Source organism: Cibotium barometz, chromosome 3 (assembly GCF_041138505.1).
Source record: "Cibotium barometz isolate CiBa-2024 chromosome 3, ASM4113850v1, whole genome shotgun sequence".
Taxonomy (NCBI): domain Eukaryota; kingdom Viridiplantae; phylum Streptophyta; class Polypodiopsida; order Cyatheales; family Cibotiaceae; genus Cibotium; species Cibotium barometz.
The window spans coordinates 23,956,996-24,094,626 of NC_141048.1; the positions used below are offsets into that span (position 1 = coordinate 23,956,996).

Here is a 137,631-nt window from a genome sequence, read left to right on the forward strand (position 1 = left end):
GTCCTTGTACTTGATAAGGACTTGCCAAGTGTGGAAGCCCTCTCCCGAGAACTTCTTAATTTGGGTGTTTTCCTTTGACATTGGATATTGAAGGAAGATTACAAGAGAATAATTGGCTGACTTATGAAGAAGAAAACAGAAAATTTGTGATGTTTTGGCTTAAGTAGAAAGAGAAAGGCTTATGAGAGTGCAACAACCCTTAATCAAGCCAAGGATGTTGCATAAAAAAGGAGATTAAAATGGTGCAGCTTATGGTTTAGCACTTAGGGTTTGTGCCCAACCACAAATACTAATGGAGAGAGCTTCATTAGTGTCAAGGAACACTTTCTTTGGTGATAAAGATCACCATTAGTGTTTAGCAACACTATTAGTGCTTAAGAGCACATTTTTAGCATCTAATGATACTTATGTTGGTGATTAGATTCACCATTAGTGTTCAAGAAGAACACACTTAGTGTTTAGAAACACTCTTAAGTAGCTCCCCTTTGCTAGATTAGTAGCATTATTAGTGTTAATCAATACTATTAGTGTTTATGAACACTATTATCACAAGCTTGAGCAAGCTTCCATGGAGAAAAAAAATGCAACCCTGGTCTTTTGCCTCCCACAGGCGTTTTACACGTCTAGTGTAGCTAAGATTCTGGCTGTAAAGTTGTGAAGGTTAGGGCTTCAAAATCCCTAAGCTAATGTAGCTTACACTATAGCACAGATGGCGTATGTGTGTACGACATCCAGACTTGATGAAAAATGCACCTGCCTGCTAATAGCGTAATGTCGGGCTGTACAGTGCGAATGTCACGGCTGTGAGTAGCTGGGCTGATGCGCCTTGGGCTAAGGGCTGATATCTCCAGAAGAAATTAGAGGCTGAAACACCTTCTACAGTCCTCTCCACGTCCTCCACTGACGGCGGCGGCGGCTGGTGCAAAATAGCTATGGAGGTTGAGAAGATAAAGCTTCAAAATGGAGAACCTCCACCACACAACCAAGCTCAAGATACCATGTTGAGAAAAACGAACAAGATATGTGGAGGAGATAAACTCACAAAATACAAGAAAATATCTTGTTTATTAAGTTGTTTATGGGTACAACTTGGCCTTGCTCAATACAATGCCTTCTAGCTCCACCTTTAAAGAGGTGAGCTAGTGGACATAAGTCCATTCACACACACACCCTTCTCCTCCCCTTTTACATAACCTTGGTCTCTTAATATGAGCCCCATACGTGTTGTTAACGGCCATAGGTACTGGAGGGGCTGCTGTATAGACCACTGGAGGTGGGCTTTGATAGACTTGAGGTGTTTGTGGGACAGGCACTGGTGGGAGGTACTGTTGTGCAGGTTGAGAGAGTGCTTGCTTGATATGGAATTTGCATAGGCAAGGGGTTGTATGTTAGGGTTGCTCCGAGATGATGGGTATTGGTGTATGCTACCGTGGCTACTTGAGCTCCCTATTGAGATAAAGTGGTCTGGGGCAGTGGAGGGGTTTGTACAAAAGTAGCCATGGGGGGGGAAAGGGTATGTGGGGTAGCTAAGTAGGAGGGACTAGCGAGGGCAGGGTTAATATAAGCTTGGGATTGGGGGGCTGATTGAGGGTTCAAGAAGGGTGTTGGGTTTGGTTGGTGGTTAGGAGCCTGGGAAGAAGTTGAAGCACTACTGGTGGGGGTCACCATGTAGTCTTCAGCAAAGGGATTAAGCAGGAAGGCACCTTGCTTAAGTTGTTGTTGCATAAGGTGAAGTCCCTTGAGGTAGTAACACTCCTTGTCCTCATGGAGCAAAATGAGCAATATTTCTTGGAGGGACAATCATTTGGAAGATGGCCTTGCGAGCTACATGTTGAAATTTGTTGAAATATACAAGGGAATAGGGTGTGTGCGGGAACAAGCCCTTGGTTAGAGGCTGTAAAAGAGAAGATATAATTGTGAAAGAACCTGTGAAAAGGTGAGAAGAATCTACTGGGAGAGAATAAAGGGTAGCATGAGAGAATTTAGGAGTGTGGAGTTATTCTGGGAGATATTCAGGGAAAAGAGAAGAGGTGGAGAGAATCAGGCAAGAGGTGGAGATATTCTGGGAGTGAATCATGGAGAAATTAATGGGATTTGATGCTTGATGTAAACTCTATAAATTGAGGCATAGCCCTAATGAGAATTTGCTGGTTTTTGAGTATCCATGCCTACATTAATCTATTTGCTAATTATTCACTAATTACGTCTTAATCATTTGCTAATCACTTTGTTAATGATGTTGATTCTAGTGTATGATCCACCATAGCTCATCATTATGCTCAAATTTCAACATGGTATCAGAGCCATGCCTAGAATCAATTAGGTTTATGAGCCCATTAGTTAATTAATTAAGATTAGTAGATAATTAGCAAATAATCAAATTTTTAGTTAGTTTTTCACTTCCCCCTTCACCCCTAGCCAGTGGAGGACTCCATTCTCCTTGCACACATAACATTAGGCTAAGCCCTTTTAGGTGTTCATAGTAGACTCATAGGGCTACACACACCTCAAAGCTTGTGGGCTAATTCAGTGCAGAACGCCGGTGGGAGCTCGATTAACTGGGCGCCATTTTTCTGAGGAATTTTTGCCATTGCTGCTTCATCAAGTCAAATCTTTCTAATTCCTCTTAGCCCAAGGTGTAATCAAGCATGCTCTACAAGTTGGTGAAGACAGAATTCAATTTCATCAAGTCTACAGTGAGATCCAAGCTCTTCATCAAATCTGCAGGTGACTTTGGTAAAACAGAGATTAAGCTTTCAATATTTGGTCAAATCTTGTGTTTCTTGGCTTAATCCTTTACTAGACTCATTGTTATTGATGCCTTTGAAAGCATTTGAGCTCATTTGAAGTGGAAGGCACCAGATCTGGACTCCCCGCATACTCTTTTTTTGCACACAAAAAAGAGCATTAATTTGCTAATCAATGATTAATCAGTGCTAATCACTATATTTTGGTGCAATTGAGGGTTTAAATTAACGATTAGGTATATGATATAGATCCCTATAGCTTCAGATTGCAAATCGGATTTGGTTTGATACTCCAACCATCCCATACAAATTGGTTACCCTTAATTTAATGTAATTTGGTTTGATACTCCAACCATCCCATACAAATTGGTTACCCTTAATTTAATGTAATTTCTGGGAAAATTGTGCTGATAAAATTGTGATAATCATCATTTTGCATTTAACCCTTGGTTAATGCCTATAAATCTCACTCAAATTCAAGATTATTCATAGCCAAAGTTGCATTTGGGAATGTGCATAAGAATGGATGCTACACGCATTATGTATTGGGCACATTGCATCAGTGTAAATAGGGGATCAGACACTGCCCTTGTCCAAAATAAGGCAAGAGGTAAGACCTCCCGCATAAATTTGGGTTTGCATTGCATAATGATACAAGATAGACATAAAAAGCCCAAAGGAACTGTCAGCAAAACATTGAAACATGTTGCTCACACATGGAGCAAAATGACCTGACGGACAAGCTCATGGCCCCAACCATGGAAGAAGAAGAATATCTCTTCCCAAGAAGAGGATCTACACCAAGAAGATTTTAAGGAAGACATGGACACGAGAAGAGAAGCTGCCACAAGAAGAGAAGCTGCCCCAAGAAGACTGAAAGAAGAGACGGACGCGTGGAGAGAAGCTGCCACGACAAGAAGACTGAAGAAAAGAGAAGATGTGAGGCTCCAAAGAGTCAGGAGCCATGTGAAAATCTCTGAGAGAGAGAGAGAGAGAGAGAGAGACCGCACAACCCAATGTAACTTACCCCAATAAAGTAAAACCACCTCTGAGCCACTGATGATGTAGGCCACGTGGTAGATGTATGTGTGAGCACTTTAGTCAAGGTCGCGGGCACTTATAGTAGCCTTGGACACATAGAGAGAGAGTGTCAAGGACTATGGAGTTTAGGGACTTGAGGCACTGGTCGCTGTCAGGCGTTTTTTTGAGAGGTCTTTTTGGCTCGTGTACATATAAATGCATGGCATGTGTGAAGGTTTTGCCTGTGAATGCATTGGCAGAGTGATTTTGTGGATGCTTTTGTTTTGAAGCCTGTCTGGAACGAGGTCTTCTGGAGGTAATATCAGTCGTCTGGCCGCTTGAAGGGGTAGCGCGTCCAAAAAAAAGAATGGGCATCGAAGGGCTGTATTTGGAATCTGTACGGAAAGCATGGGCATTTAGAGGTAATGGGGCCAATGTAGCCATGGGCATTTGGTGTGAATGGGAGTGAGGGTGGCCATCTTAGGCAAAATATATATATATATATATATAATATTATATGGCCAAAAAAGTAGAGTTGGCGTGGAGCGTTGAAGGGCTGCCAGCGGGTATATTCCAGAAGCTGCAGAGGATCGTGGTGTCGAGCTGGCGGAGTCTGCAGATAAAAAGCGAAGGTCGCCTTGTTATGAAGTGGGGGCTCTCTAGCGCAACTGAGGAGCGCAGTGTGGCAGCTCTGCAGGTACGTAGTGAGGAGGCGCCGTTGTGGCGAAGGCTGACGGGCTAAAGAAGCCGGTGGGCTTTGGAACGCAGCTGATCAGCGCAGAGGTAGTATGGGAGTCTCCCTGTGTGAAGAGCAGTGAGGTTGAGGAAGCTGCTGGCGAGCAGAGGGCGTGTGTGACTAGCCTTGGTGACTGGGTGGCGGCTGCTGGAGCGCACGCGTGTGTGAAGAGGTGAACGAGGCGTGAAGGCTCTCAGGCGCAACCCAGACTGAAGGTGCAGAGGACGTGTGCATGGACGGGCTGGTGAGCCTATGGACAGTTGGCGCAGCTGCAAGACAAACGCAGTAGGGCTGTCGTCTGGTGGCCATCGTGTAGCAGCTGGAGACCCTCCCGTGGGAAAAGGTGAGCAAGGCGTGTGAAGGCGAGTGGGCAGCCGACGGGCTGGTGTAAAGAGGAGCCGCCTAGCAGATAGGGGAGCACAGTTGTATGAAGGAGAGCTAGCTAAGTCAGGCCGTCGTGGGAAGAGCTGTAGCTGAGGCAGTCGGGCTGACAGAGATGGGTCAAGTGGAAGCCGCCTATGGGCAAGGTAGGTGCTGAAGGCAAGCATGGAGGACATGCGTGTTGGAGAAGGCAGAGGCTAGTGGGGCGCTGCCTGTGGGAAAGAGACGGGTGCTGGCATCAAAGGGAGCTGCTAGCGAGGACAGAAGGGCAGCAGATAAGCTGCTAGTGAAAGGGTGGCTGGTGTGGGCCGCCTAGGAGACAGGACAGTGGACAGAGTGGGTGCCGAGTGAGGCAGAGAAAAAAACAGGGTTGCTGCTTGGTGGTGGGCCGGTAGCAGGGCAGATAAGCTGCCTGGGTTTGTTGCGAGCTGACAGAGGATCAGCACAGAGAGAGTGAGAGAGATGATGGTGTAGCTGCTGCTGCTGGTGACGACACATGCAGAAGTGATGGGTCGCAGAGGACTCGAGGGTTAGCTGGTGTGGGCGCCTTCTGGAGTGAGAGTGGCCGGGTTCATTCTGGTGTGGTTGGTACAGCAGGCAGGCGAGAGGTTCGTGGTGATTGGGGATGTGGTGTATCCTCGGCTGACAGGCCTGAGTGTTTTGTTTATGGTTGTGTGAGTAAGGCTTCTGTGTCGGGAGAAGCTTGTATACAGTGTTGTGAACTGGAATATATTGCTGGGTGTTTAGTTCTGTCTATGGTACCCCTGTTTTATGCTGTTTGTCTGGCATGGGTTGGGTGGTGAGTGCGAGAATTATTCCAGCCGGTGGCTGGTGGTGCCCCGTTCGTGGTAGTTTTTCCAAGTTTGGGAGGTGGAAGAGCTATAGAGGCAGGTTCTTTCTTCTTTTTTTCACCTCACAGTCGCGGACTGTCAAGTAAGAAAGAAACTTGATACAGGGTCCAGGTGTGCTGAGATAACTTGAGGGGAGGAGTAGACACTGGTCGCGGACTATCAAGTAAGGGGAGGCAAACTTGGTATAGGGTCTAGGTGTTCTAGGAGTATTCACTTGAGGGGAGGTGTTTAAATATACAAGTGAATAGGGTGTGTGCGGGAACAAGCCCTTGGTTAGAGGCTGTAAAAGAGAAGATGTAATTGTGAGTATTCACTTGAGGGGAGGTGTTGAAATATACAAGTGAATAGGGTGTATGCGGGAACAAGCCCTTGGTTAGAGGCTGTAAAAGAGAAGATGTAATTGTGAAAGAACCTGTGAAAAGGTGAGAAGAATCTACTGGGAGAGAATAAAGGGTAGCATGAGAGAATTTAGGAGTGTGGAGTTATTCTGGGAGATATTCAGGGAAAAGAGAAGAGGTGGAGAGAATCAGGCAAGAGGTGGAGATATTCTGGGAGGGAATCATGGAGAAATCAATGGGATTTGATGCTTGATGTAAACTCTATAAATTGAGGCATAGCCCTAATGAGAATTTGTTGGTTTTTGAGTATCCATGCCTACATTAATCTATTTGCTAATTATTCACTAATTACGTCTTAATCATTTGCTAATCACTTTGTTAATGATGTTGATTCTAGTGTATGATCCACCATAGCTCATCATTATGCTCAAATTTCAACACTACATACTGGGCACCATGGACTCGTCTCCTTCCAGAGCGCTGCCATGACCGCGTCCTCTTGTTGTGACCTTTTGAAATCTTCAAGCGAGTCCTTCTTGAGCTTGGCTAGCTCATCCATGGAAGCGGATTTAGAAGCTACCGTTGAGGCTAGATGAACGATTGGAGGAGCCAAAGACATGCTGCGGATAATTGGGGGCCAAGAGGTACTACGCTCTGCCATGAGGCGAGCATTCTCTAGTTGTGCAGCTCTGTCTTGGAAGTCTTGCAGGGTGCTTTGGGGTGGAAACGTCTCTCTCATCTTCATGACCGTTTGAGTAGGGCGGCATGCTCGAAGCACCCACTGTTGTAGCATGTAGTTTCCAGGATCTTGGGGTAGCCGAGCGACCAAAACTTTAGCTCTTGTGACAAGTTGGGCCACTGACTCCCCTGCCTTCATGGGGAGTTGGTTGAGCTCTTAAGTGATGAGGTCAAAGTAGTTCCTTGGCCAAAAGGTAGCCAAGAACTGTAGCCTGAGGGTGACCCAATCTGGGAAGTGATTGATGGGAAATTGATTGTACCACCAGTCGGTACTTTCTTCTAGCATGGTTGAGAACAAGTTCAAGCGTGAATCATCTCGGTTGTTGAGACCTCTTGAGTCACACAAAGTGAGGAATCGCCGCACATGGTCTTTCGCATCTTCAGTGATGGTACCTTTGAAGGTTGGTAGCTTAACTTGCACGCGGTTAAGGACAGTAGCCAATGGCTCTGGCCCTAGAGCTACCATAGGGTTAAAGGGAACGAGGAAGAACCCTATGACTAGTTCGAAGAGGAGAATGAAGGGGTGAATCAACTCTAGAAGCTCTAGTCTTAGGGGGCATGCACAACACTCCTCTCACCCCCACAATTAAAAATCACCAAAAATAAAAAAAACTTTTTTTTTAAGACTATCCTTGACCTCTAGGAGAGTCCCATCGTGATCGCCAAATTTTGTCTAAACTGTGGAGGATGACTTCGCCGGTTCTTGCTAGGGAACTCAAAGACAACCGCCACAAACACTATGGTTGGTGGAGAAGGGAGTGTGGATCCTCTCAGGGAAGTATACCCACCAAGGATGAGTCGACCTCACTGGCTAGACATGCAAGACCTAGGCTCTACACTGTCTATCGTGCTCTCTGACCACCACCTAGCACCGCAGTACCCCTACAGGCCTCTCACTCACACCACACACACCACTCACACCTCACTCACCTTGCTCACACAAAGAGATAGACAAAACACCACACATAGCACAACATTACAATCACAATACCAAAAAGGAGTGATACAAGGGAGACTCCACTCCAATACAAGGACTGTGCTAGAACTCCAGGTGATACACAGGAGAGTGTCCTCCTTTGTGAGAGTATGTCCCCGACTATTTGTATGCTGTCGAGAGAGTTCTCCCCTTAACTCCTCCTTGGGTGTCCTCCTCCTTGGGTGGTGCTCCTCCTTGGGTGTCCTCCTCCTTGGGTGGTGCTCAAGAGGATCTCTCCCTGCCGCCTTGGGAAAGGGAGAGGGGAAAGGAAGATGGTGCTCAGGATTTCGAAGAGGATCTCTCCCTGCCTTGGGAAAGGGAGAGGGGTGTTGCCTCCATGAGTGCCATATCGGAGTTGGCCATGCACATATGAGATGTCGAAGGGGACCAGCGGTGATGGCGGTTGGAATCATCGGAGGGCACCGGCGGTGATGGCGATTGGAGTCGGAGGGCACCGGCGGTCGGAGCCATCGGGGGTTGGAGTGGTCGGAGCACACTGGTGGTGATGGCGGTTGGAGCAGTTGGATTATTCGAAGGGCACCGGCCAGTCGGAGTGGTCAGAGCACACTGGCAGTGAGTGATGGCGATCAGAGTCATCTGGTGGTGACAGCAGTCGGTGGAGTGTGGAGGAACTGGCTTCCCATCCACAATGGCTGCACAGCAAAGGGTTGGTCTTTACATCAAATGGATGTAAAGAATACTTTCTTGCATGGTGATTTGCAAGAAGAAGTGTACATGATGCAGTCACCAGGTTATGAGAGTGATACACATCCAAATTTTATGTGCAGGTTACGCAAAGCCTTGAATGGCTTGAAGCAGGCACCCAGAGCATGATCAAACAAGATCGGGGAGTATCTTGTTACCATTGGATTTCAGATATCCAATACAAATTTTTCACTATATGTGAAAAAGACAGATAGAGGGATCATGCTATTAGTCATCTTAGATCTATGTGGATGACTTGATTATCACTGGTGATAGTGATGCAGACATACATGATGTCAGAATGTTTTTGAATCAGAAGTTTGAGATGAAGGATTTGGGTGAGCTGCGGTATTTTTTGGGCATAGAGGTGGTGAGATCACCTCATGGCATTTTGCTATTGTGCAAAAGCAGTATGGCTTTGGACATGTTGTCCAAGTATGGTATGACACGCTATAAGCCTATTTCAGTGCCATTGGAGTAGAACACAAAGTTTTCAGATACAGGGGAGCTTTTGGAGGACCCCACTACATACAGGCGCATAGTGGGTAGTTTGATCTACATGACCATTATTACAAGGCCAGACTTGAGCTATGTTGTTGTTGGACTTGTGAGTCAGTTTATGTAGGGCCCTAGGAAGCCACACTTGGATGCGGCTAGACGGATTCTCAGGTACATAAAGTCCACACTTGGATGCGGCTAGACGGATCCTCAGGTACATAAAGTCCATAGTTGATTATGGACTTTTCTATGAGGCTGGTATAGAGATACAGTTGCATGGGTACACAGATGCTAATTGGGCTGGTAGTATTGCAAACAGAAGATCTACCAGTGGTTTTATGTTCTCATTTGGGAGTGTTGCTATGAGTTGGAGCAGTAAGAAGCAGCCAACGGTTGCCTTGTTGAGTACAAAGACAGAGTACAGGGTGCTGCTATGGCAGCTTGTGAAGTAGCTTGGTTTCAGAAGCTACTTGGTGACATGGGAGAGCTCATGGGATAGGGGAGTTGTCATATATTGTGACAACATGAGCAGCATACATTTGGCCAAAAACCCAATATATCATGCTAGAACAAAGCACATTGAGGTGCATTATCACTTTTTGAGGGAGAAGGTTCTAGCAGGAGATGTAGATCTGGTATATGTTAGCACAGAGGATCAGGTGGCTGACATCTTCACAAAGGCATTGGGCATAGAGAAGCTCCACAGGTTTAGGAGCTTACTTGGAGTGCAGTGAGTGGAGTTGAGCTCGAGGGGGAGTGTTGAGGGATCGAGCTCAACTAGTGCTACAAACGGACATTGATGACCTACCTAGGTGATAGCTTCCACATCTACACCATTGGCATGATCAAGACCTTCCATGGTTTCTTCGAGAAAGGTATCTGCATCCTTTGGTATATGTAAACGATCGATGAAGGAGCCTATGCCTGGAGTGCCTTCGAAGTCCAATCTCCTTTGCTTGCTTGGGTTGGGGCTTTCTTGGTCCTCTTGCATTTGTCTGCTTCTTGTTCTTCTTGAGTAGCCTCTCAGGATGTGCAGATGTGGTCTCTTCATTCTTGTTACCGTCATCTGTTTATGGTAATGGTTGTCCCCCCTGAGCTTGTGTGGCACCTATCTCATTGAAAGTGGGAAATCATGTAGTGGTGAGAGGTTTTTGAACAAAAGGGTGGCAGGGCTAGTAGGTGGCAGGGCTAGTAGGTGGTGTTTGTATTATTGACTCAGGAATTGACTCAGGAACTGTGGTTTCAGAGGGTAACTTTCCTGTTAGGCTCATGCTCTCCACTCTCAATTTTGTGGTTTTAACCTCTGATGTTTCTTTTTGTTCCTCAAGAGGCTACCCCTCATCTTTTTAGGTTTCCTTGTCTTCTTGCCTTCTTTGACCCCCTTGGCAATGCCTTGTATAAGCTCCTTTGTTTCTTTAAGGATAGCTTGTCCTTGTTGCAGCTCTTCTGGTATGTTTGCAACTCCAGTTCTCCTTTGGCTTGTGATATTTTGGCTTCCTAAGTGACTTCGGGTATGGGATGTCCCTCATCTTTTTAGGTTTCCTTGTTTATCTTGCCTCCTTTGACCCCCTTGGCAATGCCTTGTATAAGCTCCTTTGTTTCTTTAAGGATAGCTTGTCCTTGTTACAACTCTTGTGGTATGTTTGCAACTCCTGTTCTCCTTTGGCTTGTGATATTTCGGCTTCCTAAGTGACTTCGGGTACGGGATGTTACCTACATGGACTAAAATTTTCGTGAGGAGGTAAGGGTTGCATACTTTAGACTGGTGATACCGGAGATAGTTCTCCGTTTCCTTGTAGATGTACCATGCCCAATCGTCAGATTTCTCCTCATGTACTTTGGCAATTCTATGGAGAGGAATCCTATTGTACCTGTCCACTAGTTTCACTTGCATGAGCATTGACATCACTCGAAAGGCTCTTTCATCTCTGCTTCCTCTCGTATGTTCTCGTAGTCAGCCCCATTGGAATTAAAGGCGACCCTCTTAAGCATGTCCTCCATGGGCATTTGATCTAGTGAGTGCACATGTGACTGACTCTAGAGGGGGCAACTCTAGTGCATCTCTGATTAGGGCTTCAGTGATGAGAACCTACTCTTGAGATCCATCTGGCTTTGTGATGGTCCCCCTCTTTGTATTCTTGTCATAGGTCTTGATGTATTATACACATAATGATGGGTTGATTGTTCGGGGGAGTACCTCTGCCATCTTTCCTAGCCCCACCTTCTCTAGTAGCTTATAGTGCACATCAGTGTCTTCGAGAATCCTTAGGCACTCCGGGCTGTGGTATACTGGAAGAGGATTGTATCTTGTCTCGATATCTATCTGGAGCATTATCCCTTGTAAATCCTGTGCATATGGCCTAAGATAACTCAAATTTGTGTCCCTTTATGCCTACTTTCTTTTGTGTCCCTTTATGCCTACTTTCTTTTGACGGCCCGTGATCCTATTGCACTGGCTTGGGTGATGGCCAGGTTCCTTCACACTTCAGGTTGAAGACCCCGGAGGATGCCATCTGTAACATTTTGAAAATAGCAGCAGTCTGTTGACTGGTAGGAGCTCGCGACACATGTGGTGACCACACTTTTTCTTTTTTTTTTCGGTGTGTGTGTGTGTGTGTGTGTGTGTGTGTGTGTGTGTGTGTGTGTGTGTGTGTGTGTGTGTGTGTGTGTGTGTGTGTGTGTGTGTGATTGTCTAAGTGATGGAGGATGATGGAAAGTGTGTTAGTGTGGCGAGAAATCAACAAGGGATGGATGGATGTTACTGTGTTTTCCGTGAAATAGAAGGGGAATTCCATGAACCAACAGTTCATGAAGTGTTAGTTCGTGAAGTGTTAATGCGTGAAGTTTGTTCACAGCAGTTTTCTTCTTCAAGACCAATTTTGGTGCTGCCTTGATAACTGATTTACCTGGGACTTGAGTTTGCCTCTGTTCATGGCTCTCTTCTGTTTTGTTGGAGGTACATGACACATTGGATCTTGGGCTGGTTTTTGGTACCCATACCTTTGCATGTCCTTGATAGTAGCCCTATGCTACTAGTAAGTCTTTTCTGACCCACCACTTTTGAATGTCGAGTGGTGTTCGGGCATACTTGGATTGCTCCTTCCTCTCCTTGGATTGTTTCCCTTGTTTCTTGTTTGTAGCTTTGCTTTCCTACTGCTTTGACACCCACGGGGTTTTATCCTTCTTATAGTATCCTTATGCTTGAAGCTAGGACTTGGGAGCCCATTGTTGTCTGACCGGATACGTTTGCTGCCTTTGTTGTGGTTCTCTCGACTGGGGATGATGTTTTGATGTGGATGTCTATTCTATTGATTCATCCACTTTGCTTGGCATTGGCGGCTCCATGTCACATGTAACATCCTATTTTCCCTTATTCAATGGACTCCTTAATGGAAGGGTGATGGTTTCTTTGCCATCATTAAGTTATACTTCCCATTTTGCCCATTGGATGTGACAGTCATTGGTGCAAATCCAGGATCATCCAAGAATCATCTCCTCTTCCATGGTTTTTGCAGGCATAACAAATACCTTCTTGACCAAGGGATTATTTCTAATTGAGATGTTTATATTCAAAATCCCATTGTTTGCATAGTAACAAATAGATGCACACTGCAAACCTGTGCATTGGTTGCCTTGAGGGGGGGGTTTGTTTAGGATTGCCCATGTCTCATAGGAAATCAAGTTATGACTTGACCCAATATCAATCAATGCGATGCTTGTCGTGTGACTACCCTTTGTAGAGACAATTACACTGAGTAGTGCAGGTTCAATATCTAGATCATCCTTTTTAAGCAAGGTGAGTGAAGCCATGTTCACGTGTAGCATTCTCCCTTGGAGTCTCCTTTTTGTTTGGCTTCCCTTGCCTTGGCTTCCTCTTGAGCTTGTCTAATTTTTCCCTTAACTAGATCTTTCTTTTGTTCAGAAGATCCTCTTGTGTTTCCTGGATTAGGGGTCCATAATATTTTTTGAGTTTACTTTCATTGATATATCCCTCCATTTATACCCCATCAATGGTTTCAATTTGTGCTGACCCTTGAGGGGTGATTTCAGACACTCTAAAAGGCCCTAACCCTCTATATTTTAGTTTCTTTTTCTTGGTTCTTCCAACACCATACATTAGGATAAGGTCCCCCATTTCTGGTTCTTTGTATTTTAGGTTATGGTCAAACTAGTGTTTTCTTTGTAGTTTTTCAACCATAAGCCCATGCGATGCAATTAGCTAGGTTTCATCGAGTTTCTCTAAGTTAACCAACCTCTCGGGCTAATGCATTCTCCATGATACTTTCCTCTACTACAATATGCAGGCTTGGAACTAAAAGATCCATAGGCATTACCAAATCAATGCCATAAGCTAGACGAAAGGGAATGTATCCCGACGCTACCTTATACGATGTACAATAGGCCCATAGCGTTGCAGTCAACTTGTGTTCCCAATCCGTGCAACTTGCTTCTAAAGTCTTAGTCAAGATAGCACACAAAATCTTGTTTGTGCTCTCTGCTTGGCCATTTGCCTGTGGGTAATAAGGTGATGATTTTCGATGGATTGTGAGTAACTATTTAATCACCTCATTGATGAAATGTGAACCCCGATCACTGACTAATTTCAGTGGGCAGGCAAATTTGGAAATGATCTGTTCATATAAGAACTTGGCCATCCAATCATATCATCCACACATCAATCCACATCATCCATACATCCATCCACACCAATCCACATCATCCATACATCCATCCACATCATCCACACCAATCCACATCATCCATACATCCATCCACATCATCATCCATCCATATCTTCCATACATCCATCCACATCAATCCACATCATCCATACATCCATCCACATCAATCCACATTATCCACACATCAATCCACATCATCCATACATCTATCCACATCATCCACATCAATCCACATTATCCACTCATCTATCCACATTACCCACACATCTATCCACATCATCCATACATCCATCCACATCAATCCACATTACCCACACATCCATCCACATCAATCTACATTCATTTTATAAGTATTCCCATTCTCATCTAATCACATCAATCCACATTACCCACACATCCATCCACATCAATCTACATTCATTTTATAAGTATTCCCATTCTCATCTAATCACATCTTTTTCTATCTCATCACTTATTTCCTCATTTATCCTCATTAGATCACATCTACTTGCATCTACCCATATATCTCATCACTTCACATACATTAACATCTATCTAGTTTACATCGCATCTTATCATATCCATTTCACATCACATCTCATTCATTCACATCCCGATTCACATGCTAACACATTCATTCACGTTCCTTATCGTTCATTCACATCCCGATTCACATGTTATCACATTCATTCACATCCTATATCATTCATTTACATCCTGATTCACATGACATCACATCTCATCTATTCATTCACATGTATCAGATTCACATCACATATCATCACATCTATTTACCTTTCATTCTCATCACTTCTATTCTCATCCCAACCATCCATCACATCCATCCATCCATTATTTCCCATCTATCTGATTCCCACTACATCTCATCACATCTATTCACCTCACATTCTCGTCACTCCTATTCTCATCGCATCCATCCATCCATTCATTCCCATCTATATGATTCGCATTACATCTCATCACATCTATTCACCTCACATTCTCATCACTCCTATTCTCATCGCATCCATCCATCCATTCATTCCCATCTATCTGATTCGCATCACATATCATCACATCTATTTACCTCTCATTCTCATCACTTCTATTCTCATCACATCCATCCATCCATTCTTTCCCATCTATCTGATTCGCATCCCATCTCATCACATCTATTTACCTCTCATTCTCATCACTTCTATTCTCATCACATCCATCCATCCATTCATTCTCATCTATCTAATTCACATCACATATCATCACATCTATTTACCTTTCATTCTTATTACTTCTATTATCATCACATTCATTCATCCATTCATTCCCATCTATCTGATTCGCATCACATATCATCACATCTATTTATCTTTCATTCTCATCACTTCTATTCCCATCACATCCATCCTCTATTCATTCTCATCTATCTAATTCATATCACATCTATTTATAGAATGTAAGAGAATTCTTATTTTTGATATAAAGATTCTTTACGCATCTATTTATGCATAAGAACAACTTCAGTGGAAAATAACACTTTTATAAAAATCCGTTTATGCATCTATTTATGCATAAATTCAATTTTAAGGAGAATAACACTTTCAAAATAAAATTAAATCTTAATTCAATTTTAATGAGAATAACTCTTTTGAAATAAAAATAAATTTCTTTATGCATCTTTCTATGCATAAAATCAAAATTGATGAGAATAACTCTTTTATAATAAAAATAAATTTCTTTATGCATCTTTCTATGCATAAAATCAAAATTGATGAGAATAACTCTTTTGAATTAAAAATAAATTTCTTGATGCATCTTTCTATGCATAAAATCAAAATTGATGAGAATAACTCTTTTGAAATAAAAATAAATTTCTTCATGCATCTTTCTATGCATAAAATCAAAATTAATGAGAATAACTCTTTTGAAATAAAAATAAATTTCTTTATGCATCTTTCTATGCATAAAATCAAAATTTGATGAAAGTAACGCTTTTATTAAAAAAAACTTTTATGCATAAATTCAATTTTAATGAAAGTAACACTTTTATAATAAAAAAAAAATTTTATGCATAACAATCAATTTTGATGAAAGTAACACTTTTATAATCAAAATATTCCCAATATGCATCCTTCTATGCATAGAAATTAATTCTAATGAAAATAACACTTTTATTATAAAAATATTTCTAATATGCATTTTTCTATGCATAGAATAAAAATAACACTTTTAGAATACACAAGCGGTGGGGATTACTCTTTTTGAATAATAAAAGATAAAACTTATTTCACAAAACTTAAGAAAATTTTACCATAACCTCCTTTGTATGGCTGACCATTTTTCAATTTTTTTCATTCTCAAGTTACTTAGAAATTATCCCAAATGGTTTAAAGCATTCTAAACTAATCAAATTTCACTTTTTAAGTGAAACAATATGAAAAGTTTAATTCTAACAATTTGATTACATATCTAGGATAAAGAAAGGCTGAATTCAAGAATGAAGAGAGGGGGAAAGCCTTTCCAACAAGGCATAGCACAATTTTTTATTTTAAAGAAAATAAAAATTAGAAAACCATTAAATGGGATAAAGAAAAAGTATGATTTCTAGCTTACATGAATTTTTGTGAGCTTTCCTTTGGCTTGATGGTTTGAGGGATCTACTCTTGTTTTTGCAACAAGAGTGGCCACCAATTCTTTTGAAGAGAAAATGGTCAAAAACTAATGAATTATCAATAAATTCATTGTTTTTGGCTCTGGGGAGGAGTAGAGTAACAGTGCATAAAACACTATTAACCATTTACAAAGGGGGAGGCTTCATTTATAGGAAAAAGTGAGCCTCTAACCAAGCAAACTGATTCTAGAATTTTCCAGATCAGTTTGATCGATTTTTGACTATTTTTAGGTGAGTTTAGCTTACTTTTTGGATCTGCTTGAAGCAAGAGAGAGGAGAGATAAAAATATTTCATTATTTGTGAGTTTAAAACTCAACCACACATGTGAAATAGGCACCTCCTTCATGAGGGGAATTCCAAGTGTCAAATATGCATCATTTTTTCTAAATATCTCTTTTTTTTAACTAATAACCTTGTCCTTAGTCAACTCTTCATCTTATGTGAGTATTTACTCATTTTTGGGGGGGATTTCCTTTTATTCTTAAATTTATCTCCTACATTTGGATTAATCTAATTGGTCCATAAGAACCGTAATTCAAAAATTTTAGAAAATCTGAACCCTTAGGCTAAGGTTCTTTACCTGATTTCAATTTATTCCAATTGCACATTGGAAATTTCTTTTTGAATATCTGTTTCAGGGAAAACCATTTTAGACACTAGGAAGATTTTTATATCCAAAAATATCTCAATTTTGAATTACCTCTCTCTAGATATTTTCTCTCTCTAGGCCAAAATAGGGTAAAACAAGATCTTTCTTTTATTTCAGAGAGGGGAATAATTATAAGATCAGAATGGGAGGTTTTTACACCTGCACACCTCAAAAGCCGGAGGGAGGAATCTTACACAAAGCATCTGATTCTACCACACTGACATGCATACATCATGAACAGAAGGGTCATAACTGTAATGTACTGTCCATGCCCAATCATCTTGAGCAAAACTTGCAAATTCTTTTTTCTCTGCACTTGGTGCAAATGCATCAGCCACCACAACCATGCCCGATTCTTTCTTTTTCTCCTTCTCTAGCCTTTTCTTGCACTCATTTATGTAGGGCCTTGGTTTATTGCAATAGTGACACTTGCCCTTCTTTTTAGTCTTATCACCTTCTTTCTCTACATCCTTACATGAGGATTCTGATTTTGGCTTATAGCCACCATGCGAAGAAGCTTTACCTTTACCTTTCTGATTGGCAACAAAAGCATGCTCACCAACTTGCATAACAGATCTGTTTTGCCTAGACTGCTCTTCTTGCAAGAATATTGAAACCAACTCATCAAATGTAAGGGCATTTGGATTTCCCTTTATCATGAGTCTAAGGGTAGAGACAAAACTCTGATAAGAATCTGACAATGCATTGAGAACTGTGGGCACCAATGTACTATCAGGATATATCTCATCCATACTAGCAAGTTGCTCCTTAAAATCTTTGATCTTGGTCAAGAAGCTATCCATTGAGTCTCCCTCATTCATGTTCTCAGACTCCAACTGTTTGTGCAGATATGCAATATGTGCTTCATTGCACACCTGGTATAATGCAACAAGTGCATCCCATGCCTGTTTTGAAGTCTTACATGATCGAATATGAGGAATAATGCCTGTTTTGAAGTCTTACATGACCGAATATGAGGAATAATGCTTTGCTTCATAGAAAGCGCAAGCAATGCATGTGCCTATGCATCTCTTCCATCCCATCTCGTTTGAGTAGGAGTGGGAGGTACTGGTGGTGCATGTGGAGGAGCCACATTTGTATCAGATTCTACTTCAGATGTACCTGCAACACCTGGATGCACTGGTAGTTATGAAACAGGACGAGTTTCACTACCACTAAATAACCACATTCCAAAGACCTTTCGCAACCAGTACATACCTCATCATATAGGACCACAATGGGTAGTTAGTCCCATCAAATTTGTCCTCACTAGACAACATCTTGAATACATCACTACTGCCAGCCATGACTTTCTACCAAATGCAAAATCTTTCAACACATTGCACATACACAGTATTCACTGAATGCAACCTTGGATGGCTTCCAACTGACTGAATCACTACAAAGTGTATGAAAAATAACACAGAGTAGAGAATAGAGTGTTACTGGCAAAAGTATGATGGTCGATGTTGTTGAAGACACTATAGATACTGTTGCACACCAAATCTTTTCCGCTACACAACCCAATCACCCAAAATCGAGCAGAACCAATCCAAAATGATGCCTCTCTAGAACGCTTGCAGAAACCTTGCGGTGCCCAAAACGTACCCGAATCGCACTACTACGGACCTCGAAAATGAAGTATACTTTGTATACAGCACACTATAGTATATACCTTCTTCTCCTAATAAGAGGATATCTCAATCGGAGACAAAAAAAAATAAGGTCATGTGAGGAGGGATGTAGACTACTAGATCAAGTGTCAAGAAAGCTAGCCCTGATACCAATTATTGGAATTAGGATTAGGGTTACAACAATGCACACACACACAAGATAAAGAAGCTTGAGAGCACACAAACTCACTATATTAGAATAAACAAATGTGTGCCAGATACAAAAGATACGCACGGGGGAAAAAACCTCCTAGTGAGGAAAAAGTACCCCGATGGTCCTAAGTGTGTTCACACACATCACTATCATATAATGCTACATAAACGACAAACTGAAAACCATAAACCACGAAAGTGAAAAGTAAAAAGTAAATAAAAAAGTTAAAAAATGAGTATAGATTTTTTTTGAAAAGTGTAGCAAAAGTGTGCCTATTATACATTTTAGGCCATTGTTGCGATCATCTTAGCGTACTTCATACAAAACAAAAAAATTACAATTTCCTATAAGGGACCGATGAGGAAACCATCTTGGGTAGACCCAAAAAGTGCATGCACAACCCTTCCCAAAGTGTTTAGAACTGTCTAAAACCTACTTTGGACAAGCTTCTCTAACACCCAAAAAAAGTGAAAATCATTTAAAAAATAAAAAATAAAAAATAAAAAATAAAAATTTACCATTCGATTTCTTTTCCCCTAACCATCCTGAAGTCACATGCACTTATGGTCTAGACGTGTATTAGAGGCCTATTTAGATGATAGTACGTCTATCGAGCTAGGTGCATACCAACCGACACTAGGCTCGGGGACTTCGGGTTAGAACCCATTTTAGCATTGTACAAGGACTTGCACAATAGTGACCATTGATACTTTGTCTGACTTTGAGTCAATGGAAGGATCCGTAGTGTTAAGAAGTGAGAACCTTAACGATGCCTCACTAGTCCAGCTAGCTACCAGTCTTTTTGACCGTGTAGCTAGCTACCTCAAAGGTTCAGCCTCAACTACTACCTCTGAACCAAATCCTACGACATACAGACCATATGATGAAGGAGTGGAGGTTAACTCTAGAGAGAAACATGGTGTAATCTCATTATTACAAGCAAGGAGCGTTCATGTTGATACACCTATCCATACGGCTCCTATTACACATGCTGCAACTATGACCATATCGAACCACTCCTTGCACAAGTTCTTATGCCTGATGGTAGAACATTAGAAGAAGTGCATGTAGTAGAGGCACTAATCTAGGTTGCTAGAGAAAAGGAAGAAGATACTTTGTAATTAGCACAACAATGATTAGCCGCCCAAGTACCTTCGTATGCCCAAAATGAGTCCCAAGCTAGGACTGCATAAGTAGTGCCCGATAGTCTCAACCTAGGCAATAACATTGTGTCTACCTTGGAGAAAGAGCTAGGCTTGCAAATCTTGGATCAATGTCTTCTCACAAATGATTGGGAGTATGATGCATCAATAGAGACTTTTGTGGATTTCGCCACAACCCAAGATTATAGTGTTATTTGGGAAGGGATTATCTAGTTAATATTTGGGGCCACAATAGGGGAAGAACGATTGTAGGGCATCTGCAATCGCATACATAGGATCATTGAACTTGAAAGAACCCAAAGACCTATGGCACAAGTCAGGACATCCAATTCAAGAATGCCCACAATGAGCAAAATGGTAACACCTCCTACTAGTGGATCCTACTTTTGTAGTACCGATGGACCAAGCCGCCCCAACTGCTGCTATGTTCCTCTAGGTTACACAGGACTCTAGGTTACATAGGACTCCAAGAATATACAAGCACATACTTCACATGCCGAGGCCATAGTGGAGAGGTATCAACCCAAGATGTTGTTAGCACAATTCTAGACTTTGTGGTAATGGGTACTACATCACTCATGATAGCACCATCTGTGGCCAACCACGCAGCATTGCCCATCAGTTTCATGCCCTAGGTCACAGCTATGGTAACCACGGTTGCAACCATCCCCCCAACAATGACTCTAGGCCTAGGTAACACATCCATCTCATCTGCTAGGGCCATAGAAGGAGGAACCTTCACCCAAGATCCTCGATTCCTTGCATCTTCCTGTACTTTGCGACTAATGCAACCTAGAGCAAGGGGGATATCCTTACAAATGACTAGACCAGTGTTTCCCTTGGCTCGTATGTCATTGGTACCTATGGGAATTCTTGTACAACCCCCCACCTATTGGACTCATGTCACTCCTCTAGGATTTATGCCATTATGCTCGTAGGCAGCATGTTGCCCCTGATGTACCAATACCTGTAGCAGCAGTAGTAGCCCTCCTAACCAATCTAGTAGCCTTTGCACAAGCATTGGGGAGAGATGTGGTTGAAAGTATAGGACTAGTCATGAGATATAACGGACGGAGTAGAAAAGGCTGAAAAAATCGAGAAGCTCATGCACAAGTTTAATGGAGAGAGCAATCCTAGAAGACATCTTGAGGTCTTCAATCAAGTTTGTGCCTTAGGTGAGAGGAATGAGTTTGTAAAGGCCAATGCCTTTGTTAAAAGATGCAAGTTCACACCATCTCTAAGGTATGAAAAGCCTTGGAAAATGCACTACCTATTTGGTGGAAAGTGATTCCTACATCAAAGGAGGAATCTTAGGTCATTGTCTTCCTCTGGAAGCAGTTCTGTAGAGCTGACCTAACCGATGCAATTTAGCCGACTGGAAACTCCATAGTTCTCATTGTACCTACTTGATTACATCAGCAGAGATAAAGCCTCGATCATGACTCATTTACCATTGGTGATTATCTATTCACCTATTGGGATCGTTATAAAGCCCGTCTTGTATGTAGCTGATGGTGAACAGAAGCCACTTGCTGAGTGTGTAGCCTAAGCCTAACACTCATCACTGCACTATATGAATTGTGAGATCTGAGCTGCTTGAGCTTCTTAGTAGTATTAGGACATGGTTTTGGGATTAGCCCATCCACAATAGAGTCATAATTTATCATTTCTTATACTTCATCTAATCTAATATAAATAGTGTCGATTTGGTTTTAAACTTGTTCATTCTATTTAATTATTAGTCGTTGTGTCGCATTTCCTCTTCCCCCCACCATTTTAACTCGTATCAGAGCCTCATTTACTACCATTGTGTAGAGTCTTGAGAGAGTCTTCCTAGGTGCAACCTAGCCTCTAAGATCAAGCACACCAACATATACATCAGCTTCAGTCCACAAGCTACCTCAGATCTACGTCGCCTTAGATCTACAGAGCCGTACTGCTCTACATTGGCACTGCACAACTACTTAGTGGAAATCTTCATCATTCTAGCATTCAACATTATGTACTTGGGTTACAGATTTAGCATGATGCAAAGCAGTCGTATTGCTCTGCATCGGCACTGCACAACTACTAAGTCAGTCTTCCGCATCCTAGCATTCAACATTATGTACTTGGGTTATGGATTTAGCATCAGCCACTTTCACCTGTATACTCAAATCTGTAGAATTTGCATCAACTCTCCATCAACTTTGGACGTGTTATGATGCCACATCATCTTTCTATCTATTGAAGCCATGTCATCTTTTAATCTACTAATGCCACATCATCTTTTAGTCGTCAGAGTTAGTTATCTGAAACAACTGACTAAATCTGCTGTCTGAAATAACTATTGGAGCCAGCTGTTATGAAACAACTATTGGAATCAACTTCTTGAATCAGTTAATGGAATCAGCCATCTAAATTAGCCTCCATCAGAGTCAACCATCTAAGTTGACCTACTATTGATAAGCTGTTGACCTGCTATACTGACAAGCCATCGACCTGCTGACCTACTATTGATAAGCTATTAACCTGCTATATTGACAAGCCATCAACTTGCTATTACTAATAGTCACCGACAACTGTCGACTTGCTGCTCTACTGACAAACCAGACAGTCACCACCTGTTTGTCGCACAACTTTTCACATTCCAATATCGGCATTCAACATTTGGCTGGGTTTATTCGCTTGGCCGGGTTCACTCGTTTGGTCGGGTTTACTTTCTTGGCCAGGTTTACTACAGTCAGAATCAACTTTCAAAGTCAACTGGCAGAGTCAGATCTAGCTCTCAAAGCGTCACAAATGCTAACACTTTTCTCTCTATTGAAGAGATCAAAGAGGCCAACCATGTAGACCATGGTAGCAAGTAGGAACCATGGTGGATTGATAGTTGGGCAAGCTCCCACATGACTTCGCATGCTGAATATTTTCTAAATTGGATTCTAATCATGATGGTTTGATTTACAATGTAGACAACACTCCCATCACAGAGGTAAAGGAGAAGTTTCCCTTGAGCTAAACACAGGGGAAAGGAAGCATCTTGGATATGTCCTCTTGGTGCCTTCACTCACCAAGAACTTACTCTCAGGTGGAGCCATGGTGGTGGATAAAGGCTTCAAAAAAGTGAAATTCAAAGGTCAGCAATGCCTGATCAGAGATCTTCAACACAGCTCTACAAGGTCATTAGAAGAGGTCAAATCAGTCTGTTGAAATCAAAAGTCATGGTTTTGGGCATAGCATCTCTACAAAAAGTTGATAAATTCTAGAGCACCATTTTCTAGAAGCACAAGTAGAGCAAGAGGATTCCTTGACCTCATTCACACAGATGTCTATGAATCAGCCCACACTCCTTCACTTGGTGGCAATACATACTATGTTTCCTTAATAGATGATTACTCCAGATACACTTGGGTTTTCTTCATGAAATCTAAAGCTGAAGTATTTGGAATTTTCAAAGAGTTTTATGGTATGGTTCTCAAAACATGACAGGTAGAAGAATCAAGGTCCTCAGGTTAGACAATGGAGCAGAATACCTTTCAAAAGACTTCAACAAATACCTTCTTGATCATGGTATAAGAAGGCAACTGACCTGCAGAGTTATACACCTTAGCAAAATGGAGTTGCTAAGAGGAAGAATAAAGTCCTATTTGAGTAAAATAGGTGTATGCTAAAGGAGAAGAACCTCTCCAACACCTACTGGGCTAAAACTATAAGCACAACATGCTACCTCATGAAACAGATCCCTAACTGAAGCACTCAAGGGCATCACCCCATATGATGCTTTTTCATGAACTTAAGCCTCACATACATCATCTCAAAATATTTAACTGTTTAGCTTTTTCTCATATTCCAAATGCAAATATGAAAAATCTTGATAACGAGTCAAGGAAGAGTGTGTTTGTTGGATATAGTAGTGAGCATAAGGCTTACAAACTCTATGATCCAATAAAATGGAAACATTTATGTCAAGGGATGTGATCTTTGATGATATTGCCAACCGAAAATAAGCTCATCCAGCAGATGCAAACACCCCTTCTTCATTAACTACTCTCAAAGGAGAGATAACACCTTTGGAAGTCTCCATTGAAAAATTGGAGGAAGAAGATGATGCCCACCAAGCCGCCCTCAAGAGGCCTACTAGAGATAGAAGGTAGCCCCAAAGGTTAACATATCACATAGGTAACAATTTAGACTTTGAATGAATAAATTATGATCTCTTCATATCACTGATGCACTATGATGAACCCCTCTTCTATGAGGATGGCTGTGATAAGAAAGAATGGACAGATGCAATGGACAAAAGAGAGGATTGTATCGCACAACAAGAATCACACTTGGGATCTGTGTGAGCTTCCACCCAACAAGAAAGCAATAGTCTACAAATGGATCTATAAATCGAAGTACAACAAGGAAGGAAAAATAGTTAGGTACAAAGAAAGACTTGTGGCTAAAGGTTTTGCTCAAAAACACGGGGTTGATTATATGAAGAGACCTTTACACCAATAGTCAAGATGAATTCTATCAGGTTACTCTTTCTCTAGCCTCTCTTCATAAGTGGAAATTGTGCCAAATGGATGTCAACAATGCCTTTCTCAATGGACAGCTTAAGGAAAATGTCTACATAGCAAGAACATAACATCTTGTTTGCAAGCTGAAGAAGAGCTTGTATGGTTTGAAACAAGCTCCAAGAGCTTGGTATGGCAGAATTGATGAGCATCTTAAAACTCAAGGTTTCTAGAAGAGTAATGTAGATTATACTCTCTACTACATCGTGAAAGGGAAGGATATTGTTCTTGTTCTTCTATATGTTAATGATCTGATTTTGATAGGAAGAAATGAAGCCATGGTTGTAGCTATCAAATCCAAAATCTTAATTGAGTTTGATATGAAAGACCTTGGATACCTCGCAGAAGATGTTACACCAAGAAAAATACTCCAATCGGGGTATTGGTGGCCCATGCTCTTCAAGGATTGTGCACTATTTTTCAAAGGATGTGAGGAGTACCAACAATGTGCTAAACCACAAAATAAGGATATGATGCCCTTGCACCCTATTAAAGTTCAAGAACCCTTTATGAAATGGGGCATTGATTTTGTGGAACCCATAAGTCCGGCAGCATGTAGAAAGGTACATTTTAACAGCTATGGACTATGTCATGAAATGGAATGAAGCAAAAAGCTTCAAGAAAAGTGGACACTATGGCTATAGCTAAATTTCTTTATGAGAATATCATTATCCGCTTTGGTTGTCCTTTTGAGTTGGTGAGTGACCAAGGAAAACACTTTATAAATAATGTAATCCAATAGCTCACTGAAATGTTCATGCTCTATTCATGATCTCACACTGCAAGTCCACACCTTACTACCCACAAGAAAATGGTCAAGCTGAGAGCACCAAAAAGTCCTCATTTCCATATTACCAAAAAATGTTGAATCTCCATGTAATCATTGGGAATTCAAGCTTACAACAGTTTTATGGGCTTATCGAACCTCTTATAAAGCTACAATTGGTTGCACATCATTTAAGATGGTATAAGGGCTTGAGGCGGTAATGCCCTAGGAATTCATGATACATAACTTAAGGGTAGCAGTGTGAGTGAGAGACTTGAGGGTAACATGTTGGCTGACCGGCTGATCATTCTTGAACAACTAGAGAAAGAAAGAAAAATTGTTGTGCAGAATGTGTTAACAAAAAAGAATTGACAAAAAAATGGTTTGATAATAATCTCAAGGATAAGGAAATCAATGAAGGAAACCTTGTACTTATGTACGGAATCCATAAACAAAAAAAAAATCTAAAGTATACCAGTAAAGGACCATTTCGAGTCTGTGAAATAACACCTCAAGGTACCATGCATGTTGAAACCCTTGACAGGGTCAAAACCGTTGGCTTCCTTAATGATAGTAGATTTAAAAAGTATTATGGCACTCTTACCGAGGAAGCCTTGCAAGTTGTACATGATAAGAAGGTAGCCAAGGAGAAAGCGGAACTAAAGAAAGCTCAAGCTCAATAAGAGGTTAAAGAAAGGAAAATCAGACAATAACAACGATGAGAAGCTATCCTTAATTCCACACAAGCCTTTATGGGAGCAATTGAAGGAGACATGGAGGAGCACATAGCACCTCTACGAACATCCATTCAATTCCCTAGCCCTTATGGTAAAGTGCTTTACAATGCATTGCTTGATATGGGGACTAGCCACAATCTAATTTCCTTCAATGCATGGAACCATATGGGAAAACCTCAACTTGTAGACATGTCTTTAAAGGTGAAAGGTATCCATGGTAGAAATACCAAGGTTCTTGGGCTACTACAAATAGAGACATACTGTGATGGCAACAAGCACCTGGTGGGAGACTTCCTAGTCATGCCTACTAGAACATTACCTAAAATGGTAATACTTGGTCACACATGGATGAAGGCTCCTGGATGTATGATGGACTGGCCGACAAGGTGTGTCTCTATGGGTGAAGCCACGAATGAACATTCTACTCATAAACCCCTTCCACCTCTCACTCTTATCGAGAGTCACAACAACGAAGAGGAAGCTTCAACATCCACAAAATTTAAGGAAACCCCCTCCACTTCAGCGTCCATTGTTCAAGGATCTCTCGATTATTTTACCTTCACACGCCAAACACCTACATGTCAAAAGGACGAGCAGATACAACGAGCTAAAAATTGACAACCCAAATCTAGCTTGAAATGGGTTCCCAAAATTTCTCCATCTGTACCACCTCAACCAACGAAGCAAAGAAGGCCTCAACATAATAATCGGTGTAGGAAGTCCAAATTACAAGTTACCCCAAAATGGATACCTGAATGCTTATTGAAATCTCAAGGCTACTATGAGGGTATTGTATTTGGATGCCAAAACATAAATGTATACCACTAGCCTCACTGCCATCGCTTACAACTGCCTAGGTCTTCTCAATGTGATGGATAAAAGCTTCAGTAGCTCAAATTCCAACAAAGGGAAGACTATTGTAAGGGAACCCTCACCACCAATACCGAAACAAGTCTGGATCCCAAAGAGAAACCCTACCACACGAGACATGGTGATTGATGGTGAAGCTTCTATATCATAAAATGTTGATGGTGAAGCTTCTACATGGTGATTGATGGTGAAGCTTCTACATCATAAAATGTTACCAAACCATTGTTGTCTATCCAAGTACCAACCCCATTGGTTTCCCTAGAGCGACCCACTATGCAAGTATAGATTGCCTTGCTGCAAGTGTCAACTCCATCACTCACCTATAAGAAAGAACCCATAAGCTCCATCCGGTCTTATGAGAGTCCCTCAGTGCCCTTAAAGCTAGAAATTGATATGTTGCAACAAACAACAACAAGTAACAAAGGGCGCTCCTAGATAATAAGCAATGATGAAAGGGATGGTAACAAAAAACCTACAATACCTGTGAGGTCAAGGTATGATAGGAAGTAGGAAGGGGGGGACTCATGTTAGCATCATTAGTTTTACCCCCCACATTTCGCTCCCTGATAAACCTCATGTCTATATCAATAGAGAGCCTACAGGAAAAAGCGAACACATGAAAATATAGCTTGCACTAACATGCATATAAATATTGTTAGTATACACTCAAAGCCCACCTCTCAGCATGTATCTCACTTTGATGTATAATGCACATTTGAGAAGTAGCCATGGTGCATGTCTTTAGTGGGAACCCCGGCTTAGACACCGATGGGGTCATTATTGTGACCATTGATAATGGTTAGGGATATGAGCGTTAGCTGGGGTAGTAGCCCCCTTGTTGGGGGTTCGGGGGCTCTTTCCCCCGAGGCGAAGGTATGAGGAATATTCCCTTGGATACTAGGTCCATCATTAGTGGGCCGTGTTCTTGATATGTGGGTGGTGGCCGTGTCTATGCAGTGTAACCGCCCTCATTGTATCCACATTTACCACACCGCTTACAATACTATATATGGACATGGTTGCCATGAGCTAAGATATCCAATGCTTGTGAGTATCCACCTTCTACACCTCGTACATACTCCATCCAGAGTATGTCTAGATCGCCATCTAAGCTCTACTTGAGAGCGCACAAGTGGACAGCACCATCACTTGTACCTCTTTGGTATAATCAAAATTTTAAATTCTCTCCGTTCTGTATCTATTGCATTGTCTATTGTGCTTTGTCTTGCTATCTCTTTCTGCTGTGCCATATTCTTATAAATATAGCACCTATACACATACTAAAAATCTGACTAACCATAAAAATAAAAAATAAAAAAATGATGACAAAGAGCACATAAAAATAAGAGAATGAAGTATGATTATGTTGTTTACTACAGGCCATGATGGACTTTCGTGGATTGATATGAGTGACCCTATCCTAGACGACCCAGATTGTCTAGAACTATACTATCAAGGGCAGCTAAGTATTCATGTTTTCCAAACCCACTCGTGCTATTTTTATGCATCACTAGGGGAGCGATGTTGTGGAGCCACCTTTCTGGACATGTTCTACCTAAAGTTTCATCCCCTGGCACCATGTCTTAGTCATGAGCGTCGCATGTTATCCACAACACCCTACTTATGCTGGCATTGTAGAACTTATTTTAGGCACTATGGGATAGGATTCTTGTAGCCCATGGTAGGAGAGAAACCACAATGACATGATGATGTGAGTGTACTTTACCCCGTGGTAAGAAATGCACAAGAAGAGCTTGTAGAGTAAGGAAGAAGGGCAAGAGCTTATGCATTTACACCATCATTTTAAGAAATAATGTTGCCGACTCCTTGTCCCTTCTGGAGCATGGTGGGTCATTTCCTAGACAATTTACATAGCGGTAGATCTACTTAGCTCACTTGCCTATAGTACCCATGCCATATCACAGTGAGGATGCACTCAGTTTGTTGCCTCTTACACCAGAGGAGGCAAATATATTAGAAGCAAATGGAAAGGATGATAAGCTTAGTGACACTGAGTCTAACCTAGCTTATGAGTTATGGCTATCTGATGATGACATGTTGCACTAATTTTTAAAGATTTTTTAAGGTTCACAGGAAGCACAAGGAAAGTTCTCAACATTACAAGTACAATTCACTAGACCGACTTTCTAACCATACAACAAACCAAGTATATTCTAAACACATCCTTAACTAATGCTATTGTTTTTCAATTTCAATCCTTTTTATAATTCTCCATCGGATGTTTGTGATTGGTCTATCACTTTTCTAGTCAGTACATGGATAACCATTCAAGATTTGGTCCTAGTTCAATCCTTTCTGAGATCAACTTTAAAGTATGCCAAGTACTCCACCTTCCTTAGTATGCCCTCTTTAGTTAAATAGAGCCTTCTACATGAATTGTGAAAGTGGAAGTAGTTTAAACAAAAAACCAAAAAATAAAAAAAAATCCCAAGAAGATAACCATTGCCATCATGTGCGATCTAGGTACGATCTAGGTAGGACTTTTGGCTCTTAGTGATGGAGCCTTGGGACCATATCCTTGACCTCCATGGGATGGGACCATATCCTTGACCTCGATGGGATGGGACCTTTCTAGATAAAGACCTACCAATGAAGGCCTTTAAAATTTAAAAAAAACCATCTTTGTAGAGGTACTTAGCTGTTCTTAGATACTCTTATATGAGGTCTCTAAGCCATTGCTTGTGATGAAAAATAGGTAGAGGGAGAGGGAACACGCACACAGGAGCAAACCCTAATGTATTAGTCGAACCCTAATGTATTAGTCAAACCCTAGCCATAGAGGGAAGCCATGTTCCTTCTCACACAATGCATAAAGCCATAATCCCAAAAGCTACAACACACTACTTGTGTGTTGTGTCCACACTCTACTAACCCTAGCCACTGTCTACACAACTATGACCAACTGGACGCGGTCATTTATGTCTCACACATGCCACTACCTAACACGCCAGCACATAGTGCAACTGGCACAAGCTGTCATCCATCAAGCTTGAATCTCAACAGCCCCTCTCAAGCTCATGATGTACTGCCATAGATGAAGATGTAGATGAGCTTGGGCTATCAAAGCTCTCAACACTCCCCCTCAAGCTCATCCTAGTACTCCCAACATAGTACGAAAGTACTCAAACTTCTCCCTGGTGCTAAAGTGGCTTTGTAAAGATGTCGGCCACCTGCACTTCAGTCTTCACATACTGCAAATCCACTTTACCATCCAACACTTTCTCTCTAACAAAATGATAGTGAACCTCTATATGTTTGGTCTGCGCATGAAAGACCGGATTCCTGGCCAACTGTATGCTGTTCATGTTGTCACAATGAATGACAACCTTGCCATCACAATAGGCTCACCCAAATTAGCCAAGAGACTCTTTAACCATACTCCTTTACATGCAGCTATGGCTGCATCCCTGTATTCATCCTCTGTACTAGATAAAGCAATAGTAGGTTGCTTCTTACTGCTTCAACTCACCACTGCACTTCCAAATGTAAAGGCATAACCACTAGTGGACCTCCTATCATACGAGCTACCTGCCCAATCTGCGTCTGTGTAGCCATGTACATCCAAGCCTTTACCATGCTCATAAAGAAGACCATAATGTGCAGTGGTCTTTACATAGCGCATAATGCATCTCACTGCATCCAAATGAGGTTTTTTAGGGCTTTGCATAAATTGGCTTACTAGCCCCATAGCATAACTGAGATCCAATCGTGTGATAGTCATGTAAATAAGAATGCCAACCATATTTCTATACATAGATGGATCATCCAACTCTTCACCAAAAACCTGCATACATGAGTGGGGTATCTTGGGTGTACATATCCTTCTGGATGTGCCATATAAACTTCCTCTTGTAAATCACCATTTAGAAATACATTTTTCACATCCATTTGATGCATTTTCCAACCATTTGCTGCAGCCATAGCAATGACTGCTCTCACTGTTCCCATCTTTGCAACTGGAATAAATGTTTCATCATAGTCCAAGCCTTGGGTTTGTGCATAACCCTTAGCTACCATCCGTGCTTTATGGCACTCAATGGAACCATCTAATTTGCATTTCACCTTATAAACCCATTTACAACCAATGACATTCTTGCCTTGTGGTAAGGCAACCAAATCCCAAGTTTCAACCAATGCATCCATCTCAACATCCATTGCCTTCTCCCATACATGCTTCCCAATAGCTTCTACATAGCATGTAGGTTCCACATGCTTCACCAAAGAGGTCATATATGTGTAATGCATATCAAAGTCATGATATGTCAACCTGTCAACTGGATACCTAACCCTTTGGGATCTCCACAATGCATGCGGATCACTCTGAACACCTGTCACTCTAGCATGTGGAAGCACATATCTATCCTGCTGCCTTACACCTCGTCATATAACTAGTATGCCAAGTTCCTCATCCAAACTTTCTGAACTTGACGACTCATAAGCTGTAATGCCTATTCGTTCAACCTTCTTTTTTCCTTTATCCACAGCACTACTCCCAGTGCTCCCACTATCATGTCTCAAGCATCCTGACTATGGACGTATAGTGCTACTCTCAGACTCTGCTGGCCCAGACATAGAAATAGAACTTGTTTGTGGCAAGTTCACATGCACATCAACATCAATGGAATCAATGATACCTTCATTATTTGCCTTGTATCTAAGCGTTGGAGGATTGCCCAAAATTCTGAATCGCGTTGTTTTGCACTTTCTCAGGAAAAAAACCAAACAATGCGATAGAGGAGCTTGAGGAAGTCTCATGGCCTTAAATCACTTTCTTTGGCTTCTTATTCATGTAATACTTCAGCAAATGCTAACCCTTCTAGTTTCATATACAACAAGGCAACTGGCACACAATAGTCATGAGAAAGGCTGAGGTTTCATACCTTGTTGATTTTCCATTTCTGTTAGTGATGTCTGGCCGGCTTAGAAAGTGCTCCTCAAAATGCAGGCTGCTGGATGCTAAGCTAGAACTGTGATAGGGTGCCAGCTTGTTGCATGTGCTCCTAGAACTAGTGACAGGGTTCTTGCTTGATGGTAGCCAATAGGAAGTGAGGGGGGAACTAGCCACATGTAAAAAAAGGCACATTTCTCGAGATCAACGGTAAAAAGTGCATTTAATGCTCGCACGTATCAACCGTTTTTTTGCCTCCGTTTACGCTTACCTTGTCATGATTTCCATTTAGATGGATTCCATTATTCTAGCATGCAAGTCACTCTTTCTCACACCTCTTGCAACTCTTCCACCAATCCTGCTCACCATCTCATAGCATCAGCACGACTGGACAACTAGCTCACCACTGAGAATCCTGCCTGGGCAGACTCTAGCTTACCACTGGACATCCACCTCCCAATGCCTGGACTGTGACTCTAGCGTGACTTCCACTTCAAGCTATTTATGAAGGGATATCCTTCCAATTAAACAAATGAAAGGTTTGCTATCGAGCAACATTGCACAAAACATGATTGAAGAAAAGAAGTACAAGATAGTCAAACAGAATGTTGTGCAACAATTTGTGGACACCAACAAAATTGATGTAAATGCTATTCAAGAGACACTAGATGAAAGTGGAGCTAGCAGAAAAAGCTACACCTCTATCTTCAAGGCTGTGTCATCGACTTTGAAAGATCAAAGAATCAAACGTGTGTTTTGCCTACACTTGCAGAAGTATGGAAACTAAGAGGCCTACTAAATCAACAAACAATGAATGACTACATTGACCAATGCTTCCATATTGAAGGACTGTTTGAGGGTGAGAAGGGGAGTACTATGTATAATCCTTGGAATAACAATTTTGTTGATCTCCAACAAATGCAAAGAAGAATGATTGAGTACTATGATATCACTTTTGAAGAGTGCCAAGGACGTCTGAAGTTTGTTATAAAACCGAATGAATGTGAAATTGTTAAAGAGAAAAAGATTGAGCATGTGACAATCACACTTATGAATAGAGCACTGGACCCATCAATTTACAGAAGTTAACCCAAAATATTTCAGTGTGCAATCAAAAAATCACATTTGATGGTTAGAGGCATTTGAGATAAGTAAGCACTTATAATTGGCACACTATTTTGTTGTGATGTCTATGTTTGTTACTAACACAAGCTTATAATTGTCAATGATAGGTTAAGACAAAGGACCATGAGACACTTGAATGGGTATTCGACAAAATAGAAATACCAACTACAATTAAAAATCAGGTACAAGGAGAGCATCTTCATGTGGAAGGCAAAGGTGATTTTCAAGTCGAGTGGCATATGACAGGTGGACCTTAAAACCCTTAAACACATATACAACATAAGCAAAGGTCTTGCAAGAAATGTGAAGTCATAAGTGTGGGAGGCTATCGACAAACTTTTCATACTTTGCAACAAGCACACCTGGAGCAAGGATGACCATCGGGTATTTGAAGAAGAGCTTAAGAGACTTTTGAAAAATCCATGAAACAAGCTTGGATAGACCTTAATATTACACATTACATGGTAATAAATTTTAGATACTTTTCTCAGCCCCACAGTGTGTAAACAATTCACACTACAAACAAGTAACACGTTTTGTATTATTTGTGCGACATATAATCTACAACCACTTGCCGTTTTCTACCAAAAACATATGGATGCTCTGTAATTTGATCTACACAAGGGATGGAAAAGTCTCATTCAGACATACACAGCATTTTGGGGGAGCTCTATAAGAAAATAGTATGAAGTAAGTTTTCCAATGGTTCTATTGAGGAATTCTACGAGGATTGCACATCAAGAGGACACTTAAAAGCTCACGATTAAAATTGGCATACAAAATTGTCCAAAAGCAAAGAAAAAATTTCTTGACAACTCAAAAGCTGCACACAAGTATACAGAGTGGAGACAAACAAAAATGTCAACCATCACTGGGTTGATAGTAGATAGGGAGCTGAACATTCAACTATATATTAAAATGCAATGTACAAGCATATTCAATCTAGTTCCTATTTGTCTCTAAATACAAACTTTTTTTATCGTTGTCTACCAAATAATTACATGTGCAATTTTACTACATTTATTCCCACAGCCTACGAGTGGGTGCTTTTCTTGATATTTTGATTAGTGACCTCTTTTTTTTCAAAAGGCCTTTCTCTTCTGGTTCTTCAACAATAGGATCATCTAGCTTTTTATATGATTGATCTCCTTCACTTTGCAAAATCTCCAACTTTGGAGCATTGCTTGCCTAGATAATAGCCAAAAATATTGAGAGCGTAGAGCTTCTCAATCAATATAATCTTCCTCATTTGACTATGAAAAGATGCAGGGGGAAGAGAGCTTGAGCTCTTGCAAGCACACACACACACTCACAAAACCCTAATAGAGAACACACAAGGTGAGAGGCTGAAAATCTTCTTCTTCTTCACTCAACACTCAACACACCATATACAAGAATAAGAGTACACACAATATAAAAGGTACTCAACCAAATACATACACGGGTTCTCTATAATGTAAACCTGACTAAATGAGCTGGCGCTATAACTCTGCCAGTCTCTAGAATGGCTGTCACACAGCCTGTCATCCCACTGGCCGCATATCACCCAAGATCTCACCAACCATGCCAGTGGTGTAAGTGTGGGGCCTATCCCCCAGGCGGGTCATCAGTGGCCACCGCCTCACTAGACGAGCTCGATATCTCAACACTCTCCCTCGAGCTCAACTCCATCTCATGTACACCAAGTGAAGCCCTGAATCTGCGGAGCTTCTCTGTACCTAATGCTTTGGTGAAGATGTCAGCTACCTAATCCTCTATGCTGACATAAACAAGGTCAAGGTCTCTTGCCAAGACCTTCTCTCTGACGAAGTGGTAATGGACCTCTATGTGCTTCATACGAGCATGAAAGACTGGGTTCCTGGCCAACTGTATACTGCTAATATTGTCACAGAAAATGACAACTTGTCTATCCACTCATAGACCCAAATCTGCAAGTAGCTTTCTCAACCAAGCTACCTCACATGCTACCATAGCAGCTCCTCTGTACTCGGCCTCTGTACTCGATAGAGCAACCGTAGGCTGCTTCTTGCTGCTCCAAGTCACAGCAGCACTCCCCAAAGAAAACATGAATCCACTGGTAGATCTTCTATCTGAGATACTACCAGCCCAATCAGCATCTGTGTACCCATGTACACATATCTCTGTCCCAGTTTCATAGAATAGTCCACAATGCAAAGTAGACCTCACATACCTCAGTATGCGTCTCACTGCATCCAAATGCGGTTTCCGTGGAACCTGCATAAACTGACTCACCAACCCAACAGCATAGCTCAAATCTGGTGCCTGGTGATCGTCGTGTAGATCAAACTTCCTACTATGCGCCTATACATAGTAGGATCCTCCAAGATCTCTCCTAAATCTGCACTCAACTTGCCATTCTGATCCAATGGCACAGAAATAGGCTTACAGCCTGTCATACCATACTTGGACAACATGTCCAAGCTATACTGTCTCTGTAGTAATCCAATACCATGTGGTGATCTAATCACCTCAATGCCCAAGAAATATCTGAGCTCCCCCAGATCCTTCATCTCGAACTTCTGTCTAAGCAAGATCTTTACATCAAAGATCTCTGCATCATGGTCCCCCGTAATGATCAAGTCATCTACATAGATGACAACAAGCACAATCCCTCTATCACCATGTCTCACATACAGCGAGAAATCTGCATTGGCTACATGAAAGCTAATAGTGACAAGATATTCAGAAATCTTGTCAGACCATGCTCTTGGTGCTTGCTTTAAGCCATACAAGGCTTTCTTCAACCTACAAACATGCTCGGGGTGACCCACATCCTCATAACCAGGTGGCTGCAACATATACACCTCTTCTTGCAAATCCCCATGCAAGAATGCATTCTTTACATCCATCTGGTGTAAAGACCATTGCTTTGACGCAGCCACAGCTATCACAACTCTCACCGTTGCCATCTTGGCAACTGGGCTGAAAGTTTCCTCATAATCAATCCCATATGTCTGCGCATATCCTTTGGCTACCAATCTAGCCTTGTACCTGTTTATGCTTCCATCACTGTTATGTTTAACTTTGTACACCCACTTGCATCCAATGGCTTTCTTGCCTTCAAGCAATTGCACTAAATCCCAAGTTTCATTTCCATATAGTGCATCCATCTCCTCATCCATAGCTTTCTCCCAACACACATTTCCAATAGCCTCATCAATGCATGTGGGCTCAACAACCTGCACAACCTTTGCCATATATGCATAGTGATGTGCCACATAACCATCATATGTAAATCTCTGCACAGGGTTCTTCACTCTCCCTGATCTTCTCAGCTTTTCATTCATGGCTTCCATAGCCTTCTTTACACCAGGTGTTCTCATAGCTGGGATCCCAAGCTCCTCATCAAGGCTCATATCTGAGCCACTAGACTCTCCATCACATGAGAATGCCCTGCAGAAATGTCAGGCATACCAAGGGGCTCAACCACTTTCTCTTTTCCTTTACGTGATGTACTAATCACATTTGCAGGGCTGGTATTATGACGCAGCCTGCCACTCCATGGTCTATCAACAGACCCACTAGATGAGGACTCTCCTGGTCCACTCAAAGACTGTGATTGCTGACCTGCATTCTGTGCAACCACACTTCCACTCACATCAGTCCCGACAGCTTCTTTTTCAGCAGCATACCAGCTGCTCATCTCATCAAAGACAACATCCCTGCTTACCCTCAACTCACGTGTAGCAGGGTTATAACACCTGTATCCCTTTTGCTCAAGGGAATATCCAATAAACACACATTTTTCAGCTTTTGGATCCAGCTTAGTTCTTAGCTCATCTGGCACATGCACATATGCAATGCATCCAAAGACTTTCAGATGAGACAAATCTGGTTTTCTGTTAGTAAACCTCTCCTCTGGAGTTACATCATGTATGGTTGCAGTTGGAGTCCTGTTCATGATGTATACTGCTGTAGAAACAACCTCAGCCCAATAGCAATGCGGCATATTCTTCTGTTCCATCAATGCTCGCGCAATCTCAGCAATGTGCCTGTTTTTCTGCTCAGCAACTCCATTTTGCTGCGGAGTGTATCTGCATGTATACTGTCTCCGAATACCATTCTTCTTCAAATATTCAGAGAACTCATTGGAGAAGTACTCTCCCCCTCCATCTGACCTTAGGCACTTTACATATTTCCCTGTTTGCTTTTCAATCAAAACTCTGAAATTCTGAAAGTGAGTGAACACCTCACTCTTCTCCTTCATGAAATATACCCACACTTTCCTTGTGTGGTCATCAATGAAAGTCACATAATACCTGCAGCCTCCCATAGATATGGTCTTCGTAGGACCCCATACATCTGAATGCACAACATCTAGTGCATTTCTGCTCACATATCTGTTACGTGGAAACACATGCTTTGTTTGCTTCCCAAATTGGCATGCTTCACAGATTTTATGCATACCTTCCACTTTAAATTTTGGCAGCCCTGTCACAATTCCTTTTGTCTGCATGGACTTCAATCTCTGCACATTCACATGTCCAATTCTTTTATGCCATATGTCTATGTCTGCAACAATTCCTAAACCATTTGCAAACATCGCAGCACTCATCTCAGGCATGTCTACATCCAACGTAAACATTCTGCCCACTCTGTTGCCTTTTGCAACCAACCTGCACTTGTCTTTAAAATCTTCAACATAACATCCATCAGGGTTAAACCGAACCTGCAAACCTTGCTCAATCATCTGGTCAACTGAAACCAGATTCTTTGTTATGTTCGGTACATGAAGTACATCTGCAAGGTACTTCACTTTGCCATCCTGCATAGACAATGGCACATCTCCAATGTGGGCAATTGGATGAGCAGTGTCATCCCCTGTTTTCACAAAACCTGGTCTTTCCGGGTTTTTCATCTCCTTGAATCACTCCCCATGACTCGTCATGTGGTTCGAAGCGCCTGAATCCACATACCATACATTATCTTTTTGTGCTGCATCAACATTTTCAGACATGGCATTCACAACATGCTGCATAACAAACAACCTTTCATTATCCTCATTATTTCTGCTTGAGGATGCATAGTTGTTTTGCTGTACTTTCCCATTTTGCATGTCAGCCTGCCTCTTATAACATTCTGCCTGCACATGTCCAGTCTTACCACAATAATAGCATTCACGTGCATCATTGTACTGCCTTTGCCAATTTCCACGTCCTCTTTGACTCCCCCTGCCTCTAAATTTGCCTCTTCCACCTGCGTGTTGTTGTTGTTGTTGTTGATTCTGGGACTGTCGTTGTTGCTGCTGCTGCTGACCATAATTCTGATTACTTGTTCGGCCACCTCCTTGACCGCGTCCACGGCCTCCTCTACCTCATCCTCTTCCTGAACTCGTGTAGAAGGCCTGTTGCTCTGAACTGTTTTTGCTTTTTGTGAAGACTGTTAATCTTCATCCAAACTCTTCTCTTCGATAATCAGCATAGACACCAAATCTGTAAAGTTGAAAATGTTTTCCCGAGTCTGAATAGACGTCTTAAACGCCTTGTATTGTGGCTCGAGACTACGTAGACAGACTTCCACCTTGTCATCATCTTCTACTGACACACCAATAGATGCAAGGGATTCCACAATACCCTTTATCTTCAACGCATAGTCATTCACAGACATGCTCTTTTTCTCCACAATATGAAGTTCATTCTTCAACTGTATCTTACGTGCCTTGGTATTTGTTTCATAAAGCTTTACCAAGATGTCCCACGCCTCCTTGGGAGACTTGGCATCCTGAATGTGCCCAATCATGGTGTCCTGTATACTAATGGATAGCCAATACATAACCTTCCTGGCTCCTTGGTTCCAGTCTTTAAACTCTTTCACATCTGCAGCAGTAGGATTTATGTCCGGTATCTCCGGTGCCTCTTCATGTTCACCTTATATGTAGTCCCAATAGCCTTTTCCTATCAGGAAATTAGTTAACCTGGACCTCCAAGCATGGAAGTTATTCTTATCTAGCTTCTCAGCCACAATCTGTGTTATGCCATCATTAGACATCTTGCCAAACACACAATTTTACCAGAAACTGCACTTTGGTTTTTCCTGCACAAATGCTGTATTTTCTGCACAGCGGTACTGTAGTCCACTCAAATGTCACAACCAGTGACCTCAATGTGCATACATACACCCAATGGCAACTGTAGACCTCTTTGCAGCACCCACAGTGTCTGCACAGCCAATCTGTCTTCCTGCAGTTCTTAAAACAGAGTTCTGCAGAGAATCGATGACTTACCCGCAGTGCTCGAAATCGCCTGCTTTCTGAAAAACGGAGGTCCAGACGCGTCCCAAACGCATTTTCGGCCCTATAGCTTTACTCCCGTGAAGAAAGCTCCTCAATCAGAGACCGTTTGCCGGTGCCTCCCGTAGAGCTCCCGATAAGGGTGTAGTCACCAACACAATAGGGAAGAGTAGTTGAAGCTCTTACCCTCGTACCGCTTCCTGTGTTTCTCTTGCTTGCAGCTCAGCCCTTAGCACGAACCAGGCTCAGATACCATGAAAAGATGCAGGGGGGAAGAGAGCTTGAGCTCTTGCAAGCACACACACACTCACAAAACCCTAATAGAGAACACACAAGGTGAGAGGCTGAAAATCTTCTTCTTCTTCACTCAACACTCAACACACCATATACAAGAATAAGAGTACACACAATATAAAAGGTACTCAACCAAATACATACACGGGTTCTCTATAATGTGAACCCGACTAAATGAGCTGGCACTATAACTATGCCAGTCTCTAGAATGGCTGTCACACAGCCTGTCATCCCACTGGCCGCATATCACCCAAGATCTCACCAACCATGCCAGTGGTGTAAGTGTGGGACCTATCCCCCAGGCGGGTCATCAATGGCCACCGCCTCACTAGACGAGCTCGATATCTCAACAGACTATTGATTGGATGTCCTCCAAGAAATTTAGATAAACTTTTCAAGAAGAAAATAGTAACTTCCCCATCATTGTTGAAATGCCGGTAATAAATCAGCATCTTTACATATGATAGCTTGCTGATGTAGTGTGACAAACTAGATGATTGACAAAGGCCTCTCTCTGCTCCCAGATGATCTCAAAAGGAAGCTTTCATCTTCAATTCGCAACTAAAATGAAAAAAACAAAGCTTTAATGAACAAATATTGTAGCATGACAACCTGAAACTTCAAATATAAAAAGAAAAACCTTCATATTCTCATCTACTTCCAATTGCTTATCTAACCAAAGAAAAATACTTCTTTCAATAGAGTCCTCTGTTGGTTCTTCAGTCTTTATGTCCTTGCCAAGCATGTCATATCTGAGATCCTTTTGCACTTGCTTAAATGTTACATCATCCATCTCTTCACTCTTCTCAAACTTGGTGGCATCCTCAAAACAAAAAGCCAATGACTCTTGTGAGTTAAAGTTGTCATCTAGAGAGATGTAAGGATCATCCTCATCAATGAACCCAGAATCCAGAAAAAAAAAAAGACTAGGCAATCATTGCAAGTGCATAGTCCTTCCTCAAATTCAGTATACATTGTATATCATATAACAAAACATACTCCACATCTTCAATCCTAAAAGTTGGGAGCAAAGGAACATCATGATTAGAGTTCTCAATGTCCAGAGCTTGATCATGAACTGTTGTCTTCAATGACTCTGACCTTAAACTAATAAGGTCCATATAGCAACAACTTCTTCCCTCTCCTTCTCAATGTTGATGTCTTGCTCTACATCTTTCCTCAACCTCTTTATCTTGATTTTTAACATCATCTGACTCCCTGCTTCACTCAGATCCTCAAGATACTCCTCCTCTCCTCCTGCCTGCTTTGAGAGCTCTTCTGGTACTCCATGCACCACATACCAAAGGTAGATTGTAAAAGCCACACTTTCATCAAGGAGCTTGCACTTTCTGGGGTGTATGGAACACTTTGCCTTGGTAGTCCACCCTATCATATGTGTTAAGTCCACAACAGCAAGAGGATGGCAAGAGGTTGCTAGCTAGATTTAACCCACTCCATAGCTTCCCAAATGAGAAGATGTATCAAATATACTCCTTCCTTGGAGAAACCCATTTCGTGTATCATAACCCTTAAGAACTAGCGATAACCTCATATTAAATGCTTTAGCTAAGATTTATATGCAGATCCAAGTAAATTGATGGGCCTCGACTACTTGTTGATGTTGGTCTTATTCCACCTTTTGGGATAAGGTGGATAAGACCATCCATAAGAAAGGGGGACATCATACATGTACGCCACATCACCTATAAAAAGCACCAGTGATATCATCCCCAATATGGTCCTAAAACTGTATAAAAGGGATAGGGGGGAGAGACCATCATCCCTTGGGCATTTTCCTTTTGAAAGAGCTTGCAATGCATGTCTTAGCCCATCTTTCAAGAAAGGGGCATCCAATGAGAAACACATCATCCATGATATGTGTTTCTCATCTATGATGATAAGTCTAGGCATGCACTCCCAATTTTCTTGCTGTGCAACTTCTCTCTGTGGAGAGGAGGCCTCTACAAAAAGCAAAACTCGATAAAACTTTGATACAATACTTTTGGACTTATTTGGCTCAATATGAATCTCTCCATGTGATTCATGCATCTATCTCACATTCCCTACTATGGGTAGACCCATGTGCGGAGAAGAAGTTTTTGTTACATCTGCCACACCCATCTAAAGGCCTCATTACCATGAGATGAAAACTCAACCCCCCTATCCATGGCCATTTGCAACTCTCCCTAACTATAGACAATAGGTCTGGGATCCAAGGATACTATGGATGATTCTCATGTTCCCTCTAGAGTGCAACAATCATGTGCCTAATAGCTCTCTTGTTGTCCAGGGCTTCATGTTTCTTCACCAAAGTAACATTATGATAATACTATGGCTGGTCCTCTCCAAGACCAAAGCAACTCTCTGTGGAGGGTCAGGACCATCAGCAGATGACCTCCAAATCTCTCAGACCTCATGTGAAATCTCTGCATCATCTAAATAGAGAGAATCAAGGACACAAACACACGGGGTCCCAATTGAGTCCCCAACTCCCTAAGGTACAAAACAACCGGGCAATGATATGACTTGGTGGTGCCAAGCATGATAGCAATTGAATGGTGCCTCCCCTATCTAGCCCCCAATCATCCACATAAAACCTATCCAATCGTGTGCCAAGATACATCCATCCCCACTTGCGGTTATGCTAAGAGTAAGATAAAGCATAAGATACATCCATCCCTAAGGCACAAAAAAATCAGGCAATTATCTAACTCGGTGGTGCCAACAGGCATGATAGCAATGGTGCCTCCCCTATCCAGGGCCCAATTATCCACATAAAACCTATCCCATTATGCCAAGAGTAAGATACATCCATCCCTCCTTCTATCGTTATGCCAAAAGTAAGATAAATAGCTAGGCCTCCTCCCAAAGTTATCCTCTATCCAATGGTCCTTGTCATAGAAGGAAAGCATATTTCCCCATGAAGCTCTCCAAGGGGTGCGTTATACCCTCCCGGCCACCATTTTTGTCAAAGGGCTGCTTAACCATGTTAAAATCCTCTCTTTTGGAAGTTCTCCTCTACTTAAGAGTCCCTGTCATAGAAGGAGTGTGAATCTTTCCCATGAGGCTCTCTCCAAGGGGTGTGTTATATCCTCACCACCACCCTTTTTGTCAGAGGGCTACGCAACCATGTTGAAATCCCCTTCAACTATCCAATTATCTATTTGGTGTCCCAAAAGGCCACCCTCACCTCTCACACGTGCATGAATATTCAAGATGCCCAATTTCTGACCCTCATGCATGACCATAATCCACTACACTCTAGCAGGTGTGAAAACACCATATCCAATAACATGAGGTATAAGGGACGCTGCAACAAAAATGCAAACACCCCCTTTGGTCCCGTCTACCTAGGACTAATATGTGTAGCCAGAAAGGATCTTACTAGTTTTACCACATTAGTGTCTATCCAATTTGTGCTCCTACAAGCAAGAGCACATCCATAGTTCCACATGTGAGAGTAGGATGGAGCTAGTCCTTGATGAGGCGCTTCCTACTACGATGGATAGGAAGCCCTCTGAGGCCGTGCCCGTTCCATGAGACAATCTTCATGGAATGTGGTAAAGATGTGGTTTTGACCTCGAACTAAGCAAACACTTAGCTAGTGTCTATAGTTCCAAATGTAATAACACGATGGAGCTGGTTCTTGACAAGGTGCTTCCTACTCCAACTAGGAAGTCCTCCAAGGCCTTGCACATTCCATGACACAATCCTCATGGTAAATATGTGGTTTTGACCCTGCACTTAAGCAAACATTTAGCCGGTGTTTGTGCTCGCCTCTCATAATGCTGAAGGAGGGGAAAGTTGCTCTGCACAGTCACTACATATGCGTACAATACATGAGCGCCTTGCAAGGCATCATGATCAGATACATCATGTTGTACACCCCACAAAACCTCTTAAGAGGGTGACATGTCCTTGTGTGCACCTTCATGATCCCCCATGCTATGTACATCATGTTGTACATCTTGCAAAGCCTCTTAAGAGGGTAACATGTCCTTGTGTGCACCTTCGTGATCCCCCATGCCATGTACATACTGCAAAGCCTCTTAGAGGGCGACATGTCTTGGTGTGCATCTGCATGATCCCCCATGCCATGTACATTCTTCATAGCCCAACCCCAACAAGGAGGACTCAACAGTCATTCTTGCCTAATGCATCAATCTTCTCCAAACATGAGACTCAGTAGCTTCATCACTCTAACCTAATACATTATCATTCTACAATACATGAGCATGTGACCTAGCATTCTCACCACCACGACAGTGGCCATGACAAACAATTCACCACCCCTTGCGGTACGCTAAAAACACTAGACTAGATATAGCCTTAGGATGTGTGGCCTAAGAGACACATTTGTGCCATCTCTTATGATCCCTAGCCCTAGGGTAATACCTAGCAAAGTGCCCCTATCGATGACAAACCTGGCTTTGGTCAGGCCTTCATGCATGACAATGGAACGAAGGGTGAAGATACCATAAAAGGAAGAGTAGCTCCTCCAAAAGCCCCCCTATCTAAAGGCTCTACATCCTTGCCTCTCTACGAAGAATGAACTATGCTTCACCTGTAGCACCGATCCATAGAGTTTGGCCACTAATGTGTGGCCAATCATGATTGTCATGTAATTATTAGGATCAAGTGGATGTCTAGGTTTGAGGATGGAGGTGACGTTGAATAGGGGACCAGGTGGGTGGAAATCCTTTACAAAGGGCTCTATTGAACATGTAAGCTAGTAGGGGCACCAAGGTAATCGACATGTGAGATGTACTCGCCAATTGAGTCCCTCATGATCCTAAGCTCACCCAAGCAATATATGCATATGTGTGTAGAAAGTCAACTTTGATTTTAAAGAGAATTCTCGGATTTTGTTGGTTAGAGAGAGACAAAGGGAGGGAGAGGGAGAAGAAAGAGAGATACATTTAAGCATCAATGGGCCTATGAGACCAAAGTCGAATATCTCATCATAGAAGAGAAAGAAAATAGAACAAATCACATTGGCCTGCCTGCTACCGCTTTGCCAGTTGCCTGCAAACCCTGTGCTGCCCGCCTTTCCCCCTTATTGCCCACCTTACTTGTTGCAACCCTTCTGTTGTCTGCCTCACCCTTCTCTGTTGCCCGCCTACATCCCCCTTCTGCTCCTTTGCTGCTTGCCATTCCTCCCTATGCTGCGCCCTCTTCCCCCTGCCTGCCTTTTCTTTTTGCTACCCTACCTTCGCATGCTGCCCGGCCTTGGTATTGGGCCTTTCCCCTTCTTTTCGGGTTTAGCGTGAACGTGGAAAAGTTATTTCTTCTGTTCAATTATGTGGCTCTTGTACGAGTGCCAGAGTCTCTAATGTCATAGGCCTCCCAGTGAGGCCTGAGAGTGGGAGCTCTCTGGGTCTATCCAGAACATGAGGAACCTGGCATTGCACACAATGTACCTGAAGAAAGACATGCTCCTCATGGGTTAGTAGACCTATTTTTTTGGATAGTGTTCGTTGCATTCATAAACTAGTCCGCATAAGGTAGCATACAACAGACATTTAAATAAAATCAGGTTTAATTATGATTCAATTAAACATATTGATTAAGTGGATGTGAAGATTCTCATCATCATCTTAGCAGGCAAAATTAGGTGAATACATCCTTAGGCCCCTGCTACTTAGGCCCTGTGTGTAAGTTGATGTATCATCATAGCGTAGCTTGTACCCACACAGGTCACTAACTTCATAATAACACCAACTTAAAAATGAAGATGGTGCACCTATTTCGCTGCTTGTGCTTCAGTCTCGCTATCATCATAAGCACAAAAATGAGGGCACTTGCATTGTTGAGTGATAGATCTTACTATGGGGTTGATGTACCCAATCAAGTTCTGAAATCCTATACAAAAAGATCCACGCATCAAGATTGAATATAATGCCTGAGCACGTTCAGAAGTGGAGGATGTTTCTCTCCCTATCCTACCCAAGTCAAAAGATGGTGACAAATAGGGTATACGGATATCCATGGGGAGCTTGCCATCTTTTTTTTAAATAAATCAACAGTCCTATTTTATATCAAAACATTACAAAAAGAAGGCAAAGTCCAGGAATGCAGATTACTAGTGGACATAAGGTGTAATTTCAACCTGAGTACTCTTCTGGGATAGTAGCATGATTGGCTACACTGCATATAGTGCTGTGTCACTGCCTGAAGCCTATTCCAAGGCATAAGGATTTCTCAATTGTAACACAAGGTCTTATGTATCAGCATGGCATTGAATGTACACATCAGAATATATTGCAGTTTTTCACCCATCTCTTTCCATCTTCTGAGACGGGGGCGGGCTCAAGCTTATGCCTGCACAATGGAAGCAAACAAAATATTGCTGCTATTAAACACACTAGAAAGCACGCATATCGGACACTCATTATAATGTTCGATGGTGTTTGGTAGACTAATTCCTACTGCATCAAAAAGAATGCACTGGATGGATGCCTTGGCATATTGAAGCGCTTTGTAATGCAACTCTAGCGAACTCACAAGATCTCGATGGGACCTGGGTGCCTGCAAAAAAAAAAGTGATTGCATGGCATACCTTCTCCATCCCGATCTAGAATCTCATGCCATTCTTGAACAAGAGCACAATAGAAGCACAGAACATGTGTGCAGAGATCTTCACAGCATCCACCCTGCAAGATAAGTACAGTTCTCAACGAGTTTTTGAAGAACTAAATACCTGAAATATGTGGTCACAATGAAAGATGAACCTGAAGAAGGTTTAAATCTTTGGGCTACAAGAAAAGGCCATACAAATATACATTTGATGTGGTTGCACCCCAAATTTGGAATGAAAAAATCTAGATGACAATGACCTCAATGTTAAACCGCTTGCGTAGCTTTCTCCTGTAGCAGCAAGTATAGCAGAAACAGCTCAATACCAGTGAGTAGGTCATGAAATCGTTGCATGCATCCTCGGGAGCTGTTGGCAGGAGAGAGTTCTGTTAGAGAAACAACCACCACGGCTCACTTTCACATAGAAAAATACAGCTTTCTATGTTCCAACCACCTTTGTATCCCTCATCTATGCTTTTTTTTTTCCCATTGAGTAGATTCTTATGTCACAATTAGGTACCCGCACAGAGGAAGCTTGGTCTTCCCACCCGAAGGCGTTACAACTCATGGTCAACAGGCTCACAAATACCAATGCAGTCTACAGGGATTTGGACTCTGAAACCTGCCCTCCCCAAGTTACAAGACCACTGTTGGGCTACGTGTACGTTGCAGGGTTTGTGACACTAGTCTATGTCACAGGTTCACTCTATAGCAGTATGCCCTGCAGGGGTTGCTACTTGACTAGGAAGACGTGCACCCTACAGTTCCCCGCTCCACTACGCACTAACACAACTTTGACAAGACACTATGCTTATCGTGTGTGCACCCAAGACTAGACAGTGACATAAGAGATAGACAATCAACAAGACGACTCAAGATACAACACAAAACCTGAGAGCGAAACACTAACACTTTTATTCATTCCAAAAGCCTCTCTGGCAATCCCAGAGTTACATGTTTATACAAGTGGTCATCCCACAGTAGGTGCACCGTTTGGCACCGATTAAGGCGTAATTGCGCAGTAGCCGCTAATTTCCGATTTGGTGGCGCCATCTACGCAAGTTCTGGAATGCACCGCTGATCCAGTAAAAGTGTGTAGGGGATAGTCAATGCAAATGGCAAGTAGACGTCACTTTGTCAGCTGGACCCCTGTTAGCCGAACACTTGTTAGATGAACTCTTGTCAGCTGAACACTTGTCATCTCGACACTTGTCAAGGCAGTCTGGCATTGCTACTACAAGTCGCACACCACTAAACAATTCACCATCCTGGTGAATGCAACTGAGAAGTTATCGGAGGAGAAAGGAGAGGCCAACACAGGCCAAGCTGTTGGAGAGGTAGGAAGAGGGCAACACCACAGGCCCGAGCATGGAAAATAAAGGGTGTACTTACAAGAATGTAAAAAACTGAACATAAAATAAGGAGAAATTTTGCATATTATAATGGTATTTACAAGGATGACGGATATTGTCCCCCCACCCCCCCCCACACACACACACCAAAAAAAAAAAAACACAAAAAACAAAAAACAAAAAAACAAACTAAATATATGAAATGCAACGGACTACACTAGTGCTACAGAAGTAGTGGTCTCACCGGGATGTTCAGTAGAGGAGAATCCCTGGGAAGCGATGTTGCGGATCAGAGTGGCACCTAGCAAGGGAGATGGAGGGGTGAAGAGGCCACTCAGGGACTAGAGAGTAAGACGGACAGCATTGAACTGGGTCACTTGGTTACGGAAAGTAGGAAGATCCGCGATGTCGGCCTCCTGGGAGGAAAGGTGGTTACAGGACGCCGTGAGCGCAGTCTGCAGCTCAGTAATCTTTTGGCAAAGTTCGAGTGTGCCTGGGAGAGTTGTTATTGGTAGTGGTGTGACCTCCTGTTGCAGGTGAGTCATGGAGGACCTGGCCTGGGTGATTTCTATTTGAAAAGCAGTAAGGAGGTGGCATGGTGCTACTGGGCAGTGGAGAAGTGGCCTGAGCATGAGCTTGCTGCAGGCGTCACCGTTCCTGCAAATGGAGCAAAAAGTAGTTCATCAGGTATTTAGAGTGCGTCGGCATATCCAGGGATCTCTTCAAATGCCAGAACCAAGCATCGAGCAAGAGCCGGCCGAGAAAAGATATAGGGTATCGGAAAGCCGAGTGAAGGGAAGAATGTCCCATAGCAGGTCGGTGAATGGGAGAGATTTAGGGTTAGAGTTATTCATGTGGGAGACATACACAGAGAGACAAGGGGGAGAGAGAGAGAGAGAATAGTTGTGGGGATAAGTCAACTCAAGCATTGAGTGTGTGACTCCCCTATCACACATGTATATTGCACTAGTACACATAGTGCACTTAGTACATTTAAAGTACTAAGTGTACTATGTACTATAACTTATGGGCTTGTACACACTATAAGGGTGGGCATAATGCCTTTACCCCAACAACCTCCCACTTAAAGGTAAAGTGCCCTTAAATGAAGGAAAAGAAAAATCAGCATGTACATGATAATATACAAGGCCATATCAAGGCTGAAACTGGCCTCATCCAATGCCCATCAAGTGTCTGCAATGAGCAAACCGCTCCGGAGGCAAACTCTTTGTCAACAGATCAGCCGGGTTGTCATCCGTATGAATCTTAACAAGCTGAATTTGCTTGTTCTCTATCACCTCTCTGATGAAGTGATACTTCACATCCACATGCTTCGTCTTTGCATGAAAGACAGGGTTCTTTGCCAGCTGGATGGCACTCTGACTGTCACAATGCAACAATGGAATATCCCCTGTATAGCCCAAATCAACCACTATCCGAGATAGCCATAATGCCTCCTTGCAAGCCTCTGTGGCTGCAATATACTCGGCCTCTGTAGTAGATAAGGCAGTGCACTTCTTCATCCTGGATATCCATGACACAGCACCTCCTGTGAATGTAAACACATAACCGGTAGTAGACTTCCGGTTATCTGGATGACCGGCATAATCCGAATCCGTGTAACCATGCACTAATGCATCCTGTTTGCCAAAACAAATGCACATATCCTGTGTGCCCTTCAGGTATCTCATGACACCTTTCACTGCTTCCCAATGCTTCTTGCCAGGGTTGGCCATGTATCTAGAAACCACTCCCACTGCAAATGCAATGTCCGGCCTAGTAGCAACCATGGCATACATGAGACTGCCACAAGCTGAAGCATACGGAATCTTGGCCATATCAGCCCTGGCACTATCTGACTGTGGGCCGTCCATAGCACTGAGTTTCACATATGGAGGCAAAGGAGTACTAGTCTTCTTCCCCCCGTCCATATTGAACCTCTGCAAAACTTTGCCAATGTATTCCTTCTGAGACAAATACAACACATGCTGATTTCTGTCCCGAAGTATCCGCATACCCAAAATGTGATTTGCATCACCCAAATCCTTCATATCAAAGGTTTGATGCAGCCTCTTCTTCAAGGCATCCATCTCTTTACGAGATTTTCCAGCAATCAACATATCATCAACATACAAGATGAGGATCAATAGACTGCCATCCAAAGCTTTCTTGGTATACAAGCAGTGATCTATGTCACTTCTCCTAAAATTTTGGAATTTCATGAATGTATCAAATTTATGATACCATTCTCTTGGTGCATGCATAAAGACTCTTTTTCAGCTTGCATACAAGCTTCTCCTTTCCACTTACTGCATAACCCTCTGGCTATTGCATATATATCTCCTCATGGAGATCACCGTGAAGAAAAGCAGTCTTCACATCCATCTGAATCAAATCCAGATCATCATGAGCAACCAAAGCTAATACAGCTCTAAGTGTGGTCATTTTGACCACTGGAGAGAAGATCTCATCAAAGTCCACACCATATTCCTGCTTGAAGCCCTTAGCCACTAACCTGGCTTTGTATCTTGGCTTTGCATGAGGTGCAACTTTGAGCCTGTAAACCCACTTGCAAGGCAAAACCTTCTTGCCTCTAGGCAAATGCACCAACTTCCATGTTCCATTTTTGTGCAGAGAATCCATCTCTGACTTCATGGAACGCTCCCATAGAGCCTTATCTGATGTCTCTGCCAGGCTCTTGTTGCCTTGCAAGCTCCTTATACATGCATGTTTCATCAAAAATGACATCATTGCTACGTATAATCTTTCTATTCACGGGATCCCAAAGTCTATACCCCATTTCACCTCTGTCACCATATCCTAGGAATATGCATTTGTGAGACTTAGGATCAAGTTTGGTGCGCATTTCCCTGCGTATGTGCATGTACGCAACGCAACCAAACACTCTCAAGTGCTTGTATGACAGAGGCTTCCCTGTCCATACTTCTTCTGGCACTTTCCCACCAAGCCTCGTGTTAGGTGACCTGTTTATAAGGTGAACGGCTGTCATAACAGCTTCAGCCCAAAAACCATGAGGTAATGCAGCATGTGACAACATAGAACGGACCTTCTCCTGAATGGTCCTGTTCATCCTCTCTGCTGTCCCGTTTTGTGGAGGATCATAAGGAGTAGAGAGCTCCCTCTTGATGCCTTTAGCATCACAAAAGTCCTGAAACTGTTTGGACATATACTCTCAACCATTGTCGGAACGCAAAGCCTTCAATGTTTTGCCAGTTTGATTCTCAACATGAGCAACAAACTTCTGAAACACTGAGAATGTATCACTCTTCAAACGAAGAGGATAAACCCACACCTTGCGTGTGGCGTCATCAATAAATGACACAAAATATTTTGCCCCTCCCAAAGAAAGCTGAGGCATCTCACATACATCTGTATGCACAAGCTCTAACTGAGCATCTTTCTGTCCAAGAGCTTTCTTGTGGGGGCACTGGAGTTGCCTGCCATATATACAATGCTCACAAAACTGAAAACTTGAAAACTTTAGAGAAGGCAAGTAACCCAAACGAGACAATTGCTCCATTCCTTTGACACTCATGTGTCCCAACCGGCTATGCCACATAGAGATTTCCGGCAGCTCGGTTGCATTTACATTAGCATGGTGACAAACACCTGCATGCATGAAGTAAAGAGTGTCCACCTTAGAGCCTCTGGCAACAACCAGTGAGCCCTTACTAATCTTCCACTTTCCACGACCAAATGTGGTAACATAATCAGCATCATCAAGCTGTCCAGTAGAAAGCAGGTTCTTCTTGATCTCAGGCACATGCCTGACATCATGGAGCATAAGCTGTGAGCCATCTGAAAACACAAGCCTCACATCACCTCTGCCAAGAATCTTGCATGCATGGTTGTCACCCAAATAAACCACTCCTTCGTTGCCAGCAGTATACCTGACAAACAAGTCTCTGCAACCTGTGACATGAAAGGAGGCACCTGAATCAATGATCCATGAGTGCATACCATGACCACCTGTAAGAAGTGAATGGGCATCAAGTGAAGACGTAAATAGGACCTCATCCTCACTGTCACCTGCATGTGACACATTGATTTCTTCAATCTTGACTCCACTTTTGCCCTTTGGCTTTACATCTTTGGCTTCATCATTGTCTTTGTCTTTGCCTTTTCCCTTTTCTTTTTGATCATTTTTCCATTTGTAGCATTGCTTTTTAATGTGTCCCTTCTTGCCACAATAATGGCATTCCAAGTCCTTTTTGGAGCGAGACTTGCTCCTTCCCCGTTCTTGGCTTTTACCCCTTTGCTGGGATCTCCCACGTGCATTCATTGCATTTGACTTTCCAACAGAGTTGTTTTTCCTGTTCATCTCTTCTTGAAGAAGAGCACCCTCAACATCTGCATATGACAGCATAGCATTCGAATTGCTAGTGGCTGTCCTGAATGTGTCCCAACTCTCTGGCAAAGTGCATAAGAGAAAAGTGGCTTTGAACTCATCGTCCATTGCCAACTTTTGATTAATGACTTGGCTGACAATACCATTAAACTCATTTAGATGGGCTGCCATAGACGCCCCTTCCTTCATCTGAAGACCTATGAGTTTCTTCAACCAATACACTTTGCTTGAGGCACTTTGCTGGGCATACAAGTCCTGCAATCTCTGCCACATTCCCCAAGCTGTCTTCTCTTCACGAATGCTAAAAAGTAAAGAGTCTGACACAGACAACATGATAGTAGATCTTGCCAGCTCATCCATATCTTCCCACTCTTCAGCAGTAAGAGAAGCGGGCATTACACTCCTTTCTTTGATAGGCTTGTGCTGCTTTTTCTGGAGCAACACATTATAGCACTGGGTTTGCCAAATATCATAGTTATGTGAGCCTTCAAGCTTCTTGATGTGAAGCAATGAAGAGCTCTCACCTGTGGTTGCCATAGCAATATGCAACCTGTCAATGCCTGACTCCTTGCAAAATGTGCAAACACTGCACCAAAAGCACACAAAGTGCTCACAGTTGTTCTCCCAAAGTATATCTCCCACTGCGGAAGCACAAATGCAACTCTACTCCCACTTTATGTGATGAAATCACCAAAATCTGGTTGCTGCAGATTTAGGACAACACCAATGATGTACCAAATCTGTACTGGAAAGTACAGCAGCTGAAATTGAGCCTTTTGTTCACTCAAATCAATGTGCAACCATGCCAAAACTTGTACAAAGCTGTACCAAATCTGTACCAACAGGTACAGTAGCAATAAATGCTCTCCTGGCTATCCAAATGAGTGAAAATCAGACTTTTACAGTCCCGAACACTGCATACAACAGTCCCGAACAGAAATTGGACAAAAGCCCCTTGACTACAAGCTGATTTCTGAGGATTCAAAGCATAAAAGTCTTGCCTGCTGCTTTGCCAAGCTTAACAAGCATAAAATCTTGAAAAGCCCCTTGATTTAAGATCAATTGCCGATCACACATGGTACATTGACGCACATGAAGGCATCCAGAGTCTTCACAATGCTTCCCCCTGGCCACATATACATCCAATACATGAAAGCCCCTTGATTTACAGGCACATTGAGTGCTTGTCAGGCATCAACACATTGCCCAAAGCATCAACTGCGAGTGCCTGCAAATCAACTGCGAGTGCATGCAAATCAACTTAATCCGCACAAAAGCCCCTTGATTTGCACTGCAATTTGCTGCAATTTTGCCCGAATGTGCGATTTCTCACATCATACAGCATGTATGAATGCTTAATTGCACAATTACATCAAAAGCCCCAAATTTCGACATCCAATTTCCTGCAAATTGATCCTGATTGTGACCAATGTCACCCAATTTTGCCAATTTCGCTCAAAATTTGAGCAATTTGGCACCTGTACCTGCTCAATTGATAATTGTACCTGCTCAATTGCAAATTGGACATGCAAATTCCAAAAATTGATGCAAATACCTCAAGTAATTTTTTGATTTTTTTCTCTGACTTACAGGCTGAATTTTAGTTGTGTTGATGCTGTTGCAGAAAAGGGGGGGGCTTCTTGCTGATGTTGCTGAATCGGGAGTTGCTTGTGTTGATGCTTATGTGCCTGCAGCTGTACGGATGGCTGGGCTGCGTAGCTCTCCTCAGCAGGCAGCGTGTGGGCTGCGTAGCTCTCCTCGTGGGCAACACAGTAGACGGCGCCTTGGAGAAGGTGACGTGGAGCTGAGCACCGTCCGCCTGTTGACGCCTTGTGGCTGCGCCTAGGTTCCCCTCGTAGCCAGCCGTCGACCAAAGCCTTGTGTGTTCGCTACGGGCTCGCCTTCATGGGGACACGTGTTCGTTCGTTGACGCCGCCTCCGACCGGTAGCTCTACGCCGTCTAACGCCCAATGCTGACACGCTTCCCCACGGAGTCCACTTGCCGTGCGCCTTGTGGACCAACGGCTGCTGCTGTAGGTGCCTGGCTGCGCAGCGCTGACACGCCTGTGGACAGGCGTCTAACGCCTTGCTTATTCACGCGGACCACCACCACGCCTACGAGCAAGCCTGCCTGCACTTCGCAGCCTTGTGGTTTGCTACGCGTAGCTCTAATCGTCAACCCCTAGTCGACCTGCTGTGCAGCACTTTGCTGCGCTGCCTGTCAGCTGACACCTGCAACACCCAAAGTTAGCCAACAGCAGGTTTCACCTCTGTAGCCTTCGCTTCACACACCTCCAATGCAGGGCAGCAAAAATTGACGGCTCTAGGGAGAAGGAAGAGGATCAAGACAACAACCTAAGCTCTGATACCAGTTGAATGTGAGAGATTTAGGCTTAGAGTTATTCATGTGGGAGACATACACAGAGAGACAAGGGAGAGAGAGAGAGAGAGAGAGAATAGTTGTGGGGATAAGTCAACTCAAGCATTGAGTGTGTGACTCCCCTATCACACATGTATATTGCACTAGTACACATAGTGCACTTAGTACATTAAAAGTACTAAGTGTACTATGTACTATAACTTATGGGCTTGTACACACTATAAGGGTGGGCATAATGCCTTTACCCCAACAGTCGGGACTGGCATACGATAGCACTTCGTACCGATGGTGTGTGGTGCAAAGACAGAAAAAAAGCTTTGTGGCTAAGGCAGATTGGAGAGAGCGCGGTGGTTGAGGCGGCTCGCGGAAGAGGAAGTAATATTGGAAGAGGGCATAAAGGTGGTGAATGCGAGAGGTTTAGGTTTAGGGGGGGGGTTACCCGTGAGGAGGTTAGTGATATCGATGCTTAACTGGGTAAGAGGCAGTCCGGTGTGGAGAGTTCCATGGAGGTGAAGAGGGTGTAGAGGGAGGGCCATGACGGAGGATGGCTCTTGGAGATAGATAAGAAGCTATAATGATTGGTGCTTGGAGAGGGAGCAATCTGACAAGGGGTGGACAACTGGGAGGAAGACAATGAACAGTTGGTCCGGAAAGTGGGGCCGGTGCATAAGGTATCTTTAGCGGAACCCGAGGAAGATGCAGAAGGGGAGGGGAACATAGGGGAGCCAGGCTCAGAGGAAACTGTAGCGGCAGGAAGGAGTGTCCTACGAGTGGCTACCAAAGGCGGTGCATCCATGGCAGTGGCACCACGGAGGCAGGCAGGGGAAGGGAAGCCGAAGAAGAAGAAGGGGCAAGGGAGGGAGCTATAACAGCGGGGAAGGTGGGTGTAGTAGCCATGTTGGTGTTGTAGGATAGGTGGCGTGGGGAGCCAAAGCTGTCGGGAAAAATTGGTTGATCGAGAGGGAGTGTTGATGCAATGGATGAGGACGGCATTAGTGGTGCTGGCAGTGAGTAGAGACAGGGCTCCTAGCGATGGACGAGGGAGAGCTGATGGCAGGTATGGGACGGGGATGCAACCGGGCAGTGCCATGGAGGGGTGGCTGGTGATAGGCATTGATGGCAACGAGATCCACCCGATGGAGTGTTGATTGGCAAGCTATGCGATGGTGTAAGGCGAGAGTTGTTAAAACCTCTGCCATACCTTATTCATGTAAAATCACCTTATTGGCATGTGGCTAGGAGAGAAGAGTCATGATGTGGTTGAGAAGGGTACACCTCATCCTTATTGAGGAATATGAGAACCTTGCATTTCTATAAAATGCCAAGGTAGGTGCTATGTACGCATTCAAAAAGCTAAAGGCTAATGTGACCAAGATCCTTTAGTCAAGTGCTTGTCTTGTGCCTCTTGTGATTAGCTACTGTGTGGTGTACACGGGTCTTTATCTTGGACGTCCCCCTTTGGGGGGAATGGCCCAGCTTGCGTCTATCGATTGTAAAGTCGATGATGATGACACAATAGCCGTCCTCAGAAGTACGCTGGCCGAGTATGACTCTCTAGTCACCACCTTGAAGAACTTGCCGTCACCAACACTTGAAGGGTGTATTTCAGCCCTCTTGGAAGAAGAAAACAAAGTGCGGGATCGTGCATCAGCATCTACCTCTACCTCCACCTCTCAGACCTTAGCTATGATGACCAAGAATCAAGTTCTTTGCACCTTCTGCAAGAAGAAGGGCCATACCGAGTCGAAGTGCTTTAAAAAGGACCCTCAGAAGCAAAAGTGTGGCAAGTGTGGGGAGATGGGTCATCTTACTCGTGAGTGCACGAGCGGTAATAAGGAGGCAAGTAACTTTGTAAATGCCTCTTCTCCAAAATTACCGGATGGAATTCTTTAGTCCAACTTTTCAGTTAAAACATCATTTTGTAACTCTCTTTGTAAAATGCCTACCATTATAAAGGCATGTCTATAAAATGTAGGGTGGTGTAGAATGGTCCAATGCATGGTAGCATTGAGGGGGGGTGTTAAAACCTCTACCATACCTTATTCATGTAAACACACCTGATTGGCATGTGGCTAGGAGACAAGAGTCATGATGTGGTTGAGAAGGGTACACCTCATCCTTATTAAGGGATATGAGAACCATATAGGTGCATTAAATTGCATTGACAACATTGTCTATCTCTTAAGTGTATTTAAGTGCAATTTCGTTAAGCCTAAGGTTGTTTTACTACGGTCAATCACTCGCATGTCACATTGGTATCAGAGCTTTACAGGGTAAGCAGCCTTAGTTCACGTTCATTCCATGAGTCATTTAGTAAGTCAGCATGTTAGTCACTTCCGCTCAATTAATTCCAGTTCTCAAGATCTTGCACGCCATCCTTACGATTTTCACCTTTTAGGCATGCATCAGTAACCCATCCATCTGCATTCTTGCATAGCATATAGGGTTACACATGGCTTGCATCAGCATAGTAGTCATCCTAGCAGTCAGTCTAGCATCTCGCATATGCAAGGCATACAGGTTTTACCCATGAGTTTTTCTGGGGAAGAATGACATCCATCATCAAAGGAGTAAATGGAGTTTTGGACTTCAACTCGCAGCAAGGGGTTCTCTTCCACATAAGAAGAAGGAAGTTGGCTCCAACATCACCTCAGGAGGTTAAGAAGTTCAAGAACGACGGAGATGGTGTGTGGAAGGATTCCACAGACAGGTTAGTGGTGACTCAAGTATTTCCAAGCAGATTTATCAGCGTTTGCCATGTAGTTCCCACAGTGGAGAAGTCTTTGGCTCAAAGGATTCAACTCCTACAGTCAACCTCGGTTCCGACAAAAGAAGACAAAGTGGGGCAGTGGTTTTAGTGGAGGAGCATCAGCAGAGGAGTCGAAAGGTTGCCAGGTGTACCACCCAACAAAGGTTTAGCAGAGGGAAATGTCACGTGCACACCCAGTAGGTGTGCAAGTGACATGGCATTCTTAGCACTCATAAGCATTAAGCAGATCATTAAGTAAAGGCATTCAAGTATTATCCAAGGCATTTACAGCATGTGCAGCATGTGTATGGGACTGTTACAGCCCCAACAGCAGCACACAAGGTATCATGAGCATTTAGGGCATGTAAACATTAAGTCGTGGACTGTGGAACCAACCGACGGGGCCTGGGCAGCAGCCGACAGCAGCACTTAAAGCATTTCATGAAGTCGTGAAGATCCTGATGACTGGCTGACAGCAGTAGGTACAACCAACTAGGAGCAGCAAAACATATATAAGCAAAGTCGCATCATTCAGTTCATTCACATCATCAGCTAGGGAACATTCAGTCAGCATCAGCATTCAGCATCTCTCTCTCTTCCCGAGATAGATATTCATCTAGGACAAGCATAGATCTATTCATAGATCTTCATTGTAACCATTGCATTTAATATAGCTGCATTGCATTGCATTGACACCATTGTCTATCTCTTAAGTATATTTAAGTGCAGTTTGGTTAAGCCTAAGGTTGTTTTACTACAGTCAATCACTCGCATGTCACAATTGGTCCACACATCATGCATGCTGACAGCTCTTACTGCTCAAACCAGATGTTTTATCTACTACAAATTAGGGATTAGCCATGCCCATGTGCATGCACATGACATCTCCTCCTGCTAAACTTGATGACGGGATTCCAACCTTGACCTTGGATAATTCTGTCATCATCCTCTATCTCCACATACCGTCTCCCATACTTGTCATCCTTCCCTTCCTAGCAACCTTTTCATTGAAAACCTTGCCTTATGTCTCTAAATCCACTCCAAATCTGATGTAGAGATCTGTGCATCCGTTCCACTTTGTCCCCTTGCTTTCTTGCCGTGTCCCTAAACACAAACATGAATCCTTCTTCTTGAAAACTAATCATGGTACCTATGGCTCGACCCCTTGGATGAACTTCATCCCTTGGAGTACTCCATGAAAGCTTCTTGGACAGCCCCAACTGGTTACAAACTCTCATGAAATCCTCCCCTTGGTTTTGCTTGACACCAACCAGCTTTTGGGGGTCTTGATACATGCTGAGTTTCTCTCGTTGGACCTGTGCACTTCTTCTTGGACACTAACAGCACTTAGCATAGCTCAGCCTAATGCTCGAATACCACTATGACATGCGGAAGCTCTGATCGTTTTCTTCAGCTCTAAGCACTACATAGGAACTCTTGATATAAGAACAATCAGCATAGACACAGAATAGAGAGAGAAAGATGGCTGCATTTTCAGTATATTCATATAGTGCAAAAAGGTACATAATTATGTGGCCTTTGGCCTTCCCAAAAAGGAAACATAATATCTAATCCTATGACCCAACTCCTTGAGGAGAGAGAGATCCAACAATGAGCAATGTGATGCCTTTTATAGGCCTTTGGAGGAATAATCAACTGGCCAACTTGTCGGCCAGTTTCAGGGACATGAATAAATCCTTATGCTGCCGACCACCTGACATCAATGCTAAACTGTTGGGGCCGATAGGTTCCTAGAACCTGGTCCCCTCCTCATGCCTCTGATAGCAGCTGTTACTGCTCAAACCTGATGTTTCATGGATTAGCCTGGGATTAGCCATGCACATGATAGCAAAGTTTGATCCATAACTTTCTTTGGTCTGGAGGAGATGGTCGCCCAACTCAGGCGAAGATGGCTTGGCACATACTCATTCAGCCTCAGGCTTAGGGAAGCTTGGACTTCATAGATGCCACGAACCAAGGCAGGGCCCTTTTGGGAAAGCCGATTGTGCAAGGACTGCTACCCCGGGAGGAGCCCTGGAAGGATTTCTTCATAAACCGCATTTGCTCGCGCCTTCCTACTTAGGGAGGCCCTTGGACACCAGGGATTCAATGGATCTTCTCGGAGGCCCCCCTCTGCAATTTCTATTAAAATGCACAGCGGAAACGAAGCCAACTGCTGTAGAGAGCAATACACAGATGAAAGAGAGAGAGAAGCTAGTGTAACTCTGCTATATACCCAATAAAATCCCGAAATACAGAATACAAAAGTGTGAGGGCAAGGGGGCATTTTATATGGCCCCTAGCTGCTGGTCAGCCAACTCAAAACAGGCCGACAACAACCTGACTGCTCACGACTAGCACAATGGTCAGTCGGCCAAATCAAGATCAGTCGGCCAACACTGAGGGGGTGGTCGGGCATCAGCAGAGCAGTCGGGCAGCCAGCAGACAAAGTCGGCCAGCACCTGGGGGCAGCCGACAGCCCACACACAGCTCCAAATAAATGGGAAAAAAATACGGTGAGAGAGGAAAAATGGGAAGACACCAAATACGGGCAGGCACACCCACAACAAAGGCCTTGACATAGTGTACAGACAGGAGATGACTGCTAACACCCCCTCTCAGCTCCTGGACGTGGAAACAACCCCAGTGAGCTGGAGTACCGTCGGAGCATAGCCTGAGGTAGAGACTTCGTAAAGAGATCCGCTGCTTGCATTGTCCTCCGTCGAACAATAAAGAAGCAAGATGTCACCAGCCAAGATCTTCTCACGAACAAAGTGATATTGTCTCTCTACGTGCTTGGTCCGGGCATGGAAGATCGAGTTCCGAGCAATAGCGATACAGCTCTGGTTATCGCACTAGATGACTATGGGCTCCTTCTGTGGAAACCCAATCTCGCCAAGCAACCTCCGCAGTCACACAACCTCGCAAGCAGCACCACAAGCAGCCCGGTACTCTGCCTCTGTAGACGACAAGGCAATAGTTGGCTGCCACTAGCTGCTCCATGAAACTGCTCCTCAGCCGAGGGTAAAACTGTAGCCTAATGTAGATCTCCTCATGTCTGGATCTCCTCCCCAATCTCAGTCACTCCAACCTTGGAGTCAAACTCGTTCCTTCGTTTCACCTCCAATGGTGTAGAAGAGTCCAAGATCCTTCCTACCCTGCAGATACCACAAGATCCGCAATCCTGCGTCCCAATGAGACTTCAACGGCGTTTGCATAAATGAGCTCAACAGCCCCACAGGAAAGCTCAAGTCCAATCTGGTGTTCAGCAACCAGATCAATGAGCCAACCAGCTTCCAGTGCAGAGAGGCATCAACTGGCTCACAAGGATCACTCACTGTAAGTTTTGTGTTCGAGTCCATCCGTGACATGATAGGCTTGCAGTTCTCCATCCCAAAGGCCTCAAGCAACTCATGAACATATCGCTGCTGAGAGACAAAGAACCCCCTCTGGATCTACCAGATCTCCAATCCCAAGAAGAAGTGGAGTAAGCCTAAATCGGTCATCTCAAACTCCTTTGACAAGGCAACCTTCGTCACTGCAATGTGCTCCATATGACCGCCGGTGAGAATGAGGTCATCCACATAAAGGATGATCAATGTGACCATACCGTGTTCCCAAAAGAGATATAGGTTGGGATCTGCAATCGATCTCTGAAATTCAATCCGTAGAAAGAATCAATCTTCTAATTCCAAGCCCTAGGAGCCTGCTTAAGACCATACAAGGCCTTCCGCAACTTGTAAACCATCCCCTTTGATCTTGAAACCTCAAAGCCTGGAGGTTGCTCGACATACACCTCCTCCTGCAGGTCACCATTAAGGAACGCAGATTTAACATCCATCTGAAATACGGGCCATCGTTGAGAAGAAGCAAGGGCAAGAATGGTCCGAATCGTGGTCATCCTCGCTGTCGATACAAAGGTATTCTCATAGTCGATGCCAGGCCGCTGACATAACCATTAGCCACAAGTCTGGCTTTGTGTTTGTCCACCGACCCATTTGACGTATACTTGGTCTTAAAGACCCACTTGACACCAATGACAGACCGTTTCGACGACCTCGGAACCAACTCCCAAGTGTTATTCTTCTCAATGGCATCCAGTTCCACCTGCATGGCTTTCCCCCAAGTATCATGTGCAAGGGCTTCCTTGACGGAAGTGCACTCTTTGTCCCGCATGATACGAGACATCAAAGCATAGTTTACTGTAAAAGCTCCGCTGTATGATCACGAACTCTATGCGATCTTTGAGGTCCGTCCTCTGTGGTCCATTCGGATGGAAGCTCCCTAACACCCAACTCCCGAAGGGTGTCTACCAACCACCTGGGTACTCGAACAGAACACGGAGCCTCCTGCTCTGCTGCGGGGGCTCATCTCCACTTGCGGGGGCTCATCTCCAACTGCGGGCTCAACCTCATCAACTGACTAAGGTTGTCCAACTGCAACAATCACCTGGGAATCATCATCAGAATCATCTGGGTCTCCAAGAAGTGGCAGCTCATCAACAGTGGAAACCGGAACATGTTCAGCAAAAACCACATCCCTGCTAACGACGACCTCGTTCCTCTCTGGATCATACCACGTGTATCCTTGGGAAAAAGAGTTATATCCCACACAGACAAACTTTTGGGGCTTTGAGTCGAGCTTCCCCCTCTTCTTATTTGGAATGTGAGCATATGCATCACTCCCAAACACACGGAAATTGGAGACATCAAGTTTCATGCCAAAATACGTCTCAAAGGGAGTCATGTTTGGTACTGAAGTCGTCGGAGACTGGTTGAGGATATGGACAGCCGTAGCCACAGCCTCTCCCCAAAGTGGACGACGAAGATCACGATGCTCTAGCATCGTCCTCGCCATCTCCACCACATTCCTATTCTTACGCTCAACTACTCCATTCTCTAAAGGCGAACCTGTATTGCCCAGCTCCCACTTGATGCCATGTTCCGCACAAAACTGCACGAACGCATTGGAAGAAAATTATCCTCCTTTGTCAGCCCTAAGAGTCTTTATCTGCAAGCCAGACTCTTTCTCCACCATCACATGCCACTCCTTGAACCGAGCAAAAGCTTGGTCCTTCTGTGAAAGAAAATAAACCCATGTGAATCTACTACAATCATCAACAAGCAGCATAAAGTACAAAGAACCTCCCAAGGATGCTGTCTACATAGGCCCACACAAGTCAATGTGTACCAACTCCAGAGGTTTCGAAGCCCACCTAGAAGCCTGCTTTGGAAAAGATTCCTTGTGCTGCTTACCACGAATGCAAGAACTACAATGTCCTTGCCTACTGCCAACATCTAGCAAGCCCACCACCATCTGGTCCCGGAAAGCTCACCGCAGCGCATCCACATTCAAGTGGCCAAATCGAAAGTGCCACAAATCACCAATCTGAGAACCTATCAAAGAGGAGAGTGCGGACAATTTGTATATACCATTCTCCACGCCGCCTTCCCAAACAACCTGGCCAATCTCGCGGTCACGTAGAGCAACAGAATGCTCCTCAAACTCCACCCGGAAGCCAGTCTTGCACACCTCATGCACTGACAACAGATGAAAACCAAGTGCGGGGACGTAAAGAACACGAGAGGAATGCTTCCCCCCTGCCATCAGGAATGCTCTCCATCCGGCCCTCACTGTGAATCAGTATGGTGGAATTGTCGCTAATGAAAATGCGACCTGACTGTCGTTTTAAATCCTGAAAGAAATCCACGGGAAGGAGTCATGAGCCTGGAAGCACCACTATCAAGAATCCATTCCCGAGTATCTTTGGTGGTGAAGCCAACTGCCTCCTCGCTCGAAGAAGATGAAGCATCGGTGTCCAACATCTCCACGTACGCAAAGGCTAGAGTTTTTGCAGCTGCAGCTGAAGAATCAGCACTCTTCCCAGTCTACTTGGGACACTTCCTCCAGTAGTGGCCTTTCTCGCCACAATCATTATAGGTCCTCTCGGCCTTCAGTTTCTCTCGGTCAAAATCAGGCTTCTTATCAGAAGATTCTCTGATGAAGACTTCCCTTTGCCCTTGTTGTAGTTGTTACGGCCTTTCAACTGTTGGCAAGTCAAGGCCTCAGAATCTCCGCCTTGTGGAGGGTTCGTGAATCGCTCTTCCTGGTCCAAGACCATGGGCACAAGCTTCTCCCATGTGATGGTGCTGAGCTTGCCACTGGTGATCAAGAGGAGTAAAAGACTGAGTACTGAGAGGACAAATGAGACAACAACGTTATGGCCATATCCACTGTCGATATCTCTTTCCCTACCTGGAGAACTTCCTGTTGAAGAGCCTGCAGCTTGTTGATGTGCTCCTGCATCGTCAACGACTTTGCAGGATTCATCACCCGCATCTGAACTTCCAAGGAGATCATATGCTTTATGTGATATATCACTTGTGGTGTGCAATTGATGAAGATGAAAGAACGGACTCAAGCATTAACACGATCCCATAACTGTGTTTGTGCCTCCCGTTCCTTCCGAATAGAGGGTAAGTCCCCTTCTTCCAAGTCCCGCCATGGAACCCCAACAACAATGAAATCAACCAAGTCATAGGACTCCAAAACAGATTCCATTATTACCTTCCATATGACGTAGTTGTTCCCGTCCAAGTGTCGCTCCACCGGGAACGTGGGGTGCTTCTCAGCCATCTCAAGCAAATATGCCATCTCAAGGGTTCACAAGGTCTTGTGAAGGGAGGGTGGGTGGGAAAAAAGAAGAAGAAGAGGCTGCAAATAGAATGCAGGGAGGGTGTCCAACGGTGATGGTCGCCTTCTACCCGATCTCCAAGTCACGTACAACCCAAACAATGTCCAATCCGCACCTCAATCAGAAAACCCTCGACGTCCCACTGTCTCCAAGATTCAAGCCACCTAGGACTCTAATACCATGTTAGAATGCAAAGCAAAAATAAAGACAACTGTTGTAGAGATCAATACATATATGAAAGAGAGAGAGAGAAGCTAGTGTAACTCTGCTATATACACCAATAAAATCCCGGAATACAGAATACAGAAGTGTGAGGACAAGGGGCCATTTTATATGGCCCCTGGCTGCTGTCGGTCGGCCAGCTCAAAACAGGCCGACAGCAACCTGACTGCTCACGACCAGCACAACAGTCAGTCGGCCAGCACTGAGGGGGTGGTCGGGCATCAACGGAGCAGTCAAGCAGCCAGCAGACAAAGTCGGCCAGCACCTGGGGGCAGTCGACAACCCACACACAGCTCTAAATAAATGGGAAAAAAAATACGGAGAGTGAGGAAAAATGGGAAGACACTAATAAACGCGGGCACACCCACAATAGAGGCCCTGACATAGTGTACAGATAGGAGGTGGCTGCTAACAATTTCAGCATTGGTTTTGAGGATCAGTTTGCAGCCAGCCTCTTCCACGCCTGGCAAATTCTACGCTCTGCCCTCATCTAGGTTCCCCCCATCTGTCAAGAGGAGAAAGAGATTAGGGTTTCTGTAAATTAAGGTTCACAGAAAATTTGGGGACGATAGAATACTGAGGAGGCTCCATATTCATAAATATGGAGAGGAATTTTGCAAATTAGTGATCATATGGAGACTATATAAGTAGAAGACAAGATTTCTCAAGCTTTCATGGCTATGGAAATCATGAAAGAGAAGAAAATCAGCTTTCCCATAAGTGTGAGTGTGCAAAAGTGAATAAAGAAGCCCCCATATGGTTGGTGCCCACTTCTATAGGGAGGGAAGAGAAGCTTTCCCAGCATGTAGAGGATGAGTGGAGGGTGCCTATTGAGCCACCCGTCCAAACTATCCCTCCTCTTGACATGTGGGAGGCCGCCCAAAGCTCATAACATGCTGAAAAGGACGCCTGAATATGTGCCTAGCCGACCGGGAGTGGAAACTGGTCCAACCTCTTTATGAATTGTCCACTCGAACTTTAATGAAGTGTGGACACTCAAACTCACTCATAACTTGGACGGACACAGTTGTTAAAATGTGGACCTGCAAAACAAAAAAATGAGCAACATAGAGTAAAGTAGTATACTTACTACCTGTCTACATCCCACAAGCGAGTTCAGAAGATAGTTTCACTCCCCAACCCGTGAACTACACGCTAACCCATGTTACCATATTCTGGATATGGGCGCGGATCAATATCCCCAACCTACATAACCAGCCAGCTGGCTCTTGGTGTTGACAACAAGTCCTCGACCATGCCAGTCCATGTTATGGAACTCGTCCATAAGCCTCAAGCACAAAGAATGCCCAAATAGTAACATCTCCCCCTACTTCTGAACAACAGTTGACCGCAACTAAAATGCTTCCAGGCATGCTCGAAGGAGTTGCGGATACTCTTGAAAGTAAGCTTCATCCATCCACTTTGCATCCATGAAAGAATAATTCTTGAATTTAACAAGATAGCGTCCTTGTAGTTTGCCACCCTGCAAGTTTACGCTCTTTATGATAGAGAATTTGTTCGGGTTGCAAAACCTCTTCCAGCTCATCCACTTCCGGTGGATCCTCTAGAACCGATTCCACAGGTGGAGGTCCCACACTTGCGCAAGAGACTCACATGGAATGCATTGTGCATCTTCCAATGATCCGGTAAAGCAAGCCGGAAAGCCACATCATTTACCTTTTTGATCACTTTGAAGGGTCCATAATACCTAGTAGAGAGCTTAAGGCATGCTCCCTCCTTACCAGGTCTCTTACTAAGCCTGGCCTTTTCAAATTCAGCAATACCAAATCATTTTCTTTGATATCCAATTGCCTTCTATGCTTGTCGGAAACCTTCTTATGCTTTGCTTGAGAACATTCAATGGCTCCAAACCTGTACAAAGGCAATATCAAGGTCCCTTATGTACTCATCAGCAACCAAAATCTCATTCTTAGTACGTAGGATGGGTGGCAATACCACTTTGCCATACATGATCTCAAAAGGAGCCTTGCTTGTAGAAGCATGTACCATATTATTGTATGCAAATTCCACAAGTGGTAGATACTTTTTCCAAGAAGATTTTTGATCTGCCACATAGCATTCAAGCAAATCCAATACAGCTGAATTTGCGGCTTCACTTTGTTCATCCGTTTAAGGATAATAAGCCGATGAAAATTCAGCTTGGAGCCCATGTTATCAAATAGAGCTCTCCAAAAGAGGTTCTTTGTTATGGGATCTCTATCCCCCACAATTGACTTAGGCATACCATGATACTTAAACACATGTGACATAAAAAGTTTGATCATATGCTCAGCTTTTATGGTCTTCTTGACACGTATGAAATGTGCTTGCTTGCTAAACCTGTCCACAATAGTCCAAATTGCATCATTACCATATAATGTACGAGGAAGATCCATAATGAAATCTATTAAGATGCTTTCCCATGGCTGATTAGGAATTAACCAAGGGCTTTTTGCCTATCAAAGTTTACCTTTTGACAGGTGATGCATGCACGAACAAAAGTTTCTCTCTTTCGTCATGCCTAGCCAAAAGAAATATTTTTCAATCATTTGCATGGTGGGAAATATTCCCCTATGTCCTGCATATGGAGGTGCATGGCATTCATCCAAAACTTTTGGCCTTAAGTCTTTTACCACGCATAGGCAATTATCCTTCATAAGATAGCCATCTTTAACCATATAAGATGGATGTGCATGACCAGCCATCAAATCAGCCCATATATCGCCAAAATCAAGATCCAAATGATACATTACTCACATACTAGACAAGTCCTGATGAGAGGCAATCGAAGTTGCAGCCATACATGGCTTTCTTGATAATGCATCGGCCGTGACATTTTTCTTACCAAGAGTATGCAAAATCTCAAATGAAACATTGAGAGGAAATCGGTCATCCTCATTTGCTTTTCGGAGAGTTTAGTTTGCATAAGAAAGTATCGCAAACTTTGATGGTCGGTTTTGCTTCCAAATTCAGCTCCCAAATAAGTAGTGTTTCCACATTGTAAGTGCATGAACAACGGCCAATAATTCCTTCTCATAAGCGTCAAGTATAAGCTTGGCATCATGCAATCTCCTGCTTTCATATGCAACTACATGTCCCAGCACCCATACAATTGCCACATGCGTCACATTCAACAATGAATGGCTTATGCAAATTGGGTATGATCAAGACTGGCCCAATAACAATGGCATTCTTGAAAGAATTGAAAGCATTAATTTCAGCTTTCGTCCATTTGAACATAGCACGTTTCTTGGTCAATTCATGTAATGGCAAAGCAATCATTGCAAAATGGAAGATAAATCACCTATAGTATGAACATAAACCATGAAAATTGTGTACTTCATGTATGGATTTGAGTTCTGGCCAATCTTTGATGGCTTGGATCTTTGTGAGATCCATTCTCACACCATCTTTGGAGACTATATGTCCCAAATAGTGAATATCCGAAAGGAAGAATTCACTCTTTTTGCCATTTATCATAAGTTTGTGTTGCCTCAATTCATCATAGACAACTCTCAAGTGCTTCTTGTGTTCTTCCTCATTCTTCGAAAACACAAGAATATCATCAAAGAAGACACCTGTAAATGCTCTATGATTTCTGAAAATTCAGTCTATCATGTGATTAAATATAGCTAGAGCATTCCTGAGACCGAAAGGCATAACCAAGTACTCCTAGAGACCAAAAGAAGTGCGAAAATCCGTCTTATGAACATTCAAGAAACAATAGTTGCTCCAAGCGATGTACCCAACTCTTGGGTCAGCTAATTCATTGAGGAAGTCTGCAGTGTATGAGCAAAAATGATAAGAGGGTAGGGTGAACCCTTTTTCTTCTTGATGCAAAAAATGTTTGTTATTGGAGTTGGATAACCTGAAAATCCTCCTGTTGGCATTGGAAATCCTATAGCAAAACTGTGATGCAACTATCATGAGAGCCACCATCGATATTCCCCGTATCCCACATCTATCTCTCCTTCATGAGATATCTAAAAGACACGGTCACATATTTGCACACTTATTACAATAAGTAAACGCAGTTTTCATTCACAATAAAGCAAACACAACCATCATCTCATTTTGCAATGAATGGGACCTTTACAAACACAAAGTTCACTAGTGCAGAACAAAAACAAAAAATCTCAATTGTGTTTATGATAGTAAAATACATGCATGAGAGTTGTTTATGAGTTCATAGTAGCATACCAATAACTGTTTCATTTGTCTATTCTCCTTTTCAAAATCTTCTACGTCTGTTGAAATCATGCTCTGTTCGAAGTTGATAAACTTCGGCACTCCTCCAGATACAAGAATATGGGAAAGCTTGAGGTCATTATGTAGCACACCAAGCTTGTGAAATTTTTGCAAAGCTTGTAGTACCATCTTTCTTAGCCTGTGTCATCCTTATTGATCCAAGGATACTGCTATCAATATCTAACAACACCAGGCATGCCACATTGCAATGTGGAATGCTCCCAACTTCAAAGAGAATTGGGAGGTAATGTCCTTACAAATCTTTGAGAACACAGTATGCCATTTTCTCCCGCACAAACGCCTCAGCTCCAAACTCAAAACGGAGATCAAATGTCTTCACAGCTAATGGCACTCCAATGGATAGTGCTCCTTCTACAACATTCCCATATTTCCCCAGTCTAATCACACGCCCTACGTGGCCAAGTTCTCTCAAGGTATACATTGGCAGCTTATCAAAATTCCCTTGGGTGATCACATCAACTTTGAAACAAGACAAATCTATAAGATTAATAGCAAACTTTGTTTTCTTTGAGCCTTGTCTACTGTTTGCAGGTGTAATGGCTAGCCTTCGCTGTGGCTGGCTGGTAGCTCCTCTTTCCCTCTTCGAGATGTAGGTGATTGATGGTATTTGAAGAGCATATCCTTGTGGTGGGGTTGCAGGTACATCTAGCCTACTGAGGTTTACTTTTATATGACGGTCCTAAAAGGCCTGAGTCAATATATACAAGTACGCCTCAAGTGGAGCCTCGCTAATCCGAACCACAAGAGAAAACTCCAATGACTTCACCAATGACTTCACCAAAACATTCGTAAGAAGTCAATTGCTCTCTATTCACTGTAGCAATCTGTTTTTATATGTAGTTCTTAAGAAGTCAATTCTTGTCTGTTTACTGTGGCGTTCTCTTTCTTGATCTTCTGTATCTTGCTCGTTATTAAAATTTAAAGAATGATAATTTATTACAATGCGGTATAACTTGTTATTATTGTTGTTGCTTAATGTGTTATAGGAAATCGAAAAGAAAGAAGAAAAAGTGATGGACACAAATAAAGTTAATGTCTTCAAAGGATTTAAAAATTTTTGGGACCTTCTGTGGTGTTACATTGGTGGCTAAATGTGCTACTTATTCGTAGGATCCACCCAACGCGATAACAAAGGCAAAGCACCGATGACAAGTGAGAGGAGGACAGAGTCTAAGCCTTCTGTCCAGAAGATGCCTGCATTTCCTCCAAAGAAGAAAACAAAGCTCTTTGAAGTATCAGTGACCGTCGGTATTGGGAATGGAGATATAAAGTTGTCATGTTGGAAACCCCTAGAAGAATTTATTAGAATGGATTGTGTAAAAGGGCCTAGCCTCTTTGCACTAGAGAAAGGTGACACTTTGAACCACTTGCATTCCCAGATGGTCATAAGTTTGATGACTTCATCCCTCATAAGTGTAGGCAAAAGCTTAAAACGATATTTAGAATGGGATTTTTTCAAACCAGAGGGTGTCTTGGTAATGTATAGAGGTCTTAGACAGATTAAAATGCACACCTTCGAAGGCTACTGTATGAAAGACTTGCACAAGCCTCACTTCAAGTTCTTCTCGCACAATATATCTACTGAGGAGATAACAAGAGGACGTCAGTTGTATGCTCTATATGGGCAAGTTGACTTGAAGAACGAAGTATGCTTGTCACTATCAATCTTTTTGAGAGAGCTTATGTATACATCATGGACAATTACATAGCAAACAAACTTGGCGCATCACTCCAAAGCACTCTGCTAAAAATGGTGCACACTAGAAAATACTACCCAACAACGTCATGGATAATTCCAAAGACTAGTTCAGGTATGCATCAAGAAAAGATCTATTGCAATATTGAAGGTTATGAAACTTCCTCACCTCATAGACATAGAGGAAATTTGCAAGAGCTCCAGCATGCCCTTAATAATCAACAACAAGTGAAGAAACTGACAGAGATCATCTTGTTTGGTGATATGGTAATGGATGAAACCAAATATGGTTTTGTCAGTAACTACAATCAAAAAAAAATTTCGACGATCAGATAATGTTTTGATGAAGTCATTGGAGTTTTCTCCTCTGGTTCGGATTAGCGAGGCTTCACTTGAGGCATACTTGTATGTATTGACTCAGGCCTTTCAGGACCGTCATATAAAAGTAAACCTCGGCAGGTTAGATGTACCTGCAACCCCACCACAAGGATATGCTCTTCAAATACCATCAATCACCCACATCTCGAGGAGGGGAAGAGGAGCTACCAACCAACCACAGCGAAGGCCAACCATTACACCTACAAACAGTAGACAAGGCTCAAAGAAAACAAAGTCTGCTACTAATCTTATGGACTGTCTTATTTCAAAGTTGATGTGAGCACCCATGGGAATTTCGATAAGCTGCCAATGTATACCTTGAGAGAACTTGGCCACGTAGGGCGTGTGATTGGAATGGGAAAATATGGGAATGTTGTAGAAGGAGCACTATCCATTGGAGTGCCATTAGCTGTGAAGACATTTGATCTCCGTTTTGAGTTTGAAGCTGAGGCGTTTGTGCGAGAGCAAATGGCATACTGTGTTCTCAAAGATTTGCAAGGACATTACCTCCCAATTCTCTTTGGAGTTGGGAGCATTCCGCATCGCAATGTGGCATGCCTGGTGTTGTTAGATATTGATAGCAGTACCCTTGGATCAATAAGGATGACACACAAGCTGAGAAAGATATTACTACAAGCTTTGCAAAAATTTCACAAGCTTGGTGTGCTACATAATGACCTCAAGCTTTCCCATATTCTTGTATCTGGAGGGGTGCCGAAGGTAATCGACTTCGAACAGAGTGTGATTTCAACAAACGTAGAAGATTTGAAAAAGGAGAATAGACAAATGAAATATTTATTGGTATGCTACTATGAACTCATAAACAACTCTCATGCATGTATTTTACTATCATAAACACAATTGAGATTTTTTGTTTTGCACTAGTGAACTTTGCCTCTGTAAAGGTCCCATTCATTGCAAAACGAGATGATGGTTGTGTTTGCTTTATTGTGATTGAAAACTGTGTTTACTTATTGTAATCAGTGTGCAAATATGTAACCGTGTGTTGCAGATATTTCATTAAGGGGAGATAGACGTGGGATAGGGATAACAGCGATGGTGACTCTCATGATAGTTGCATCCTATTTTTGCTATAGGATTTCCAATGCCAACAGGAGGATTTTCAGGTCATCCAACTTCAACAACAAACATTTTCTACATCAAGAAGAAAAAGGGTTCACCCTACCCTCTCATCATTTTTGCTCATACACTGCAGACTTCCTCAATGAATCAGCTGACCCAAGAGTTGGGTAGATCGCTTGGAGCAACTGTTGTTTCTTGAATGCCTCATCTATGTCCTACCCTAGGACTTTGAAGTACTATGGGTTGTAACTAGTGTCAACAACTTGCATCTTGTTTGAGTCAACGTTTCAAATCTTATTGTCCTTAAAAGAATGGATACTCATAATGTCAGTGCAGCAGCTAGGTCCTAGACTTGGCTACATCATTTGGAGCAAAGGCTTGAGACTTTGTCTGTGCCATGCTCTAGGACTTTGAAGTAGTATGAGGCATAGTTTGTGTCAAAATCCATTCGGTTGGCAGCTATATACAAGTCTCAATACTATTAGGCTAGCAAAATGTAAAGCAGTTCAGTACTCTTGTACTTCAAATTGCCTTTTGATTGTATATAAAGTTTATATACACTTTTTACTTGGAAATTGGATAACATTTAAAGGTTTCAGTTGGGTATCACAGATTTTGTTCTCCTTGTTTCAGGCTTGAGATGTTCATTTGTGGGGAATAAAGCTAGGTCTTTTTTCAATTGAACCGTTCTTTGTTTTTCATGTTCTGCAAAGACAATAAGGTCAAGTATGGTGATGCCAAGCTTGTAAAGAGATATATACTAGCACGGCAACCAGTGTTTATAAGGTTCATATAAATGTGTGGATTAGCATGTGTGTTCATTATGCTGAAATTGATTCTCCTAAACTAATTCATGCACACTACATTTAAGAAAATGTACTTACAAATTGCGCTTAGAACGAGGACAGTCCTCCGCTGTCCAAGTGGAACGATGAACCTTGTTAAGTCTGTGCTTCTTGTTGTTGGCTCCATCAATATGGCTCCCCTTCTATCTCTGCTCTAATCCTTTTTCATCTCTTCATCGCACCACTCTCGCCGACCCCTTCCTTCTTTGTAGCAATCACGAGCCTCGGATCATCGATGTCCATGTAGCGCTGCAACCTTATCCAAGAGCTATTAAACTCATCGTTCATTGAAGGTTGAGGGAGCTGCTCCTTCAACGCATCGATGATATAATCTTTCTTGCCACTCACCACATTAAGCCATGTGATTTCATGGTCTCTTTGAAGGACATTCCAAGATATGTCACACATCTTTTGCATGACCTCCTTTCCTTCAGCATTAATAATAATGCTATTTCAGATGCGGGTGATGAATCCTGCAAAGTCATCGACGATGCAAGAGCACATCAACAAGTTGCAGGCTCTTCAGCAAGAAGTTCTCCAAGCAGGGAAAGATATCGACAGAGGATATGGCCATAACGTTGTTGTCACATTTGCCGTCTCAGTACTCAGCCTCTCTGATCACCAATGGCAAGCTCAGTACCATCACATGGGAGGAGATTGTGCCCATGGTCTTGGACCAGGAAGAGAGATTCACGAACCCTTCACAGGGCGGAGGTTCTGAGGCCTTGCCTGGCCAACGATCGAAGGGCCATAACAACAACAACAACAACAAGGACAAAGGGAAGTCTTCTGAGAAGAAGCCCGATTCAGACCGAGAGAAACTGAAGGCCGAGAGGACCTATAATTATTGTGGCGAGAAAGGCGACTATTGGAGGAAGTGTCCCAAACGAACTGGGAAGAGTGTTGATTCTTCAGCTTCAGCTGCAAAGACTCCAGCCTTTCTGCACTTGGAGATATTGGACACTGATGCTTCATCTTCTTCGAGCCAGGAGGCAGTTGGCTTCACCGCCAAGGATACTCGGGGATGGATTCTTGATAGTGGTGCTTCCAGGCACAAGACTCCTTCTTCCCGTGACTTCTTTCAAGATCTGAAATGGCAGTCAGGTCGCGTTTTCATTGGCGACAATTCCACCATACTAATTCACAGTGAGGGGCGGATGGAGATCACTCCCGATGGCAGAGGGGGGAAGCATTCCTCTCGTGTTCTTTACGTCCCCGCACTTGGTTTTCATCTATTATATTATCAGTGCATGAGGTGTGCAAGACTGTCTTCCGGGTGGAGTTTGAGGAGCATTCTACTGCTCTACAGGACCGCGAGACTGGCCAGTTGTTTGGGAAGGCGAAGTGGAGAATGGTATATACAAACTCTCCGCACTCTCCTCTTTGACAGGTTCTCCGATTGGTGATTTGTGGCACTTTCAGTTTGGCCACTTGAATGTGGATGCACTGCGGCGAGCTTTCTGGGAGACCAGATGGTGGTTGGCTTGCGAGAGTTGGCAACAGCCAAGGTAGTTCTTGCATTCGTGGTAAGCAGGACAGGGAATCTTTTCCGAACCAAGCTTCCAGGCGGGCTTCGAAATCTTTGGAGTTGATACACACTGACTTTTATGGGCCTATGTAGACAGCATCCTTGGGAGGTTCTTTGTACTTTATGCTGCTTGTTGATTGTAGCAAATTCACTTGGGTTTATTTTCTTTCACAAAAGGACCAAGCTTTTGCTCGGTTCAAGGAGTGGCATGTGCTGGTGGAGAAAGAGTCTGGCTTGCAGATAAAGACTCTTAGGGCTGACAAAGGAGACGAATTTTCTTCCAATGCATTCGTGCAGTTTTGTGCGGAAGATGGCATCAAGCGGGAGCTGGCAAATACATGTTCACCTTCTGAGAATGGAGTAGTTGAGCGAAAGAACAGGACTATGGTGGAGATGGTGAGGACGATGCTGGAGCATCGTGATCTTCCTCGTCCACTTTGGGGAGGGGCTGTGGCTAACGGCTGTCCATATCCTCAACCGTTCTCCGATGACTTTAGTACCGAACATGACTCCCTTTGAGGCGTATTTTGGTAGGAAACCTGATGTCTCCCGTTTCCGTTGTGTGGACAAAACAGAGACCGATAATGTGTATATACTCTGCCAATACTAAGAGCTTTAGGAACATGTAATCAGTTTGGGTCAGTTTTGAGTTTTAGTTGAGAATAAATTTAATGTACAGAAGAGAGAAAGTAAAAAGAAAAAAAAATAAAAAGGTTCTGGCACAATTTCCAAGGTTTTTGAAGAGGGATAAAGGTAAACTGTGTGATGGATGTTGATAATGTGACTGGACACCTATGTGTCAGTAGGAGTTTGATTTGAATAGGTGGCAGGCATGCAGGCCAATGCCAAGTGTCAGCTCAGGAAGCCTCCTGGAGAACTCGCCGGGTTTTGGAGCCTGCGAGAGTTAATTTGAGAGTTTTTGGGGGAGCGTGGCAATGAAGTAGGCATCTGTCTTTCTTGAGATTGGAGGTGCTGTAAGCTGTGAACGCAGAGGAGATAGACTGTGGAGTTGCTACGGATGCCCGGAAAGCACATGGCGAGCAGATGATGCTGAATTTGCTGTAGGAGGCCGTGGGAAGCGAGAGAGCAGAGTACTGCATATCCATCGCAAAGAAAAGGTGACGTTTGAAATGTCCAGAGATAGAACCAGAAGAAAAGAGGGCGACCAGCTCGGAGCCGCATTGGAGGCTTTCAGGGGCAGAAGAGGTAAGTCGACTTCTTAATTTTGAAAATTCCCAGGTGCCAGGAGCCAGGAGCCAGGAAAAGAGGTCGAGTTTTTTACATAGCACAGAGGAGAAAGAGCTGAGTCCCTAGGTGGATAGAAGGGATTCTCCTTGGTCGGCAAGGCTTGTTTGCATGTGAGCTAAAAGAGAGAAGCTACTCTTGATTTAAATTGGGAAGGGGTGAATGTGTGAGGTTGATGCATGTGGATAACTGGCATTGGGACTATGAGAAGCTGCTAGAGGAGGTTGCCATGCAACTGGCCGTCGAGAAGCTTCAAGGGCGCAAACTGTGTGGTGGTGAGAACCCTGTGCATAAGACAAGACAAAAGCTGTAGTAGTGGACATTCAGAGGACAGCGTTTGGTGGCTAGCATTAAGGAGTAGAAGACCTGGGGAGCAGCTTCGTGGAGGAGGAGAGGTGAATACTATGTGCAGCCTGCAGGTTTAAGAGGGATTACTGTTAGAAGTCATCTCCTGTCTAGATTTATACACCAGGGCCTTTGTTGTGGGTGTGCCCGCCCTTATGAGCTGTTTTCCCATTTTTCCCCACTCTCCGCATTTTTCCCCTATTTTTTCCCATTTTTCTGTGGCTTGGGAGGCATCCCTGAGTTGGCAGGAGGATCTACATGCTGGCCGACTACATCTGATATGTGTATTGGAGCTGGCCGACTGTACTTGATCAGTCGTGGACTCCTCAGAGCTGGCCGACTGGATGCATGCTGCTGGCCGACTGCATATGCAGTCGTGGAGCCTTTTTCAGCAGGCCGACTGCACTTGTGGGGGCATATAAATAGGCCCCCACCCCCATACCACTGATTGTGTCATTCCTCGGGATCTTCTTGTGTATATAGAGCAGAGTTACACGCCTACATCTGTCTCTCTCTTGTGCTGTTTTTCTGCCTGCGTTTTTGCTCGTGTTCCCAGATTTGGTCATCATCTCCGCTGCATATTCTGACATGGTATCAGAGCCCTAGGCTCTAGATAGGTCTTGGGATTTGTGTGAGCAAGAGGGGGGCTGTTTTGTGGCTGATTGGTGGACTGTTTTGGACTGATCGGGAAGAGGAGAAGCAAGAGGAAGGCGGGCTGATTTGCTGGACAGCCACTTGCAAGTATTAGTTCTTCTTTGTTCCCACCCACCCACCCTTTTCAGAGTACATCCCCGCGATGGCAGATCTGTTTGAGATGGCCGAGAGACATGTGAAGATCCCGACACTCCCCACGTTCCCGGTGGACCGTCAGTTGGACGGGAGCAACTACGGCATATGGAAGGTGATGATGGAATCCGTTCTGGAGTCCTACGATCTCGCCGATTTCGTCGTTGTTGGTGTTCCACGGCCGGAAGTAGAGGAAGGGGAGTTACCGTCAACCCGAAAGGACCGGGAGGCCCAGACACAGATGTGGGATCGCGTCAACGCCAGGGTCCGTTCGTTTATTTTCCTCAATTGCACACCACAGGTAATTAATCATGTAAAGCATATGACGCTGGCCAGAGGTATATGGCAGCATTTGGCCTCACTTTACAACAGGGTATCGCCCATGAAGAGGATTTCCTTGGAAGTACAGATGCGGGTTATGAGCCCTGCAAAGTCGTCGACGATGCGGGAGCATATTAACAAGCTGCAAGCTCTTCAGCAGGAAGTTCTCCAGGCTGGGAAGGAGATATCGTCAGAGGACATGGCCATAACGTTGCTGTCGCACTTGCCCTCTTCGTACTCAGCATTTTACTCGTCGTTGATTACCAGTGGCAGGCTCAGCACCATCACGTGGGAGGAGCTTGTGCCCATGGTCTTGGACCAGGAGGAACGATTCACGAACCCTCCTCAGGGTGGAGGTTCGGAGGCCTTTACTGGCCAACGGTCAAAAGGCCGTAACACGGGCAAGGGGAAGGCTTCGTCGGAGAAGTCTTCTGAGAAGATGTCCGTTAGTGACCGCGAGAAACTGAAGGCAGAGAGGACTTGTAATGATTGTGGCGAGAAAGGCCACTACTAGAGGCAGTGTCCCAAGCGGAAGACCGAGAAGGGTGAAGACTCCTCAGCAACAATCATGAAGACTCCGGCTTTTGTGCACCTGGAGGTGATGAACACCGATGCTTCATTTTCTTCAGGCAGGGAGGAGATTGGAGGACTCTCCGCAACGGATACTCGGGAGTGGATTCTCGATAGTGGTGCTTCCAGGCACATGACTCCTTCCCGTTCTGGTTTACAAGATCTCTGCAGGGTTTCTGGTCATATTCTTACTGGTGATACGTCCACTATCCCAGTTCACAGTGAGGGCAGGATGGAGATAGTTCTCGATGGCAGAGGGGGGAAGCATTCCTCCCAGGTGTTGTATGTTCCGGCACTTGGTTTTCATCTGTTGTCAGTGCATCAGGTTTGCAAGAGTGGCGTACGGGTGGAGTTTGATGAGCATTTTGTTGCTCTCCGGGACAAAGCAACAGGCCAAGTGGTTTGGGAAGGTGGAGTGGAGAATGGAGTCTACAGGCTTTCAGCACTCTCTCTCCCAGGTCCTCAAGATTGTGATGAGTGGCAGTGTGGTAATAGCTACTCAGGTGTGGATATGCTGCAGGTGCGGGCTTTCCGGGACCAGATGGTGGATAGCTTGCCAGTAGATGGCAGCAGTTGGCAGGAACTTTCCAGTACTGAGGTTGGTAGTTCTTGTGTTCGTGAGTCAGAGGAAGCTGAACAGGTCACTTATGCTCTGATGTCTCGTCGTGTTCGGGACATAGAACTTCCAGTAGTAGAGGATGTTCTTTCCACGGGGACCTTTCGGAAAGCTAGGCAGGTGACAGGTGCTTACTTGCAGAAGGAGGTGGTTTCTCCAGGCTTTGTGGTTCCGGATTCAGAGGGGGTGTTTGACAGGTTTCAGAAGGCCTTGCATGGTCTTCAGAAGGTTTCCAGGACTTGTTTGTGCACCGTAACAGGTGTTGATCCTTGTGAGCAGTGTGATGTCTCTATGACTCAGAAGCTGTATGGTTCATTGATCTGGTTGATGGACACCGGATTGGACGGGAGCTTCCTGATGAGGCAGTTGAGCTCTTGGTTGCAGATGTCTCTTTGTGAGGTAGGATTGCGTTTCCTGTGGTTTCTGCGGTATGCGAAGGATCATGGACTCTTGTACACAGGAGGGGGATTGTTGGATGGAGTCCGACTCCGCGGTAGGAGTGACTCGGTTTGGGGAGGAGATCCGGACACGAGGAGATCTACTTATGCCCCAGGAGCAGTTTTACGCAACAGGAGGAGGTTACATTGCAGGTTTGGGCTTCCACTGGAGGAACCCATGGTCATCCCGAGGCACTTTGTTCATGAACAGATCGTTGCTGATGACATCTTGCTGGAGTTCTGTTCGACGGAGGACAGTACGGTGGACCTCTTCACGAAGTCGCTCTCTCAGGATTTGCTCAGGCGGCACCCCAGCTCCCAGTGGTTGGTTTCACAGCCAGGAGCTGAGAGGGGGTGTTAGAAGTCATCTCCTGTCTAGATTTATACACCAGGGCCTTTGTTGTGGGTGTGCCCGCCCTTATGAGGTGTTTTCCCATTTTTCCCCACTCTCCGCATTTTTCCCCTATTTTTTTCCATTTTTCTGTGGCTTGGGAGGCATCCCTGAGTTGGCAGGAGGATCTATATGCTGGCCGACTACATCTGATATGTGTATTGGAGCTGGCCGACTGTACTTGATCAGTCGTGGACTCCTCAGAGCTGGCCGACTGCATATGCAGTCGTGGAGCCTTTTTCAGCAGGCCGACTGCACTTGTGGGGGCATATAAATAGGCCCCCACCCCCATACCACTGATTGTATCATTCCTCGGGATCTTCTTGTGTATATAGAGCAGAGTTACACGCCTACATCCGTCTCTCTCTTGTGCTGTTTTTCTGCCTGCGTTTTTGCTCGTGTTCCCAGATTTGGTCATCATCTCCGCTGCATATTCTGACAATTACCTGTGTTGGAGAAGAGCGCGCCTCGTGGTGGTGGGGTGGCTAGGTTGTTTGTGGCTTTGAACACACACATCAGCTTGCGTGCGATGCAAGTAGCATGAACATAAGAAGAGAACCTTAAGGGAATCATGAAGAATCAGGGGGAAGAATTGTAGAGGATTGGAGGCACTGAGAACAGGGGTTGAATTGAAGAGGCAAGGGTTTGCAGAGTGGATGGTGCACCTTCTGCCAAGTGCAAGCGCTGTGGCTGTGGGATAGTTGCAAACAAGGAGCCTTGGAGGCCTGTTGCCGCGTTTTGCTGAGAGCTGGTTGAAGCACTTCTTTACATCATCAATGTTAACCATGTTATATGTTGTGTGGTGGCTGTAGACAGAGATATGCTCTCATGAGGTATTAGATACAGAGAGCTCTTCTTGTAGCATCCAATGGGCTGTCCAGAAACATAGAGAAGAAGCTACACGAGGAGGATTTTGGCCAGGAAAGTTGCTGAATTTGCTGAATTTCAGATCTGTTTTGGGCGTTTTGATTTGCTGTATTTTTGTGGAGGTGTTCCCAAGGTGTTGCAGGCCAGGAGCAAGAGGAAAAGGGGTGTTTTCTGAACTTTAAATTGGCTGCAGCAAAACAGCAGCAGAAGGGGTGAAACAGAAGGAGTTTTGAGAAGTCTGGAGACAGTTATATGCAAGTTTTGTGGATTGTTTTGGAGCTGAATTATAAACTGAATGTAATCTCTTGTGTGAGAGCATACTGGACGGGTTTTCTGGGAAGTTTTGTGTAAAGAGTCAAAGCTGGAACTGAGTTCTTGTATACATGTTTGTAATAGCTTGCTGTCCAAAAATACAGTCTTGTAAAGTTGAAGAAAAGCTTTGAGCATAGCCCACCTCAAATATGTATCTTGTCCTGGAGTTTGGTCCGGATATCGAAGAACTGTACTTTGAAGATGCTTCTATGTTTGAGGTTGTTTATTCTGAGAGTGATGCAGGGTATTGGTCAGTCATAGTTCATATCGCTGAGGGGGAGTGGGCTGATTTTGAATGGGTGTTAGATGAAGATGGTTCTGAGGATGTAATGGATGTTCAACTCTTAAAGACGAAGACTTGTATTGAAATAAAGTTTTGTACATACTCTTGGGTCTGGTGTTCTGGGTGTGTTTGTATCAGTGTGTGGAAGTGTGACACTCTATAAAGGCATATATAGCTATACCGCTTCCGTGTCATCACTTTTTGGTGCCTCCACAGAGGAAGAAATTTCCTTCGGTTTGTGAAAGAAGGCAAGGATTTGTGTGAAGAAAGATTGAAGAGATGGCTCAGGACTTTCCAGAATATTGGGGATTACCGCATGAAACTGCATTTAAATTTTTGGAAAAGATGAAATTTACAGCTTTGATGAAAGACAGGGCAATCCCGGAGATCCTCTCTCAGATTTTGACTTATTGCTTACAGGGTGATGCAAAAGCATGGCTACAGATGTTTGTGACTACACACAGGAATGCTCATCAACAGGACCCTGAGTACCGTGTAGCTAGAGCTGCATTTTTGACACAGTTTGCCCGTGTAAGAAGTCCGAATGATGTGTGGAAAGAGTTGTGTAAAATTCAGCAGAAGGATGGACAGGATGTGGATCAGTATTTGATTGAGTTTGGTAGACTGTGGAGTCTATGGTGTGAGGCTTTGATTCCTGAAGTACCCCCGCAGATGATAAAGAGAGACCGGTTTGTGGCTGGTCTGGAGCTAACCCTCCGTCTGAAGGTGGAGCTGAAGAATATGGATAGCTTTGAGGAAGCTGTCAGAGTTGCTCGAGAGAAGGAGTGGAAGGTGAAGCGTCTGAGGCAGTTGGGAATACAAGAAGAACCAAAGAAGTTTGTGAAGATGCCAGAGACTGAGAGTATGCATCCTGAAAGAGAAGCTGATGTTGTTCCTGAACAGGAGGATACTTTAAAGAGAGACATTCATATGCAGTGGAACTCATGAGGTCTTTAAGTTTGAATTGGATGGAAGCAGGTTAAAGGGGAAGAAGCCGGGGTGCTCCAAATAATAGAAGAGATATTTTGCCACCAGGTGAAGGAAATATGGGAGGATCAGGGAGAGAACGGGGCTATTATTTAAGCAATGTCAAATGCTGGAATTGCGGGGAGCGGGGACATATCAGCCCTCAATGTGATAAACCGCCCAAGGTGGGTGGTGAAATGTATCCCGTGATGCAAAGAACTAATGATAGATCAGGAGATCACAGTATTGAGGTAAAAGATCCAAGTCAGCCCTCTACCAGTGGAGTTAAACGAGAATATAAAGGAAAGGGACCGGCTCTTAGCTTGATAGGAGTGGAGACTATTCCAGAGATCATGCCTGCGGCCAAGAGGACAAGAAGTACAATGGCGGAAGCTGAACCGTCATCTAAGAAAGGAAAACATGTCCAATTTGACATCAGTCTTCAACCAGAGAAGAAGAAAAGAGAGCCAAGAAGACGCTATAAAACTTCAGACTTGCGTATCGATCAAGGTCAGGAAGAATACACCCTAATGGGTGATTTAAAGGAAGGGCAGCCAATATAACATTCGCCCAATTGCTTGGATTGTGTCCGAAACTCAAGAGAGAGTGGAAGAGGTTGGCAAATCCGAGGAAAGCAAATGAGCAGGAGCCCACGCAAGGTGAAATGGAGTTGATGTCTGTGAAAGACCTTCCTGATATCTGTCCGTCAGTTGATGCTTGGTGTGGAGGTGTGAGTGTTGGAGAGGCATATGTAGATGGCGGTGCACAAATCAGCGTAATGACTCGGTCTTGCATGGAGAAATTGGGGTTAAAGCTGAATGCTAATTCAGATTTTAGACTTCGATTGGCGAATCATGCAAAAGTGGTGTCTGGGTATATGTACAGGAGTACCAGTGACTGCTTTTGGTGTGATTTGCAGCATAAATTGCCATATTATGCTGGCTGGTTTGGGAGCTTATCCGCTGATTTTAGGTAGGCCTTGGCTCAGACAGGTGGGTGCCATTCAAAATTGCAGGAGGGATACTATAACTGTACATAATAAGAGAGGAAGAGCTAGGAAGTTCAATATGAGTAGCAAGCTGGAAATGAAGAGTGAGCCTGAAGAAACAAGTGTTGATGAATATACAGATAGTGAAACTAAGAAAGAAAGTTCTACTTTTGATGATGAAGGTCAGGTATCATTTTTTGTGAAAGAGGAAGATGAGTATATAATGCAAGCTGAAGAGATGTCAAAGAAGGAAGAAGAGAGTAGACTTGAAGATATGGACAGTCTGATGCAGCCTCCACCACCCAGTACAGAGAAGGAGAAACTATTACAGGGTATGTTGAATCCCAGTTTGCAGTCAGTGGAAAAAGAAGAATATATGAAGGTAATACATAAATTTCCAAATTTGTTCATTGGGTTCAAATGTGAACCAATGCCTATAGTATTGAAAGAGGGTGTGAAGCCAGTATTTCAGAAGTTGAGAAGAATAAATAGAGAGCTATTGCCCGTGTTGAGAGAAGAGATGAGTACATTATTAAAGGCAGGATTAATTAATCCAGTAGATCACTCAGATTGGGCAAATCCAGTGGTCATTACTCCAAAGTATACAGGTGGGTGGAGAGTCTGTATTGATTACAAGCCTCTAAATGCTGCAACAAAAAGCAATCACTATCCTCTGCCATTCATTGATGACATTTTAGACAGGGTGGCTGGGTATGAGAGGTATAGTGCATGTGATGGCTTCTCTGGGTAGTTTCAGATTTCAATTGCTGAGAAAGACCAAGCTAAAACCACTATCATTACACCGTGGGGTTGCTATTGCTATCGAGTAGTACCATTTGGTTTGAAAAATGCGCCCTCATGGTATCAGAGGAATACTGATAGAGTACTTGCACCTCTTACAGATGATTTTGTGAGAGCTTTTTTGGATGACATATGTGTATATAGTTCTCAAAAGAAACATGGCGATAAATTGGAGCTAGTATTTTCTAAAATGGATGATGCAGGTGGACAGTTGAATCCTAAAAAATGTCATTTAGGATGTTCAAAAGTGAAGCTGTTGGGTCATATGATATCTCAAAATGGAATTGAACCTGATCTAGAGAAAATAAAAGCTCTTATCTTATTATCTGCACCATCAACATCCAGACATCTGTGCAGACTTTTGTCCAGAAGGCAAAGTATATGGCGAGATTTATTCATTTAGTATCTCAACTGCTTTATCCTCTTCAACAGGCCATGAAGAAAGAACCGTTGCAATGGAATGAAGAATGTGAGGAAGTGTTTGAGAAAGTGAAGGAGGTATTGGGAGGTATTTCCAGTGTAAAAGCCCAGATTTCTCCCAGGTCTTTTATGTGAATCCATCTTTTGGTCCGGATGTGGTTGGAGCAATTTTAATGCAGAAAGGAGATGAGTCCACATACATGAAACCTGTATATTATGCAAGTAGAGTGAAGACGGAAGCAGAAAGGAAATATACAGAGGCTGAATTGGTTTTGTCAAGTCTGGTATATGCTTGCAGGAAGTTCAGGTCATATCTCCTGATGTGACCATTTGTGGTTCTGACGAACTATACTCTTCTCCCTCAGTTGGTGAATGGTACTTCACTCTCAAAAGGTATGATGCGATGGTTGGTGGAGCTTCAAGAATATGATTTCTCATTTTTGATTGAAGATACTTGCAAGGCAACTCTGGCAGATCTTCTGACATATAAGGAAGGCCCGATCCTGGTGAAAGAAGTGGATTCAAAAATAGAAAAAGAGGAACAAATTATCATTCCCGGAGCTCATGTCTTGTTCTTTGATGGTTCGTATAAGAGGAGTATACATCACGCTACCGGGGGTTATATAATCCAGGATTCAAAAGGCGGGCTGATTCTAAAAGATGGAATATGTCTGAAAGCCGAAAGTAATAATGAGGCTGAATATGCAGCGTTGTTTAAGGGGCTGCAGGCTGCTCTAAAACAAAAAATTCAGAAGCTAATTATAAAAGGAGATTCCCTGTTAGTAGTAAAGCAGGTCTTGGGTAGTTGGCGGGCGAAGAATCCGAGATTAAAAGGATGTCTGGCCAATGTTAGAAGACTGCTGCGTCAATTTACAGCATGGAGTATTCAACATGTGCGGCGGGAGGACAATTATATTGCACATGTGTTAGCCCGGGAGGTAATTGACCAGGACCCAGTAATTGCAAAAATTGAAGAGCCATTATACAGGGGGAGAGAATACCTGTCTAAAGTGGTGGATTACTTACTCTCAGGTCGCTTGCCTGAGGAGCTCAAAAAAGATCAAAAGTATCATTTTATCAGGAAGACTAAGCATTAGTTCATGATTGGGGATGAATTATACATGCAAGGAGCTGATCAAGTATTGAGAAGAATTCTCTGGAGGGAAGAAATATATCATATTCTATCTTCATATCATGAGGGAGCTTGTGGAGGTCATTATGCATTTAAGATCACTCTGCATAAGATATTACTGGAGGGTTATGTATGGCCTTCCATCCAGAAGGATATTGAACACTGGTGCAGGTCTTGCCATGAGTGCCAAAGAATGGGGAAAAGAATCTTAAAAATGGAACCAAGAAATATCATGCTGGTATATGACATTTTTGAGAGGTGGGGGGTGGATGCAATTGGACCATTTCCCAGGACGGCCAGAGGGAAGTATTATATGCTTACTGCGGTAGATTACCTATCAAAATGGGCAGAAGTAAAGACAGTGAAGAGAGTAGATAGTAAGGAAGTGGCTGATTTTGTGTATGAACATATATGCTGCAGATTTGGTATTCCTCTGGAGTTATTGTCAGATAACGGTCCTGAATTTTGAGGAGAGGTAGTTGACCACTTATGCAGAAGACTAAACATCAACCACAAGTATACCACTCCTTATCACCCTCAATGCAATGGTTTGAATGAAAAATTCAATGGTGAATTTAAGCTGATGATGACTAAAATGACAGAAAGTCATATCAAAAATTGGGATATAGATATGATCGTGTATTATGGGCATACAGAGTTGAGGTGAAATCTGGCACACAATTCTCACCATTTCATTTAGTTTATGGGAAAGAAGCACTCATGCCTATTGATGTAGAAATTCCAGCTTTGAAGTTTCTGGTTGAAGAAGGATCTGAACCTATCAATTGTTACAGAGAAAGATTATTGGCTTTGCAAACAGTCCAATTAGACAGAGAACTAGCTTTTGATCACTATGCCACTATGCAATTGAAAAGACAAGAGAAAGAGAATAAGGAGGTGAAGCAAAAAGAAATCGAAGAAGGTGATCTGATTCTCAGGTATAATAGCAAGCTGGACAGTACATTTCAGACTGCATTTCAGACAAAGTGGGAAGGTCCATACAAAGTTGAGAAAAAGTTTGATAATGGAAGCTATCAGCTTACTGATTTAAATGGAAAGAAGCATACAAGAAGAGTGAATGGTCTGCGATTAAAGAAATATTTTGCTCGGTTGATGTTAGCCTTGAAAGAAAAAGATCGGGAAGCTTATGAGGCATGTCAGGAGGTTGTGAAGAGTACAGAGGAAGATCTAAATATAACATCTTTGTTTAAACAGCTGCTGGACATGAATGTCTCGGCAGAAATAGGGGGTTGCTAAATATGTGTGGACAAAAACAGAGACCGATAATGTGTATATATTGTGCCAATACTGAGAGCTTTAGGAACATGTAATCAGTTTGGGTCAGTTTTGAGTTTTGGTTGAGAATAAATTTAATGTACAGAAGAGAGAAACTAAAAAGAAAAAAAAAAGGTTATGGCACAATTTCCAAGGTTTTTGAAGAGGGATTAAGGTAAACTGTGTGATGGATGTTGATAATGTGACTGGACACCTATGTGTCAGTAGGAGTTTGATTTGAATAGGTGGCAGGCATGCACGCCAATGCCAAGTGTCAGCTCAGGAAGCCTCCTGGAGAACTTGTCGGGTTTTGGAGCCTACGAGAGTCAATTTGAGAGTTTTTGGGGGAGCGTGGCAATAAAGTAGGCGTCTGTCTCTCTAGAGATTGGAGGTGCTATAAGCTGTGAACGCAGAGGAGATAGACTGTGGAGTTGCTACGGATGCCCGGAAAGCACATGACGAGCAGATGATGCTGAATTTGTTGTAGGAGGCCGTGGGAAGCGAGAGAGCTTGGTACTGCATATCCATCGCAAAGAAAAGGTGACGTTTGAAGGGTCCAGAGACAGAACCAAAAGAAAAGAGGGCGACCAGCTGGGAGCCGCGCTGGAGGCTTTCAGGGGCAGAAGAGGTAAGTCGACTTCTTAATTTTGAAAATTCCCAGGTACCAGGAGCCAGGAAAAGAGGTCGAGTTTTTTACATAGCACAGAGGAGAAAGAGCTGAGTCCCTAGGTGGATAGAAGGGATTCTCCTTGGTCGGCAAGGCTTGTTTGCATGTGAGCTAAAAGAGAGAAGCTACTCTTGATTTGAATTGGGAAGGGGTGAATGTGTGAGGTTGATGCATGTGGATAACTGGCATTGGGACTATGAGAAGCTGCTAGAGGAGGTTGCCATGCAACTGGCCGTCGAGAAGCTTCAAGGGCGCAAACTGTGTGGTGGTGAGAACCCTATGCATAAGACAAAACAAAAGCTGTAGTAGTGGACATTGAGAGGACAGCGTTTGGTGGCTAGCATTAAGGAGTAGAAGACCTGGGGAGTAGCTTCGTGGAGGACGAGAGGTGAATACTATGTGCAGCCTGCAGGTTTAAGAGGGATTACCTGTGCTGGAGAAGAGCGCGCCTCGTGGTGGTGGGGTGGCTAGGTTGTTTGTGGCTTTGAACACACACATCAGCTTGCGTGCGATGCGGGTAGCATGAACATAGGAAGAGAACCTTAAGGGAATCATGAAGAATCAGGGGGAAGAATTGTAGAGGATTGGAGGCACTGAGAACAGGGGTTGAATTGAAGAGGCAAGGGTTTGCAGAGTGGATGGATCAAAGCAATCCACTCTGCGTTCTTGTATCTCATCACAAGCTTGGGTAAAGGAGCGGCAAAGGGTGGCAGAAATGGAGATTTGTCGTACTCTTATTGCGTGTAATATATCCTTCAATGTGTTAAGGACACACCAATGGAAAAGAATGGTGAAAGCAATTGCGCAGGTAGGGCCTACTGAGACATGGACAAGTCTTGAGTATACGAAGATGCGTACATCCATGTTGGATGAGCAGAAGGCCTTGATAGACAAGGCGTTCACTCCTGTGAAAGCAGGTTGGCAGGAGTTTGGATGCACTATTATTTCAGATGGGTGGGCAGACATTCGCAAGAGGCACATAATCAATATCCTTGTGTCATCTTGCTTGGGCACCTATTTCTTGCGTGCCGTGGATGCAGGGAGAGCAGGCGACAGGATCACAGGGGAGTTCATTTATGGCCACATTCGACAGGCTATCCTTGAGGTTGGGGAGAACAATGTTGTGCAGGTGGTGACCGACAACGCCTCTAACTGCAAGGCAATGGGTCAAATGGTCGAGGCAGAGTTTCCACATATAGTGTGGACTCCATGTGCTGCCCATTGTCTTGATTTACTTATGGAAGACATTGGGAAGCTTGTTTGGGTGCAGCCCATTGTTGCAGATGCTGTAAAGATCACCACCTTCTTCCGCAAGAAGCATCAGGCTCTTGCCATCTTTCGGAGCCATAGCCCTTTGGATATGGTGAGACCCTCCAAGACCAGGTTTGCCTACATATTCTTGGTCTTGGATAGGCTCTACAAGATAAGAGATTCACTATCATCAACAGTTGTGGATCCAAGGTGGCGACAGATGCATCATTCAGAGGATGAGCGTACAAAATACTTGCAGAGGCGGATCCTGGATGATGATTTTTGGCAGCAAGTTCATAGCCTTTCAGTTGCACTTAAGCCCGTGTATGTCCTTCTCTGACTTACAAACATGGAGGGCTCAACTTTGGGGCTGGTCTTTCATTTGTTTATGCAAATGAAAGACCATGTTGCTCAGTGCTCCATGATGACTGCTCAACGGTAAGCAATAGTTCTAATTTCTTCCTCTTTCTTTGATTTTTATGACTTCTCGATTCTCGATTCTCTTAGCACTATAACCTAAGACATGTATGTTCAATCTCTCATTTTCAGCCGAGGTGAGATCTTGGACATTGTAGACAAACGGTGGACATTCATGAGCCGTCCCATCCATGCAATGGCTGCCATGCTCCATCCTCTCTACAAGTCGCCAGAGCTATGGAATAATACTGCTTTGAGCATGAAGCAGTCAGAGTATGTAGGAAGGATGTTCTCAGAGGAGGAGCAACTTCAGATTGATAGAGAGTTCACCACTTACATGAGTGGTATTGGTGCTTCATTTGCGAGACCTGTGTCATTGAGGAAGACAGCCATGAAATTCCCTTTGACATGGTGGCACTCTTATGGAAGGGTTGGTCTTCCAAACCTTTCACGAGTTGCTCTTCGTGTTCTATCTCAGGTAACTTGTAATTAATCTCTAAAGTATACTCTTCGGAAATGAAGATTGATGTTTTAGCATTAAAAGATTTACAAATTTGCTCGCATTGCACTCATTTTTGCACAGGATTGCTCAACTGGAGCATGTGAGCGGAACTGGAGCTCATACTCTCTTATACACACTAAGATTCGGAATCGCCTTAGTACTTCTCAATTAGAGAAGTTGGTGTATTGCAGAGCTAACATGAGGCTCGTGCGAAGCTACCATGCTTTGGGGTCACCGAAGCAGGTATAAATTGAAATTTGAACTCAAGAAGAACTTAGAAGTAGAAATTTTTTTCTAGTTCAATGAATATCCATTGTCCAATATGCAATTTGTGGCATGTTTAAACAGGTTGATCCAACACTACTCAAAATGGTAGATGAACCCAGCCCGGAGCTTGTGGATCGGTAGATTAGAAATGAGCAAGAGGAGATTTTGAGAGCTTTACATAGAGAGCTTGAGAGCGTGGATCGTTGTGTGACCCGCTCACGTGCACGATCTCTCAGCATTCCTCTACGCCAGGCAACTCCAGATCCAAGCTCTGCGAGACGAGAGAGCATTCGCAGGGGAAAGCTTCCAGTTCGTCGCACCCAGCAGAGGCGTGCAAATGAGGCTGTCGAACTCATTTACACTCAGATTCCCAAGGCACATAACGAGGATGCACTGGAGCTTGTTGCTGCTGAGCCAGAGTTCGATGAAGAGGGCAATGGTATCAATGATGGAGGCATGCTCTCTTCAGAAGACTCATCATCTTCATCGGATGATGAGATTTGAGACTCTTGCGTCTAGACTCTAGAGTCTAGACAACTGTAGTGTTTCATTGTTTTGCTTTTTGCACTTGTGGACCAGGACATGTGCTGGCAGCTGTAGACATGATATTTGTACTCTCTTTTATCATCTATGACTTTAATGGTTCTTGCTTATATCACTATGACTGTTAACATGAGGTATTGTGTAATGGGCTTGGTAACTGATAATTGATTTAAACTTTAAGTAATGAGGTTCAGTCTTTATTTTAAGTATTTTGGTTGCTATGTCTACAAAATATTCAGGTTTCTAGGACTGTTTACAAATGGTACGTACTATTTACGTACCTTAAAATTTGTTCCGTACAGAAGTACGTTCCGTACGTACTGATAGCGTGCCGTACACTACGTACCTTACCACCTTGATGCATGTAGCGCTTAGGCTCTACATAGGCGCTTATGTATGCATAGGTGCTACATAAGCGCTTATGTAGCACATAGGCGCTACATAGGCACTACGTAAGTACTTATGTAGTACGTATGTAGTGCATAGGCACTATGCAGCGGAAGTCTTCGTATTGGAGGATCCTGTCACACAAATGCTCACACAGTCTTTTGTATCCTGAGTTTCGCAAGTTTAGCAATCCACTTTAATACTTCAAACTTTAGAGGGATATGAGAGAGAGAGAGAGAGAGATGAGAACTGTACACCAGATTGGGTCCCAAATTACCCACTGAAGGGCCCCCTATCCCGTTAACTGAACACGGCTGTAGAAACACCACAATGAGCTGATCTCGAGCCTATGCACTCTTCCCAAGGGTATGAGGAAGGGCTACACACCTGAGGCTGAGAAGGGACTGTAGTGGACCATTCTAAGCTATGAATGAATGCTGAAAAATGCTTATGAATGCTGTGTTACCTTCCCCAGATGGCTGGGGCAGATGTGGATGATGAATGGAAGGCTGAGAAGTGCTGTAGAACTGAAACACAGGACTGTAGGGGGTACTATGCACAGGCTGGTTGCTGGATATGCAGAAAACGCAGGAAACCTTGCTGGATACTGGCCCGTAGATGACTGTACTGCTGCGTTTAAGGACTGTGGACTGCTGTAGGCTAAATGCAGATGCCCAAAGGTGCTGAAGAGGCAAACGCAAGCCTGATGTGAAGAGGGGCCTACTGGCTGCAGGCAGGTATGCTCCTAGGGCTGAGGAAGAAGGCGACTGGATTCTGATTGCTGAATGGAATACTAAGCACAAGGCTTGCCTATTTATACTAGTTGGGAGTTGGTCAAAGTTGGCTGACTGGACATAAAGTTATTAAACTTTATGTTGTAAAAATGGCATTAAAAGTTAATAAAATACTATAAAATATTGGAAAAATACCAAATAAATCCTAGTTAATTTCCTAAGGCTTCTGTGATGTTCTAAGTGATGCACAGGCATATGAATGCATGTTATGCAAAATGCAGAGTGCTTTCTGATGCAAACGCTAAGGCTTCTACTGACTCTACATGCATGAATGATTCTCTCCAAGTGGGTTAAGGGACTTGACTCACTGACTGACCCGCTAAGGCTGAGGAATGACCTGCGTAGCTCGTGCCTGACTTTCATGGACTGAGGATATACAATGGGGTCACGGCATACGACAAATATCATCCTATTGGGTTCTAATAATGTGTCAAATCCCCACGGATCCTCCCTCGTGATCGATCTCGGTTCGAAACTCGAATCCTGCAAACAAACAAACAACAAACAAGCAAGGGGGTGCAGGCCTGACTCACCTCCCAACCATGACAGCCGTGGGCAAGCCCACAGTCTTGGCTGTCCCCACCGAGCCACGAGCTGAGCTAACTAGGTTGACGTACCGACCAATCTCATCCTCGCGACGTCCCATACCGCCACGAAGCTGCCCTCGCGGGCCTCGAGATTGCTGCCGGCCTCGGCTGCATAAAGCAGGTGCACGTCTGCACTAGATCCAGGCTCCAAGACCATAGAGCTCTCACAAACTCGCGAGACTCTCTATATCCAATAACTAACCTTGGCCACCCTTTTATAGGCTCTTGGCCGGTCATCGGGCGTCCACATTTGGCCGCCCGCCCGACCATACTTGGGTGTCCGCCCGTTAGTATATCCCTAACTCAGCTCGTCAATCAGCCTCCCTAGTTCCAAGCTTCCCCAAGCCTCAAAACTAGTCTTGCATGCGTATAGCACACGGTAGATACCCACTGTGCACATGCTGTCAAATCCCCACGGATCCCCTCGTGATCGATCTTGGTTCGAACTCGAATCCTGCAAACAAACGAACAACAAACAAGCAAGGGGGTGCAGGCCTGACTCACCTCCCAACCATGACAGCCGTGGGCGAGCCCACAGTCTTGGCTGTCCCCACCGAGCCACGAGCTGAGCTAACTAGGATGACGTACCGACCAATCTCCTCCTCACGACGTCCCATACCGCCGCGAAGCTGCCCTCGCGGGCCTCGAGTTTGTTGCCGGCCTTGGCTGCATAAAGCAGGTGCACGTCTGCACTAGATCCAGGCTCCAAGACCATAGAGCTCTTACAAACTCGCGAGACTCTCTATATCAATAACTAACCTTGGCCACCCTTTTATAGGCTCTTGGCCGGTTATCGGGCGTCCACACTTGGCCGCCCGCCCGTCCATACTTGGGTGCCCGTCCGTTAGTATATCCCTAACTCAGCTCGTCAATCGCTTGCCTAGTTCCAAGCTTCCCCAAGCCTCGAAACTAGTCTTGCATGCGTATAGCACACGGTAGATACCCACTGTGCACATGACATACTCCCCTTCCTCTAAGAGCTCACTCCTGAGCTCACTAAAAAGCCAGGGTAAACTCTCTGAAGAGAAGTCAATGTCTCCCATGTAGCGTCCTCCTCAACACGATCCTTCCACTTGATCTTGTATCTCCGTGATATACTAACGGGCGGACACCCAAGTATGGTCGGGCGGGCGGCCAAGTGTGGACGCCCGATGACCGGCCAAGAGCCTATAAAAGGGTGGCCAAGGTTAGTTATTGGATATAGAGAGTCTCGCGAGTTTGTGAGAGCTCTATGGTCTTGGAGCCTGGATCTAGTGCAGACGTGCACCTGCTTTATGCAGCCGAGGCCGGCAGCAATCTCGAGGCCCGCGAGGGCAGCTTCGTGGCGGTATGGGACGTCGCGAGGATGAGATTGGTCGGTACGTCAACCTAGTTAGCTCAGCTCGTGGCTCCGTGGGGACAGCCAAGACTGTGGGCTTGCCCACGGCTGTCATGGTTGGGAGGTGAGTTAGGCCTGCACCCCCTTGCTTGTTTGTTGTTTGTTTGTTTGCAGGATTCGAGTTTCGAACCGAGATCGATCACGAGGGAGGATCCGTGGGGATTTGACAGTCTATTATGAGGCTAAGGGTGATTCCAAATAGCTAAAGAAGGTTAGTCTTACAAAAACTTGGCCATGCGATTGATAATTGCTTTAAAATTCAAAACAAACAAAAGAAGAAGAAGTGCAAAGACAAGGAGGATATATGGTGGTTAGACAATGCATGCTTAAGCGTCGAATAAGCCTCAAGTGAGTGGATCACAAGTTTATATGCCTTATATGGGTGCAAAGTATGCAATGGTGTTGAATTCCTCTCAAGCTAGTTTTCCTTGCGTTGATCATGGTCATGGTTTTGTGAATGGAAAGGAAATTTTGCCTCCACAATCGATGCATCATGGTGGGACACATAGGGTCATGAGAAGGGAGGCACACTACTAAATCAAGTATCAAGGAAGCTAGCTCTGATACCAATTATTGGAATTAGGGTTAGGGTTGCAATAATGCACACACACAAGATAGAGAAGTCTCTGTCAAATCCCCACGGATCCTCCCTCGTGATCGATCTCGGTTCGAAACTCGAATCCTGCAAACAAACAAACAACAAACAAGCAAGGGGGGGCAGGCCTGACTCACCTCCCAACCATGACAGCCGTGGGCAAGCCCACAGTCTTGGCTGTCCCCACGGAGCCACGAGCTGAGCTAACTAGGTTGACGTACCGACCAATCTCATCCTCGCGACGTCCCATACTGCCACGAAGCTGCCCTCGCGGGCCTCGAGATTGCTGCCGGCCTCGGCTGCATAAAGCAGGTGCACGTCTGCACTAGATCCAGGCTCCAAGACCATAGAGCTCTCACAAACTCGCGAGACTCTCTATATCAATAACTGCAAAGCCTGCATCTGGGCTGCGATTTGTGCCTGACGTTCCGACGAAGAAGCTTCGAGAGCTACTTTGAACTCTTGGAAATCTGATTTTGACACAAACTCATCAAAAAGATCGGCATCAGTGCCTTCCGTAAAACCGGCAAGCCTTCGCGTTCCACGAGGGGCTCCAACTCTGATTCTTGGGTCGACATCGTGAAGAGGGTACGCGGAGAGAAAATTCGATCTTTGCACAATGAAAGTGCGAACGAGCTCGAGAGCTTGAGAGCTTGAAAACTTGAGAACTTGAGAACTCGAGAGATGTGTGGCAAGAAGCCCACTAAAGAGGTTTATAAAGGTTTCCCAAAAGCCAAAAAAAATCTCGAAAAGCTATGCTTAGCTTTTGCTTTAGCTTTTGTGTTTTTTTTTCTTTTGAATATATATATATATATATATATATATATATATATATATGGATATATATATTCGCTGTTTCTTAAAAAAATAAACACCTTTGGAAACCTTGGAGAGGGGAGGACTTTTAAACCTTTTTTTTATAAAAAAAAATTAAACCCCCCCTAAAAAAACAAAAACGAAAGCACTAAAGAATGCTTTCCTTACGTGTTTTTTTTTTTCTCAACCTCTTGGATTAGCCGGCGCTTGGTGACTGCTGACGTGGAGAGCTGGCCGTTTTCTTGCCGTCGCCTGCACGCCTGCCCGTCGGCTGTTGCAAACCGGCGCTTGCACGCCTGCTTGCGCCTGCTCGCCAGCCTGGTGCGTTACCTGCACTGGCCGACTACAGGGCCTGGCTGGGCGCCTGCGCTAGGCTGCGTGGGCCTGACTGGGTGCCTAGTTCCAATCAGCCTGCCTAGTTCCAAGCTTCCCCAAGCCTCGAAACTAGTCTTGCATGCGTATAGCACACGGTAGATACCCACTGTGCACATGACATAATGTACAGATGTTGCACTACTGATGATGAGCCATCTTGTCACCATGCACTGAGTGCAAAGTGCATGTGACAGTTGGCGCTTACGTGGCACTAATGTGCCACATAAGTGCTTATGTAGCGCCTATGCATTATGTACGTGCTACATGTAGCGCATACAGTGCTACGTGAAGGTCCTGAACATTTAGGGTTAGGGTTTAGAGGTACTGCAAAACAAAAAACGTGGGAAGCAGAGAGAGAGTGAACAGGACTCTTGTATTCAGTGTGATAAAAGTGAAGTACAATAGCCACATAATGAAGTGACCTAAAAGATGTGTTCACATGTCCGGCCATAAGTGTGCCAGGTGGACCAAATCACTTATAAACAATTATAAGTGAAACTAAGCTAAACGGGGGGGGGGGGGGGGGGGGGGGAACCTCCACTAACTGAAGTAAAAAGTGGCCCAATAATCTACTGATGATCACTAGCACTCCTTTGGGTGCATACACAGCATAAAACCCAACAAACCCCCCTGGAGTGATATGTGATCACTGTACATCATCCACCAAAAGGAAACAAATTCAAAGCAGTGCGGAATGCTTCGAATTTCGGACGTGGTAATGCCTTGGTGAAGATGTCTGCCACATTCTGATCTGTAGGACAGTAGATCAGGCTGATATCACCTGCCTGGAGTCTCTCCCGAACAAAATGATAGTGAATCTCAATGTGTTTTGTGCGAGCATGAAACACAGGATTCTTGGCCACAGCAATGGCACTCTGACTATCAATATAGATAGGTGTAGGCTCCTCCACTGAAATATCCATATCAATCATAAGACGACGCACTTAGACACACTCAACAGTAGTAGTGTAGGCTGCTTTGTACTCTGCCTCACAAGACGAAGTGACCACAGTGGTCTGTTTCTTGCTTAGCCAAGAAATACATGAAGAGCCAAGAAAGATACAATTTCCACTAGTGGAATGTCTGGTATGAAAATCACCAGCCCAATCTGAATCGCTGTAAGCATATAACTGCATGTCACCCCCCTCAGGATAAAGCAATCCAAGAGACAAGGTACCCTGCAAATACCGGAATACACGCTTTACAGCTTGCCAATGTGACAATCGCGGGCTGTGCATGAATCTGCTCAACTGAGATGCAGCATACTGAATATCTGGCCGTGTAGTACACAAGTAAATAAGGCACCCAACAGCCTGAGCATATGTAGTGGCATCAAAAGGAATATTGTCATCTTGTAGTGACAGTTTGATCCCACGCTCCATAGGAGTGCTAATAGGCTTGCAATCCTGAAATTTAAACTTCTCCGGAAACATACCGAGATTGCAACAACCCAATGCCTATGTTATCCTGCACAAACTGTATGCCCAAATAGTAGTGTACGAGCCCCAAATCAGACATGTCAAATGTCTGTTGTAGTATCTCTTTAAAAGCTGCAATTTTGTCATCATTTGATCCCATGAGCAAAAGATCATCTACATAAAGACTGATGACCAGTAGATCTTTCTCTTCTTTCTTTACATACAAAGTGGCTTCGGATGGACTGTTCACAAATCCTTGAGTGAGTAGGAAAGCATCTATCTTTGCATACCAAGCTCGTGGAGCTTGTTTCAAACCATACAAGGCCTTTTTCAGCCTGCATACTTTCCCTTCATGACCAGGTTCTGCAAAACCTATGGCAAAGAAGCTACCACATATCTTTTGGGTGGAAGCTGTCATGTGTGCTTGCCATATTTTGAATCGATGTCCCACAAAAGCATTGGTTTCCATTACTCCTTTTGAGGCTTGGCATGGCCGCAAGCCTTCGGTATCACATTTTCGTACTTTTGGGTGTCTTGCATATGCACACATACCCAAAGAGTTGAGGAGGAAGTTGGATGACAAAGCCACAAAATGCATTTTTGTTGGGTATAGCTGTGAGAGCAAGGGCTACCGGTATATGACCCATTATCCATTGCATTGGCGCACATCGTGGTTGGGTTGTTCACCAGTTGGACATTAAGACTGCTTTCCTACATGGGGACCTCGAGGAGGAAGTTTATGTATAGACTCCTCCCCAAGGGGGTGCTCGTGGACGAGGACAACAGGTACAGGCACCACGTCAGCCATTGCCTGTTCAAAGAACAAATGCTCAGAAGACATGGGATGCCAGAGATGCACAAGCCTTGTCACTCATTGCATTGTCAGTACACAGGTCTATTATACCTCATATTCGTTCAGCTGGCTGTTCACGGAATGCATGGGTGACTTTGGAGCAGATGTATGCTGCTCGTAATGAGGCTCGGATCTCGTTTTTGAAAAGAGAGCTGGAAAATCAGAAAATGCATGAAGGAGATGATATGTCTAGCCACTTGAACAAGCTGCAGGATTTGAGAGAGCAGCTCATCAATGTGGATGAGATTATTCCTGAGACACAGCTTGTGTCCACCATCTTGAACTCTTTGCCAAGATCTTACTTGGCCTTTCATACCTCTTTTTTTTTTTTCCCGAAAAAACGATCCTTCTATTAGTTAATGAGAAAACGCCATAAGGCTACAAAGCTCACCTCGTAAGGAGGGATAAAACCACAGTGAACACCTGAGCTCCACCCCCGTGGCTGGCCGCTCTCTGGGGGGGGGGGGGCTACCTAGTAGTACATGTGGGAGGTGAGAAAAGCCAAACTGGAGGCCTATAGTGCCAAGTGACATCCTCGCCCCTCGCGGTGAGGAAAGGGCCAGGCTGCCACGTGCGGAGGAAAGCCTTGCGGCGCCCTCTCATGCGGTCCGAGTCGCCCTGGAGTTTCCCCTAGTGTCCTCTCAAGGTGTGAATGATGTCCACCCAGAGGGCCTGTATGACCTCCGCCGGTGGAGTCGCCTGGCGGTCAATGGCCTCCCTGCATCGGGCTCTCCATATGTGCCAAGCCGTCATGCTGCAAATCATCTCCCATCTGTGCCCGACCCCCTCCTGAGGGGCTGCCGAAGAGAAGTCTGGCGTCGGAACCACCGCCATCGCCCTGTTAGAGACCTGGATGGTCGCACTGCCAGGGACGTCCTCATATCCAAGGGCCGGGCCGCTGTCCGTGGCCCAAGCCACCGCACCCCACGTCACCAGCATCTCACCTGGTGAGCCTGCAAAAACCATCCTGAGAGCGCGCTGCCATACCTGCTGTGCCTGTGGGCAATCCCATAAGCAGTGCCGCTGCGACTCCTGTGCATGGCCGCACCGAGGGCAGGACGCTGGGTGTCTGCCAAAAGCTAGCCAAGCCCCCACAGCCAGTCCTCTATGCGCTGTGAGCCAGAGAAAAAGCGTCACCTTCCGGGGCCGGAAGCTGGCCCAAAGGCGCTGCCAGAAGTCCCTAAGAAAGGCAGGGGAGAGCCCCTGTCGCCGCCAATGCTCGGCCGCCGCCGGGGTGCTCACTATCCTGTGCCTCTGAATCCGCCACCCCAGCCTCGCTGTGTACTGAAAAAAGGGGATGCCTGGGCTGGTGGGGGCCGAGTAGGGATCTCGCCAAAACCACTCACCTGGATCCCACTGAAGGCGAATAAGAGGCCTACTGTCCCAAGCCCATAATCTCCAAGAACAGTCCTCCCCTATCGAGGCCGGTGAGGGGTCTACATGCCACTGTCTCTGATGAAAGCCGACCACCCGCACCCTCTGAAGAATACAACCTGGAGCCCATCCAAATCCAGTCGTGTCCTCTGAAGCTAGCCACCCTCTCCCACCTCGAAAGTGAGTGGGGCAACTCTCTCCGCTGTGCCGCAGACCGCTAGAAGGATCTCATGCCGAGTAAAGACACCCATCCACTGTGGAGGTGGAGGGTCCTGTACTGGGGTCCGCCACTCCCGGGGGATGGCCGCCTCAATGTCCTGTCTCATCGACTCTCTGCCCCTCATCCCACTGAGTCTCCTCTCCTGAGCCTCTAGAGGCAGCTGCTGAAAACATATCCAGTCGTCTAGGGACTGGGCTGGGCCGGAGCTCAACGGGCCCCACGACACGTGAGGCCGCGATCCAACCATATGGCCGCTGGGAAGTCGAATCAAGGGGTTCCAGATCAATGGCTGCCTCAGGCGCTCCTCATCGGTGCCCGGGGGAGTCTGGACGAGTGACGGCCTCAGATGCGCCCAGGCCCTCAGAAGGCTAGCTGTTGCAAAACGCTCCTCAAAGCCAAGGCCTACTCCTCTGGATCGCTGCTCTGTAAAGATCCACCTGATGCTGGGGGTCCAGGGGCCGCTAAGAGAAGGAGTGCGGCTGAGCATCCTGGAAACAAGAAACTCCTTCCACGGCTCAGCGCCGCCTGGCAAGAGGCCACGAACTACCAACTTGCCAAGCAAAGCTCGGCTTTGGCAAATAGGATCAACAATGCCCAGGCCGCCTCTCTCCCTCGGCTGAGTGATCACAGCCCATGCCACCTTGGCCCTGGCGGGCCACCCGTCGCCACCGGACCAAAGAAAGTTCCTGATGAGCCTCTGCACCTGGCCAATGCACGCCCGCGAGAAGGCCCAGCAAGAAGTGATGTACCACATGGTAGCAAGCAGAACTTGGTTGGCCACAACTACTCGGCCAGAGATAAACGAGCGGTACTCCAATACAGAAGCTTCTTCCGAATGCTCAGAAGAAGGGGGGCTATCTGCTGCTCCGGAGATATGTCAATGCCCACGTAGCATCCCAAATAACGCACTGTAGTGCCGGGGGGCAGCCACTGAAAACCATCAACTGGCCTCCAAGTCGGGGGGGGCATAGAACTGACCCACAACCCACACGACTTGTGCCAGTTGATCAAAGCACCCGAAGCTCTGCAAAACCTGTCCATGGCTGAGGCGAAGCGGCAGAGGTTCTCCTCACCTCCCTGAAGATAGACAGTAGTGTCATCCGCAAACTCCGAGTCTAGGAGCTCCTCCGAGGTGCGGATGGGAAGCTGGAGGCCCCGCAAACCTGTATCTTGTGCCGTCAAAAAAGTGCTCATGGCCTCCGCCACAAAAAGAAAAAGAAAGGGCGCCAAGGGGCACCCCTGCCGCACCGAGCGCGAGAGCTGGAACCTCTCTCCGCGCACGCCCTGTATCAGCACCTGGCTATGAGCCGATGTGTAGAGTGCAGAGACCCCACAGATCCACTGAGGGGGGAAGCCCATCCTCTCCATAGTGCCTTCCAAGAAGGCCCAGTCCACCCGATCATATGCCTTCTCGAAGTCGAGAAGGAGCACTGCCAGATCCTCTTGCCGAAATCTAGCCAAAGCCGTAGCCTCCCAGAAAGAGAAAATGTTATCCAGAATGCTCCTATCCTGGATGAAGCCTGTCTGCGTGGAGTGGATGATGTCCGGAAGGTGAGGCTGAAGCCGCCTGCTGATCGCCTTAGCTAGGACCTTGTAGGCCGTGCCTAGCAAGGTGATCGGTCTCCACTGTCTAATCTCCAGTCTGTCTCCTCCCTCTTTGGGGATCAAGTGAATCAACCCCTCTGCCATGCTGTCCGGCATGACTCCCGACTCCATAATCTCCTCGAATGCCAATCTGAAGCCCCTATGTAATAGGCCCCAATACCTCTGGAAGAAAGCCACTGAGAGACCGTCCCCTCCTGGGCATTTGCCCCGAGGTAATGCCTGAAGAGCCTCCTCCAGTTCCGTATCCGAGAAGGGGGAGAGAAGGGAGTGCTGCAAATGGGCCGGCACAACCGGTCTCGTGAAGCTCCAGACTGCCTCCCGAGCCTCTCTCACCCTGTCATCTGCTGGCTCAGCAGAGAGAAGATCCCTGTAAAAATCTGTGGCTATCGCTCGAACCCTGGGGGGATCCACCACAACCTGGCCATCAGCCTGCCGAAGACGCCTGAGACCCTCTCGTCTGAAGCGAGGCCCTGTCGCCTCAAAGAAATCTCGAGTCACTCTGTCTCCATCCTGTGTCCAGAAAGAAGCCCGAGCATGGAATCGGAACTCCACCCTCCTCTCCTCGATGGATCTGATCTCAGTGCGAGCTGACTCCATCTGCTCTGAGATCCAAGGGCTCGTAGGATCCCTCTCCTGGAGTCTACGGAGGGACGCTAGACTCCTCCGTAGGCTCCTCTCCTGCTCTCTGAAGGCCTCCAGACGGTCCAAGGCAGCCTGTCTGAGCATCCGACTGATCTCCTGCAAGCCACTGGCAAGATCGCTGGCTGCCATTCCTCTCTTGAACTGCAGCTCCTGCCAGACCTGCTCAACTCTGATCGCAATCTCGGGCTCCTCTATGAGACAATCTGGAATCCGGACGCTCTGGCCCCGCTCTCCTCTCGTAGGGTCCTCGATCTGGAGAAGCACTGGAAAGTGGTCTAAAAACGAGGAGCCTGCAAGTATGCCCACAGTGCCACCTCTATCACAAGCCCACTCATCAATGTAAAACCTGTCGATGCGGGAAAGGTTAACTCCTGTGGCCCGTCTATCCGAGCGCGAAAAAGATAGACTCCCCTGCAACCTGCCAAACTCCGGGAGAGTCCACGGATCCTGGCCTCTCACCTGCAGCACTAGTTCCTCCCAGGCAGCGAGCTCCGGCCCATGAATGGTCTCCTGGCTGCCCCCCATCCTGTCATCATGCAGGCTTGAAACTGAAAAAAATGAAGTTGCTATCAAGGACGCTCCTATCCCTGAATAAATGTATTTTAGTGCTATTTAACAATGTCCATGATGTACACTCAAAGATAAAGGCTTGTGAAATTTGGAAGGATTTCTACGCCATGCCAAAAAAGCAGGTAATCCGATGCCAATGCTTGATCATGTCGGTCTCCTCTTTCTTTGAACATGAGGTGAATGAGGTGTTCTTTGCCAATTTTTTTCCTAGTACACCAGGGCTGCCCCCTTGTCACATCAATTATTCCAGCCTCGAGGGTATTAAAGAGCTCCTAGATTGCAAAAATAAAGATGATACAGGTACCCACTTAGAGAAAAAAAAGGTGTAACTTTTGCCACTTCTAGAATCTAAATGGCCATTGAGTTCTTCCGGTACAGCTATCAATTGAACTCAGCATTCAGACCCACCCCCGCTGTGGGAGTAGAGATTGCCTTCCACTAGGTCCCCATATATACTACAACAAGATATCTGGGCTGACATATGGGTATTAAGGTTTCAGCTTGCTCCTCTTTTTAGAAGCAACCAGAAATGGCCTGAAACTAGGAAAAGGAAAAACAGATAGGAAACAGAATCTCTTTAGCTCTACATAGTACAAATGTACGAGGAGGTTAGGAAGCAGAAACGCTAGAGAAACAGTGTTTCCCTGTTTTTGGCTAGGAAAAGGCCGTCTCCTATTACTATGTCATGCTTTCAAACCACAAGTTGATTCATAATTTGGCCATTTTGTATTGTTTCACAATCAATCAAATAAAATTTTTGACAGAAATTCCTAACACTACCACATGAATACCAGGATCTTTACAATAATCCACATCAGTATCATTCTTTTTAGAAAACTAGAACCTGAACCATCACCCAGACTCACAATCTGCATTGTAACAGATCATTAAATACCCATCCCTTCAACTGTTAAAGAATTATATCACATTCAAGCTTGTACTCACAAACTTTTCCATCTGAAGCGAAAGCTGCTATATCTGAAAAAGTGCCACATGGATACATACAAGTGGATATACCTGAAAGTAAAATTTGGATGATACTTTAGATCCTCACTTTGACATCATGACCAAAATCATCATTTTTCTGTTTTACAACCATGCATCCAATGGACAGAGTCTTGTGTACCACTTAGCACTTACACAAATAAGGATCCATACAGCAATCCAATAGACTGTTATGCCATGTATCTAGGCCTTGCAAAGTTCTCCTTGCAGAGGGTTCTTGTTTTGGAGATGATGATGCCTCTTCTTGCCTGTAAAAAATCGCCCAGCACCACTTAAGCCTAGGAAACAGAGGAGAACATTATGGCATGTCAGAATAGAAGAGTTGAAGTTCAACTTTGGAGGTAAAAATGCAGTACCTTGAAGGAGGAGAACCCGATTCCTTAAAGTAAATAGGCTCTGATTGCTCAAGAGTATAACAGCCTTCTTCTAACTGGTCTTGGCTCGTTTCCAAAACCTCTCTCTTCACATCCAAATGCTTTGAGCATTTAGACTTTGAGCTGGAATGCCGAAGGCTACACTTCCGAGGAAAAACACTCTCCGTGACATCTATAAGATGGTGGATAACATCAACATGATCCATCTCAAAACTTTCTTCCACCTGTTGGAGCTCCAATCTTAGCTTATTGTTCTCTTCTTTGAGAACTTCATCAAGACTCAAACCTGGATAGCTACGAGAAAGAGATTTCTCCAGAATACGGGCATCTTTTGCTGTAACCTCAGTCTTTAAAACTGTCTCATGAACCTTCAACTCTTCTTCATCCAAGGTATACACTCGCTTGTCTTTTTCTATGGCTTGCAAGCGTTCCTGGAAATTACAATTGAGCAGTTAAAGAAAGATGCGATGATCTCTCTTTCTCTCTCTCTCTCTCTTTTTTTTTTTTCGTGAAATGGTGTTTTAATTTATATGTAAAATGTACATCAGCCACATGGCTCACACAGAACCTATGGCCCCAAACAAAACCCCCACAAAAGATCCTCTAAAGGATCATGACCATGCAAACCTGTACACTAATAAGAAAGCCTCCTAGCCAAATAAGCATCCCAGATAGAAGCATCAAAGATGAGCCAGCCGAGCCGCCGTAGACCATAAGGAAATAACATCTGCATCCAGTAGTAGCTGAGCTGAGAGAAGAGAAGAAAACTGCCAAAGCAGCAAACCGCGGATACGTAGAATGTGCCCATGTATTCCAGACAAGGAATCAAAAATGAACCCATTCCGTGTAGTCCAAATATGCCAAAGTCCTGTCCATCTAAGGAAATGGAATATCACAAGGTGGCTGTCTGAAGTAATGACTTGAGGACAAATCCCAAATATCCACTGATGAGCCGAAACAGTAGACCTCTCTACTGCCTCCCAAACGCGAGAGACAAAAGACCAAATCTGACGGGCCACTGGACAACTCATGAACAGATGCATAACTGTTTCAGTGCATGTCGTGCAGAAGAAGCAAGAGGCCAGTGTAATTTTACGACGGCTCAGCTGATCCCGTGTAGGTAACCCTCCCACCAACATCCTCCAAATGAAAATCTTACCTTGGTAAGGGAGTTTAGACTGCCAACCACTCATAAGAGTTTTCTGCCACCATGATTTAGACTTGTGCAATCCCCACACCTTATTGGCCTTGGCTGAAACCCAATCTTTCTCTGATACAAGCTTATGATAGACCTGGTCAGCTGAGAGTGATATCAAGTCACCAGATTTACATAGTGCCCAATCAAGCCAAGGCTGATCTGCAGATGGCCGAGGCAATGAAGTAAAAGGCTCAACTGCATGCATGATGTCAGCCCATAGTGGCTGAAATGTCCGAGGAACCCTAAAGTGCTGCCGAATACGACGAAATGAATATGGCCTGTCACGACCAGGTATCACAGCATCTCGGATTCTGACCAAGCCTAGCCTGACCATGCGGTTGAGTCGTATGCGTGAAGCATCTCTGTCTGGCCAAACAATGACACGCGACTCCACAAATGTTTCGAACTGCAAAGAGTTCAAAAGTAGTCTTTCATGACCAGGATCCCACCGAGCCAACCGTAGAACTTCATGCCAAGAAAGGAGAATATGCGATAAAATGTGTGATGAGCGAATACGGACAGGATGAGCCGCATTCACAATGTCCCACCATGAAGCCTGCACACGTGTCCGCCCATGTGACAATCCCTCCAACTCAATCAAGTCACGAGCCATGAAAACCCAAGGCTGCTCTTGCAAACACATATCCTGAAAAAGCGCCCACCTACGCGCCACCATATGCAAGCGGACATCCAGTAAAGCAGCCCCACCCATTCTTTTGGGCGTCGTAATGTGATTCCAAGCTATCCATGTTTGACCCATAATATTTCCTTGCCTCTTCCACAGCATAAACCGAATGGGAGCAACCAAACGGATGAGAGATTTGTGCGTCCAAGGTAGCAAAGGTAAAAAATAGGAAATCATGCTAAGCATAATAACCTGAGCTACCTTAACCCTCACATGCATAGGCCACCCTTGAGCTTTCCAATACACAAATTTATCTGAGATCCGAGCAGAAATCCAAGCAAGAAGCGCTTGGGGGTCCACATCCACACCCACCGGATATCCAAGATGACGAACAATGTCTCCTGTATGCACCACACGGCCTTGCCACCCTAATGCCTCAAGATCAAATTCCGTGCATACAATGAGGGCTGATTTTGATGAATTTATTTTCAGTCCAGAAGCCAATGCAAAATTATTCCAAGCTTCCATTGCTCGATCTATATTGGCTTTTTCGGCCCTGAGAAACATAAAAGTATCATCCGCAAGGGCTTGAGCAACCAATTGCTTGCCATGAGGGAGATGCAAACCAACCACTTCACCATGCGATGCCATAGCATCTAGGCGAGATAACATAGGATGAGTGGCAATGGCAAAGAAAAGAGGGCTAAGAGGACAGCCCTGCCGGAGAGAACGGGTGAGAGAAATACCATCCGAAAGTCCTCCATTGAGCATAATCCGCGTGATAGAGCCAGAGCCAAGTAAATGCACCAAATTAGCCATTTTGGGACCAAAGCCCATGGCTGTCATTAACTGAGAAAGGAAAGACCAGCTGACATGATCAAAAGCTTTTTCAAGATCCAGCTGCACCATCACAATCTCTTGCTTCTTTGCCTTGGCATAATCCACTCCAATTTGAACATTAAGAATATTATGCAAAATATTCCTGCCATGCACAAATCCATATTGATACGGATGAACAAGAGTAGGAAGCACCTTCTGCAAGCGATTGGCAAAAATCTTTGTAAAGATTTTATACATAATACCCATAAGTGAGATCGGGCGCCATTGAGCCAAAGAAGTAGGCGAAGGGACTTTGGGCAACAAACGAAGTATGCCCAACTTCCAATCGGCAAGCATATATCCCTCATCCCAAACCCTTTGACAAATAAGCGTCAAAGGCTCTGCAAGCTGATCAGCATATTTTCGGAAAAACTCATTTGTCAAACCATCCCAACCAGGGCTCTTTCCCATGGGAAGTTTGGAGAGAACAGCTTCCACTTCCCCTTGAGTAACAGGAGCATCAAGCTGAACCGCCACATCAGGGTCAACTTGATATCGTACTTCAGCAAACAATGACTCCCTTGCAGCCAGGACAGCCGGTGAGACATCCTCTCGAGGGGCAAGCAAATCTTCATAAAACCTGATGCAATGCTGAATAACCTCAGAAGGTTGAGTAACAAGGTTGCCTTTGGCATCCATCAGCCTAACAATATTCTCACGCATATGTTTTTGATGCAACTTATCATAGAAGCGATGAGATTGACAGTTAGCATCCCGCAAAGCATCAAGTCGTGCAAGTAGTTTAAAGCGAACATATTGTGCTTCCTGCACCCTAGATAGCTCCTTTTTCAGCCATTCTATGGCATCCGCAACTTCAGCATCCATAGAGTCAGTAAACATGAACGCCTGCAAGCCCTTTAAAAGCGACTCAAGGAGGGCCACATGCTGTTTTTGTATAGAGGCATTAGCAAGACCATAATGACGTGCTAATTTCCGAGTGTTGGTAAGGAACACTGGCCAAGCATGATAATCAGCCATGGACACTCTTGTGAAGAAATGTCGTATCAACTGACGCATATAAACATCAAAAACTTCATGCTCCAAAAAAGTGTGATTTAAGCGCAAAGGCAAGCGTCCCAACAAGCCTTTATATGCATCCACAGGATGATAGACCATTTCAAACACAAGCGGCCAATGATCTGACAAAACCTATTGCTGATCAACCATCATAGTAAGAACCTCTGGCAAAAAGAGATCTTGATGTAAAATATACATCCTATCCAATCTAGCATAAGTGCCCCGAAACTGTTGTGAGGCATAAGTGTAACCCCTTTCATCTGAATGCAACCAAGACCACATGTCTTGTTTTAGCGACCTTGCTGCAAAAGCTTCCCACGCCTTTCTCTCCGGGCCATCCATTACAGAATGAGGCGACGTGGCTTGCTCCCTGGAGACACACATATTAAAGTCCCCCATCACAAAGCCAGGATGAGAGATTGAAAGAGCACACAAGTCATTCCACAGCAAACGGCGTGCACGAGCATTATTTGGAGCATACACCCCTAACAACCATAAAGGCGTATCATCCCAAACAATCTGTATCACTAGAAATCTTCCATGAACATCTTGAATCACAAGAGAAGGCTGAAACTGCGAACGAACAGCAAACATAACACCTGACTGCGAAGCAGGATGTCCGCTGTAGAAAACATGAAATCCCTTATATACATAGGCTTTGCCAGCCAACTTATGCTGCTTATGTTCAACTGCACACAAAACATCCCAACCATGACAAAAAGTTGTACGCCAAAGCCTGAACTGCTTTTGGCGCGAAGAAATACCCTTTACATTCCATTGTACAATTTTCATAAGCCTTCCCAGAAAAGGAATCAACAAGGCCGTGTACTAGGCCCCGGACAATCTGCCAAATCACGAACCTTTTGAAGCATTGCATTTTTAGACATGGTATTTGTGATCTCAGATTGCCCTTGGAGTTCCCGAGCACGTGTCAAAGGGTAATGACCATCCCATGGCGAGATGACCTCACCCTTCGAACCAAACACAAGAGGCAATTGTTGTTGTGCTTCTTTTGTTAGGCAATTTCTAATAGGATAGCGTTCTACTCTATCCACCCCAAGAGGCCCTGTACCCTGAGAAAGTTGGCCTCCCGGCCTCTCAATCCTGGTCTGTTGCTGGGCACCTGAACCCAAAGGGCGACGAGCATATGTATGTAAGGGCCCCTGAAGAGCACGCAAAGGCCCCCGCCAAACAGCATCTGAGAAATCCCCCCGCGGGGCAACAAATCGTGTCTTTTTACCACGTACTTCCACCCATGGCTGCTCAACCTCATTCTGAACATCCACATGTACATCCATGTGTTGGGCATCATGTGAAGGAGCATCATGCTCATCTTCCACGGGCAACTGCCCATCAAGGATATCCTTTGTAGCAGCAACTTGTTCTTTCTTAGGACATTCGGAGACAAAGTGGCCCATCTGACCACATTTGAAACAGTGGCCAGCAAATGTATCCCACCTCAATTCATACATTAAAGGTTGCAGCCCAACCATATTGACACCAAATGTGTCGGCCTAGGTCTCCCAGTATTCCACAACATGCATAGACGATTTCGGTTTCTAGATGTCATTCGAGGCACCACCAAGACATCACCGATACCTCGCATGAGACTTGGTAAAACACGCCAAAACATTGGTGGGAATTGTTTCACTTCAACCCAAACTGGGCAAGCCTGGCGCAACATATCTTGGTACTCTGCCACATAGGCTTCCACGGAACCACATGAACCAACTGCCCATCCAAAAAAAGTGGCACCTGCTCCAAGACTGCCCTACGGGCTTCCGAAGTGCGAAAAAGTATTTCATAAAAGCCTCTCGGACCATCGTAAATCTCCTCAAGTGCCTGAGGCGACACCAAGCGGCCCAGCCATGCTCTAAGACGAGGCAACAATGGAATACGCCCAGTAAAGAAAAAGATAGCAACACGATCATGAAAATCTGCTAGCTGTTGTAGCAACAAAGGAGTCTCCATGCATACATCAGCCACACCACTATTATCCACTGCAGCCATTTGCACGCTATTTGCCTTCACATATTCTTGCAGAAGCTCACCAGTGATCTGCAGCAAACGTGCAAACTCCGGAGAAGGTGCCTGAGAACTTTCCTCTGCATTCTCTCCAACATTCACCGGAGTATAGCTTACATCAACATCAAGCCTTTGACGTTTTTGTTGCTCTGAGGCATCTGAAGCATAACCCACATCCTTCTCGATCATCTCCTCAATAAGATCCATGTTAAGGCTATTGGCAGCCATGTCGCCAACAGCAGCAGCCGGATCATCCAAATCCATGTACAAAAGCAAAGAAAACTCGTTCTCTCAAACCCAAATTCAGCACCTGCTACAGTGCTGGCTGGAAACTCATCTGTACCTGCAGTACCTGCTGAAACCCTACTGTACCTGCAGTACTGGCTGGAAACTCTTCTGTACCACCTGCTGAAACCCTACTGTACCTGCAAGTCACCTGCTAGAAACCCTACTGTACCTACAGTACCGGCAGCTGGAAACTCTTCTGTACCTGCAGTACTTGTGGAAACTATTGTACCTCGAGGAACCCCTACTGTACTGCAGCACCTGCTGGAAACCCTACTGAACCTGCAGTACTTGCTAGAAACCCTAGTGTACCTGCTGTATTTACAGCAATACCTCTTGTTGCAAGCAGCTCCACTGTTAACGAAAGGCGGTATGTTGTCTTCTCTGCAAGGATGTCGATCACACAAAGGGCAAGCATATCTCTGCTGAACGGCCTGTTGATGGCGACTATCTGCTGGGGGTGACGACTGCCTGCTGATGGCGACTATCCGCCTCTACCCATCTCTCTCTCTCTCTCTCTCTCTCTCTCTCTCTCTCTCTCTCTCTCTCTCTCTCTCTCTCTCACACACACACACACACGCCCTGAGGTAGGGCAGAAGCAGAAGCTCGACTATGAACAAGAACTGGCGAGCACGACCAGCAAGAGGGAAGGACCAACAGTAGGGCGGAGGCGGCGGGGCAACAGCAGAACTCCTCCTCTCTCTCTCTCTCTCTCTCTCTCTCTCTCTCTCTCTCTCTCTCTCAGGATGCACAATTCATATGGGTGAGGATCAGTACACAGAAAGCCCGTGACATCTACCTTGCCGTGTGCTACTTTGCACCATCTTTATCCAAATATTCCACCAATGGGGAGTCCCCATACCTGCCACTATATGAAGATATTATGAGATTCTCAAACCTAGGGGATATCCTCCTTGCTGGAGGCTTCAATGCCCGTACTGCCAATGCACAGGCACCCCTCTTCGAGACAGATCACCCCATGTATCAGGAGATGGACATTGTGGGCACAGATCTGGAGCAGACATCACAGGACATGGAGACCTCCGCAGACTACAAGGAGTACTTTCTCGCCCTTGGTGGGGCTCATGGACTAGTCATTTACAATGGCCTAGCCCGGTGGCTTGGTTCCAGTTCCTTCACCTGCTACCCCTTCAGACATGGAGCCAGTACAGAGGACTACTTGATGGGATCTCTCTCCTCGATACCGCTCATTTCAGACTTCACCATCTCGCCGCGGCCCATTGGTGTGGCAGCTGACAAATTCATGGAGGCTCGTAATGATCAAGAAGCATCATTGTCAAGCATAATGATGAGCTTCAGCTAGAGATATTATTAAGACATGGATTAATGTAATCATAAGAGTGATTAGCATAATCAAGACCTTTTTGTATTAACTAATTAGCCTCTTAAATAGGCATCATAGGTACATTGATTCATCAAAGGAACTCGTGGGTATGATCTTAGGAAGCATCTCCTACATCTTCTCCTAAACCTCCTCCATAAAGCCTAGAATCTCTCCACCTCTCCATAACTCATGGGCTCTAACTTTTCACTCATCTACTGGTGCTTTCAAAAGCAACCAGTCTACCATCTTGAAATAGAGCAGCCTCGATAGCATAGTCACTGGCATCAGTTTCAAGAACATAGGATCAAGTAATGCTAAGATAGGTGCTTCCTTGACTTTATCTTTCAAAAGTTTGAAGGCCATATCCAAATCGTTATTCCAAGTGATAGGCTGATTTGACTTACGTCCATGACCTTTCAATAAATCGGTCATCAGTAGTGTGAGCTAAGAGTACTCCCGCACAGATTTCCGAAGAAAAACAACAAAACCGAGAAAAGAACGAAGTTGTTTCACTGTCCGCGGTATAGGCCAGTCCAGAACCTTCTGAACTCGGTCATAGTCAATGCTCAATCCATCTCTAGTGATCTCGTGTCCCAAGTAATGATTTCTGTCATAAAGAACTCACATTTACTTAATTTAACATATAGTCGATTCTGTCTTAAAATAGATAAGACAATCGTGAGGTGTCTGACATGATCCTCAAGAGTACGACTATATATCAAAATATCATCCAGGAACACCACCACAAATTTCCCCAAATGTTCACGAAAAAGATCGTTCATCATTTGCTCGAAAGTGGCTGGAGCATTGGTTAACCCAAAAGGTAATACGAGAAACTCGTAATGGCCATCATCCCCTTCTTGCTGGCTTCCTGTTTGATGTCCTATTTTAGCCTCTAGGACTAACCATGTTAGCTAGAGGGGCTGGTCACCCCTCACATATGTTTTTTCATATTATTCCCCATTTTATGGAGTCTTGGGTATTTTTCCCAATCATGGAGGATTTATTCCCTAGTCGGCTGCCTACATATGGGCATATATATATAGCTGGCTTGCCTCCCTCATTCTTCACTGCTTGCTTAGGATTGTTTGCTGCAGTCCCTCACAGATGAGGTTTTCTCCCCTCTTGCTCAGGACATGTATTCCTTTTGATGAAGATATTGAGAGCAGGTTCTCACCTATGTCTCCTCTCCATCTCTCTCTCACTCTCTCCTATGTTTCCACTTTCCCTTCTTCCGCTGCACATTCTATCACTAGACTCATAGATTTGACAATTATGAAGTAGGCCTATGACAAGGTTGGTGTGCAATTATTGGATAATATTTTTTTTTATTTGAAAAGGAGACTTCTATTAAGTATGAAAAAATTTACAAAATGGAGATTTCACACCAAGCAAGGTGGAGATCTCAACCAATCAGGAGTCCCAAAAAGGACAAGAATTTTTCTTGGAAATTGTAGCTCATTCAAATTATATGACAAGAAAATCCTTAAAGGACATGAGTAGGTATGGCCTTATAAGTCTTTAAGGCAGTTTTAATTCCTTTGTACAATATTAGGTTTACCTATCTCACTTTGATAGGAAGAAAGGCAACTAAAAGAAAGAGGAAGGCAACAAAGAAGGTAGCAAATAAGAATAAAATATGGCATAGAAATAAAATAATCCACCCTTGTTTAAATACCCCTTGACACACTAAGGCCTTTTCACAGTGGTAAAGCCACTTGCTTACGAGATATCAGCAACCAAATGTGTCCTTGGGTTAACATTGCTTACACTTAGCATCTTGCCATGGTGGTGAAAACTTCTCAGCATCGTCCCTCTACAACTAACCTCCCGAGCTCACATGCATAAATCAGTCAGCCTTAAACACCATCATCATAAACTCTCACCACTTGCAAGTGATGACCTACCTAGCCTATGCTAGAGTAGTAACTCCTTGCGGGGCTTGCCCGTGAGCCTTATTTAAGCAATTACCACCTAGCCACTTGCTCCTTGGACCTTAACTATATAATCGATGACTCGGCCTTGATTCCATAACCCTTGCTATGATAAATCATCAGGCATGTAACACTAATTCCTCATCGTGTTTCAACAAAGATATTCACATGCCTTTTGAGGAGTTTGAGGTCTTGGTCGTGCCTTTTGAGCTGACCGATGCACCAACCACTCCAACCAAATGATGCCATATCGACCCCGTTCACAGATTTTTTGCCATCGAGGAGGCATTAGCAATACCATTAAGACATGCCACGAGTTGTTTTGTGCAGCCCTTTGCAGCTGTACTATTGCCATTGTGTTGGTTCTTCCACCGCCTCACTCCCACAATGCAACCTTGTGCCTTCATCAACTTGATCATGACTGCATGATGTAAACGGAAGGGGCAACTGAACATGGAAAATCTAATCAATCATGAAATCTAAAAATACACATGCATACCAAATAAAACAAGATGACAAAGCTGCACAGTACACCACACTAGGGGCCAGAAAATGAGCTGACCCCCCCCCCCCCCCCTTATGGTTAGATTACCGTATAGGGGTCTACTTCCAATACAACTTTGCGGGTGCCCTAGGTTCACCACTGGCCGCACCTATTTCTTCCAATACCATATGAAAACAAGAAAAACATCACAATATCTAAATTTGCTGACAATTTCAGCACAAGTGAGCATTCCCGGCATCAAGCACCTACAGGACAACTATGGACAGCCCATAGCACTCCCACATCAGCCCGAGACAACTCAACATCATCTTCCTCCTGTCTGGCTCATAAAGCAAGTTGACCAACCCAAAGGCTGTTTTCAGCAGTCGACCAGCCCTCAGTAGCCACAGAAGAAAGCGACCAGCAGTTGTGCACAAGCCTGCAAACCTCCGGTCGGAAGGAAAACTCTCTAGAAGCCCACGACCAGCTCTTCCTCCCTCTTTTTAACCTCTGTCCAGCCTCTATTCAAGCTGTAAATCCACCGGCCATAGTGGAGAACATGCAGAAGGAGTCGGCCAACTTCTCCCATGCATCCGGTGAACTTCAGTCGCGATGGATGGCTGTAGAAACTTGCCAACAGGCTGAAAACCAGCCGACCAACCCTCATGCACTCCTGAAAAGCATGCGCCCCCCTCCAATCTGGAGTTTTTCTCAATAATAGAGGCTTCCCCGCTGAAAATAGCCCACACGTGTGCTTTTTTTGGTCCAAAAAGGGGCGCCTACATGAAGGGAGTCCAAATAATGTCCAGTGCCCGGTCTTTGGCCACCACGTGTATTAAATAAGTCCTGCTCAATGTGTACTCACTTATAAGTTGTCCGGTCACTTATAAGTGAGTGTGAACCTACATCCATAATTATTAACATGTGAACTCATAAAGCTGTAAATTGAGTTTTTTGGAATACTCGCCACCTGCAAAACACATGTAGACCACCTGTCAGTCCCAAACAGGTGTGCACATACACGTCCGCAGGGTGCCTAGGCATCCCCGGCCCCATGGACAACAGAGGCAAAAATCTCAGGCGTTGTCCAAGCAAACAAGACAAGTCATCCAAAGATAAAATCAAAGTCATGCACACACATGAGTGCAATTATATTGGAAGAAACACCTATCTGCTCAGTTGTATCCAATAAAATGTCCAGGGCTCATGATCCTTCTGGAACCTTCCTAGAATAAAAATACACAAGATCTCCAAGATAGCTAGTCCCAGAGACTTTCATCATGTCAGGCTCCATGGCCATACATGTACACCATGTCAGGCCCCACAAGCCACACATGTACTATCATGTCAGGCTACACCAGCCATACATGTACTGTCATGTCAGGCTCCATACGCCACACACACACTATGTCAAGCTACACTAGCCATACAGGTATGTCATGTCAGGCTCCACATGCCACACATGAACAGTAGAAAAATAAAAGCTGTAAGGAATTTTGTGACATTCCCCCCGAATTCTATGCTGTTGACCGCAACTGAAAAGCTTCCAAGTAGGCCTTCACCTGCGTACTAGCTTGCCACCTGCATGCTTACGCTCTTTATGAAAAACTATCTACTCGGGTTGCAATACCTGCTCAAGTTCATCCACTTCAGGTGGATCTTCCAAAACTGGTTCCATAAGAGGTGGTCCCACATAAGGCCTTAGCAAACTGACATGAAAGGCATTGTGGATTTTCCAGTGATCCGGCAATACCAATCTATATGCCACTTCATTTATTTTCTGCAAAATTTGGAATGGCCCGTAATACCTGTTTGAAAGCTTAGGAAACCGGCCTTCCTTACCTGGCCGCTTCCGAAGACTTGCTTTCTCAAACTTTAGTAATACCCAATCACCTTCCTTTGAAAACCACCTCTCGCCTATGTTTGTCAGTTGCCTATTTCTGCTTAGCTTGAGATCTTTCTATGCCTGTCCAAACCTGTGCAAACGCAGTATCCAAATCACGAACATACTCATCTGCTGCAAAGATTTCATCTTTTGTTCGTAAGATAGGTGGAAGACCACCTTGCCATAGACTCTCAAATGGAGCCTTATTAGTTAAAGAATGCAGTGTTATTGTATGCAAATTCAACCAATGATAAATACTTTTCCCAACCTGACTTCTGCTCAGATACATAACATTTGAGCAAATCAAGCACAGCTGAATTTGCTATTTCACTCTGACCATCCGTCTGAGGATGATAGGCCGATGAAAAACTCAACTTTATGCCCATATTGTCAAACAATGCCCGCCAAAATAAACTGGTAGTCCGAGGATCTCTATCCCCCACAATAGACTTGGGCATGCCATGATGTTTGAAAATCTGAGCTAAGAACAACTTTGCCATATGCTCTGGCTGCATATGGCGAAGCATGACACTCTTCCATAACCTTTTGGCGTAATTCACGCACTACACAAATACGATTCTGCATCATCAAAAACCCATCTCTAATCGAATAAGATGGGACAGCAGTACCATGATTCAAAGCAGCCCAAATAAGCTGAAATCTGTGTCTAAAGCATACATATCTGGCATCCTTAATAAGTCCTGGTGGAAGGCGGTAGTTACGGCATGCACTTGTGGCCTGCGTGACAAAGCATCCGCCACTAAATTCTTCTTATCCGGGGTATGCAAAATCTGAAAATGAAACATGGGACAAGAAGTTTGCCCACCTTAGATGCTTTTCCGAGAGTTTAGGCTGTGTAAGAAAGTGCCGTAAACTCTCGTGGTCCGTTTTTACCATAAATTCAGCCCCCAAAAGATAATGCTTCCATGTTTGAAGGGCATGAATAACGGCCAACAACTCTTTCTCATAAACCTGCAAATACAATTCCGCATGTTGTAGGTGGCGGCTTTCAAAAGCCACTGCATGTCTCTCTTAGTTCAAACAACCCCTAAGCAATCTCCACATGCATCACACTCGACCACAAAAGACCTATGCAAATCTGGAATAATAAGAACTGGCCCTGATATGATGGCATTCTTTAACTTCTGAAAAGCTGCTTTTCGGGTTCCAACCAACAGAATGCTACTTTCTTCTTCGTTAGATCATGTAACGGTGAAGCTAAGAAAGCAAAGTGTCAAATGAATCGACGATAGTACGAGAATAAACCAATAAAGCTCCTAACTTGATGCACATTCTACAGTTCTGGCCAATCCTTGATTGCTTGAATCTTTACGGGATCCATGCGTACTCCATCCTTGGAAACAATATGCCCTAAATAGTGAATTTCTGACAAGAAGAATTCACTCTTCTTCCCATTGATGAAAAGCTTATGTTTCCTTAGCTCTTCAAAAACAATGGCAAGATGCTCTTTATGCTCAGCCTCACTCTTTGAGAAAATGATAATATCATCAAAGAAAGTTCCTATGAACTTGCGGTGAGGTCTAAAAATTATGTCCATCATTCTATTGAAAGTGGCGGGAGCACTCGTAAGTCCAAATGGCACAACCAAATACTCATATAATCCAAATGATGTTTGAAAAGCCGTTTTGTACACATCTTGAGGTACCACTCGAATTTGATGGTAACCACTCTAAGAGCAATGCACTGAAACAAGCAACTCCCTCAAGTTTATCAAGAATATCATCGATTCGGGGAATCGAAAACCTGTTCTTGATAGTAATCTTGTTAAGGGCCCTATAATAAACACACATCCTATATGTCCCATTCTTTTTCTGCACAAGTAAAACTGGAGAACAATAAGGTGAAGAACTTGGCCTTATCAACCCCTTCTCAAGTAAATCATTTACTTGAGTCATGATTTCCTCCTATTGGGCAGCACTCACCCTATGAGGAGGTCGGTTAGGAGGAGAGCTCCCAGGGATTATGTCAATACAATGATCCTCTGGTCTCTCTGGAGGTAACTGTCCTGCAAGTGAATCGGCAAAACAATCAACATATTCACTTAAGAAATCAATCTTATCTTGATCTACGGCAGCTACAGCATCATGCTCAACATTATCACGTACAAAGACCAAGTAAGAACAAGCTGATCTCTTTATTGCCTTTGAAATAGATATATGGCTTACAACGGGTATGGTACTCCCAGAAGTACCCGCATCAATACAAACTTCCCTACCCCTATGAGTAACCATAACTTTCTTTTCTTTGTGCAAAATCTTCGGATCCAAACGGTAATGCCAAGACATCCCAAGTAACACATCACATCCTGTAAGTGGTGCCACGAGGAAGTCTTCATGATCCAAATATCCCTGAATCTGTATGCGAAGCTTCCCAATGATGGGAGGGACCTTAACTTCCTTGCCCTCAAAGGCAGCATCTGCATGAAAGTCCATGTCCAATTCCTCACGCTTTAACCCAAGAGCAACAGCCCTCTGTATGGATATAAAGTTATCTGTTGAGGCATTATCAAAAAAGAATAAAGTTGTTTGGTCCTTTAACTTGCCCCAAGCTTTGCATAAAATCCTGCTCTTTGGTTCATGTGCAATGTTACCCTGAACATCGGGTATAACATTCACACTTGGTTTAGCATCCTGCACGTTATTCTTTTTGAGATTCTAGGGACATTGAGCTTTCATGTGATCTTTGCTCCCACATGAGAAACACTTCCCCTCTCTCATGCAATCAAAGATATACTATCTGGATAGCTTAGGATCATCCTTTTTATCCCCCGGCTTCTTTTCAAAGCCCCCTTTTGCATCCTTGGACTTATGAGACATAAACTTAGGTGGCTATCGATGTACATCATCTCCTCGGGCTGCATGCCCCCTCAAATCTGTTGCATGGGCTGCAAGCCCCCTCAAAACACTTGCTCGGGCTGCATGCCTACTTACATCACTTGCTCGGGCTGCATGCCCTCTTAAATCACTGGTGCGGTTTGCATGTCCTCTCACATCACCGATGCGGCCTGCATGCCCTCTCACAACATCATCGGAATTCCCTTCACGGGATAGCCTGTGAGGCTGCCGTGTGAAGACCCACTTGCCCTCATCATCAGAAACAACTTCGCCCCACGGCTTTTTAGATAAGCAACAGCCAACTCTCGAGGTTTGTTGATTCCCATCTGTTGGGCAATTGCATCAAAAGTGACCACATCAAGATCTCTTTGCAAAGCACGAAGCTCTTCGAGCTCAATCATGAAGGCATCAATATCTTGCTGATCCTTGGCCCTGTCAGATAACGGTGGATCGTTACCCGCCAAAGCCCCAACATGATCCCTATCTCTATCTTCTTCCCGCATGTGGCGAATACGGGTGATAGAATCCTCCACAGAATGATCAGACTGGCTAGCCATAATGTATCTTTCAGCTTTTCAGAAAGAAAAGAATTTTCCGTGCCACGGAATCGCTCTCTACCAGTTTCCCAAGTATGATACCGAATAGACTGCAAGGGTGCAATAGTGCCACTACACAAACAGGAGGGCCACGAAGTCTTTCCGCACGCTCACTGCCGCTTAAACCAAAGGTAACCTCATTCGAGACGCGACAATAAGACGAGGGCTACCTCAGAATCCCAACCTTCTCTCACGGATAATGACTCCTTACAGCCATATCCAGCATCATATTAGGCACAACTGTGTAGAAAGCCAAGCTCTGATACCAATGTAAACGGAAGGGGCAACTGAACATGGAAAATCTAATCAATCATGAAATCTGAAAATACACATATGCATACCATATAAAACAAGATGACAAAGCTGCACAGTATACCACACTAGGGTCCAGAAAATGGGCTGCCCCCCCCCCCCCTCTTTATGGTTAGATTACCATAAAGGAGTCTGCTTCCAGTACAACTTTGCGGGTGCCCAGGGTTCACCACTGGCGCACCTATTTCTTCCAATACTATATGAAAACAAGAAAAACATCACAATATCTGAATTTGCTAACAATTTTAGCACAAGTGAGCATTCCCGGCATCAAGCACATGCAGGACAACTATGGACAGCCCATAGCACTCCCACATCAGCCCAAGACAACTCAACATCATCATCTTCCTCCTGTCTGGCTCATAAAGCAAGTCGACCAGCCCTCAAAGGCTGTTTTCAGCAGTCGACCAGCCCTCAGTAGCCACAGAAGAAAGCGACCAGCAGTTGTGCACAAGCCTGCAAACCTCCAGTCGGAAGGAAAACTGTCTAGAAGCCCACGACCAACTCTTCCTCCCTCGTTTTAACCTCTGTCCAGCCTCTATTCAAGCTGTAAATCCACCAGCCATAGTGGAGAACATGCAGAAGGAGTCGGCCAACTTCTCCCATGCATCCGGTGAACTTCAGTCGCGATGGATGGCTGTAGAAACTTGCCAACAAGCTGAAAACCAGCCGACCAGCCCTCATGCACTCCTGAAAAGCATGCACCCCCCTCCAATCTGGAGTTTTTCTCAATAATAGAGGCTTCCCCGCTGAAAATAGCCCACACATGTGCTTTTTTTGGTCCAAAAAGGGGCGCCTACATGAAGGGAGTCCAAACAATATCCAGTGCCCGGTCTTGGCCGCCACATGTATTAAATAAGTCCTGCTCAATGAGTACTCACTTATAAGTTGTCCGGTCACTTATAAGTGAGTGTGAACCTACATCCATAATTATTAACATGTGAACTCATAAAGCTGTAAATTGAGTTTTTGGGAATACTTACCACCTGCAAAACACATGTAGACCGTCAATCCCAAACAGGTGTGCACATACACATCCACAGGGTGCCCAGGTGTCCCCGGCCCCATGGACAACACAGGCAGAAATCTCAGGCATTGTCGAGGCAAACAAGACAAGTCATCCAAAGTTAAAATCAAAGTCATGCACACACATGAGCGCAATTATATTGGAAGAAACACCCATCTACTCAGTTGTATCTGATAAAATGTCCAGGGCTCGTGATCCTTCCAAAACCTTCCCAGAACATAAATACACAAGATCTTCAAGATAGCTAGTTCCAGAGACTTTCATCATGTCAGGTTCCATGGCCATACATGTACACCATGTCAAGCCCCACAAGCCACACATGTACTATCATGTCAGGCTACACCAGCCATACATGTACTGTCATGTCAAGCTCCATATGCCACTCAGACACACCATGTCAGGCTACACCAGCCATACATGTATGTCATGTTAGACTCCACATGCCACACATAAACATAGAAAATAGAAGCTGTAAGGAATTTTGTGACACATGAAGTGATGGAACATGACTAACCCTAGAACGCAGACATTTTGACAGAAATGCTACTTTGCAAGTTGTCATTAGGTTCATTGACAGCATTCTAGTATATGAAATGCTTGTCCATATTTCTTGGGCCATGTTTAATCATATATTTTGCCTCATGCCACACCTAACCATCAGATCAAGAGCTTGTGGCAACGTTTTTGAGTTGTTTTGTGCAGCCCTTTGCAGCTGTACAGTTGCCATTGTGTTATGACTGCCATCACCACGTCCTCACGCTACCGTTTTGCACCTTCATCAACTTGATCATGCTCAACCCTGCATCCCTAGCTACATAAATCTTTGTACATAGACACAATTAGACAACTATGTTACTTAGCCAGTTTTCATTGATTCAAATGATGGCATTCTAGTATACAAAAAACTAATGATGTTGGATATTCTTCTCAGCCTGATTTTGAGCAGCCACTCATTTTGTCACAGGGCATTGTCAGAGTTTCTTCATGGTGGTGAGGGTTGCCTATCTGTGCATATCATAAGAAAGGATTGAGAAGATTGCTTACTTAAGCCAAATCGTTAGTGAGAATTGGTGCATCCTGCAGAGGTGGAGACCATCGCCAATACCACCACATGGCCATGAGATATGAAGTGAGGCACCCAATCTTTGCAAAAATCACACATTTATAATCCTCTAGCCTCACGGATGTTAAAGGGCTCATACATGATTTCTAAGGTAGTGATTTGTCTCATTCTAGCCATTGAATCTCTCGTCTTCAAACAGCTACTGACATTGCAAGGGATCTCTGGCTAGTAAAAGTTTTTTAAGCGTTGGGCTCTGTCCCCTTTTAAGCTCATACATATTTCAGGTCTTGTTTGTTTCAACTATCACACTCACTCACCCAAGCACTTAAAAGAAGAATCATTCTAGACATGTGCAGTGATGATAGCAAGGTTGTCCTTGCAGCACACTTTTTAGTTTTGCATGTGCACTGCCTGTAGCCAAAGCAAATGCTTGCATAGTTAGTGATAATGTTCCATAGAGAGCCATGTTTTTCATGTCCAAGGTACTAAATCCCATCAAAAGCCCCAAGTGCATTATGTCATCAAAGGTTCTGGTAGTAGTGCATGACACACTGGCTTTACAACATAGAAAAAGACAAGTGAACATGGCAAGAAGATGAACAGCAAACTACTCACCCGGTTATTGTCCACAAGAGTGATGAGGGGGATTAATCCAACTAATCTGTCGATCTCCGCTTGCCTCTCTTTGAACTGGGAAACTGTGGTCCAGCCCAAGGCAAGCAGATACAGGTAACTCTTGTCTTTGCAGCTGTTCACAAGGAGATAAGCTCTCTTGAGGGCCTCTTCAAGCTCCTCTAGCGGCTCACGAGTTTCAGGCCACTCCTTCAGATCTGACAGCTTCAACCGCTCCAGCAGATTGCCAATGAGCTTGAGATGCTGTGCAAACTGCTTGCAGTTCTTCTCGTGCATCCGCGCATTGTTGGCCGCCTTCACAATCAGAGCTATGATCTTGACAGAGTCTAGGCCAGTGAGCTGTGCTACAGTGGCAACTTCCCCTAAATTGTTCCAGTTAAAGTAAGACATCTCTGTGCACTTGTATTCAAATCACAGCTGCAGATGAAGGTAGCAGTAAAGAGGCAGATTTAATAGCGTTTTGGGCATTCTGACAGGAAGCTAAAAGGTGATCAATGAGCTAAACCCGAAGTGAGAGCACCAAGATGGTAGCAAGAAATAATACCCATGACTGCAGAGAGGTTTATCATGCAGAGAAAAGAAGGTACATCGTAGCAAGACAACGAGATCCTAGAACCCACAATGCAGAAGAAGGGAGAGACTCGGAGGGGGGGGACCCGTGGCAGCGATACAAAAGTAAGGCTGAGCAAAAGGGGAGGCTATGTACCTGTGATGAAACCGGAAAAGAGGATCCATTAATGACAGCAGACTAGAGAGAGAGAGAGAGAGAGAGAGAGAGAGAGAGAGAGAGAAGGGGAGAAAGAGAGAGAAAGAGAAGGGGAGAGAGAGAGACAGAGAGCTAGAGCGCAGAGCGCAGAGTAGGATCACATTACTTACTGAAGATGGGATGCACTGTGATGAATGGAAGAGAGAGTGTATGGAGCTAGTAGAGAGAGATGGAATGCTGAGAAACTAAAGGGGAAAGGATCCACAGAATCCACAAAAGAAAGAGAGAGATGGACTGTCACGAGAGAGGGAGCTTGGGGTGTGATGAAATGAAGAGAGAGAGAGAGAGAGAGATTTTAGAGAGAAGAGAGCTGGAGGCGAGAGGTGATGTGGGTTTACCGAGAGAGAGATTTAGAGGGGGAGGCGAGAGGTGGTGTGGGTTTACCGTGGACCCCTTCCAAGTTTCCACGCTTCCATCACAAGACAGTTGGAGTTCCCTTTCAACCAAATTTCTCTCATGGGGCAACTGTCCCTTCGGACAGGTCAGTTCCCTTCGTTGTTGTTTTTTTTTTGGGGGGGGGGGGGGGGGGGGGGTGACGTCAAACAATCCCCCTCCATGATTCACATGTGCCACCCACTTTGCTTCCTTCTCACATAAGAAAAATGTATCTTACCACCAACTTGTCACACTTTCCAAACCTTGTCACCACTTTCCAACCTTTGTAATTTTACCCACCTTTGGGACCATTCCCATGCAACGCTCCGGCCTGGACTCTCTCATGCAACTCTGGCTTGATTGGAGTTCTAAAACTGCCAAACAAATATTCTAATCTAACCTTTTAGGAGTTGAGTTCCTCTGTCATGTCATTCAATGGTGGTGTTTAAATTGGGGCTAATAATTTTGTATCATGTCAGTCACCAATTTCACCCAGGGATTGGGGGTTAAACTAAAACAACGCCAACAATGCATGGGAATAGCCTCTTTGGATGCCATGGTTGTGATAAGAATGGATGGTGGACGCACAAGGCCCGGGTGAGATGGGTACTAGAGATCTCTATTTTTTCTTATTCTATCTCGATCATGCGGGCACCCTTAATAACTATTGATTCTTTCTCATGTTTTCCTCCACTTCCTAAAAGCCTACCCTACAAACCATGCAAAAAAGGAGATTTTAAACAAAGGAGCTTTTTCCTCCTTGCAAAATGCAAAACTTCTCCATTAGAGAAGAGAGTAGGCACTCAATTCCTATCTCACCTCCTTTTTTTAGTCCTCTTATTCTTCACTCACTTGTCTAAAAATAAGATAACTAAGTAGCATGTTTTCAATCTCAATCACTAATTATAAAAGCCATTGTGTAGGGTATGATATCTTGTCCCAAGTAAGTGATCCATGTGTGACCAAATCCTTTGTTTTGTCTTCACTTTTGTGAATGCCTATTGTTAATGCCACATCAGCATTCACCTTTGTGAACACTACGTCACCATTCATCTTTTTGAATGCCATGTCACCATTCACCCTTCCATGGAGATCATGAGTTTTCTTCCTAATTTGTCCTCCTTTCCTATTACTTAGATTTGTCTCTCTATCACTTAGGGTGTGCACAATGGAAGGGGTTTCTCTCTCATTAGGTCTCACATAGATTCTCTAAAGTCCCACCACTCTCTTATGAGTCACTACTTTACAATCTACCCAAGGTTTAACTCCCATAGTTCACAAGCACCATTTTTCCTTGTGGTTCCACTCACTCCCTTGCTTTTCTTGAAGCCCTTGCTTCAGCCCATTTCATGACATAGTCAATAGCTATTAAAATGTACCTTACTTGGGTGCTGCGCGGCGCAGCCAGACTTATGGGTCCCATAAAATCAATGCCCCATTTCTTCTAGAACTTTAATAGGGTGTAAGGGCATCATATCCTTCTTTTGTGATTTAGCACAGCATTGGTACTTGTTATATCCTTGGACAAATAGTGCACAATCCTTGCCACTAATACCCCAATTGGAGTATTTTTCTTGTCGTAACATCTCTTTGTGAAGTGTCAACCAACTACCCCTTGGTGCACTTGTTTGATGATGTATAAGTATTCATCCTCCCTGGGGCAACTCCTTAATATGTCATCCTTACCTCTTCTATAAAGAGTTCCAACAATAATTAATTGGTTCTACTTCTTTACGCAACTTCCTTACTATATCTTTCCTTAACTTCTTTACCTTTGGAAAACCATTAGCTAGAAAGTTAACGATTTTTTCACTCCACTCTGGTATAGCCTCAACTTTAAACAGTGTAGCATTAGGTAGATCATATGTTTCTTGCCAGGTCTTACCACTAATGTGAAATCAAACTCGAGAAGAATCAACAAACCACTTAGTGATTCTTTGTGTGGAGCAAGGTTTATTGACAAGATATAGCAAGGCTTGATAATCAACATAGAAAAAAAAATATTAGCCAGAAGGTAATGTCAGAATTCCTACAGCATATACCATTCCTAAACCTTCACGTTTTGTGGTGGTATAATTCATCGCAGCCTCACATAATTGTCGACTAGCAAAACTTATAGGGTAGTCCAATTTGTGTTTGCCTGGCTGGGCTAGGATACATTCAATTGCAAAGTTAGAACCATCAATATGTACATAAAAGATAACATCCCAATTTAGCATTCGTAGTATGGGAGCACTAGTAGCTAAAGCTTACTTTAACGTGTCACAAGCTTGTTGGCATTCATCTCTCCAGTCAAATATAATGAGAATCTTGTACAAGGGACATGCAATCTCGGCATAGAAGAGGATGAATTGCCTATAGTAGCCTACATGTCTCATAAACCTTTGGACTCCCTTATAGTTTGTTAGTGGAAGTAATTCCAAGATAATTTTGATTTTACTCTCATCTATTGGAATCTCTTTTTTGGACACTATATATCCTAAGATGACTATGTGTTTAACCCAGAATTGGCATTTTAATGGGTTTAAAGATAGGCAATAAAGTCTGCATCGTTCAAATACCTTTCATAAGCAGGATAAATGTTCTTTTCATGAGACGAATGAATGCACAAATCATCTAAGAAAGCTTCAAGGAACATCCTTAGAAAATCTTTAAAGAGAGTGTTTTTATAAGCCGTTAGAACGTGACTGGTGCATTTGTTAAGACAAATGCCATAACTTTATAAGCATAAACTCCATGTTCTGTAACAAAAGTAGTTTTTGCTTGATCCTCCGGAGCAATAGAAATTTGGTTACATCCTGAATACCCATCCAAGAAGCTATATGCTTCCTTGTCAACTACTCGTTCGAGTATGTGTTCTAAATATGGCAAGGGGTAATGATCTCGTCTCGTTACTGCGTTGAGCTTTTTGAGATTGACACATACTCGTAATTTTCATTCTTTTTAGGCACAACCACAATGGGTGACACCCAATCCGAATGTTCAATCTCATAGAGGAATCCACATTTGATGAGCTTGTCTATCTCTTCCTTAACAATGTTAGAATACTTTGGTTTTATTGGATAAGGTCGCTCTGATGGATAGGTTTAGCATTTGGTACCATGGGAATTGTGTGCTGCTGCACAACCTCAACAGGGTACGCCCTTCATATCATAGTAAGTCCATGCGAAGCAATCCTTATATTCCTTGAGGAAATCAATAAGTTCAACTTCTTGATTCGGAGTGAGGTCTTTTGCTACTATGAAGAGTGGCTTAGTGTCTTCTCCCAGTTTAGCTAAGTCTACTTGGGAATGAGCACGGAGTGGGTTTCTCCGAGCGAGTTTTGGAGCGATTTTTTTAAATACAACCACTCTCTCTCTCTCTATACCCATGTCTTCTCTTTCTTCTCCCCTCCTCCGGACTCCCAGCCCAGCCCACCTCCTCCCCCCACCTCCCTAGCCCAGCCCCTCCCCCCTTTACCCCCTCATGCTCTCTCTTCCCCTCCAACCCACTGCAAACAACATGCTCTCCCTCTGCACACTCTATCTCTCTACCACTCTTTCTCTTCCTCCTTCAACATACACCCTGATGCTCTCTCTCCCTCTCCAGCCCCTGCAACCAACATGCTCTTCCTCTACACACTCTATCTCTCCCCCTCTCTTCCCTCATGCTCTCTCCACCTCTAACCCCTGCAACCACCCTCTACACACTCTATCTCTCCCCCTCTCTTTCTCTTCCCTCATGCTCTCTCTCCCCTCTAACCCCTGCAACCACCCTCTACACACTCTATCTCTCCCCCTCTCTTTCTCTTCCTCCTTCAACATGCACCCTCATGCTCTCTCCACCTCTGTCTATCCCTCTCCCTCTCTCTCATTACCATTGTATGCTCTCTCCCCCTATCTAGCACTTTCCCCCTCTCTCTCCATGTCCTCCCTCCCTCTCTCTCTTTCTCTCATTACCATTGTATGCTCTCTCCCCCTATCTAGCACTTTCCCCCTCTCTCTCCATGTCCTCCCTCCCTCTCTCTCTTTCTCCCTCTACACACTCTATCTCTCTCCCTCTGTTTCTCATCCTCTTTCAACACGCACCCTCATACTCTCTCCACCTATGTCTATCCCTCTCCCTCCCTCCCTCTCTCTCTCTTTATCCCTCTACACTATCTCTCTCCCTCTCTCTCTCTTTATCCCTCTACACTATCTCTCTCCCTCTCTTTCTCTTCCTCCTTCAACATGCACCCTATCTCTCTCTTTATCCCTCTACACACTCTATCTCTCTCCCTCTCTTTCTCTTCCTTCAACATGCACCCCATGCTCTCTCCACCTCTGTCTATCCCTCTCCCTCTCTCTTTATCATTTCCACGGTACCCTCTCTCCCTCTCTCTCTTTCTCCCTCTCTCACTCTCACTCTCACTCTACACACTCTCTCTCCCCCTCTTCACACACTCTCTCGCTATTTCTCTTCATCCTTCAACACGCACTCTCATGATGTCTCTCTCTCTCTCTCTCTCTCTCTCTCTCTCTCTCTCTCTCTCTCTCTCTAATTCCCTCTCCCTCTCTCTCTATGCCCTGCCTCTCTCCCTCTCTATATCTATGTAGGTAGAGAGAGCGGGAGAGGGAAAAAGGATAGATCCCGCCAATCTCTCTCCCACTTTCTTGTAATTCGTCCCACTCTTCCTCACTTTCTTATTCCCCCCCCCCCCGGCCTCTCTCTCTCTCTCTCTCTCTCTCTCTCTCTCTCTCTCTCTCTCTCTCTTCCTTATGCTTAGTCTCTCTCTCTCTCTCTCTCTCTCCCTCTTCCTTATGGTTATTATCTTTATCACTCGCTTTCTCTCTCCCTCTTCCTTATGGTTATTATCTTTATCACTCGCTTTCTCTCTACATCTTGTTCTATCTCTTTCAACCTCTCTATATGCAAATTCCCTAATTCATTACTTTAAGGAGAGGAGAGATATTGAAGGAAAAAAATAAATGATACCATACTTGCTCAAATAAATTCATGCGTAACGAATAACTTCATGTACACATAAATTTATTTAAATAAATTCATGTACACATGAATTTATTCAAATAAATTCATGTACACAAACAATACTATACTTGTTCAAATAAATTCATGTACACAATGAATAATGTTTTCCAAGGAAAATACATTCCTTAGTTAAGAAAAACTCAATACAAACGAGAGTTTGAAAATCCACACATTACATATTCTATTTGCCATATGATTACTCTCCTTTATTCAATTAACGGGCAACACTACATGGTCTACTTCTAGCACTTCTAAACTAGGTGTCCTTCTCTTTCACTACCTTCCTAAGCTTCTCTATTTATCTCTCTCTCTCTCTCTCTCTCTATCTCTCTCTCTCTCTCTATATATATATATATATATATATATATGCATATTCAAATTCATAAATTTCAGGATAGGAGAGATATTGAAGGAAAAAAATGAATGATACCATACTTGCTCAAAAAAATTCATGTAAACTTGATATAAATGAAAGTTCTCTAACTAGAAAGAGAAAACTTATAACTTTAAGAAGAGGACTGAAATTGAAGGGAAAAAAACAAACGATAGCATAATTACTCAAAGAAATTCATGTACACAATGAAGTTCACCAAGGAAAATACATTCCATTCATAAGGAAAAGTCCATACAAATGAGAGTTCTCTAACTAACCAAAAAGAGAAAATCCACACATATAGATTTTCTAGTTTCCTTGATTATTCTCCTTTATTCAATCAACGAGCAACTCTACATGGTCTACTTGCACTAGGTGTCCTTCTCTTTCACTAACTTCCCAAGCTCCTCTTAAAGAATGGTTTCTTTATTGATTGGTGATGTATCTAAATGCCTGCCAAATCTCTATTGCATTACTTAATGTCAAATTCCATTGATATACATCTCCATCTTCAAACGGACCATCTTCATCGAGTTTGTTCCATAGCTTTTGCACTTCTAAACCCTTTTGCATGTGCTTAAATATTTCACGTTCAGGCTTTTCTCTCTCTTTGACTTGATAAGAGCTTGATGAAGGCTTCATGTTCGTCTCACATAGCTATTGGAGGTAGACATGTTAGAGTGACGAGAGAGAAAGATGGTTCATGGTTTAGGGTTGAGAGATAAAGAAGGAATGAGGAAGAGCTTCTTGAGGGACTATGTCTTTAACTAGAGGAATTATGGTACATCTAATGAGAGAGAGGGGGGGCCTTCATATAGTTTTACAACTATCTAATTATAGTCTCTACATGCCACTTTCAATAGGGACCTCTCCTTTTTGGTGCACGCAAAAAGTACACTTCTTTTTTCTATTTGGCCATGTAAGGATTTGTTAGACAACTGTAGTAACTAGGCATGGATGATGGAGGAGGAGAGCTTTGGATCACCACCCAGCCCCATAGAGAGAATGAGGATAGGGATCCTCACTGGCATACATATATAGTGGCCTACTTGCCCACACATGTCTGACCACACGAAACTACGCTTGGGTGACCTTTCCACCACTGAGCCCCGGCTCGCTTGCCGTCCATGCTCCGGTGGATAGTCTCAGAGGTCGGTCGAGAGTTTTAAAAACTTTGAAAAGTAATTGGTTAGTGTACTCAAGCGCTCCCACGAGGATGTCTCGTCCTTGCAAGTTTACTGGTATGAAAAACAGGATGAACTCGACACTAATCCACCAACCTTCTTAAGGATTTTAAAGGGACTGTAATATCTAGGTGAAAACTTTTCGCACTTTCCCGTCTTTAAAGTCTCCAACTTTGCAGGGACTTAGGCTACTTCTCTGCGACTCTTGTTTGCATATATCTTTGCACAATCTTGTGCACTACGTGTGCTCTTTTGCTGCCTGTAGTATATATTGCATGTCTTTAAGGAACTCCTTGACAGATTGCAACTTCTCCTTCTCTAGCCCTATGGCTATAGGAGATCTCAATTGGAAGCCATACATAAACATGAATGGACTAAATACAATCGCAAATGCTATAGGTACTCCTTCCAATTGGATTTCTTTTTGCTGATATATGTATGAAGCACATTAGATTGCCAGTGGATGATCAGCCATACTTATACTGAGTATTGTCCAACTTTTTGAAGACTTCTCTCCAAAAGTGACTATCAAACTTCCTATCTCTATTAAAGACTATATCTGCGAGGGTAGGCCATATAATTTGTATAGATGTTTGATGAACAACCTAGCTAACTCATGTGTTTTTCATTGTCTTTTTAGTAGGTATAAACTTAACCATCTTGGTCAATTAGTCAACCACTACCCAACCGAATCATTCCCTCGATTCGTTCTAGGTAAACCAGTGATGAAATCCATGGAAATACTTTCCCATTCCCTTTGGGAATATCCAATGGATGTAGCAAACCTCCAACCTTGAGGCGCTCATGTTTATCACCCTAAAACTTCTTGCATTTCAGCACAAAGTCCTGGACGTCCTTAAACAAACTAGGCCCATAAATTTGTCTCTTGACTAGTACATAGGTCTTCAGTGTCCCAAGATGACTAGCACTTGGACTATCGTGACTTTCTTTTATAAGAATTTGGGTTCGAAAATCATCAACAATAGTTAATATGCAAACTCTATCTTTGTAAAGCAGGTACTCATCTCATCAATGGAATAGTGTCTATACTTTTCCCCCCGATGAACTTTATCACCCCCAAGTGAACTAGTGTCAAATGGTGGTGAAGGGTCCACCCCCAAGCTCTGTGTCTTGTTACATAACCCAAGAGACTCGTCTAGTCACTTTGGAATAGCACTCGCTTCTCTTCTTGTTGCAGAAACCTCGACTAATCTCTCCGGACTAGTGCTCCTCTCTGTTGAGGGAGATGGCTGCTCTGCTTTGCTGTGTATAAGTGCGGCCACATACAACGCACCATACCTCTGAAAAAGATGAATCATGCTCACATAACCCACATAGTGACTTTAAGAGTTCACTCACATGAAGGTGGTGAAACTAAACTCGTTCACCATTGGCATGCGGCTCAGCACATCCACTACTACATTAAATTTACCTCTTTGGTAACGGAGTGTAAGGTTAAACTCCTGTAGGATCTCTGCCCATTGATCTTTTCTTCTCTTTAACTCACTCTAACTTGAAAGCCACCTGAGACTTTCATGATCCATTTGGACCTCAAATGTAGCTCCAACAAATAATGTCGCCACTTCTTTAGAGCAAGAATAATAGCAAGTAACTCTCGTTCATAACCTGAGTAGTTACGCTAGGCATGGTCAAGCTTCTTGCTTTCAAATGCAATCGGGCATCCTCTTTTCAATAAAACAACACCAATGGCCTCCCTACTAGTGTCTGTCTCTAAAACAAACGGCTTATTGGGATCCACAATTCTCAATACTCATGTCGTGGGGCGATGGCAACCTTGAGCTTCTTAAAACTTCTTCGGTGAGGATCCCTTTAACGAATAGTTTTATCCTTTATCCTCAACTCATCAGTTAGGGGACCGCGATCTTCACGTAGTCCTTAAAAACCATGGCATGCCCATAAAAATCTACAGTTCCTCGAGATTTCAAGGTTTAGGCAATCTGCCAGTGGCATCCACCTTGTCAGGATCCATCTGTACAATATGGCCTAAATAGTGGATTTCCTTAGAAAAAAGTGCACTTAGATTCCTTCCCAAATAGCTTATTTTCCTCAACTGGCGAGTAGTTAAGATTTCCTCTATAGCCAAGAATGATTCTTTAAACCTCAGAAAAAAACAAAGTCCTTGCCAAACACGTGTACCAATACATGGCTATAATCTTCTTTCCATAATCTCAAGTATAAGCCAACACTCATCATTTTAAACCAACACAGTCCATGCAATCAAGCTAATAGTGCACAGAATGGAAAAGCACTTCAAAGACATAATCATCCATCCTAGAACACACGACAAGAACATCTTCTGGCCCAACATGTTTTTTTTACATCTACTCAATCATGGAAAAGAAACACCACCATGACAACCAAGAAACAATTCAGCGCTTACTATCTTGTGTAAAGCTGGGATCAGACGTTGACCAGAAGAAACACATCATACTGCTCAAAATGCTTGCAACTCTAGCACGTTGCTTCCCTTTCACAAGACTTCAAGGCCTCCAATTCAGTTGGACTGTATACAATCTTCATGAGAGTAGAGGAGTCATCAAAAACTACTAGAAATCTCCATAGTCCTTCCCAGTCGTGTGATATCATCTCTCAGAAGAAGACGCTCCCCCCTCCACCTCTCTTAAACTCTCATGCCTCTCGCATCAAGAACTTTAGCCCATCCTTTTTCCTCAATTTCCATTTCTAGACACTGTGTATGTTGAGGCACGTAGCTTCCAACCACCACTTGTTATGCATCGAGCTGGCCAGCTTTCCTCTTATCCATGTGTCATTCCATGCAGCCGATATTTAGGTTTCCATTTCTTCATTTCCTCTAAGGTAATAAGCCTTAGTAATAAATGTTTTGATTCTAATGCTACAAGTGCTTGTTCCCATGGCCATTCCTTTCCCTACTTGGGCTAGCCCATACGTGTAGTCGACATGGGACAACCTAGCCATCCTCATCCACAACTCCGTAACCATTTTGTATCAAGCTAACATGCCATCCATGTGCCTTCATCTGTCTACAGTAGAAACCTTTGAAGTCAAGTAGAAAGGAAGCAGAGTAATGTCATCACTTCCTAACTATCATACACAAACACAACAAGACTATATGTTATGCCAAAATGCAAGGTGCATACTTCAGATCCTAGGAAGCTGTAACTCACACACCCATGGCAATGCTTTTAAGCTAGGTTGACCATTTCCCTATCCCTAATATATATGTACATTATTTCCCTATCCCTAATATATATGTACATTATTTCTTTTAATTTTATTTTTGAGAATGTTGTACTTTTCCCACCCCCCAGTCTGCTAGAGCATTTATGCTTAGCACTAGCAAAGCGTCTGTGACCCTCCACCTGGATCAAATGGCCAATGTGAACTTGCCCAATCTGACATCCACAAAAAGTAGTCCAATCCTCCTGGATTAGATACAAACTATCCTTGAACTTTGTTCAACATCCTTTGTCGCTCATACACATTTCAACTTTCACTTAGGTCCTAAATCCAAGCATCATCTTGATATGCATCTGGCTTTAGCTGGCCTTGAAAAACATTTTGGCCCAAATCCGTTTTATTCAAACACCGTATTGTCCACTGTAAACCTATAGTCAGTAGCTTGTTCGTTAAGACTTTAAAACTGGATTGCTTCATCAACAAGTCTAGATCCACCTTGCCCACTTTTGGCTCATCCACAAGTATGCATACATTTCTCTTATCCAAACCATCATTAAAATTGGCAATATCCCCACAATTCACTTGCTTAGCCTGCTCCTGCTAGATTGACCACCATGCTTCTTGCATGCGTACCTTATTTTTTGTCTTTTGAAATAGCATCTCCATTTCTAATCCAATCCCTGGTTGTTCTTTGGTGACACTCTGTATGTCCCAGTTGTCTTCATTTGTAACATGATCCACGTCAATCAGCTCATCAAATGCCATCTCGTTTGCATCCTTCTTTAAATTGCTCACCTCCCCTAGTGTCTTCTTCATGCACTTCATCATCCATTTGCTCAACAGCAAACGAGCTCCTTGTTCTCTTCAGCTCTGTCTTCATGTCCGAAAATCAATGTCACCAAAGAAGTCCTCCATATGCTCGTGCTCACCTACCTTTGTTGTATTCACCTGCAAAACCTACTTGCTTTACTACATTACTAAAGCCAAGCATGTCTTCAACAACATCAGTATGATCTTCAACATAGTACCCACATCATTGTCCTCTCAAGCTGACAACACCTCTCCAGTGTTGTGGGCTTGGTCTAGAACATAGGCTGGAACATGCCCACCCTCTGGCTAAACTTGATGCTTCTTCATTGATAGCATCAACTACTTCACTTTGTTCAGTGGGTTCCACTTTAGCAGGTCCTTGGAGATATGCTTCTTCAATGGTCACTAACTCTGTCTCTGATATGTCCTCAAAAATTTCAGCATGCTCAAACATATAACCTGAATTAAAAGCATAGGGTGATACAAGACTATCATCAACATAGGCACAATCTACTACATCTGAACCTTCTTCAACATAGGCTTCTAATTCACAAGAGCCTACTGACCTTTCTTTTGCAACAATCATATCTTGCACACTCAATCCTTGTTCATATTCTCTTGTAAAATAAACCTTCTCATCCTTAAGTTGAGGCTCTGTCATGTCACAAAGCACTTCTTGACCATCTTAGAGCATTGCATCTGCATCCCATCATACAACTTGAATAGGAAAAGGGTTTACATCTTTAACATTTGGATGACTTGTTATTTGTTTGGCCTCAATAGGCTTTAGGGAAGCATTATCAGATACAACATGAGTTTTACATAACTTAGGCTGTTGGACATGAATGTGCCACAGATTATATGTCCTCATTCTTGAGAAATCCACCTGGATCAAATACCTTTGGTCCATGTAATGCTTGAAGCTCTAGTATGCTTCTTGGATCAAATGGCCAACCACTTGAGCTTCCATCTTCATGATCGCCTAGCTGTAAGGTTTTGGTCCTTGTGCTCACATTTGTAGCACTCCTTGTGTGGTCTTTTACAGAAATTCCACCTTGGCTATGTTGCTCTGCCTTGGCCTCATGCACCATTGCCATAAACTCCTTCCATATATCCATTAGCCTCTGCATCCTGCTTAGTTTCATCCATACACCAATGGTATTCTACATACTTGGAACCATGTATCACCTGCTTGTCCTCTTCATCATCTACACCAGAATCTTTTAGAATATCAAACATGTTAGATTCCATTTCTACAGGTTCTTCAAGGTGTGTTTCTTCATCAAGAGTCTCTGATTTTGTTGTATTTTCATGCATCTATACATGATCTTATAGAATATAAAGTGTATCACAAGTAACATAAGGTGTCATAGGACCATCATCTTTAAAATAAGCATAGCATGCTATACTTAGATCAACATCAAGCTTAACCTCTTACATATAAGAGCCCTCTGATTTTTTTTCTTCATTAACCTCTTACATATAAGAGCCCTCTGATTCTTTTTCTTCATTAACCTCTTTTGCCTTTACTTCATCACTACCCGTAAGTCTTGCTTCCTTTGCAACTCTTATAGAGTCAGACATGTCATAGCATGGTTCTCTAATATAAAACCCATGTCACTATCCCCTTGAGTTGGCAACAAGGACTAAGTCCAAGAACCCTTATCATCTTGTTGTAGTTCTTTTCCTCCATTTGCTGCCATAGGCAAAATTTAACCATTATGAATTACATGCTTATAGAAAATTTCTGAAATAGACTCCTCCAAATCATCTTCATCACACACAATAAGGATGTCTTCTTTAACTTGGTCTTGTTCTTCTTCAGCTGCATAGATATCTTGCAAGTTTGGATTGTCTTCATCAGCAAGTTCAGGTAATTGCAAATTTTTTAAGACTAACACCACCTTCAGCATAGCCCAATTGCATTGGATCTCTTTAGGCAACATCTGGTAGAAACACAAGGCTTCATCTTCAAGACCTTAGCAAGCATACATTGCTTGTCCTTCATCATCTTCAATGTGCAATTGCTGCAATTCTAAGTAGTTACTACTGTTTAGGCTAGACCTTAGGAAATTACTTTTATCATATGTATGGTCTTTAGTTTATTTTTGACGTTTGTCTATTTTGATGACTTTTGGAATCTTGGAAGTAGAAGGTTGTAGCTATTCATAGCACGACAGTTGTTTAGTTATGAATCGTGCGTGTTTTTGGCGGATACATGTAGCTATGGGCAAATTTCGGAATATCAGATGCAGTTTGTCAATCTATTTGTCAATCTGTTTGTCTTATTCTGTGTTTCAGATCTTCTATGTAATTCATACTTGAGTGTAGTAGATATGCAGTGATGTAGACAGAGAAATGTCTGTGATGTGTGCATGAAGTTCTATGTAAATTCGGACTATCTCAATTGTCAGATAGAGTGTCATTTGAAATGTCAAACTATGTAACTACTGCTTGGCTGTGTAACCAATGTACACTGGCGATCACGGTGCTTATGAAGGGTGTTCATGGTCGAGTTTGCTCTCTTCTGTGAGAAGGACGAGTGCCTGAAATGATGCCGAGTAGTGGTTTTGGTGGTAGTTACGCTGACAGTTATGGTATTTGGAAGTCAGATATTGAATGATTGTTCGTTTTGGAGAATTCACAGAGCAGCCTGTTCGTTCGTATTTCACAAGATTGACAGCGAGGCAGCGAGGTGTGCAGCAGGCAAGAGAATGACCAGAGTGCAGAAGGGCATGACGGTGGTGAAGATAGTGGGATGCAAAGTGACAATTTGGAGGATGAGTCAGACCTGGGTGCAGAGGAATTGGAGGATATAGAAAATTATGGAGGATTTTTCAATGAACCTGGAGAAGTTAGGCAATTGGATCCGACTTTTGTTGGAGGAGTGGTGTTACAGCAGCATGCATTCTTGGTGAGAAGACAATTGTAGTTTGACCCTTTGGATATTCGAAGAGGTGTACCAATACACCCTTCATTACATACAACATCAACATCATCATCAGCAGGGCATTTAACCTCAAATATGCTAAGGAATATGGCAGCAGTGGCTAGAGCGGATTTACGCGTCAAGTTTGGAACCAGAGGATTTGACAGAGTGTATGATGCGCAACCAAGATGCAACAATTCCAAGCGACACTTGAGGGAAAAGCCATGCAGTGGTTGAGTAATTTCAATGTAGGGTATTTTGCAGACTATGGAGATTTGAGAAATGCATTATTGAATAGATTTCGGAAGGAGAAAACTCCGAATGATGTGCTTACAAAAATCAAAGAGATTAAGCAGAGGAAATTGTTTGTGGAGGATTACACTCAGAAGTTTAATCAGTATTTGAAGAGGCCTACAAATGCAGAGAGGCCTACAAATGAAATGTTTGCTGGATATTACATGCAGGGGTTGAGGAAAGAATTGCGGAATGCAGTAGCAAGAGTAGATATCGGAATTGGTTTTGATGCTTTGGTGGATAGTGCAATAAGAGCAAAGAAGAGGTTTGGAGTAATAAATCCGAGTTCCTCAAAGAAGAGTTCTAGGGTGAAAAGGAAGAGAAAGAAGGGGAAGAAGAAGAAGAAATATTTGGATGACAGCAGTGATGATGGTTCTGATTCAGATACAGATTCAGATACAAATTCAGATACAGATTCGGATTTCGATTTAGAAGCAAGTAGCAATTCAGATTCCGATTCCGATTCAGACTCAGATTCTGGTTGAGATAAAGGAGATAAGAAGAGGAAGCATAAGAAGAAGGGTAAAGAAAAGTCTAAGGGAAGTGTAGTTCAGACGATGGTGGAGAAGAAGTTGAAGGAAATGGGAGTCAAGCAGGAGTCAGGTAGCAAGAAGGCTCATTGTGATATTTGTGACAAGGATGGTCATTTGACAACTAACTGCTGGTACAACCCAAACTTCAGAGGGCAAATTCTGGAGCGGGTTCAACAAAAGATTCAACAGAATTTGGCCCAGGCAAGTGGAGTGTTTCCAGATGCTGTAGGATAGCAGAGGCCGTTTAACAATTCGGGATGGCAAAGGCAGCAGCAACAATTTTTTGGATGGAGACAACCTTTTAATCAAAATAGGCCATTTAGAGGAAATTTCAATCAAGGGATCCGACCAAGATTTGGCGGATTTCATAATTCTAGACCATGGGGAGAAAATTGGAATCAGCAGAGCAGCAAGGTTGGCAACAGCAAGGATGGCAATAGCCACCAAATTGGAGTCAGCAAAATTGGAATAGCAAGGGTGGAATCCATAAGGATGGAATCAGCAACCACCAAATGAGCAGTTACCATAGTTACCTGCACCACCTGTGCAGTAGAGGGAAGCAGAGAAAGCACCTCAAAGCAATTTAATTGATGTTGAAATTTCTCAGGATCATGGGACAAATCAAGTGTCAGCAGATTGTTCTCCGGAGTGTGATTGTTCGCAATGCAAGATAGGTGAAACAGAAGTATTTGCAGTCACACGCTCTAAAGCGAAGCTAAAACCACCTTTGGATTGGGAGGAACAGAAAGAAGTCAGAAATGCGGTAGTTGAAGAAGTGGAGAAGTCAGGAGGAGAAGAGATGACATCCAAGCGGAAGAAAAAGCAGATGAAGGAAGTGCAGAATTTTGAATTGACATCAGGAGCACTGTTTGAAGAATTGTTGAATACTCCTATGCATTTTACATTAGATCAGTTGCTCTCATTGGTTTCGATTTTCAGGGACATGCTTTACTCAGTCACTCACAACAAGGAAGTTAACTGTTTCAGAGATTCAGAGTGCATTAAAAGAGAGTCTTGGAAGTTATCAGATTAGTCCTGATGATGTTAATTTTACCATCCCAACTGTTAAGCTTGAGTTTGATGGTCGCATATTTTCAGATGTTCTGCTAAGATGGCAGATCTAGAGTAAACATTTTGTCAGAAACTGAATTTTCAAGGATGATAGATGTGAAGGTTGAACCTGCACCATTTCAAGTAAGGATGGCAGATCAGTGATGAGGAGTTCAGCCGATTGGGATGCTGAGAGGACAAACCCTCAAAGTGCATGGGTTGCCATTTCAAGCAAATTTTGTTGTTTTGAAAATGTAGGATGTAGGTAATGCTTACTCAATGCTGTTAGGAAGACCCTGGTTCAAGACAACAAAGCTTAAGCAGGATTGGGAAAAGAATGAAGTGGTTTTGAAGAAAGGAAGAAATTCAATTTTCAATGGCTTCTAAGAAAAGATTATCAACATCATTAAGGCCAATGATGGCTCAGACTATTAATGGCTGAGGAAGTTGAAGATGAGGAGGAAGCATGTTTTCTGGAAGCTAATCCCAGTGTGGTACCAGTGTTTGAAGTTGATGTGGAAAGGATTGTGAAAAACTATGTTTGTCTCAGGAGGAATCTAAGAAGTCAGCCAAGGAGTCATCTAGTAAGTCAGAGAATTTGGATGTAGAGCAGAATCCAATTCAGGAGTCAATAGTTTCTCATCAACTAAAGTTGAAGGAGGATTTGGAATGTTCAGAAGGGGAGGCTGCACCAAAGGAGGCAATAACGAGAGCAGAGTTCTTGTATGATAAGCTGATGGAAAAGGTTTCAAGGGTAAAAGAGGATGATTTGCAAGATTTGAATTTGGGATCTGAAGTCAGTCCAAAAATTGTCAAAGTCAGTGTCAACTTGGATGACAAATTCAAGGAGGATCTTAGGAAGTTATTGCAGGAGTTTATGGATGTATTTGCTTGGGATTATTCTGACTTGAAAGGCATGGATCCAGGAGTGTATAAGCATCAAATTAATTTGAAGA

At 44.0% G+C, this 137,631-nt stretch overlaps 1 protein-coding gene across 2 annotated transcripts; it reads right to left on the reverse strand.

The window, feature by feature from the left end:
• Positions 1–45,049: 45,049 nt before the first annotated feature.
• Positions 45,050–121,297, reverse strand: LOC147639859 (protein MID1-COMPLEMENTING ACTIVITY 1-like). 2 transcript variants are annotated; one of them, XM_086774740.1, is made up of 7 exons: positions 120,157–121,295; positions 101,994–102,442; positions 101,773–101,885; positions 101,578–101,649; positions 46,312–46,418; positions 46,035–46,128; positions 45,050–45,796 (listed from the first exon to the last, which is right to left on the reverse strand). In XM_086774740.1, exons 1-7 carry the CDS (start codon positions 120,562–120,564, stop codon positions 45,747–45,749), a joined length of 1,293 nt encoding a protein of 430 aa, XP_086630866.1. In that variant the 5' UTR covers positions 120,565–121,295; the 3' UTR covers positions 45,050–45,746. The 2 variants fall into 2 exon arrangements, 1 of the variants encoding a protein (XP_086630866.1); XR_015262086.1 differs by having other exon boundaries at positions 45,777–45,796; positions 46,250–46,418; positions 120,157–121,297.
• Positions 121,298–137,631: the final 16,334 nt, after the last annotated feature.

Coding starts and splice junctions, on each gene's coding strand:
- LOC147639859 (XM_086774740.1), bottom strand. CDS start 120,564: ATGTCTTACTTTAACTGGAACAATTTAGGGGAAGTTGCCACTGTAGCA. Junction 102,443..120,156: donor CTCTTGTGGACAATAACCGG/GTGAGTAGTTTG, acceptor TGTAATTTCCAG/GAACGCTTGCAAGCCATAGA. Junction 101,650..101,772: donor CTGTATGGATCCTTATTTGT/GTAAGTGCTAAG, acceptor TTTTACTTTCAG/GTATATCCACTTGTATGTAT.